The sequence below is a fragment of the Dendrobates tinctorius genome, unplaced genomic scaffold (assembly GCF_039654945.1).
Source record: "Dendrobates tinctorius isolate UK_male_01 unplaced genomic scaffold, ASM3965494v1 ptg000020l, whole genome shotgun sequence".
Classification (NCBI taxonomy): Eukaryota; Metazoa; Chordata; class Amphibia; order Anura; family Dendrobatidae; genus Dendrobates; species Dendrobates tinctorius.
This window is the reverse complement of record NW_027361688.1, coordinates 11,301,826-11,446,004: the sequence shown is the minus strand read 5'-3', so window position 1 is coordinate 11,446,004 and position 144,179 is coordinate 11,301,826. Positions and strand designations below refer to the sequence as shown.

The 144,179-nt window shown below is 46.9% G+C and overlaps 3 protein-coding genes across 6 annotated transcripts; 2 read left to right on the top strand and 1 right to left on the bottom strand.

Annotated features, from left to right (window-relative positions):
• The first annotated feature begins 15,608 nt into the window (after window positions 1-15,608).
• UPK3A (uroplakin 3A) lies at window positions 15,609-22,398 on the top strand. The gene is made up of 6 exons (XM_073567670.1): window positions 15,609-15,767; window positions 16,838-16,975; window positions 18,592-18,808; window positions 18,904-18,983; window positions 19,571-19,703; window positions 21,028-22,398. Exons 1-6 carry the CDS (start codon window positions 15,710-15,712, stop codon window positions 21,158-21,160), a joined length of 759 nt encoding a protein of 252 aa, XP_073423771.1. The 5' UTR covers window positions 15,609-15,709; the 3' UTR covers window positions 21,161-22,398.
• Window positions 22,399-27,093: 4,695 nt separating this feature from the next.
• Window positions 27,094-115,446, bottom strand: SMC1B (structural maintenance of chromosomes 1B). 3 transcript variants are annotated; one of them, XM_073567663.1, is made up of 25 exons: window positions 115,032-115,446; window positions 111,701-111,889; window positions 110,545-110,657; window positions 110,262-110,465; window positions 109,230-109,468; window positions 100,991-101,249; window positions 100,771-100,911; window positions 100,608-100,690; window positions 100,264-100,471; window positions 99,982-100,167; window positions 99,714-99,893; window positions 98,923-99,069; window positions 98,688-98,825; window positions 96,054-96,170; window positions 95,707-95,813; window positions 83,708-83,849; window positions 76,491-76,636; window positions 76,202-76,355; window positions 75,915-76,013; window positions 65,649-65,805; window positions 38,099-38,253; window positions 36,701-36,852; window positions 28,377-28,446; window positions 28,033-28,143; window positions 27,094-27,841 (listed from the first exon to the last, which is right to left on the bottom strand). In XM_073567663.1, the coding sequence occupies exons 1-25, from the start codon at window positions 115,444-115,446 to the stop codon at window positions 27,755-27,757; spliced, it is 3,999 nt and encodes a 1,332-aa protein (XP_073423764.1). In that variant the 3' UTR covers window positions 27,094-27,754. The 3 variants fall into 3 exon arrangements, with proteins under 3 accessions (XP_073423764.1, XP_073423765.1, XP_073423766.1); XM_073567664.1 differs by lacking the exons at window positions 27,094-27,841; window positions 36,701-36,852; window positions 38,099-38,253; XM_073567665.1 differs by lacking the exons at window positions 27,094-27,841; window positions 28,033-28,143; window positions 28,377-28,446; window positions 38,099-38,253 and having other exon boundaries at window positions 36,707-36,852.
• Window positions 115,447-115,461: 15 nt separating this feature from the next.
• RIBC2 (RIB43A domain with coiled-coils 2) lies at window positions 115,462-139,875 on the top strand. 2 transcript variants are annotated; one of them, XM_073567666.1, is made up of 7 exons: window positions 115,462-115,569; window positions 134,215-134,296; window positions 135,200-135,544; window positions 135,705-135,823; window positions 137,710-137,937; window positions 138,025-138,191; window positions 139,171-139,875. In XM_073567666.1, exons 1-7 carry the CDS (start codon window positions 115,507-115,509, stop codon window positions 139,250-139,252), a joined length of 1,086 nt encoding a protein of 361 aa, XP_073423767.1. In that variant the 5' UTR covers window positions 115,462-115,506; the 3' UTR covers window positions 139,253-139,875. The 2 variants fall into 2 exon arrangements, with proteins under 2 accessions (XP_073423767.1, XP_073423768.1); XM_073567667.1 differs by having other exon boundaries at window positions 115,467-115,574.
• Window positions 139,876-144,179: the final 4,304 nt, after the last annotated feature.

Below are 144,179 nucleotides of genomic sequence, written 5' to 3'. Positions count from 1 at the left end.
ATAGGGGGCAGTATTATAGTAGTTATATTCTTGTACATAGGGGTAGTATTATAGTAGTTACATTCTTGTACATAGGGAGCAGTATTATAGCAGTTATATTCTTGTACATAGGGGTCAGTATTATAGTAGTCATATTCTTGTACATAGGGGCAGTATTATAGTAGTTATATTCTTGTACATGGGGGCAGTATTATAGAAGTTATATTCTTGTACATAGGAGCAGTATTATAGAAGTTATATTCTTGTACATAGGGGCAGTATTATAGTAGTTATATTCTTGTACATAGGGGCAGTATTATAGTAGATATATTCTTGTACATAGCAGTATTATAGTAGTTATATTCTTGTACATAGGGGGGCAGTATTATAGTAGATATATTCTTGTACATAGGAGGCAGTATTATAGTAGTTATATTCTTGTACAGAGGGGCAGTATTATAGTAGTTATATTCTTGTAGATAGGAGCAGGGTTATAGTAGTTATATTCTTGTACATAGGGGCAGTATTATAGTAGTTATATTTTTGTACATAGGGGCAGTATTATAGTAGTTATATTCTTGTACATAGGGGGCAGTATTATAGTAGTTATATTCTTGTACATAGGGAGCAGTATTACAGTAGTTATATTCTTGTACATAGGGAGCAGTATTATAGTAGTTATATTCTTGTACATAGGGGCAGTATTATAGTAGTTATATTCTTGTACATAGGGGCAGTATTATAGTAGTTATATTCTTGTACATAGGGGGCAGTATTATAGTAGTTATATTCTTGTACATAGGGGGGCAGTATTATAGTAGTTATATTCTTGTATATAGGAGCAGTATTATAGTATAGTCTTGTGTATAGGAAGCAGTATTATAGTAGTTATATTCTTGTACATAGGGGGCAGTATTATAGTAGTTATATTTTTGTACTTAGGGGGCAGTATTATAGTAGTTATATTCTTGTATATAGGAGCAGTATTATAGTAGTTATATTCTTGTACATAGGGGCAGTATTATAGTAGTTATAGTCTTGTACATAGGAGGCAGTATTATAGTAGTTATATTCTTGTACATAGGGATCAGTATTATAGTAGTTATATTCTTGTACATAGGAGCAGTATTATAGTAGTTATATTCTTGTACATAGGGGGCAGTATTATAGTAGTTATATTCTTGTACATAGGGGGCAGTATTATAGTAGTTATATTCTTGTACATAGGGGGCAGTATTATAGTAGCTATATTCTAGTACATAGGGGCAGTATTATAGTAGTTATATTCTTGTACATAGGGGGCAGTATTATAGTAGTTATATTCTTGTACATAGGGGCAGTATTATAGTAGTTATATTCTTGTACATAGGGGGCAGTATTATTGTAACTATATTCCTGTACATGGGGGCAGTATTATAATAGTTATATTCTTGTACATAGGGGCAGTATTATAGTAGTTATATTCTTGTACATAGGGTGCAGTATTATAGTAATTATATTCTTGTACATGGGGGCAGTATTATAGTAGTTATATTCTTGTACATAAGGGCAGTATTACAGTAGTTATATTCTTGTACATAGGAGCAGTATTATAGGAGTTATATTCTTGTACATAGGGGCAGTATTATAGTAGTTATATTCTTGTACATAGGAGCAGTATTATAGTAGTTATATTCTTGTACATAGGGAGCAGTATTATAGTATATTCTTGTACATAGGGGGCAGAATTATAGTAGTTATATTCTTGTACATAGGTGGCAGTATTATAGTAGTTATATTCTTGTACATAGGGGTCAGTATTATAGTAGTCATATTCTTGTACATAGGAGTCAGTATTATAGTAGTTATATTCTTTTACATGGGGGCAGTATTATAGTAGTTATATTCTTGTACATAGGGTGCAGTATTATAGTAATTATATTCTTGTACATGGGGGCAGTATTATAGTAGTTATATTCTTGTACATAAGGGCAGTATTACAGTAGTTATATTCTTGTACATAGGAGCAGTATTATAGGAGTTATATTCTTGTACATAGGGGCAGTATTATAGTAGTTATATTCTTGTACATAGGAGCAGTATTATAGTAGTTATATTCTTGTACATAGGGAGCAGTATTATAGTATATTCTTGTACATAGGGGGCAGAATTATAGTAGTTATATTCTTGTACATAGGGGGCAGTATTATAGTAGTTATATTCTTGTACATAGGGGTCAGTATTATAGTAGTCATATTCTTGTACATAGGAGTCAGTATTATAGTAATTATATTCTTTTACATGGGGGCAGTATTATAGTAGTTATATTCTTGTACATAGGGTGCAGTATTATAGTAATTATATTCTTGTACATGGGGGCAGTATTATAGTAGTTATATTCTTGTACATAAGGGCAGTATTACAGTAGTTATATTCTTGTACATAGGAGCAGTATTATAGTAGTTATATTCTTGTTCATAGGAGCTGTATTATAGTAGTTATATTCTTGTACATAGGAGCTGTATTATAGTAGTTATATTCTTGTACATAGGAGCAGTATTATAGTAGTCATATTCTTGTACATAGGGGCAGTATTATAGTAGCTATATTTTTGTACATAGGGGCAGTATTATAGTAGTTATATTCTTGTACATAGGGAGCAGTATTATAGTAGTTATATTCTTGTACATAGGGGGCAGTATTATAGTAGTTATATTCTTGTACATAAGAGCAGTATTATAGTAGTTATATTCTTGTACATAGGAGCAGTATTATAGTAGTTATATTCTTGTACATAGGGGCAGTATTATAGTAGTTATATTCTTGTACATAGGGGACAGTATTATAGTAGTTATATTCTTGTACATAGGGGGCAGTATTATAGTAGTTATATTCTTGTACATAGGAGGCAGTATTATAGTAGTTATATTCTTGTACATAGGAGCAGTATTATAGTAGTTATATTCTTGTACATAGGGGTAGTATTATAGTAGTTATATTCTTGTACATAGGAGCAGTATTATAGTAGTTATATTCTTGTACATAGGGGCAGTATTATAGTAGTTATATTCTTGTACATAGGGGGCAGTATTATAGTAGTTATATTCTTGTACATAGGAGCAGTATTATAGTAGTTATATTCTTGTACATAGGGGGCAGTATTATAGTAGTTATATTCTTGTACATAGGGGCAGTATTATAGTAGTTATATTCTTGTACATAGGGTGCAGTATTATAGTAATTATATTCTTGTACATGGGGGCAGTATTACAGTAGTTATATTCTTGTACATAGGGGCAGTATTACAGTAGTTATATTCTTGTACATAAGGGCAGTATTACAGTAGTTATATTCTTGTACATAGGAGCAGTATTGTAGTAGTTATATTCTTGTACATAGGGGCAGTATTATAGTAGTTATATTCTTGTACATAGGAGCAGTATTATAGTAGTTATATTCTTGTACATAGGGAGCAGTATTATAGTAGTTATATTCTTGTACATAGGGGGCAGTATTATAGTAGTTATATTCTTGTACATAGGGGGCAGTATTATAGTAGTTATATACTTGTACATAGGGGGCAGTATTATAGTAGTTATATTCTTGTACATAGGGAGCAGTATTATACTAGTTATATTCTTGTACATAGGGGGCAGTATTATAGTAGTTATATTCTTGTACATAGGGGGCAGTATTATAGTAGTTATGTTCTTGTACATAGGGGTAGTATTATAGTAGTCATATTCTTGTACATAGGGAGCAGTATTATAGTAGTTATATTCTTGTACATAGGGGGCAGTATTATAGTAGTTATATTCTTGTACATAGGGGTAGTATTATAGTAGTTATATTCTTGTACATAGGGAGCAGTATTATAGCAGTTATATTCTTGTACATAGGGGTCAGTATTATAGTAGTCATATTCTTGTACATAGGGGCAGTATTATAGTAGTTATATTCTTGTACATGGGGGCAGTATTATAGAAGTTATATTCTTGTACATAGGAGCAGTATTATAGAAGTTATATTCTTGTACATAGGGGCAGTATTATAGTAGTTATATTCTTGTACATAGGGGCAGTATTATAGTAGATATATTCTTGTACATAGGAGCAGTATTATAGTAGTTATATTCTTGTACATAGGGGGGCAGTATTATAGTAGATATATTCTTGTACATAGGAGGCAGTATTATAGTAGTTATATTCTTGTACAGAGGGGCAGTATTATAGTAGTTATATTCTTGTAGATAGGAGCAGGGTTATAGTAGTTATATTCTTGTACATAGGGGCAGTATTATAGTAGTTATATTTTTGTACATAGGGGCAGTATTATAGTAGTTATATTCTTGTACATAGGGGGCAGTATTATAGTAGTTATATTCTTGTACATAGGGAGCAGTATTATAGTAGTTATATTCTTGTACATAGGGAGCAGTATTATAGTAGTTATATTCTTGTACATAGGGGCAGTATTATAGTAGTTATATTCTTGTACATAGGGGCAGTATTATAGTAGTTATATTCTTGTACATAGGGGGCAGTATTATAGTAGTTATATTCTTGTACATAGGGGGGCAGTATTATAGTAGTTATATTCTTGTATATAGGAGCAGTATTATAGTATAGTCTTGTGTATAGGAAGCAGTATTATAGTAGTTATATTCTTGTACATAGGGGGCAGTATTATAGTAGTTATATTTTTGTACTTAGGGGGCAGTATTATAGTAGTTATATTCTTGTATATAGGAGCAGTATTATAGTAGTTATATTCTTGTACATAGGGGCAGTATTATAGTAGTTATAGTCTTGTACATAGGAGGCAGTATTATAGTAGTTATATTCTTGTACATAGGGATCAGTATTATAGTAGTTATATTCTTGTACATAGGAGCAGTATTATAGTAGTTATATTCTTGTACATAGGGGGCAGTATTATAGTAGTTATATTCTTGTACATAGGGGGCAGTATTATAGTAGTTATATTCTTGTACATAGGGGGCAGTATTATAGTAGCTATATTCTAGTACATAGGGGCAGTATTATAGTAGTTATATTCTTGTACATAGGGGGCAGTATTATAGTAGTTATATTCTTGTACATAGGGGCAGTATTATAGTAGTTATATTCTTGTACATAGGGGGCAGTATTATTGTAACTATATTCCTGTACATGGGGGCAGTATTATAATAGTTATATTCTTGTACATAGGGGCAGTATTATAGTAGTTATATTCTTGTACATAGGGTGCAGTATTATAGTAATTATATTCTTGTACATGGGGGCAGTATTATAGTAGTTATATTCTTGTACATAAGGGCAGTATTACAGTAGTTATATTCTTGTACATAGGAGCAGTATTATAGGAGTTATATTCTTGTACATAGGGGCAGTATTATAGTAGTTATATTCTTGTACATAGGAGCAGTATTATAGTAGTTATATTCTTGTACATAGGGAGCAGTATTATAGTATATTCTTGTACATAGGGGGCAGAATTATAGTAGTTATATTCTTGTACATAGGTGGCAGTATTATAGTAGTTATATTCTTGTACATAGGGGTCAGTATTATAGTAGTCATATTCTTGTACATAGGAGTCAGTATTATAGTAGTTATATTCTTTTACATGGGGGCAGTATTATAGTAGTTATATTCTTGTACATAGGGTGCAGTATTATAGTAATTATATTCTTGTACATGGGGGCAGTATTATAGTAGTTATATTCTTGTACATAAGGGCAGTATTACAGTAGTTATATTCTTGTACATAGGAGCAGTATTATAGGAGTTATATTCTTGTACATAGGGGCAGTATTATAGTAGTTATATTCTTGTACATAGGAGCAGTATTATAGTAGTTATATTCTTGTACATAGGGAGCAGTATTATAGTATATTCTTGTACATAGGGGGCAGAATTATAGTAGTTATATTCTTGTACATAGGGGGCAGTATTATAGTAGTTATATTCTTGTACATAGGGGTCAGTATTATAGTAGTCATATTCTTGTACATAGGAGTCAGTATTATAGTAATTATATTCTTTTACATGGGGGCAGTATTATAGTAGTTATATTCTTGTACATAGGGTGCAGTATTATAGTAATTATATTCTTGTACATGGGGGCAGTATTATAGTAGTTATATTCTTGTACATAAGGGCAGTATTACAGTAGTTATATTCTTGTACATAGGAGCAGTATTATAGTAGTTATATTCTTGTTCATAGGAGCTGTATTATAGTAGTTATATTCTTGTACATAGGAGCTGTATTATAGTAGTTATATTCTTGTACATAGGAGCAGTATTATAGTAGTCATATTCTTGTACATAGGGGCAGTATTATAGTAGCTATATTTTTGTACATAGGGGCAGTATTATAGTAGTTATATTCTTGTACATAGGGAGCAGTATTATAGTAGTTATATTCTTGTACATAGGGGGCAGTATTATAGTAGTTATATTCTTGTACATAAGAGCAGTATTATAGTAGTTATATTCTTGTACATAGGAGCAGTATTATAGTAGTTATATTCTTGTACATAGGGGCAGTATTATAGTAGTTATATTCTTGTACATAGGGGACAGTATTATAGTAGTTATATTCTTGTACATAGGGGGCAGTATTATAGTAGTTATATTCTTGTACATAGGAGGCAGTATTATAGTAGTTATATTCTTGTACATAGGAGCAGTATTATAGTAGTTATATTCTTGTACATAGGGGTAGTATTATAGTAGTTATATTCTTGTACATAGGAGCAGTATTATAGTAGTTATATTCTTGTACATAGGGGCAGTATTATAGTAGTTATATTCTTGTACATAGGGGGCAGTATTAGTTATATTCTTGTACATAGGAGCAGTATTATAGTAGTTATATTCTTGTACATAGGGGGCAGTATTATAGTAGTTATATTCTTGTACATAGGGGCAGTATTATAGTAGTTATATTCTTGTACATAGGGTGCAGTATTATAGTAATTATATTCTTGTACATGGGGGCAGTATTACAGTAGTTATATTCTTGTACATAAGGGCAGTATTACAGTAGTTATATTCTTGTACATAGGAGCAGTATTGTAGTAGTTATATTCTTGTACATAGGGGCACTATTATAGTAGTTATATTCTTGTACATAGGAGCAGTATTATAGTAGTTATATTCTTGTACATAGGGAGCAGTATTATAGTAGTTATATTCTTGTACATAGGGGGCAGTATTATAGTAGTTATATTCTTGTACATAGGGGGCAGTATTATAGTAGTTATATACTTGTACATAGGGGGCAGTATTATAGTAGTTATATTCTTGTACATAGGGAGCAGTATTATACTAGTTATATTCTTGTACATAGGGGGCAGTATTATAGTAGTTATATTCTTGTACATAGGGGGCAGTATTATAGTAGTTATGTTCTTGTACATAGGGGTAGTATTATAGTAGTCATATTCTTGTACATAGGGAGCAGTATTATAGTAGTTATATTCTTGTACATAGGGGGCAGTATTATAGTAGTTATATTCTTGTACATAGGGGTAGTATTATAGTAGTTATATTCTTGTACATAGGGAGCAGTATTATAGCAGTTATATTCTTGTACATAGGGGTCAGTATTATAGTAGTCATATTCTTGTACATAGGGGCAGTATTATAGTAGTTATATTCTTGTACATAGGGGCAGTATTATAGAAGTTATATTCTTGTACATAGGAGCAGTATTATAGAAGTTATATTCTTGTACATAGGGGCAGTATTATAGTAGTTATATTCTTGTACATAGGGGGGCAGTATTATAGTAGATATATTCTTGTACATAGGAGGCAGTATTATAGTAGTTATATTCTTGTACAGAGGGGCAGTATTATAGTAGTTATATTCTTGTAGATAGGAGCAGGGTTATAGTAGTTATATTCTTGTACATAGGGGCAGTATTATAGTAGTTATATTTTTGTACATAGGGGCAGTATTATAGTAGTTATATTCTTGTACATAGGGGGCAGTATTATAGTAGTTATATTCTTGTACATAGGGAGCAGTATTATAGTAGTTATATTCTTGTACATAGGGAGCAGTATTATAGTAGTTATATTCTTGTACATAGGGGCAGTATTATAGTAGTTATATTCTTGTACATAGGGGCAGTATTATAGTAGTTATATTCTTGTACATAGGGGGCAGTATTATAGTAGTTATATTCTTGTACATAGGGGGGCAGTATTATAGTAGTTATATTCTTGTATATAGGAGCAGTATTATAGTATAGTCTTGTGTATAGGAAGCAGTATTATAGTAGTTATATTCTTGTACATAGGGGGCAGTATTATAGTAGTTATATTTTTGTACTTAGGGGGCAGTATTATAGTAGTTATATTCTTGTATATAGGAGCAGTATTATAGTAGTTATATTCTTGTACATAGGGGCAGTATTATAGTAGTTATAGTCTTGTACATAGGAGGCAGTATTATAGTAGTTATATTCTTGTACATAGGGATCAGTATTATAGTAGTTATATTCTTGTACATAGGAGCAGTATTATAGTAGTTATATTCTTGTACATAGGGGGCAGTATTATAGTAGTTATATTCTTGTACATAGAGGGCAGTATTATAGTAGTTATATTCTTGTACATAGGGGCAGTATTATAGTAGCTATATTCTAGTACATAGGGGCAGTATTATAGTAGTTATATTCTTGTACATAGGGGGCAGTATTATAGTAGTTATATTCTTGTACATAGGGGCAGTATTATAGTAGTTATATTCTTGTACATAGGGGGCAGTATTATTGTAACTATATTCCTGTACATGGGGGCAGTATTATAATAGTTATATTCTTGTACATAGGGGCAGTATTATAGTAGTTATATTCTTGTACATAGGGTGCAGTATTATAGTAATTATATTCTTGTACATGGGGGCAGTATTATAGTAGTTATATTCTTGTACATAAGGGCAGTATTACAGTAGTTATATTCTTGTACATAGGAGCAGTATTATAGGAGTTATATTCTTGTACATAGGGGCAGTATTATAGTAGTTATATTCTTGTACATAGGAGCAGTATTATAGTAGTTATATTCTTGTACATAGGGAGCAGTATTATAGTATATTCTTGTACATAGGGGGCAGTATTATAGTAGTTATATTCTTGTACATAGGGGGCAGTATTATAGTAGTTATATTCTTGTACATAGGGGTCAGTATTATAGTAGTCATATTCTTGTACATAGGAGTCAGTATTATAGTAGTTATATTCTTTTACATGGGGGCAGTATTATAGTAGTTATATTCTTGTACATAGGGTGCAGTATTATAGTAATTATATTCTTGTACATGGGGGCAGTATTATAGTAGTTATATTCTTGTACATAAGGGCAGTATTACAGTAGTTATATTCTTGTACATAGGAGCAGTATTATAGTAGTTATATTCTTGTACATAGGGGCAGTATTATAGTAGTTATATTCTTGTACATAGGAGCAGTATTATAATTCTTATATTCTTGTACATAGGGGTAGTATTATAGTAGTTATATTCTTGTGCATAGGGAGCAGTATTATAGCAGTTATATTCTTGTACATAGGAGCAGTATTATAGTAGTTATATTCTTGTACATAGGAGGCAGTATTATAGTAGCTATATTCTTGTACATAGGAGGCAGTATTATAGTAGCTATATTCTTGTACATAGGGGGCAGTATTATAGTAGTTATATTCTTGTTCATAGGAGCTGTATTATAGTAGTTATATTCTTGTACATAGGAGCTGTATTATAGTAGTTATATTCTTGTACATAGGAGCAGTATTATAGTAGTCATATTCTTGTACATAGGGGCAGTATTATAGTAGCTATATTTTTGTACATAGGGGCAGTATTATAGTAGTTATATTCTTGTACATAGGGAGCAGTATTATAGTAGTTATATTCTTGTACATAGGGGGCAGTATTATAGTAGTTATATTCTTGTACATAAGAGCAGTATTATAGTAGTTATATTCTTGTACATAGGAGCAGTATTATAGTAGTTATATTCTTGTACATAGGGGCAGTATTATAGTAGTTATATTCTTGTACATAGGGGACAGTATTATAGTAGTTATATTCTTGTACATAGGGGGCAGTATTATAGTAGTTATATTCTTGTACATAGGAGGCAGTATTATAGTAGTTATATTCTTGTACATAGGAGCAGTATTATAGTAGTTATATTCTTGTACATAGGGGTAGTATTATAGTAGTTATATTCTTGTACATAGGAGCAGTATTATAGTAGTTATATTCTTGTACATAGGGGCAGTATTATAGTAGTTATATTCTTGTACATAGGGGGCAGTATTATAGTAGTTATATTCTTGTACATAGGAGCAGTATTATAGTAGTTATATTCTTGTACATGGGGGCAGTATTATAGTAGTTATATTCTTGTACATAGGGGTAGTATTATAGTAGTTATATTCTTGTATATAGGGGCAGTATTATAGTAGTTATATTGTTGTACATAGGGGGCAGTATTATAGTAGTTATATTCTTGTGCATTGGAGGCAGTATTATAGTAGTTATATTCTTGTACATAGGAGCAGTATTATAGTATTATAGTCTTGTACATAGGGGGCAGTATTATAGTAGTTATATTCTTGTACATAGGAGCAGTATTATATTAGTTATATTCTTGTACATAGGGGGCAGTATTATAGTAGTTATATTCTTCTACATAGGAGCAGTATTATATTAGTTATATTCTTGTACATAGGGGCAGTATTATAGTAGTTATATTCTTGTACATAGGGGCAGTATTATAGTAGTTATATTCTTGTACATAAGAGCAGTATTATATTAGTTATATTCTTGTACATAGGAGCAGTATTATAGTAGTTATAATCTTGTACATAGGGGCAGTATTATAGTAGTTATATTCTTGTACATAGGAGCAGTATTATAGTAGTTATATTCTTGTACATAGGGGGCAGTATTATAGTAGTTATATTCTTGTATATAGGGGTAGTATTATAGTAGTTATATTCTTGTACATAGGAGCAGTATTATAGTAGTTATATTCTTGTACATAGGGGGCAGTATTATATGTTATATTCTTGTATATAGGGGCAGTATTATAGTAATTATATTCTTGTACATAGGATAACGGCCTGCTGGACTTGGTGATTTTTGCAGATGGTGTAATGAGTAGAGGGGAACATGACTGTCCTATAATTTCTGCCATTGCGGGGCTTATTATTATCTAGCATGTTTATGGGAGACCATTGTGGTGTTTTTTCCTATATCACCTGTTTTTACACATGTGACCACAGCAGATGAGAGTCCCCAGACCCGGGAAGCACACAGATGAATACACTGAATTCTCAGTGCGGTTAGGAATGGGTCACATTCTCAGCATATCATGCAGGAACAGGCTCTGCTACATTCATTGAATAGAAACAATTGTAAGAATGTTGCAGGTAAAGAGATGGAATCTCAGCACAAATCTGATATAGGAGTAAGGAGTCACTTATCTCAGGTCTGGTCTCTGGTCAGAGCCCGAAATAGGACTAGAGAAGACATCCTAGTTGTACTGAGGTGCACGTGATATTCGCCAACTGAACTCTTTGCCTAAGATATGCGGCTACAGAAGAGACAGCCGCTTATCACCCCACCACCACCTTACTCGTGGCTCAGTGTGGGATCTAAGAGGTGCTAGAGATCTAGATATATTGCCCCATAGAAACCCTAGTGACCCCGTAATGTTATATTGAAAACACTGTGTCCCAGTGGTATAGCATTGGATACCAAGTTGACTCAGTACTCTGTAACCCAGGGGTGAAATTTCCAGAACTGTGTGACACTGGAGTGAAATGTCCAGCTATCTTTGACCTGGGGGTGCAAAATATAATTACTGGTGTCCCACTAATCCAATACTTTGCACTCAGGAGTGCAGGATATAGTTCCTGATGCCACACTAGTCTAATAGTTTGTGACCCAGGGGTGCAGGATATAGTCCCTGGTGTCCCATGAGTCAGTATTTTGTGACCCGATGGTGCGCCACCATGACCCTGTAACCCATTGGTTTAATGTCACTTCTAGTCTACCCTTTAGTATCCTAATATGCTCTCATCATGCAATATAAAACTCCTGGTGGCCCAGAGGAGATATCTACTGTAGTTCTCTGTGACGCAGTTGTGCTGTATTTAGAGCCTGGTACCCCAATACACTGTAACTCATTGGTGAAGCATCAAGACCCTGGTGATCCAGAGGTTTAGTGTCTTTAGTCAACCCTGTATTTTAATGTCTGTTCTTAGGAGTCATGGTAACTCCTGACCCAGTGGTGAAAAATTCAGGTAACTATGTCCCACTAGTTTACCACCCAGTACTCTGTGACCCAGTGGTGAAGCATCAAGACCCTGCTGAGCCAATAGTTTAGTGTCACTGTTCTAGCGATCCCTGATAATGCAGTATAAAGCCCTGGTGGTCCAATCATGTAATGTCCAGTACAGGATTATTGTCCTTACCTTAACCCAGTGTCCTTTAGGCTGTGTGCACACGCTGCGGATTAGGTGCGGATTCATCCGCGCGGATTTTGTAAAATCCGCAGGTGAAACCGCAGGTCAAAATACCTGCGGTTTTACCTGCGGATTGCTCTGCGGTTTTGCCCTGCGGTTTTTCATCTCCTCAATGGAGGAGATGGCAAACCGCAGGAGAATCCGCAGAAAGAATTGACATGTCAATTCTTTCTGCGGATTGAAAACCACACATAATCCGCGCGGAAAATTCCGTACCGTCTGCACTGCGGTTTTTGATTCCCATAGGGAATCATGGTACTGTACACCGCAGCAGAAACTGCTGCGGGTCCGCAGCGGCCAAAACCGCTGCGGAACCGCAGCAAAATCCGCAGCGTGTGCACACAGCCTAAGATTCAGGCCATGGCTACTCTGTGCAATGTCTTTTACCTTGCGAGGTCGTAGAACCATATCCAGTCCCTGGTGGTCTAGTAGTGCAGTGCCCAGTTCCTGGTGGTCTAGTGGTGCAGTACCCAGTCTCTGGTGGTCTAGTGGAGCAGTGCCAAGTCCCTTGTGGTCTAGTGATGCAATACCCAGGCCATGGTGTTCTAGTGGTGTAGTGCCCAGTCTCTGATGGTCTAGTGGTGCAGTGCCCAGTGCCTGGTGGTCTAGTGGTGCAATGCCCAGTCTCTGGTGGTTTAGTGGTGCAGTGTCCAGTCCCTGGTGGTCTAGTGGTGCAGTGCTCAGTCCCTGGTGGTATAGTGCAGTGACCAGTCCCTGGTGGTCTAGTAGTGCAGTGCCCAGTCCCTGGTGGTCTAGTGGTGCAGTTCCCAGTCCCTGGTGGTCTAGTAATGCAGTGTCCAGTCCCTGGAGTAGTGGTGCAGTTCACAGTCTCTGGTGGTCTAGTGGTGCAGTGCCCAGTCCCTTGAGGTCTAGTGGTGCAGTGTCCAGTCCCTGGAGGTCTAGTGTCCAGTCCCTGGTGGTCTAGCGGTGCAGTACCTAGTCCCTGGTGGTCTAGTGATGCAGTGCCCAGTCCCTGGTGGTCTGGTGGTGCAGTTCTCAGTCCCTGGTGGCCTAGTAATGCAGTGTCCAGTCTCTGGTGTTCTAGTGGTGCAGTGTCCAGCCCTTGGTGGTCTAGCGGTGCAGTACCCAGTCCCTGGTGGTCTAGTGGTGCAGTGCCCAGTCCCTGGTGGTGCAGTTCCCAGTCCCTGGCTTTAAAGTAGTGCAGTGCCCAGTCCCTGGTGGTCTAGTGGTGCAGTTCCCAGTCCCTCGTGGTCTAGTAATGCAGTTTCCAGTCCCTGGAGTAGTGGTGCAGTTCACAGTCTCTGGTGGTCTAGTGGTGCAGTGCCTAGTCCCTTGTGGTCTAGTGGTGTAGTGTCCAGTCCCTGGAGGTCTAGTGTCCAGTCCCTGGTGGTCTAGCGGTGCAGTACCTAGTCCCTGGTGGTCTAGTGATGCAGTGCCCAGTCCCTGGTGGTCTGGTGGTGCAGTTCCCAGTCCCTGGTGGCCTAGTAATGCAGTGTCGTGTCTGGTGGTCTAGTGGTGCAGTGTCCAGTCCCTGGTGGTCTAGCGGTGCAGTACCCAGTCGCTGGTGGTCTAGTGGTGCAGTGCCCGGTCCCTGTTGGTCTAGTGGCACAGTTTCCAGTCCCTGGTAGTCTAGTGGCGCAGTTTCTAATCCCTGGTGGTCTAATGGTGCAGTTCCATGTCCCTGGTGATCCGGTGGTAGGTCTTCTTTAGATTACTATGAGCCTAGTAATATGTGACCTCAAAATGTTAAGGTTTCGAACAGGAGAAAGGAAATGCTCTCAAAACTACACTTTGGACCTGTTCCATCAAGTTAGCAAAAAAAAATACGAAAAACTATTTTTCGCTATTTTCTTTTTTTCACATTAGCTACTAACACAATAGAGTGTATAGGAAAGTTTGAAGCTGTGTAAACTAAGGACAACACATTTTTCTAACGATGCGGAAAAACTGGATGCTTTACAACAACCAGCGGAACGGACCCGCCGCCTCCGGACGAACCACATTCCACCAGCCCACCTGAAACTCCACAGCACAATGCGAGAGGAGCCGATCATTTGTATGATAAAGGCCCTGATCAAATAAACAAGAATCACCGTACATGTCACCCAAAACTCAGGATCTAAAAGAAGTGGAATGGTAGGTGGGTGATACATGACTAAGAATAGGGCGAGTAGTGCCGCCATATGGTGCTCTGTTCAGTGCCGTATATGGAAGATATAGGAAATGTGGGCAAATCATGGGAAAACCGTGATTGAACACATAGTGCACCATTACTACCGCATGCGTATGCTCACTATGCGGTAGAGCGCAGCACACATATACTTCACAGGACGGTGGTATTGCGAGAACAAGAATATGTGTGTGGTTTTATACAAAATCGCAATTTATGCAATTTTGATATTTATTTTTTCTTAGTATTTTTCACTTTTTCTAAGCGGATCCTAGAAAATTCTATAAAAAAAAAATCAAAAGGCTAAAAAAACAAAATAAAAAAATTAAGCTTAAAATAATTTAAAAAAAATCTATAAAACAAATTAAAAACTTAAAAAAAATTCTATAAAAAATAGAAATAAAATTAAAAAAAATTGAAAAATTTTAAGAAAAAATTCTACTAAAAATACGTTTGGAAGAGAGAACTCTCCATAAACACTCTAAAAAAAAGAATTCAGCATTTTTGGCACCCTCAAAAAAAGTATGTGCGGTCAGCCTCAGACCTCGTTCACACATCCGTTTTCCGTGCGGCCTGTGATGCTCTGTGGGGCCCCGTTCACATGTCCGTGATTTTTCGTGGACAGAGTGGTGCGTAGAAGATTGTGATCCGACGGTCGACTCAAAATTGGCACGTACAAAAAATCCAACGGCATCCCGGACCGTCAGAAAGGAGAAAGTGGAGAAACTCTTCATTTTCCTCCAAGTATAAAAAACTTTTGCCACTTTTTGAAAACTTTCATCCCAAAAAAAAAAAAAAAATCATTTTTTTTTTCTTTTTTCCATACGTGTAAAAATCGGACATCTGAATGAGGCCCAACGCATTGCTGGCATTTAGGATACCCAGATTTTGATATGTCACACCTACACCTTTTTTTTTTAGGCAGTCTGTGATTGGCTGGAGGTGATGGGCCGAGCCAGCAGCGGTGGGTGGGCCAGTACACACCTGCAGGACATTTCCCATGCGGTGGAGTCAGGACTTCAGCTGCTGATCTGGACACAGGTTTCCTGTGGCTGCTCGTGAGTTATGGGGGTCTGGAGGTGTTTGCTTGTCTTTGGGGTCGCCCTGTTGCAGAATGATTTGGGTAAGTGACTCTTATGGGTTTCTTAGGTGCCTGATCTCATTCTGTAGATACAGATGTAGCAGAGCTGAGCTGCACCCAGCGGATTGTTCAGCTTTGGAACGGAATGTTGGACTTCTTTGGATTTCCTGCCTAATGAAACCCTCTGGGATCTGGCTGCAGCTTCAAATCACACAATCGGCTCTGCTACATTTGTGCGTGCATGGAGATGGATGATCATCAGGTGGACTGATAAGATTGGTGCTATGCATCAACGTTTATATTGGGGCGACTTTGGATGAAGCATGGAGCAAGTGAATGGCATCGCAACCTGCAAGAGTTGCAAAAAAAAAAACCCAGAAATTAAATTTTTTTTTTTTTTTGATAATTCTTAATCTTTCACAATCTCTGCTGCCTGTCAGTGAATGGTAACATTCATGCTTACACTGAAACCTAAACATGACTCTGTCCAAACTGCTGAAAGTGATACACTGTAACGAGCCCTGCAGCTGTGAGCTGGACTAGATGATTCCCCCCCCCCCCCTTCAAAAAAAATGTCCAGATTGTCTACACCCCTTCTGGAGTGGAGCTCTTACATAAATCCATGTAGATGGTGAAATTTAGGAGGAATGTGAGTGTCATGAAAAGCACAAAATTTGGAAAAAGTTGCAAACTTAGTTTTGTTTTTTGTTTTTTTTGTTCTGGAAAAATGGCAAATAAAAATATCCTGGAGGGTTTTATGTGCAGATTGGTGAGTAAGGTTGAGCTGCAATACCATATGCAACCTGTGGACTGGTGTGGTGCTGGTTTTGGAGGAAGTGTCTTATTTTTCTAATCCTGGACAAGCCTTCAGTTTTACACTATGTCCCATCTATTTACGTCTGAGAACTGTTTTGGAGCGGGGAGGCAGAGGTGGATGATGTTGGTCTTGCAGCCATAAATTAACAGGGGGGTGGTGTAAGTCCGATCTGAGGTTTGTAGGAAGAAATGATCCTGCAGGATAGACTCTGTAGAATGCTTTTTAGGTTTGTTGTAGTTTTGAATGGAGTCTGAAACTGAGTGGGCAAATTATTCATGATCACTCTAATTTCTAGCTCACGCCGTGGCGCCTTTATTGTGCCGCTCCAGTGTCTGCAACATCAATCCAACCCAGAATACCGTCACCTTAGAGAGGCCCTACTGCTTCTATACAAAGACCGCGGACAAAGTCGCCTTATACGTAGTGATGAACTGTAAGTGCAAAAGCTGCCTTATATTCTGTGTATGGAAATGTCCAGGAAACAAGCGGGACGGTATATACTGATGACGGACTATACTGGTGTCAGATTTAACTCTACTAACATCACCCATATGCTATAATACTGCCCCTATGTACAAGAATATAACTACTATAATACTGCTCCTATGTACAAGAATATAACTACTATAATACTGCCCCTCTGTACAAGAATATAACTACTATAATACTGCTCCAATGTACAAGAATATAACTACTATAATACTGCTCCCAATGTACAAGAATATAACTACTATAATACTGCTTCTATGTACAAGAATATAACTACTATAATACTGCTCCTATGTACAAGAATATAACTACTATAATACTGCCCCTATGTACAAGAATATAACTACTATAATACTGCCCCTATGTACAAGAATATAACTACTATAATACTGCCCCTATGTACAAGAATATAACTACTATAATACTGCCCCCTATGTACAAGAATATAACTACTATAATACTGCCCCCTATGCACAAGAATATAACTACTATAATACTGCCCCTATGCACAAGAATATAACTACTATAATACTGCCCCCTATGTACAAGAATATAACTACTATAATACTGCCCCTATGCACAAGAATATATCTACTATAATACTGCCCCCTATGTACAAGAATATAACTACTATAATACTGCCCCTATGTACAAGAATATAACTACTATAATACTGCCCCTATGTACAAGAATATAACTACTATAAGGGTGTGTGCAGACGCTGCGGATCAATCCGCACGGATTTAGCAAAAACCGCAGGTCAAAAGACCTGCGGATTATCTGCGGTTTGGTGCTGCGGATTCACATCTCCACAATGGTGGAGATAGGAACCCGCTGCGGATTCCGCAGAAAGAATTGACATGTCACTTCTTTCTGCGGTTTCAAAATCGCAGCAAATCCGTGCGGATTTTTCCGCAACGTCTACACAGCGTTTTTTTTGTTACCATTCATTTGAATGGTACTGTACACCGCAGCTAAAACTGCTGCGGGTCTGCAGCGGCCAAAACCGCTGCGGAAACGCAGCGGAATCCGCAGCGTGTGCACATACCCTAATACTGCCCCTATCTATGAGAATATAACTGCTATAATACTGCCCCTATGTACAAGAATATAACTACTATAATACTGCCCCTATCTACGAGAATATAACTAATACTGCCCCCTATGTACGAGAATATAACTACTATAATACTGCCCCCTATGTACAAGAATATAACTACTATAATACTGCCCCCTATGTACAAGAATATAAGAATTATAATACTGCTCCTATGTACAAGAATATAACTACTATAACACTGCCCCCTATGTACAAGAATATAACTACTATAATACTGCTCCTATGTACAAGAATATAACTACTATAATACTGCTCCTATGTACAGGAATATAACTACTATAATACTGCCCCTATGTACAGGAATATAACTACTATAATACTGCCCCTATGTACAGGAATATAACTACTATAATACTGCCCCTATGTACAGGAATATAACTACTGTAATACTGCCCCATGTGCAAAAATATAACTAGTATGTTGCGATTTGTTTCTTTAAGCTGCTGTGAGCCAGCAACTAGCGCTGGCCAGTACCTACTTCACGACAAATGGTGGAAGTACAGGTCCGTATGTAGCTGATACTATTGCAAATCCTGAATGTGCTGAGAACCCCACCACCGCTGATGTTGAGAGATACGTCTACCGCGTGGGCAGTAATGTGAACTGCTTCAATAGCGCATACTGCAATGGACCTCTTGCCAACAACACGGTTTACAGGTATTCACAAATTCAAGTAAATGGGGCTGAGTTACAGTACCAAACACTACCTACTTACAAGGGTGGCGCTGTTACAGTTTTTTTTTTTTTTTTAGGTTTAAGTATGCATTTTACGATGCAGGTAATGGATTGCTGTTCGAGTCAGATTGGTCGGCTCCAATCACCACTAAGCAAGGTAAGCATTAAGATCACTGTGTGCGGTAATGGCAGATCCCTATGATCGATGTGATCTTTGATCGCTGACTTGCTTGCGACGAGATCTGATGCTAATAAATCCTAAGTCAATCATGCTCACTTACGACCAGTGACCACCTCCAATCATTGAGAGGGTTTTGTACAAAAGATAAATTGTGCAATAGTTCTCTCATACGGTTGTAGTATTGTTTGGCGGATGTTGGCTGCTTACACCAGGCAACAATCGGGAATGATTATTTCTATGGTCGATGGGATGATCATTGCCCGGGGGGGGGAGAGAAGAAAAAAAAAGTGTTGTCTCCTGTTGACTCAGTTTAACTCTCCAGTTGGCCATGATCTCTAATCTGAGCAATTTCCCTACACTGCCTCCGCAGGACAAGTGAGGTATTACACAGTTCACATGCAAATCCACTGAGCTGTACCTAAACATGCTGAGACCTCCAGACTGAGGGATTTCTTTTTAGCCATCATGGAAAGCTGCTACTAATAGGGGTCTGACAATCAATGAATGGTATTACTTAACCCCGCCCCTCTTCTTTTTTTTTTTTTCTTTTTTTTTTAATTTAGGAGTATCTTCAACCAACATAGACACCTGGCCCGGTAGAAGAAGCGGTGGGATGATTGTCATCACCTCCATTCTTAGCGTGTTGACCTTCTTCGTTTTGGCAGGTCTGGTGGCTGCGATAATTACTTATTTCATGTGAGTATATGGCTGGCATAGAAATCATGGGGTGCCAAATGGAAGTGAGTAGCCCAAGACTAACAATTGGTGGGTGGATTCTTGTATAATTTCCATAACTAGCCAAAGTGGCTGAATTTGCCAATTGTCTAATATCCAAACACTTCCGGGGATGGACAGAAAGGTCAAAGTTTTTAAGCCGAAGGCTGTCATGTTTATGGCTATTCTTAGTCTCGGGTTTAATCTAGTTGCCCAGTTCTTACTGACGACTAGCTTTTGTAGAAAGAAGTTTAGATGGAGGACCAACTAAGGAGACCTCAGAATTGGCTCGCTCAACTGGGTTCTGATTCTCTGTGGTCCAAATATGAGGTTGCCACACAACATGTCAATATTACACAAATCTGATTACTAACGCCTCCTGTACTTGTATTGGATAGATTAGGGTCACCTGAAGCAAGCTTGGACTTTGTCTTGGTTGGTTCTCCACCTAAACTTCTTTCTACAAAAATCTGACTTCTATGGCCCATAGTATGTAATCAAATTTTTGTAGATTAGGTGAAGTCAAAGTCCGCGCTCTCTCCAGTGACCTAAATCTGTGAGATGTGAGAATAGCAAGTCATATAGCAGGTATAAGCATAGACATGGACTACTTTGGCCTTGGTCATCAGATTTATATATTTACTGAGAAATGCTCCTATATTTGTATCACATGGATTTAGATCGCTGAAGCCACCTAAGACTTGAGGTCTCCTTTGTTGGTTCTCTTCCTAAACTTCTTTCTACAAAAATCTGATTACTACACCCACTGTATATAGATGTTAACCAAGTAGTCTTCAATAATGTCTACATACGGTGGATGTAGTAATCAGATTCTTGTAGATCTTTCGGTGGAGCATCTACTTGGCAGATCTCAATATCAAAGCTCCATTCCATGACCCCATGTGTGGCACAAATACAGGAGGTTGTCGGTAGACGCTACAAAAATCTGATTACTAAAGCCAAAGTATCCTGTGTATACAGGCACCCGCTACATGACCTACAGGAGTATTTGTACCGCAAAGATTTAGGTCATTGAATTGAGGTCTACATAGTTGGTTCTCCACCTAAACTTTTCTCCAAAAATCTGATTACTAAAACAGTAGTTGTCCTTTGTTCCCCTTTTCAGAAGCTTAATCTACCGACATACTGCATGACCGCTTCCTACAAAAGGCCGTCACGATAATGAAAACTTACAAATTTCGGTCGTGTCTTGCCAGTCTCCTCCTGTTATTAATGAGATTTTTCTATAAAAATGCTGGAACCATTAACGAAAGCTTCTGTTTTGATCTATTCTTCTTCCAAACAGGTCTCCGACAAAAGAACTGGAACCTACAAGACACGAAAGCCGGATTGGTCATGCTGTGCCGCAGAGTCTGGAAGGAGGAGCTACTGCCGTCGAGGGCGGTGAACGCTACTCTACCACCAACATGCAATCCTGAAGAAGCTCTGCAAAAAGAACTGATGAGCTGCATTTTATGAAGTCATGAATTAAATGCAGACTGTCTGATTTCAAGTTGGAGGGAGGAGGGGGTGGCGGAGATCGTCGATTACTGGGGTTTTGTTGTATCCTATGACTGATGTGGCTAATGAAAATTTAATGAGGTTTGAGATTTTAATATTGGTTACCCATGCGTATCAATATTAAGTAGGTAGGGGTCCAACTCCACTGGGGTCGCAACAGTCCATTGAGCAATATGGCCTCTTCATTACTTACTCCATACATCTCATAGTGGCGGAGCTGGGTATTGCAACACTATTCAATTGAGCTGTGAAGACATTTAGGCTGGGGTTGGGTGGTGACTTTGGCCACAACACATCACGCTGCTGACAATCACTCTGACCAGCTTCGCTCGGCACCCTTCGGGTCACAATGCGACCACCTACATTACACGGGGCGATCTTCTAGCTGTGAGACCTGTGTGGCCATCAGTCACTGTCTACCCTCCCATCAAGCGGGAGCGATGTGCCTCCTTTGCTCAGTTAATGGGCAGATGTACTTTGAGTTTGTCACACCCCCCCCCCCCCCAATCTATCCTAAGGATAGAATATTAAAAACCTGGAAAACCACATTTTAAAGGGAGTTGTCTGGGAGAACCATGGCTGCTTTCTTCTAGTAGCAACCTATTATGTGCCCATGTGATGTTCCTGGTATTTGTGCTATGACTTGATCTGAGCTGTAATACCACAAACTACCTCTAGGCATGTGTGGTGCTGTTTCTGGCCAATTTTTTTTTTTTTTTTTTGTATTGAACAATCCCTTTAAATGTTACATTTTCACAAATTGAGCTCTTGCGACAAGTACAAGGCTGCCTGTTTTCAGTACAGATTGTATCCCCCCCTCTTGCCTCATAGGACCACACTTTCATGCCAATATTGGTTTTCTAAGGAACAGATTCAGATACTGGAGGCAATGCTTGGTCAGTAAAGGTGGTTTTTGTTTATTTTTTTTACAAGATCTGTAATGGCCGCCCCTTTCTTTACACAACTCCTGACTAAATCTTGAGACATGAGATCCCTGACTTCTTGTACTTGCCTACTGCCCTGTGTGTTATAGTCAAACTTTAGAGACATTGTAAAGTTGGAAAAGTATTAGAGGCTTCTATGGCTGAAGTGGTTTTTAAGGAAATTGTAATTTTTTTTTTTTTTTTTTTCTAAATAAAATGTTTTGTGTAAGTGATCAGTCTTGGATGTAACTATATAAAAAGAGGAAAAAAAAATTCAGAGCTCAATCTCAAGTTTTGATAATAAATATCAAGCTGCTAAAAAAAGGGTCCTGGGTTCTGTTATATCACCACCTGCATAGGGCGTGATGGGTGGTCTGAAGGTGAACACTCAAGACATCGGCATCTAACTCGCGCTTACTGGAAGCACTTTGCAAATCCTAACTATCGGTGACCCCCGTTAGGCCTGTTTCACATTTCCGTATTTTGACGGCCAGCTAAATCCGCCAGAGCCATTAAAAACGGATCAGTCTCTGTCGTGTGAGAAACTTATGTCGACGGATCCGCTGGAGTTGCTTGCGGGGGAAATTTGAAGGAACCGCGGAAGAGAATGAAAATATATATATTCTTCCGGGCATGCTCAGTGTAAAAATGCGGATTCGTTGCCGGATTCCGTCAAAAAACGGTAGGCAATGGATCCGACGTCATTATGAATGGCGGATCCGTTGCTGTCCGCTATCTTGACGCAGCCAAAAAAAGCTTCATTGCCCGTCCACTGAAGTCAGCGGACACCAAAATTTTGGTAGATCCGTCAAAAAGCGGATCCAACGGATGACCATCCGTCAAAACTCGCCGCTAATGCAAGTCAATGGGGGAAAAAAACGGATCCGCCAAAAAAATGGCGGATCCGTGTTTTTTTTTTTTTTTTTGCAAAACGGCGGGTTTTGACTGATGGCAACAAACGGAAATGTGAAACAGGCCTTACATGATCGCAGATCACTGAGTCAGCGTGACAACCAGAAGTGTGAAGCAGACCTCTATGGTTGGCATTGCCGGATTGCTATGAGCGTCACCCTGTGGTCGGTGCTTATAGTAAGTGAGCATTTCTACTACATAAAGGTGATCGAATCGTCTGGGTGTAGCGGAGGTGATCAGAGAGCTGCAGCTTCTATTGAAGCATGTTAAGAAAAAAAAAAAAAAAAAAAACCTCCTTTTGCCCCATTCAAAATAAAAATTAAATCTACACATTTGGTATCATCATGTTCAGAATCGCCCAATCTATCAATATAAAAAAAACCTGATTGCTAAACAGCATTACAAGAAAGAAAAAAAAATTAACGCCAGAATGGAGATGCTATGGGTCTCAGAAAATGGTGTTTTTTTTAATTTTAGCAAATTTGGGAATTTTTTATTTTTTTTCCCCCCCACTTAAAGAGAACCTAGACATGTTTGGTGTCTGAACTTGTATTGACCTGGAGAATCATAATGGTCAGTTTTGGCATTTAGTGAACATGGTAAAAAAAGAAAAAAGAAATTGTGGAATTGCACTTTTCCTGTAATTTCATCACACTTGGAATTTTTTTTTTTCCCTGTTTTCCAGTACACTATGTTAAAACCAATGGTGTTGTTTAAAAGTACAACTCATCCTTGAAAAATCCAAGCCCTCACATGGCCATATTAACCAAAAAAAAAAAAAAAAAAGTTATGGCTCCGGGAAGGAGAGCAACTCACAAATTAAAAAACTGAGCTAGAGGCTGACGCAGACATTCTAGGGCGGAACTAGAGACAGACAGACATTCTAGGGAGGCGCTAGAGGTGGACACAGACACTCTAGGGTGGCGTTATAGGCAGACACAGACTTTCTATGGAGGAGCTAAAGGCAGTCAGACATTCTAGGGAGGAGCTAGAGGCCAATACAGACATTCTAGGAAGGAGCTAGAGGCCGACGCAGACATTCTAGGGAGGAACTAGAGGCCGACGCAGACATTCTAGGGAGGAACTAGAGGCCGACGCAGACATTCTAGGGAGGAGCTAGAGGCCGACGCAGACATTCTAGGGAGGAGCTAGAGGCCGACGCAGACATTCTAGGGAGGAGCTAGAGGCAGACACAGACATTGTAGGGAGGAGCTATGGTTGCTTTCAGTGGTTGAATGCTGCTCGTGTTTTGATACTTCTATAATCCCCACTGATCTCTACCCCTGAAGCGGATCTTTTCATTAACTAGTGATTTGCTGACTGATCATTTCCTAACTACAAGACAGTGAATGCTTGAACAGGAGCATCAGGGAATTAATGAGGACAAGTATCTCTTCTTCTTTTAGCTTTTTAGAATGAGCCCATTTGAAAAAAAAAAAAAACAAACAAAAAACCTTTAATGTTTTGGTGATCCTCTTGCAAAGAAGCCATCGAGCTTAAGAAAAAATATTGCAACCACCATCATAGAGCTCTGTACATATTACCAAATCTTTCCCATGGTGGTTATATAGAAGATGTATCGCCATGTCTGCTGCAGCCATAGAAGTTTTTACTTATTCCTGCAACCGAGCAGATGATATTCAGGGCTAAGACCTGCAATCAGCTCCTTGATTCTAAAAATGATAAATAATCATATTCCCCATAATTATGGAGTTCCCCTTCAATGCTTTAGGGTATGTGCACAAGTTGTGGATTAGCCTTCGGAATTTTCTGCATAGAATCCGCATTTCTTGGCAGAAAACGCAGCTTCCTGCGGAATTGATGCGGATTTATTTGGTTTGTGAACTTTCTCCCTTGTGCTTCTGGAGGAGAGAGAGAGGGAGGGAGGGAATGAACCGCAGCTGCGGATCCGCAAAAAGAATCGACATGCTGCCGAAAATAAAACGCTGCGATTCCGCGCGGAATTTTCCACAGCATTTTTGCATTTCCCATTAACATTGTGTGCACACTGCTCCGCGGATTTGAGGCAACTCCGCACATCCAAAACCGCTGCGGAACTGCATCAAAATCCACAACGTGTGCACATAGCCTTAAGGGTGTGGGGATAGTGACAAGCAATTGATTAAATCTTGATAAACTTTCCGACCGTTACATACAATTTATTTCAACACTGTGTGACACATGACCCCCACTGAGGGGAGGATGTCTGATCTCTGTGGCATAGGTATCTTGGTAAACATAGCGCATTAGGAATGCAGCCAGACTGGTTTTTGGGTCAGATTCTTGCATTTCTTTTGTTTTGGTACGTGACTTATGTATCTGTTCTCGTATTGGGTATCAGCATATGTGGTGGGTGCAGAGCCACAATATTGGGGTCCTATTAGGACAGCGAGAACCAGTAACACACCCCCCCGCATGGCGCTGAAGAGGTGCAAGGTACTGATACGCCCCAATAACAAGGTACGCTACCAGTCTCTGCTGGACTAACAATGTATCAGGGGTGGGAGATGCAACCCTGCAAAAATTTACCCCTAATGATCTTTGTAAAATTGGGTAAGATTTATTGCAGTGGCTATACTGGTAATTGGCACAATGCCAGGACCTGAAAATGGGGGATCTTTTAACCTGCTTCTGCTCCGTGTAAGAAGAGACATAAGATTCCCCCAAGAACGGTGGGGGTATCAGTGGTCAGGTTATCAGAGCCCCACCGATATAGTAGATATGTAACCCGAGTATAGGAGACGACTTGTTATAACCAGAAGATCTAGGTATAACAAAAGATGGTACCCAGGCTTAAGGCCCCATCTCACAGAGCAAGATCACTAAAGCATCACCGATTTTGTGACGCAACAGCGATCTCGCTACATGTGACACATAGCGGCGACCGGTTCCCCCGCTGAATATCACTGATCGTGCTCGAATGTCCTGCGCCATTTTTTCATCGTCTGCGTCCCGCTGGCCAGCATCCATCGCTGTGTTTGACGCCGACGAGCTACCTCGTTTTTGACGAAGAACTCAGGGACGCAGGCTGGAATCGTTCAGAATAGCTGCTGTGTGACAAGGTACCAACGACCGCCGAGGTCGTTATATATGGATCGCCGGATCGCTGTTGCTTCGTTGAAGAGATCTGCCCGTTTGGCAACTTACTATTGACCATTAAGCGACGCACCAGTGATCCTTAACAGGTCGTATCGTTGTCAGCATCGCTGGTGCGTCGCCATGTGAAACAGGACCCTTACACACTGCAGCTTGATTGGTTGCCAGGAAGAACTGACAGAGGGAAGGTGAGAGAAGAGTAATTAAAGAGAAATAGACTTGACTGGAGGTCAGCGGTTAATTCTAGGGGGAAAAGGTAATAAACTCAGCCCCAGGCTCCTGTACGTTCCTTGTACATGGCTTTTTACGACATTTCCGTACCAGACTATTTCTAGAAAGATGCACAAGCTTTTTCAGACGACGGCCGGGGGGGGGGGGGGTCTTGGCAAAAAAATAGTGAACACTTCCCCTTTAGGGTGTGTGCACACGCTGCGGATCCGCAGTGGATTTGGCCGCTGCAACTGCTGCGGTGTACAGTACCATAATATCCTATGGATATCAAAAACCGCAGTGCAGATTTTTCCGCGCGGATTTGCTGCGGTTTCTAAACCGCAGAAAGAATTGACATGTCAATTCTTTCTGCGGATTCCGCTGCGGTTTACCATCTCCTCCATTGTAGAGATGATAAACCACAGGCTAATCCACAGGTCTTTTGACCTGCAGATTTACCTGCGGATTTTACAAAATCCGCACGGCCAAATCCGCAGAGCATTCCACAGCGTGTGCACGTACCCTTAAGACCTGCATACAGCCAGTGCTTTGTATCTGGCATCCATAATTATTTTAGTAGCTTAGAACATTTCTTAAAATGTTGGCTCGTATTACCATTTTCTCAACCCTGTAATATATCCGTTTTTCTTCATATTTACAGTAGGAGTTGAAATAATTTTTTACTTTGCTAGATCAGACTTTAACGGATGCAGCAGTAACAAATATGTTTATTTCTCTTTTTTGAGTTGGATGCAAACTTTTTTAAATTTTATTTTAGGATTTCTTAAAGGGATTATGGCGGACAAATTTGGAAGAAAGCAGCATTGGTTTTTTTTCATTTACTTCCAAACCCCTTTAACAGTTACATTTCATCCTTACAGAAAAAAAAACAAGAAAACAAATGTCACATACAACTACTGTGACAGAACGCCAAATCCGCTGCTTCCCTTTCATACAGAAACATTCTTTCAGTCTGCCACCAGAGGGAGCTCCCTGCAGATGAAGCTCCTATTGAACTCAATACGGTACACTGAGAGCTCCCTCTAGTGGCTGCCGGAGATTAACAACATTTTATCATTATGGAAAGCAAAAGCTCTGACTCTGTTCATGAAAAACAACTATTAGAGGAAAAGTCTCGTGCTCTACGAAACAGAAAAGAGTTGATTATTTTTTTCACAAACGATAACATATGATCTGCTCATTCTGCTCAAGAGAAATGAAAACAAAAAAAAAAAAAAAAAATATAGGGAAAAAAAAACGCAGAACTATTCCTTATAACGAAACAATAAAAAACCAGTGTGGGATAATTCGTCCCAAAGCTTCGGAAATGCGCAGCAGAAAACTGGCCGGCCAGGAGAGGAGCTTCCCGTCTTATGATCCCTGCTCAGAGTCCTCCTCCTCATCGTCTACGAACTTGGTGAGATCCAGAGTGAGCACCTGGCTGGATAATTCTTTTTGCTGAGAAGAGAGAAAAAAACCCATAATACAGATCAGCTGGAAGTTCGAAGTCACACAGAGGAAAAATCTATCAAAGGGAACACTGTGGTTATGTATATTTTGAGGTTCTGCAGCAGCTGTGACAAAGCATCAAAAAAAGAGTCAAATTATAAAAAAAAACAACATATTCTGTATAAATATTCCTTTCTTACCACGGTGCACACTCCAATTAATGCATCCGCCTTAGAATAAAACTCCTCTTTTAGGGAAATCACCACGATCTGGAACTGCTCCCTGGACTGCTCCCTAATGTAATGAGTAACCTGCAGGCAGATGTAGCAGAGTCGGTAACGTTACAGGTATAATACGTGTTGGGAGGATTCCCCCGTGGATGAACCTGTGACCGTGCCTGGAATTGCAGATTAGTACCATTAGCTTGACTGCAGTACCAGGCACAGCCACTTCAAAAGGGATGGCGCAGTGTCAGATAAACCATAAGGGGGGAGTGCAGCTCATGGTCGGTCTGACCAACCTGCTGTGATGTCCGGTCACGCACCTTGCCGATGTTGCTGTTGTCTAAAGCCGCATCCACCTCGTCTAAAACGAAAAACGGTGCAGGGCGGAAGCTGAAAGCGGAAAGGAGAATATCAACGCTCATTGTCTCCCCCGCCCCCCAATATATATGTAGCAGAGCAGTGGTTTTCTTACACAGAGCTCCAAATCCTCTGCATGTAAAGAGGTAATACATTGTGAGGCCATCACAGTAAGGGACAGAGGTCCTAATCTGGGGTCTGAAAATATTTTAGGGGTCTAGTTTAAGATTTGATTCATTTTAAAGGCACAGCAAGGAACAGAAAAACTTTTAGGGGTTTGCTAGGGGTCTAAATAAGTGAGGGGCTTGTTTGGAGTCTCTTTAAATTTGGGGGGTCTGATTTGTCATGTAATTAATTTTAGGGATCTGAGCTGATAAATCTCGAAGACATCTTGCCGGTGTTTAGCACCGATCTTTCTTCAGGTTAACCCCTTCACGACATATATTTACGTCACATGTCTTTGATATGGCTGCTAACCATTTAAATTCTGCTGTTAATCTCTGACAGCAGGATTTAACAAGCTCCCTCCAAAAGACCATCATTTCGGCTGCGCATCGGTGCCCCTGTCACATGATTGCGAGGAGCCGATGGGTTCTCATGACAGCTGGGGGTCTGCAGAAGAGCCCCGTTCATGTCATTTCGATACTCCTGTGAACACTGGCCCGTAGCCGGCATTCATAGATCGTGATTTCTGCTACACATAGCAGGGCTGTAGTATTGCTTATATTGTAGCATAGGTGATCGGATGATCGCAGCTTCAAGTCCCCCCAAAAAAATAGTTTTAAAAATATGAAAAAAAAAAAAAAAAAATAAAGTTCAATCACCCCCTTTTTCCCCTACTGAAAATAAAGCAATTAAAAAGAAATATCTGGTATCGCTGCATTCAAAAAAATTAAATCTATCAAAATCTAAAATAAATTAACCGGATCGGTAAACGGCGTAACGAGAAAAAAAAAAAATATATAATCAAAAAATGCCAGAATAACGTTTTTTTTGTTGCCGCAATGTCATAATAAAATGCAATAACGGGCGATCAATACATCATACGGTATTTACACCAAAATGGTATTAATAAAAACCTCAGCTCGGTGCGCAAAAAATAAGCCCGCACCCAGCCCCAGATCTTGAAAAATAAAAGCGTTATGGGTCTCGGAAAATGGCGACACAAGCAAAACCTTTTCTTTATCGCCTTATTGGGGGACACAGAATACCATGGGTGTATGCTGCTGCTGCTAGGAGGCTGACACTATGCAAAAACAAGAAAATTAGCTCCTCCCCGGCAGTATACACCCACCGACAGGTACCAAGCACCCCAGTTTGTGCTTAGTGTCTGTAGGAGGCGGACCGGGATCTCCCCAGATCCGCTGTTTTTAATCCAATTTTCCTTTCAGGTTTAGTTTGAACTTTTTAATTTTTCCGTCTTTTCTCTTTTAGGTTCTTTTCCATCGGGAAACAGGGTATATTTATCACCCTGATTTCCTATATCATGCGGCTGAGCGAGCAGTGTGGTGTCACCCACATCGCAACTCTCAGTACCGCAGGCAGGACTTTTCCCTATCACCTTCTGGTGACAAGGGTTACGGACAGGTGGCTGGTCCTTGCCGAATCCCCCTCCTCACCCCTTTCTCGGGACAGGGCTGAGAGGAAGACGGCGATCGCAGATGTTTCAAGCCGTCTTCTGCAGGATGCGGGTACAGAGGACTCCTTCCCCTCCCAGCGGCCTGCCGTTTCTCCGTGGGCCCCTGTGGTCATCCTCTTCTGGGACGTCAGGTAAGTGCCTGTACGTTCCCTCCGGCCCCGCATAAGCTCCAGTGACATGGGAGAAGAAGGGACCTGGTTTTGCAGTTCCACAAGTTTGAATCTCCCGCCCTTTTCTGCCTGTCGCGCGCTCAGCGCTTGCCTTCCTTCACTTTCCCTGCTCTAGCCAGGGAGTCTACGGGGATCCCCTCACTCACCGCAGCGTCAGGACCCTGTCAGATCATCCTTAGCACGGTATGTCGGGCTTGGGGCTGCGGCGCCGTCACGGTGGGAGGCACTTTCACTTTCCCCTCAGTGCGGGGAATTCCTCTGCTCTCCCTCCTCCCTTCCTGAGCGCGCTCTTTTCAGCGCGCCCTTTCTAGCCCATCACAGGGCTTCTTTCTCTCTTGGATGCCAGCCCCCTCTTCTGCCATGCCCTCCCCAGGCGCTATTAACCATTCACGGCGCGGCCACTAAGCTCCGCCCCCATCTCCCAGCACAGCGTTTCCTGATGCCTGAACCACTCTTTCCTGCGCTGCTTGGGAGACACTTCGGCGTTTTTCTTCTGCTGCTCACAGAATCTCGGTAGGCTCGGCTCTGGGACAGGGATTAGCTCCCCTCGGCAGTTATTCCCTAATATCTGCAGCCAATCAGTGCAGTTTACTTATGCCCAACCCTTCAGGGGATCTCTGCTTCAGGCCCACCGCTACCTATTACGCCTGTGCGCGCTGTAAAAAGAAGTGGGCATCGGGTCAGTCGTCCCCATTCTGCCCCCCCTGCAGTCCTTCAAATATGTCAGCATCTCAGGAACGCACAGAGTCCAGGGCGGAGGGCGCTCTTCCCTCCTCTCTCCCCCCCGGAGTGGGCCGTTACAATGTCACAGTCTGTTTCTGACTTGACAAAAGTATCGCAGTCGCTGGTCCAGGTCTTAGAACGATTACCTCAGCTATCCTCAGCCACCTCTGCTCCGACCACCTCTCGGGGTGAGTCGTCCGCACCTGACCGCGACCTTCAGAGAGACAGACAGGGAAGGACTTCTAAGAAGCGGGCTCTGTCCACTTCGTCTTCGGGCTCGCAGGGCCCTTCTGCGCCCAGGCCTCCTTCTCCTTCCTCGGATGACAATCTTCAATCAGGCGAGGATTCTCATTCGGAGGCTAGCTCAGAGGGGAACAGCGTTTCTAAAACGCGGGACATGGTCGATAGTCTTATTGCAGCTATCTTCCAAACACTAAAACTTAAACAGGATGAGGCTCCAACTCAGGAAAGCTCTGTTCTCCTTAGACGAGCCAGACCTCCGTCTCGAACCTTTCCCAATCACGACGATTTCGACACTACCTTACCCAAACACTGGGAGCGCCTTGAGCAACGTTTCTCAGGCCGCAAGTACTTGGACGTTCTGTACCCCTTTGACGCAGAACTGCTCTCAAAGTGGTCCAAGGCTCCCGAGGTAGATCCTCCAGTTTCCCGGATAGCCTCAAAAACGGTGCTCTCTCTGCCAGACGGGGCATCGCTCAAAGATCCTACTGACAGGCAGATTGAATCTCTGGCTAAGTCTATCTTTGAGGCATCTGGCGCCTCTCTCTGTCCTATTTTCGCAACCGCCTGGTTGGCGAAGGTCATTTCCGCTTGGGCAAAAATTCTTCGCAGAGGCATCTTAGCGTCAGCTCCTCAAGACGAGTTGGCAGATCTTGCAGATCAGATTAACCAGGCGGGAAAATACCTTTTGGCTGCCTCCTTGGACGCGGCCGGCTGCGTAGCAAGGGCTAACAGCAACATAGTAGCTGTACGCCGAGTCCTTTGGCTAAAGTCATGGAATGCGGACACTACTTCGAAAAAGTCGCTTACCAATCTGCCATTCCATGGCTCTAGGCTCTTTGGAGCAAAGCTGGATCAGATAATTGCCGATGCCACTGGAGGTAAAAGTACTTCGCTTCCCCAGTCTCGACCAAAATGTCCTTTCAACAGAAGGGGGTTTCGACCGTTCAGGCCCTTTCGTCCCTTCTCTGCCACGGAGAGAGCCACTCAACAGGATCGGCCGCCTGCCACCAGGGAGCGGGATCAGAGGAAACCTTCCTACAAACCCGCTCCTCGCTGGAGATCTAGAGGTCAATATTCCAGGTCTGCAGGAGCCAGTTCCGGCAGATTTTCGTCTAAGTGACGGGTCACCCCCACCTGGAATTTCTTCCAGGGTGGGAGGCAGACTTTCCTTTTTCGCGGATGCTTGGCTGTCCGTTGTCGACGACGCTTGGGTCAGAGAACTCGTCGCGTCCGGTTACAAAATCGAATTTGCTTCACTCCCGAACAGACGGTTTTTCCGGTCTCGGCCTCTGCGACAGCGGACCCAGATTCCGGGTTTTCTGCAGGCCATTTCCTCCCTTCTTTCCGCCGGAGTCATTGTTCCCGTTCCCTCAGACGAACGGTTTTCCGGGTTCTACTCCAATCTCTTTGTGGTCCCGAAGAAAGACGGCTCTCTTCGTCCTATTCTGGACCTCAAATTGCTCAATCGCCACGTGAAGATTCTTCATTTCAAAATGGAGTCTCTTCGGTCGGTGATTGCTTCCATGGAGCCCAGGGAATTTCTCTGCTCGGTGGACATTCTGGATGCCTATCTGCACATTCCAATTTGTGTGCAACACCAGAAGTATCTTCGATTTGCGTTTCAGGGACGCCACTTTCAGTTCACAGCTCTTCCTTTCGGCCTGGCTTCAGCGCCCCGGGTTTTCACGAAGGTGATGGCGACCGTCATGGCCATCCTTCGCTCCAGAGGGATCCTCATCATCCCTTATCTGGACGATCTTTTGATCAAGGGTTCGTCTCGCCAGGACTGTCTCCGGAGCCTTCAGATAACCCTGGACACTCTCAGCCGCCTAGGTTGGCTGGTCAACAAGGAGAAGTCCATTCTGATCCCCACCCAGCGTCTGACCTTTCTGGGTATGGAATTCGACACGGAGCTAGCCCATGTTTTTCTTCCAAAGGAAAAATTTACATCTCTGTCCAAGGGCATCAGAACTCTCAAGAGGCCTGCTCCCATTCCCATTCGGTTCTGCATGAAGGTCCTAGGGAAGATGGTGGCCTCCATGGAAGCAGTGCCCTTTGCACAGTTTCATCTTCGCCCCCTCCAGCTGTCTCTGCTTTCAGCCTGGGACAAGACCACGATGTCCTTGGACCGTCCTATTCGGCTTCCTCTCAGAGTGAGGCAGTCTCTCACTTGGTGGCTACGGCCAGCGTCAGTTCTCCAAGGGAGGTCATTCCTTCCGCCTCAGTGGCAAATCATCACCACAGATGCGAGCCTTCTAGGATGGGGAGCCGTGTTCCATCAGAAAGCGGCCCAAGGCCGCTGGAAGCCACAGGAATCTCTCCTCCCAATCAATCTTTTGGAGATCAGGGCTATTTTCCTGGCCCTTCTTCATTGGCAACCCCTCCTCTCCGGCAAGCCGGTCCGGATTCAGTCGGACAACGCCACGGCCGTGGCGTACATCAACCATCAGGGGGGCACGCGCAGCAAACAAGTAATGTCAGAAGTGGCCAAGATAATACGCTGGGCAGAACGTTACGTTCCGACAATCTCCGCCGTCCATATTCCAGGGGTGGAAAATTGGGCAGCCGACTTTCTGAGTCGCCAGGGCCTAGCGTCAGGCGAATGGTCCCTGCACCCCGCGGTTTTCTCTCAGACATGCGACCGTTGGGGCACCCCGGATGTCGATCTCATGGCATCTCGGATGAACCACAAGGTGCCGCAGTTCGTAGCCAGGTCCAGGGACCCTCTAGCCGTCGCATGCGACGCACTGGTGACTCCGTGGTCCCAGTTTCAACTTCCGTATCTGTTTCCGCCTCTGGCATTGATCCCTCGGGTGGTCAAAAAGATAAAATCGGAAGGCGTACCAGTGATTCTAGTCGCTCCAGATTGGCCAAGACGGCCTTGGTACGCGGAACTGGTCAACATGCTCGCGGACGTTCCCTGGAGGCTTCCAGACCGTCCAGATCTTCTCTCGCAAGGCCCCCTTTACCACGAGAATTCTCAGTCTCTGAGTTTGACGGCATGGCCGTTGAGACCGCAATTCTGAAGGAATCAGGTCTGTCCAGTCATGTTATTCAAACTATGATCAGAGCCAGGAAACCAGCCTCTTCCCGCATTTACTATAGGTACTGGAAGGCTTTTTTCCATTGGTGGGATAACAGAGTCTTCCCAATGTCTTTTTCTATCCCGTCTATCCTGGGGTTTCTTCAGGCTGGGTTAGACGCGGGTCTGTCCCTCAGTACACTCAAGGGCCAGGTTTCCGCTCTCTCTATCCTCTTCCAAAGAGAGCTAGCTTCTCTACCACAGGTCAAGACCTTTCTACAAGGGGTTTCCCACGTGGCTTCTCCTCATCATTCGCCAATAGACCCGTGGGATCTCAACCTCGTCCTTAGCGCGCTCCAGAAGGCGCCGTTCGAGCCTCTCCAGGACATTCCTTTGTCCCTTCTCTCTTGGAAGGTCACCTTTTTGATCGCCATTTCATCCATCAGAAGAGTTTCTGAATTGGCGGCCTTGTCATGTCGTTCCCCTTACCTCATTCTCCATCAGGACAAAGCCGTTCTCAGGCCCGTTCCTTCCTTTCTTCCGAAGGTGGTTTCCGCTTTCCATATCAATGAGGATATCGTCCTTCCTTCCTTTTGTCCGGCTCCATCTCATCCTCTTGAGAAGTCTCTCCACAAACTGGACGTAGTTAGAGCCCTGCGTGTCTATCTTGCCAGGACCTCTTCCTTTCATCTGTCCGATTCCTTGCTGGTCATCTCTGAAGGTCGCCAGAAGGGCCTTCCGGCTTCCAAATCCACGATCGCTCGCTGGATTCGTTCTACCATTCTAGAAGCGTATCGTCTTCAGGAAAAGCGGCCCCCTCCGGGAGTAAGAGCTCATTCCACCCGGGCTGTGGCGGCTTCGTGGGCTGCTCGTCACCAGGCCTCGGCCATGCAAATTTGCAAGGCTGCAACCTGGTCATCTTTGCACACCTTCACGAGGTTCTACAGGGTTCATACCCAGGCCTCGTCTGATGCTGTGGTTGGTAGGAAGGTTCTGCAGGCGGCGGTGGCTCACCGGCCGACCTAAGCCTTTCAGTTACTTTCGTTCCTTATTGCTGTTCCCACCCTTGGGACTGCTTTGGGACGTCCCATGGTATTCTGTGTCCCCCAATAAGGCGATAAAGAAAGATGGATTTTTGGTTCTTACCGTAAAATCTCTTTCTTGGAGCCTTCATTGGGGGACACAGCACCCTCCCTGTTTCAGTTGTACCGTGTTGGGTCTTAGAGTCCCTTGTTGGGTTGGTACATATGGTTCGAGTTTTTTCTCGTTGCTTCTCCTACTGCTTTTTCACCAACTGAGGTGCTTGGTACCTGTCGGTGGGTGTATACTGCCGGGGAGGAGCTAATTTTCTTGTTTTTGCATAGTGTCAGCCTCCTAGCAGCAGCAGCATACACCCATGGTATTCTGTGTCCCCCAATGAAGGCTCCAAGAAAGAGATTTTACGGTAAGAACCAAAAATCCATCTTTTTCATATAAATTTTGGATTTTTTTTCACCACTTGAATATAGAACCTATATACAGATTTGGCGTGTGCGAACTCGTAATGACAAGGAGAATCATATTACCAGGTCAGTTTTACCATATAGTGAACATCTAATATATAAAGCTCAAGTGTGTGTATGTGTGTGTGTGTATGTCTGGGATTGGCATCCGCACCGTCGCAGCTACAGCCACAAAATTTGGCACAGTCACACGTCTGGACCCCGAGAGCGTCATAGGCTATGTTGTGAGGCGAAATTTTAACCCTGCGCGTTCCAATTCACCAAACAATTTAGCCCCTATCTACATAATGGGGAAAAAGTGTATCAAACCCCGCCCCTCATTATGTCAATGGTTGCCATGGCGACGCTGATGTCATCATAGGTTGCAAGCCCCGCCGCTTATTATGATGTTATAATGGTTGACTATGGGATGGAGGATGTGTGATGGGTATATATATGGGCACTGGGCTATGGGATGGAGGATGTGTGATGGGTATATGGGCACTCGACTATGGGATGGAGGATATGTATGATGGGTATATGGGCACGGGACTATGGGATGGCGGATATGTATGATGGGTATATGGGCACTCGACTATGGGATGGAGGATATGTATGATGGGTATATGGGCACGGGCCTATGGGATCATGGATATGTATGATGGGTATATGGGCACGGGACTATGGGATGGAGGATAATTATAATTTGCTATAACAGTTACTATGCCCGGGCAGCGCCGGGCTCTTCAGCTATTGTAAATAAAAAAATAAAAAAAACAATTGTGGAATTGCATTTTTTTTTGCAATTTAACCGCATTTGGAATTTTTTTTCCAATTTTGCAGTACATTATTTGGTAAAATCAATGGTGTCATTCAAAAAACCAGCCCTCATACGGCCACATTGATGGAAAAATAAAAAGGTTATGGCTCTGGGAAGAAAAAAACTGATATTTGCTGATGGGTTTCTTAGTTCCCTGCTTGTTGGGATGGTTCATCTGCACAGTTTTACCTGTGAATGGCGAACACCAGGGCGAGGGCGGCCACAGCTTTCTCCCCTCCAGACAAGTTGTCCATCGGCATGAAGCGCTTTCCTGGGGCCACGCAGTTGTACCCAATGCCATCCAGGTAAGGTTCTTCTGGATTTTCAGGACTCAGAAAGGCCTAAATGCATAAAACGCAGGACTTTAACACTCGGCAATAAGAAGCAATTGGGCGGCGTCCGTTCCACGTGCCGTACCATTCCCGTTTTGTTGAGAAATCACAATTAGCTCCATCGCTATACTGTTAACCCACAGCTACGTCACAAAGTATGATTTACAAAGGTGCTATCAGATCAGTAGGGGGTCCGACCCTCGGGTCCCCTACAGATCAGCTGTTTGAACGGATCGTGTCTTACCAGATACAGCCGCCATACAATTACTAGTGGCCGTGCTTGGTATTACACAGCTCCAGAGGCCTGTCCCCCACTGATCTGATATTGACAGCCTGTCGTAGGGATGCACCTTTAATGCCAAACTCCTAGAAAGCCCCTTTAACAGCTAACATGGCTTCACGTATTTAAGAGCCATGACACTAACCAGATATGGCCAATGGATGCCAGGGGAGAAGGGTCACCTTGATCATGACATGTCATCACTTTATGACTGATGGGAGCCACAGAAATGGAAAAGGACACAGCGCTGGTCCCCTTCTTGGTTTTCCCCTTTCTAAGAGATGCAGTCAGCCCCATTCACTTTAAAGGGGTTGTTAAATATTGATGATCGAATCTTAGGAAAGGATCTGTGGGGGGGGGGTCTGACATCCAGATCAAGGACCCCTACTGACTAGCCGTTATCAGATGTACAGAGAGCTCCATATACCGTGTAGTTGCCCCTCTCCGACAGTTGATCCGTGGTGGTCTGATTTCCTAAGTATAGATCACCAATATTTGAACCCCGCTAATGTACCCAAAACTACATTACTGATGCACCTCCTAATTTTCTGGGTCGTAAAAGTCGGACCCCACCTGTCATTATTTATAAGAGTACCCCTTTAATGGAAAGCACATACATTATAACACATGTAAATGATCAGATCTTGGGGGGATTCTTAGCAATGAATACAATGTCATTCTATTCTGAGAATATAACGTGGTCACAGTTCTCACTGTCAGCAGGACACAAGCGGATATATGTGCCTGAGGGGGACGTTATAGCACCGCCTTCAGTTGCATTACGTGGCGCCTGCGTCCTGCTGACTGCGCTCACATGCCCCCGAGGCCTCGCTCTCCCTTCCTGGCTGTAGGGTATAGCAGTCTACAGTCTGCCGGATGTCGGGATCCTCAGGGGAATCTGAGCACTCAGTGAGGCCGATTTTACGCTTAGTTATTATACTCTATGAGAAACTGAATGCGGTAAATGACGCAAACCTGAGCGCTGGTATTTCTGCAGAGCTTCTTGTAGATCTCATCGATAGCTACAGAAACATGCTCAAAACACTGGCTAAATAGCTCATATCTCCTCTGCTTCACCTGCTCATATTCCTTCCTACACAGAATGGCTTTCCTTCTGCTGGCCTCAAAAGCTACGGGAAAGAGAAGACGGACGGTCAGAGCATTAGAGAGAAAGCGTCTGACCGCCACCAGGCCCACATCACACAATCAACAATTTTATGCTATTTATTTAACTTAGATTAAAGGGGTGGGACCCCACCAATGACTAGAACAAGAGCCCCTTTCCCACCCCCACGTTACTCCCTTCTCAGGTCAGGTTTTTCCTCTCTCCATCTGTCCCATAGATAATAGGGACCCCTGTTCTAGTGAACATGAAATTGACATGAAATTCTCACCAGATATAGGTAACAACCCTCCCAATCCACACAGGAAAAGAAATTACACTATAGATGTCAATAAATGATGTGCAATAATGAGAAATGACGCTAATTTCACACTTGCTTTTTTTTTGCAGCGCGTTTTTCCCGCAAAAAAACGCATTGAAAAAACGCATACAAAAGCATACAACTGCTGCGTTTTTTTCAAGCATTTTTAGGAGCATGCATGAAAAAAACGCAGCGTTTTTAGTGCGTTTTTACCGCGTTTGCGTTTTTTCCAAACATTAGGTGGCCCCTCACACTAACCCAAACCATGACTTTACTAACCCTAACCCTGACCCTAACCCTTAACCAAACTATACTTAACCCTAACCCTGACCCTAACCCTGACCCTATCCCTGACCCTATCCCTGACCCTATCCCTGACCCTAACCCTACCATACTTAACCCTAACCCAAACCCTAAACCCTAACTAACCCTAACCCTGACCCTGACCCTAAACCCCCTTAACTAACCCTAACTCTAACCCAAACCCCTAAATTCCATGGTTAACAAAAAAAACGCATGTGCAAAAAAACGCATACATAAGCATGCCAATGCGCACATATGCGCACCCATAGACTTATAATGGGTGTCTTGCTGTAAAAAAACGCATTGCGCTCGCATGCATTTTTTTGAGGCAAGTCGGACGCCCAAAAAATGCAACAGGATGCATTTTGTGCGCCCGAGCTCATACCGCAAAAAAACGCATGCGCGCAAAAACGCATAAACGCGTGTGTATGCGCACATAAGCGCATCCCATGCAAAGTATAGGAAAAAAAAACGCATGCGTTTTTTAGCGCTAAAATCCCGCGAAAAAAAACGCAAGTGTGAAACCAGCCTGACACGAGGAAAAAGTATGGACCACGCTTACTGAAATTTATTACTTCGTACAAAAGCCTTTGGTGATGAAGCTTCAAGTCACCTCCTGTATGGAGAAACTAGTCGCAGGTATTGCTCAGCTGTGATTTTGGCCCATTCTTCCACACAAACACTCTTTATATCCTGAAGGTCCCCACGGGCTCCTTCTATGATCTCTGAGCTTTAGGTTCCTTCCATAAAATTTCTATTGGATTCAGGTGATTGACTCGGCCATTCTAGCAGCTTTATTGTATTTCTCTTAAACCAATTGAGAGTTTCCTTGGCTGTGTGTTTGGGATCATTGTATTGCTGAAATGTCCACTCTTCTTTCATCTTCAAAATACTGGTAGATGGCAGCAGATTTTTTATTAAGAATGTCTCTCTACATTTATCCATTGATCCTTCTTTCAATCATATGCAGTTTGCCAGTGTCGTATACTGAAAAGAGGGATTTATGGGTTCTTACCGTAAAATCTCTTTCTTGGAGCCTTCATTGGGGGACACAGATTACCATGGGTGTATGCTGCTGCCGCTAGGAGGCTGACACTATGCAAAAAAAGAAACTTAGCTCCTCCCCGGCAGTATACAGGCACCAAGTACCTCAGTTGGTGAGAAAGCAGTAGGAGAAGCAACCAAAAACTCTCAAAATATGTAACAACCCAACAAGGGACTTGAAAACCCAACACGGTACAACTTAAACAGGGAGGGTGCTGTGTCCCCCAATGAAGGCTCCAAGAAAGAGATTTTACGGTAAGAACCCAAAAATCCCTCTTTCTTTATCGCTTCATTGGGGGACACAGATTACCATGGGACGTTCCAAAGCAGTCCCGAGGGTGGGGACAGCAACAAAGGAACTAAAGAAGGAAGGGCTTAGGTCGGTCGACATGCTACCGCCGCCTGCAGAACCTTCCTACCAAAAGCTGCATCAGACGAGGCCTGGGTATGAACCCTGTAGAACCTTGCAAAGGTGTGCAAAGACAACCAGGTCGCAGCTCTGCAAAGTTGTAAGGCCGAAGCCTGGTGTCACACAGCCCACGAAGCCCCTACAGCCCGGGTGGAGTGGGCTCTCACTCCCGGAGGGAGCCGTTTCTCCTGAAGTCGGTAGGCTTCCAGAATGGTAGAACGAATCCAGCGAGCGAATGTGGATTTGGATGCGGGAAGCCCTTTCCAGTGACCTTCAGAGATGACAAGCAGGGAATCGGATTGACGAAGAAAAGCGGTCCTGGCAAGAAACTCGCAAGGCTCTCACTACATCCAGTTTGTGGAGCGACTTCTCCAGCGAGTGAACAGGCGCAGGGCAAAAAGAGGGGAGGACGATATCCTCATTAATGTGGAAAGGAGATACCACTTTTGGAAGGAAAGATGGAACTGGCCTGAGAACGACCTTATCCTGATGGAGGATTAAGTACGGGGAACGACAGGATAAAGCCGTCAGCTCAGACACTCTCCTAATGGATGTAATGGCGATCAGGAAAGTTACCTTCCATGAGAGAAGGGAAAGAGGAATGTCCTGGATAGGCTCGAACGGCGCCTTCTGGAGAGTAACAAGAACGAGATTGAGGTCCCACGGATCTATCGGAGATTGATGAGGAGGAGCCACGTGGGCGACCCCCTGGAGAAAGGTCTTAACTTGCGGTAATGGGGCCAGATCTCTTTGGAAAAGAATCGACAGAGCCGATGCCTGGCCTTTGAGGGTACTGAGGGACAGGCCCGCATCTAAGCCGGACTGGAGGAAGCCAAGTATGGATGGAATGGAGAACGACAATGGAAAAACATTGCTATCGTCGCACCAACGGAAAAAAGCCTTCCAGTACCTATGGTAAATGCGGGAGGAGGCTGGTTTTCTAGCTCTGATCATGGTCTGAATGACCTGGTTGGAAAAACCTGATTGCCTTAGAATCGTGGCCTCAACGGCCATGCCGTTAAACTGAGAGACCGAGAATTCTGGTGGTAAAGGGGACCTTGAGAGAGAAGATCTGGATGGTCTGGAAGCCTCCAGGGGACGTCCGCGAGCATGTTCACCAGCTCCGCGTACCAAGGTCGTCTTGGCCAGTCCGGAGCCACCAGAATTACTGGGATGCCTTCTGATTTTATTTTCTTGACCACCCTTGGGATCAGGGCAAGGGGAGGAAACAGGTAAGGAAATTGGAACTGGGACCACGGAATTACCAGGGCGTCGCAACCAACGGCTAGAGGGTCCCTGGACCTGGCTACGAAGCGAGGAACTTTGTGGTTCATCTGAGATGCCATGAGATTGACGTCCGAGGTTCCCCAACGCTGGCATATCTGGTTGAAGACTGTGGGGTGAAGGGACCATTCACCTGACGCCAGGCCCTGGCGACTTAGGAAGTCGGCTGCCCAGTTTTCTACCCCTGGAATGTGAACGGCGGAGATCGCTGGAACGTAACGCTCTGCCCAACGCAGTATCTTTGCCACTTCTGACATTACCTGCCTGCTGTGAGTACCGCCCTGGTGGTTTATGTACGCCACGGCCGTGGCGTTGTCCGATTGAATGCGGACTGGTTTGCCTACGAGGAGAGGCTGCCAGCAGAGGAGGGCAAGGAAGATCGCTCTGATTTCCAGAAGGTTGATGGGAAGAAGAGTCTCCTGGGCGTTCCAGCACCCTTGGGACGTCTTCCGATGGAAAACCTCCCCCCATCCTAGAAGACTGGCGTCGGTGGTGATGAATTCCACTGAGGCGGGAGAAAGGACCTTCCCTGTAGAACGGACGCCGGTATTGTCCACCAAGTCAGAGATTGCCTTCCTCTGAGAGGAAGGAGTATGGGACGGTCCAGAGAAACCGAAGTCTTGTCCCAGGCCGAAAGGAGGGACAGCTGGAGCGGAGGAGTGTGAAATTGTGCGAAAGGCACTGCTTCCATGGAAGCTATCATCTTCCCCAGGAGCCTCATGCAAGACCGAAGGGGAATGGGCCTTGACCGTTTCAGGGATCGGATCCCCTTGCAAAGGGCTGAAAATGTTTCCCTCGGAAGAAACACTTGGGCTAGATTCATGTCGAATTCCATGCCCAAAAAGGTCAGACGCTGAGTAGGGTGCAGGATGGACTTCTCTTTGTTGACTATCCATCCGAGACGGGCGAGAGTATCCAGAGTTATCTGAAGACTTTGGAGACAGTCCTGACGGGACGAGCCCTTGATCAGCAGATCGTCCAGATAAGGAATAATGAGAATCCCCCTGGAGCGATGAATGGCCATGACTGTTGCTATCACCTTCGTAAAGACACGGGGAGCGGAGGTTAGGCCGAAGGGGAGGGCCGTGAACTGATAGTGATTTTCTTGAGTCGGAAAGCAGAGATATCTCTGATGTTGCAAACAAACAGAGATGTGAAGATAGGCATCCTGTATGTCCACAGAGCAGAGGAACTCTCCGGGTTCCATCGAGGCTATCACCGAGCGCAGGGACTATCTTGAAGTGGAGGATCCTCACGTGGTGATTGAGCAACTTGAGATCCAAGACTGGGCGAAGGGAACCGTCTTTTTTTTTGGGACTACGAAGAGATTCGAGTAAAACCCTGAAAACCATTTGTTTGAAGGAACGGGAACGATAACTCCGGCGGAAAGAAGGGAGGAGACGGCCTGAAGGAACCCTGGGGTCTGGGACGGCTGTCTTGGGGGTCGAGAAAGATAGAAGCGACTGTTTGGGGGAGAAAAAATTGGATCTTGTATCCGGATATGATGATTTCCCTGACCCAAGCGTCGTCGACCACGGACAACCATGCGTCCATGAAAGAAGAGAGCCTGCCTCCCACCCTGGAAGAAATTCCAGGTGGGGGTGACCTGTCACTTTGAGGAGAATCTACCGGAGCGGGAGCCTGAGGACCTGGAGGGTTGGCCTCTTGATTTCCAGCGGGGAGCGGGTTTATACGATGGTTTTCTGCGATCTCTGGAGGCAGAGGGCCGGTCCTGCTGGGATGATCTTTCTGCGGAAGAGAAGGGGCGAAAGGACCTAAACGGTCGAGGAGCCTTTCTGTTGAAAAAACGTCTAGGCCGAGACTGAGGAAGGGAGGTACTTTTACCACCAGTGGCATCGGAAATTATCTGGTCCAACTTGGAGCCAAAGAGTCTAGAGCCGTGAAATGCCAGGTTGGTGAGCGACTTCTTGGAGGTGGTGTCCGCACTCCATGACTTCAACCAAAGGATACGGCATATAGCTATGTACTATGTTGCTCTTGCTACACACCCAGCCGCGTCTAAGGAGGTGGACAAAAAGGTATTTACCCGCATGATTAATTTGGTCTGCTAGATCTGCCAGCTCGTCCCGAGGGGCAGACAATAGGATACCCCTGCGAGGAATTTTTGCTCAAGCTGAAATGACTTTCGCCACCCAGGCAGAAGCGAAAATGGGGCAGAGCGAGGCGCCGGATGCTTCAAAAATTGATTTAGCCAGCGATTCTATTTGCCTGTCTGTTGGATCTTTCAGGGATGCCCCGTCCGGAAGGGATAGAACCGTCTTAGAGGAGAGAGACGGGAAACTGGTGGGTCCACTACGGGGGCTTTAGTCCATTTTGTAAGAAGGTCCGCATCAAATGGATACAGGATCTCTAAGTACCTGCGGCCTGAGAAACGCTTCTCAGGGTGTTCCCAGTGTTTTGTTAAAGTAGTCTCGAACTCTTTGTGATTAGGAAAGGTTCGGGAGGGAGGTTTCGCTCGTTTAAAGGGGACAGAGCCGTCCTGAAGGGGAGCCTTATGTTTTATTTTGAGCGTCTGGAAAATAGCCGATATGAGACTATCTATCATGTCCTGTGTTTTAGACACATTGTCTGCCTCTGAGTCAGATCCCGATTGAGAATCATTGTCTGACCTAAGGTAGTCTTCTGAGGAGGAAAGCAGGAAGGAGGCTGAGGATCTATGAACAGAAGGTAGCCCTGTGATGGGCTAATAAAAGGCGCCAACAAAGCACGCGCTCTGCAGAGGGCGTGAACCGGAGCGAAAGTGAAAGTAAAAACGGGATGCGCCGGTTTCTGCCCCCGGAGTCCCTGATCCTGAAGCGATGAACCCGATGCCCGTGACACCGCAGCGGTGAGGGAGGTAAGAGGTAGGGGACCCGCTGACTGCTGCTTTAGAGAAGAGCACCTGGCGTGGGGGAGCTGAGAAGCACACGCCTGCAAACGAATGGGCGGGAAATTCAAATGGAGTCAATGTCTGCTATCAGCGGCACAAACCTCACTGACTTCTATGTGGGGCGAGCATGGGACTGATGGTAGCCTTCAGGCTGCTTACCTGGCGTCCACATGCTCCCATAAGAGGATGACCACAGGGGCCCGCGATGAGGGGGGGGCGCTGGTAATGAAGGTCCTCTGCCCCGCACTATGTCGGAATAGTGCAGAAGACGGCGCCAACCCTTTGCCAGCAGGGGAGAGTCACCGCCAGTGACCTCCGTTTTCCTCTGAGCCCTGTCCCGTGAGAGGGGTGAGGAGGGGAATCGGCTAGGACCCGCCACCTGTAGTCAGCCCGTAGCACCCGAGGGTGATAGGGAAAAGGTCCTGCCCGCGGTCCTCAGAGTTGCGATGTGGATAACACCACATTGCTCGCTCAGCCGCGTGATATGGGAAAGCAGGGTGAACATTTACCCCGTTTCCCAGAGTTTAATCTGAAAAATAAATGGGAAAAGATTAATACACACACACAAAACCTAAAAGAGAAAAAAGGAATTGTTAAATGCGGATCTGGGAGATCCCGGTCCGCCTCCTGCAGACACTAAGCACAAACTGATGTAGTTGGTGCCTGTCGGTGGGTGTATACTGCCGGGGAGGAGCTAAGTTTCTTTTTTTTGCATAGTGTCAGCCTCCTAGCGGCAGCAGCATACACCCATGGTAATCTGTGTCCCCCAGTGAAGCGATAAAGAAATCAGCCCCACACCAAGATGTTCCCACCTCCGAACTTCACTGTTGGTATGATGTTTTTGGGGTGATATAGTGCTTTTTGGCCTCCAAACATGGTATTATGGCCTCCAAAGAGTTTGCTTTGGTGTCATCTGACCAGACTATATTCTCCCAGTATTTCACAGGCTTGTCTTAATGTTGTTGAGCAAACTGTAAACGCTCTTGATCAAGATATTTGTTCAGCAATGGAGACCTGTGTGGTGAGCGTGCATCCAGGCCATGGATGTTGTGTGGTGAGCGTGCATACATGCCATGGAGGTTCTGTGCATTACTGATTGTTTTCTTTGAAACCATTGTACCTGCTGATTCCAGGTCTTTCTGTATCTCTCCGCAGATTGTCTTTGGCTCTTGGACAACTCTTCTGATAATTCTTTTCTCCTCGTCTAAAATCTTGCAGGGAGCACCTGGTTATGGCGGGTTTATAGGGAAATGATATTCTTTCCACTTCTGGATTATGACCCCAACAGTGCTCACTGGAACCTTCAGTAGTTTAGAAATTCTTCTGTAGTCAATGCCATCAGTATGTTTTTCAACAATAGGGTTCTAAAAGGTCTTGAGACAACTCACCCATTACCCATCATGAGATGTTTCTTGTGTGGCACCTTGGTAATGAGACGCTTTTTTTTTTTATACACCATCAGTTGAACCTTCCGATATTTTTCATTAAGTGTCATGATTGCTTTCTAATTACTGACTTTAGCTGGTGTCAGGATTTTCCATGGCTTTTTGCACCTCTCTTTCTTCATGTGTTTAATACTTTCTCCCTGTGTCATTTCTCATCACATCTGTGGTTTGATTTCTTTGACTGTGTGGATTGGACGGGTTGTTACGGGTTGTTACCAACATCTGGTGAGAATTTCATGTCAAGAGCACCTTTAGAATTGATTTGCTGACGTGTTCAAAACTTTTTCATCCCTATATTTGTATATCATTTTTTTTAAAGACACCATAACTATTTGATGTTTTTTTCTTTTGTAAGACAAGCCTTTTTATTGTTTTTTTCATTTAGTCCCATAAGGGGGACTTAATTTTTTTTTTCATATATCCACAGACTACATTACTGTCAGTGAGTGGTGTGTCAGTTTGAGCATTCACAGCATATAACAAGAGAATATCACTAGACAGCCCTTGGATAAAAGGGGCTTTATTAGACACAGGGAAGTCAAAATGTCCTCCGTCTCGTTTACCCCCTTCCCCCCCCCCCCCCCCCCGTTTTCTTTGTCTGTGCAGCAATTTGTGCTTAACCCATTCATGCCTGGAGGTATGTTCGCATTTGCTCCCCTTCTTCACAGAGACATAACTTTTTTATTTTTCCATCAATATGGCCATGTGAGGGCTTGTTTTTTGCAGTACGAGTTGTACTTTTGAACGACACCATTGGTTCTAACATATCTTGTACTGGAAAACGGGAAAAAAATTCCAAGTGCAGTGAAATTGCAAAAAAAAGTACAATCCCACACTTGTTTTTTGTTTTGCTTTTTTACTATGTTCACCAAATGTTAAAACTGACCTGACATTATGATTCTCCAGGTCATTATGAGTACACAGACACCAAACATGTATGTTCTTTTTTAACTAAGTGGTGAAAAAAAATACCAAACTTTGTTAAAAAAAATAAATAAAAATTGCGCCATTTTCAGAGACCTGTAGCGTCTCCATTTTTTGTGATTCGGGGCCAGGTGAGGGTTTATTTTTTTGTGCGCCGAGTTGACATTTTTATGGATGCCATTTTGGTGCAGATGGACGATCAAAAGATCCCGATATTGCATTTTAAAGCAATGTCGGGGACACCAAAAAACAGGATTTTTAGTTGCTTACCGTAAAATCTGTTTCTCTGAGCCTTCATTGGGGGACACAGGAACCATGGGTGTATGCTGCTGCCACTAGAAGGCTGACACTATGCAGAAAAGATGGATTTTTGGTTCTTAGCGTAAAATCTCTTTCTTGGAGCCTTCATTGGGGGACACAGATTACCATGGGTGTATGCTGCTGCTGCTAGGAGGCTGACACTATGCAAAAACAAGAAAATTGGCTCCTCCCCGGCAGTATACACCCACCGACAGATACCAAGTACCTCAGTTGGTGAGAAAGCAGTAGGAGAAGCCACGGAACTTTAAACATATGTACCAACCCAACAAGGAGCTCAAAGCCCAACACGGTACAACTTAAACAGGGGGGGTGCTGTGTCCCCCAATGAAGGCTCCAAGAAAGAGATTTTACGGTAAGAACCAAAAATCCATCTTTCTTTATCGCCTTATTGGGGGACACAGATTACCATGGGACGTTCCAAAGCAGTCCCAAGGGCGGGAACAGCAAAAAGGAACGAAAGAACCGGAAAGGCTTAGGTCGGCCGGTGAGCCACCGCCGCCTGCAGAACCTTCCTACCAACAACTGCATCAGACGAGGCCTGGGTATGAACCCTGTAGAACCTCGCAAAAGTGAGAAAGGACGACCAGGTCGCGGCCCTGCAAATCTGTAAAGCCGAAGCCTGGTGACGCACAGCCCCCGAAGCTGCCATAGCCCGGGTAGAGAGGGCTCTCACTCCCGGAGGGTGCCGCTTTTCCTGAAGTCGGTACGCTTCCAGAATGGTAGAACGAATCCAGCAAGCTATCGTGGATTTGGACGCCGGAACCCTTTCCGGCGACCTTCATAGAAGACTAGCAAGGAATCGGATTGACGAAAAGAAGCAGTCCTGGCGAGATAAGCACGCAAGGCTCTGACTACATCTAGGTTTGTGAAGGGACTTCTCAATAGGGTGAGACGGAGCCGGGCAAAAAGATGTAAGAACGATATCCTCATTGATGTGGAAAGAGGATACGACCTTTGGGAGAAAGGAAGGAACGAGTCTGAGAATTACCTTATCCTGATGGAGAATCAGGTACGGGGAACGGCATGACAAGGCCGCCAATTCAGAAACTCTTCTGATGGATGTAATGGCAATCAAGAAAGTTACCTTCCACGAGAGAAAGGATAAAGGAATGTCCTGGATAGGCTCGAACGGCGCCTTTTGGAGAGCGCTAAGGACGAGATTGAGATCCCACGGATCTATCGGCGAATAATGCGGAGGAGCCACATCGGCGACCCCTTGGAGAAAAGTCTTAACCTGCGGTAAGGCCGCCAGCTCTCTTTGGGAGAGGACAGACAGGGCGGAGACCTGGCCCTTGAGGGTACTGAGGGACAGACCCACATGTAAACCAGACTGGAGGAACCCCAGAATAGATGGAATGGAAAAGGACATAGGAAAGACTTTTTTTTTTTTTTTTTTTTTACTGTCGCACCAACGGAAAAAAGGTCTTCCAGCACCTATGGTAAATGCGGGAAGAGGCCGGTTTTCTGGCTTTGATCATAGTCTGAATCACCTGGTCAGACAAGCCTGATTCTCTCCGGATCGCGGCCTCAATGGCCATGCCGTTAAATTCAGAGACTGAGAATTCTCGTGGTAAAGGGGGCCTTGCGAGAGAAGATCCAGACGGTCTGGAAGCCTCCAGGGAATGTCCGCGAGCATGTTCACCAGCTCCGCGTACCAAGGGCGTCTTGGCCAGTCTGGGGCCACCAGAATCACTGGTACGCCTTCCGATTTTATCTTTTTGACCACTCGAGGGATCAAGGCAAGAGGCGGAAATAGATAAGGAAGTCGGAACTGGGACCACGGAATTATCAGGGCGTCGCAAGAGACGGCTAGAGGGTCCCTGGACCTGGCTACGAACTGCGGAACTTTGTGGTTCATCCGAGATGCCATGAGATCGACATCTGGGGTGTCCCAGCGCTGGCATATCTGATGGAAGACTGAGGAGTGAAGGGCCCATTCGCCTGATGCTAGACCTTGACGACTTAAAGTAGGCCGCCCAATTTTCCACCCCTGGAGTGTGAACGGTGGAGATCGCAGGAACGTGACGTTCTGCCCAGCGCAGTATCTTGGCTACTTCCGCCATTACTTGCTTGCTGCGCGTGGTCCCCTGGTGGTTTATGTATGCCACAGCCGTGGCGCTGTCCGACTGAATGCGGACCGGCTTGCCGAGGAAGAGAGGCTGCCAGTGAAGAAGAGCCAGGAAGATTGCTCTGATCTCCAGAAGATTGATGGGGAGAAGAGCCTCCTGTGGGTTCCACCGGCCTTGAGAAGTTTTTAGATGGCACACCGCTCCCCACCCTAGAAGGCTGGCATCGGTGGTGATGACTTGCCATTGAAGCGGAAGAAAGGACCGACTCTGGCCTTGCCCACCAAGTCAGGGATTGTTTCACTCTGAGGGGAAGGAGAATGGGACGGTCCAAGGACAGCGAGGTCTTGTCCCAGGCCGAAAGAAGAGCCAACTGGAGGGGACGAAGATGAAATTGTGCAAAGGGCACCGCTTCCATGGAAGCTACCATCTTCCTCAGAACCTTCATGCCGGACCGAAGGGGAATGGGGGTTGGCCGCTTGAGAAGTCGGATCCCTTTGGAAAGAGCTGAAAATCTCTCCTTTGGAAGAAACACACGGGCTAGATTTGTGTCGAATTCCATGCCTAGGAAGGTCAGGAGCTGTGTGGGGATCAAAATGGACTTTCCTTTGTTGATTATCCGCCCAAGACGGCAAAGAGTGTCTAGGACTATCTGAAGACTCTGAAGACAGTCTTGCCGGGACGATCCCTTGATCAAAAGGTCGTCCAGATAAGGGATGATGAGGATCCCCCTGGAGCGGAGGATGGCCATGACTGTCGCCATTACCTTCGGGAAAACCCGGGGAGTGGAGGCCAGACCGAAGGGAAGAGCCGTGAACTGGTAGTGGTCTTCCTGAATCGCAAAACGAAGGTATTTCTGATGTTGCAAACACACAGGGATGTGAAGGTAGGCATCCCGTATGGCCACAGAACAGAGAAATTCCTTGTGTTCCATTGAGGCTATCACCGACCGAAGAAACTCCATTCTTAAGTGGAAAATCTTTACTTGGCGATTGAGCAATTTGAGGTCCAGGATTGGCCGAAAAGAACCGTTTTTTTCTTTTTTGGGACAACGAACATACTTGAATAGAAGCCTGAAAATCGTTCGTGTGCGGTAACCGGAACGATCACTCCGGCGGCAAGAAGAGAGGAGACGGCTTGAAAGAATCCTGGAATGTGAGGCCGCTGTCTTGGATGTCGGGACAGGAAAAAACTTCCCTTTGGCGGAGATGCAAACTCGATATTGTATCCGGATGTGATGATTTCCCTGACCCAAGCGTCGTTGACAACAAACAGCAGGCGTCCATGAAAAAGGAAAGTCTGCCTCCCACCCTGGAAGAAATTCCAGGTGGGGGTGACCCGTCACTTGGAGGCAAACCGACCGGACCGGGTACCTGACGACCTGGGGTATTGACCTCTAGATCTCCAGCGGGGAGCGGGTTTGTAAGATGGTCTTTTCTGCTCTCGCTCCTTAGAGGCGGAAGGCCGATCTTTGAGGTAGTGTCCGCATGCCATGACTTTAGGCAAAGGACTCGGCGTACGGCCACTATGTTGCTGTTAGCCCTTGCCACGCACCCAGCTGCATCTAGGGCGGCGGCCAAAAGGTATTTACCCGCATGATTAATTTGATCTGCCAGATCCGCCAACTCGTCCTGAGGAGCTGCTGCTAAGATGCCCCTGCGAAGAATCTTTGCCAAGCAGAGATGACCTTTGCTACCCAGGCAGGTGCGAAAATCGGACAGAGGGAGGCACCAGATGCCTCAAAAATTGATTTCGCTAGAGACTCTATTTGTCTGTCTGTTGGATCCTTAAGTGATGTCCCATCCGGGAGGAATAGGACCATCTTTGAGGCTATGCAAGAGACAGGAGGATCCACTTCGGGGGCTTTGGACCATTTTGCGCGTAAATCCGCATCAAAGGAGTACAGGACATCTAAGTACCTGCGGCCTGAGAAGCTCTGCTCGGGGTGCTCCCAGTGTTTGGTCAGTGTAGTATCAAACTCTTTATGGTTTGGGAAAGTTTGGGATAGAGGCCTTGCCCGCTTAAATGGAATGGAACATTCCTGAGAAGGGGGCTTGTCTTGTTTAATTTCTAAGGTTTGAAAGATAGCTGAAAAGAGGCTATCGACCATCTTCCGAGTTTTAGACATGCCATCTGCTTCTGAGCTAGATCCTGATTGGGGATCCTCATTTGACCTAGTGTCGTCTCCTGAAGAGGGAGAAGGGCACCTGGGAGAAGCAGTCGGGCCTAGAGAGCTGGAAGACGAGCCAAAGAGAACACGCTTCCTAGTAATTCTACTCGATCTGTCCCTCTGAAGGTCGCGGTCACGTGCGGACGACTCACCTTGCGAGGCAGTCGGTGCACAGGTGGCTGTAGATAGTTGAGGCAAACGTTCTAGGACCTGGACCAGGGACTGAGACACTTTAGTCAGATCAGAGACCGACTGCAACATTGCCACGGCCCACTCTGGGAGAGAAGAGGTACCCTCATCCCGGGAATCTGTGTGCTCCTGAGAGGCTGATATGGCGGAGGGACTGCAGGACGGACAGAGGGGCAACGACTGACCTGAAGGCCACTTCTTTTTACAGCATGCACAGGCGTAGTGAATAACGGTGGGCTTGAAAGAAAGCGCCGTTGAAGGGTTGAACATAGGCGCCAGAGAGAAAAGGAGAAGCGCGTCCTGAGCAGGGAGGCAGGAGAGAAAGTGAAAGTGAAACCGCTCTCCTTCCCCGCCTGGATCTCTAGCCTGCAATGGCCACGGCGCCGATAGATAGAGGTGAGCTGCGCCCCCACCGCTCTGGAAACCCCCCCCCCCCCCCAGTGATGAAAAGACCCATTCAGCTGGAGCGACCGGTCCAGGGGACCGCTGATGCCTGTGCACGGCGGGGAGCGCGGCTGTCAGCATGAGGCGCGCGGCTGGCAGAGAGGGAGGAGGGCGGGAATTTCAAATGTTGCTCAGAGACAGGCCGGCTGAAGGAAACGATCAGACTCTTACCTCACGTCCCTGAAGAGGATAACCGCAGGGGCCCTGCATAACAGTCAGGCCGCTGGGAGACCTCTTACTCTCTGACATGTAGAAGACGGCGTTTTCTTGCTGGGAGCGAGGGATAGCCTGTTGACCACCACCGTCTTCCTCTCAGCCCTGTCCCAGGAGAGGGGTGAGGGGTTGTTTTGGCAAGGACCGGCCCCCCATCATCCGCCCACAACACCGACTGGTGTTAGGGAAAGGTCCTGCCTGCGGTACTGAGAGTTGCGATGTGGGAAATCACCACACTGCTCGCTCAGCCGCCTGATATAGGAAATCAGAGTGAAAACTACACCCTGTTTCCTGATGTGAAGACCTGAAAGAAATAAGCGAGAAAAGATTAAAAAGTTCGACAAACACCTAAGGAAATAAAAGGATTATTAACTGCGGATCTGAGAAGATCCCGGTCCACCTCCTACAGACACTAAGCACAAACTGAGGTACTTGGTATCTGTCGGTGGGTGTATACTGCCGGGGAGGAGCCAATTTTCTTGTTTTTGCATAGTGTCAGACTCCTAGCAGCAGCAGCATACACCCATGGTAATCTGTGTCCCCCAATAAGGCGATAAAGAAAAAAAAGTTAGCTCCTCCTCCACAGTGTACACCCTACCGACAGGAAGTAGGATGTTCAGTTAGTGAGAAAGCAGAAGGAGAAGCAATCTGTAAATGAGATAAAAACCACAGAAACACAAATCCAAACTGTAACAATATTATACAGTAAACCGAGCCGTTCAACTTGGGAGGGTGCTGTGTCCCCCAATGAAGGCTCAGAGAAACAGATTTTACGGTAAGCAACTAAAAATCCTGCTTTCTCTATCGCTTCATTGGGGGACACAGGACCCATGGGACGTCCCAAAACAGTCCTCAAGGGGAGGAAACAGCAAATAGCTCCATCAGGACGAGGAAATCACCCTCGTTACCTGCAAGGTCACCTGTGAGGTCTTTTACCCCGATCGGCACTTGCCGAAGCTAGGCATGGGCTTTGAAAACCTTATAGACCTGTGGAGGACATATCATCGCACTGCAGAGGTGCCAGACGAAGGCCCAAAGAGTACCGTCAAGAGGACACACACTGCCCGGGCAGAGTGCGTCGTACTCAAAAGAACGCAGTCCCTCCTGAGCCGGCAACCTTACTAATGCCGACCAGTTTCCGCGAACAGAACTCTAACCTGAAGGCCAGATGACCTCTATACTTCAAGCCTGAGCTTGAGAAGTACAGTTGCTGTGGCCAAGTAGCCTGATGAGAGGGCGTCACGAAGGAAAAGTCCGAGGCGGACGATAGAAAGGGAATTCAGAATGACGGAGAGTGGACCCTTGATCCACAGGAAGTGCACCACAGCTGCTACAGACTCTGTAAGACCCCAGGAGTGGTTGAGAGTCTGAAAGGGAAAGATACCAACTGAAAAGGAAAATGAACCCGTTCGTTGCAAGAGCAGACATCGCCAAAGCCCTGAAGAAATCAGGACCTGGATAAGAGCTTCATGGAACAAGGAAAAAAAATCATGCGATTCACAGAAGGTAAATGTTGAACGAAGAAAATTTCTTCCTGAAAAAAACAAGGATGGACTGAATCCTAGATCCCCAAACGTCATGCTGAGGAAAAAGCACTGAAGAACGACGAGGCTTAGCCTAAGGAAGGGAAGCGCTTGTCCTTCCGGTAAGCTCCTTAATAATTTGGCCTATTGGAGCCACACGGAAGGAACGGAAAGTTGGTGAGGGACCTCTTTGGGCATAATTTCGCTTGTGAAACCGAAAGCCAAATGGACCCTTAGATGGGAACGATTAGGCGAAAAACTATGTCTCCATGCAAGAAAAACTTTTGGACAGTGAGGACGGTCAAATCTTCCGACCAGCCCCCAGAAAGAATGCTCTGAGCAAGCTAGGCCACGCGTCTATAGAACTTTGCAACACGAGTGGGGGCTATACCAAGGCGCCCCCTTGTTTGGAAACGGCTGAAGTCCGTTCCATGAAAATATGACAAGACCTGAGAGCAGGCCCTGAGAACCTGCTAAAGAACCGAACACTGAAAACATACTGAATGGAACCTGGGGATAACCTTGACCTCATCGCTGCGATGTAGGCACAGGTTGGCTATGAAGAGAAAACTGATTGCTCGATTAAGCAGGTAGACTGAAGACTACTGGATGACTTTTCAGATTGAGATCAAGAGGAAGATAAACCCAACATACAGGGATGAGGGTGAACATGGGAAAAAATAGTCCAGCTGGACTTATAAAAATGAATAGTCGAGCAAGGAAAGTCCACGGCAAAACATGGAGTATGTCAACTGCAAAGAAAGTTGGCTCTAGGTAGATCAAATAGACCCCAGAAAGACAACTAGGCTGAAGAAAGGAAGGTCAATCTTTATGACGATGTAAACGGCCAAATACATCCTGGACCCTCTGGAGTAGGGAGGGATTGCAGTGTGTAGATCCGCGTGCCTAAGTCTGAGGCCGGGGTCACACTAACCGACGCAAAATACGGTCAGTATTTTACATGCGTAATACGGATGAATGGCCCCTAAACAGTGCTCCGTATGTCATCCGTAATCAAGGTGTGGTCGCGTATTTTGCGCATGTAAGCATCCGTATGGAATCCGTATGGCGAGATTTTCTCGCAGGCTTGCAAAATGGACATATAATGGAGCCCTATGACAGGGTTTCTAAACAGAAACCAAAGAATAGATATAGACACATAGAGTGCATATAATATATATATATATATATATATATATATATATATATATATATACACACATACACATATATATATATATATATATATATATATATATATATATATATATATATATATATATATATAGCGCACTGAATTGCCGCCTTTGCTAAAAGACACCGGGTGCGTATTTCTCGCAAGTCACATGTGTGGTCCGTGTGTAATCCGTATTTTTTGCGCACCCATAGACTTGCATTGGCGTACTACGGTCGTAGTACGCTGACAATCGCAGCTTGCTGCGATTGGCACGGACCGTAGAATACGGATGAGAAATATACGGCTGGTGCGAGGGACCCCATAGAGAATCATTGGTCCGTGTCTAATGAGTGCTTTTAGCGCCTCTCACTCGGCCGTATTCCTCGCCAGTGTGACCCCGGCCTAAGACAACACATGCCCCAAGATCACAGTTAAAAAATACAATTCTAGCTGAAATAAGAAACATGTTATCACCAGACTCATCCTTAGGTCCAAGACTGGAGCAGCTATCTACCCTGGTCGATACTTGCACAGAGCGAGATCCCACTCCTGTCTGAGGTGGGATACTTGCCCCAGTCACGGCCAGAAGTCACATCTGTGAGCTGCTGGAGGCTTTATCCGGTGTCTGTAAGAAAGAATAGGTAAGTTCGGACAAATAAAGAGCTTAGGTATTGTAGTAGCTCGAAGGCCCTTAGGACATACTAGAGCCTATAAACTTCTATTAGCCAAACATTAATGATAGGCGTAACACACCGGGCAGTAAAGATAGCCTGCGGACAGTACTGTAAACTGATCAGAAGGTGGGACAAAAACTCTTGTGGAGCAACTCACACTTAGGGTCCAGATCATGCCACAGTAAACCTCGACCATCCGTACCTGACATGAGAGTGTCTGACCTACATGAAGGTAGAGTAACAGGATTTTTGGGATTGCTTACCGTAAAATCTGTTTCTCGGAGCCTTCATTGGGGGACACAGAGACCTTGGGTGTATGCTGCTGCCACTAGGAGGCTGACACTATGCACAAAAAAAGATAGCTCCTCCTCCGCAGTGTACACCCCACCGACCGGCAGAGAATTCCTCAGTTAGTGAGAAAGCAGTAGGAGAAGGAACAGAATAGGTTGACAACATAGACAACTCAACTGTAAACATTCAACCAAAGTAAGAACAGGAGCTGTAAAACATGGGAGGGTGCTGTGTCCCCCAATGAAGGCTCCGAGAAACAGATTTTACGGTAAGCAATCCCAAAAATCCTGTTTTCTCGTTCGCCTTATTGGGGGACACAGAGACCTTGGGACGTCCCAAAGCAGTCCCTGGGGTGGGAAACAAACTTCCATCAGGCCAGCGGACTCACCACCACGGCCTGCAGAATCCGTCTACCTAGGCTGGCGTCCGCCGAAGCGTAGGTGTGGACTCTGTAGAATTTCACAAACGTGTGAACCAATGACCATGTTGCAGCTTTGCAAAGCTGCAGTGCGGAAGCTCTGTGGCGCACCGCCCAGGAGGCACCCACTGCTCGAGTAGAGTGGGCCCTGATACCCGGAGGGGCTCCGCGACGCTTAACACGGTAGGCTTCCAGGATAGCCGATCTGATCCAGCGAGCAATGGTGGCTTTTGACGCCGGGTGACCTTTCCGCGCTCCATCAGGGATAATGAAAAGAGACTCTGTCTTTCGCAAGGAAGTCGTCCTAGACAGATAGACTCTTACCGCCCTAACCAGGTCCAGCTTGTTCAAGGACCGCTCTCGGGGATGAGTTGGATTCGGACAAAAGGACGGGAGCACGATATCCTCGTTGAGGTGAAACGAGGACACCACCTTCGGAAGGAACGAGGGCGGAGGCCGCAGAACTACCTTATCCTGGTGGAGAACCAGAAAGGGAGAGCGGCACGAAAGAGCTGCCAATTCCAACACGCGCCGGACGGAGGTGATGGCCACCAGAAAGCCTACCTTCCAAGAAAGGAGAGAAAGGGAAATATCCCTGAGGGGTTCAAAGGGCGGACCTTGCAGAACCTCAAGAACCAGATTAAGATCCCATGGATCCACGGGCGCCCGGTACGGCGGGACCGTGTGAGCCACGCCCTGAAGAAAGGTCTTAACCTGAGGACGGGAAGCCAACGTTTTCTGAAACAGAATGGACAGCGCCGAAACTTGACCCTTCAGGGAACTGAGGGCAAGCCCCGCATCCAATCCTGCCTGAAGAAACGCTAGGACTGAAGGGAGCGAAAAGGACATGGGCGCGACGTCATTGGTCTCACACCAAGTGAAATAGGCCTTCCAAGTACGGTAGTAAATCTTGGAAGATGATGGCTTTCTGGCTCGGATCATGGTCTGAATTACATGGTCGGAAAATCCTGCTCGTTTCAGAACCTCGGTCTCAACAGCCACGCCGTTAAATTGAGCGGCCGAGAATTGGGGTGGCAAATCGGACCCTGAGACAGCAGATCTGTTCTGTCTGGAAGCCTCCAGGGGGCGTCCGCGAGAAGGTTGACAATGTCCGCGAACCAAGACCTTCTGGGCCAATTCGGGGCGATGAGAATGACCGGAAGTCCTTCTGCCTTGATCTTCTTCAACAGCTTGGGAATAAGAGGCAGAGGAGGGAACAGGTAGGGAAGTTCGAACTGGGACCAAGGAACAGCCAGGGCGTCGGCGCCCACTGCCAGAGGGTCCCGAGACCTGGACACGAATTGTGGGACTTTCCTGTTGAGGCGAGACGCCATGAGGTCTACATCCGGGGTTCCCCACCGAAGGCAGAGCAGCTGAAACACTTCCGGATGTAGGGACCATTCTCCCGCCGCGAGACCCTCGCGGCTGAGAAAATCGGCGGCCTAGTTGTCTACGCCGGGAATGTGAACCGCGGAGATTGTCGGGACGGAAATCTCCGCCCAACGAAGAATCTTGGACACCTCCGCCAGGGCTGAAACACTCCGTGTTCCCCCTTGGCGGTTGACATATGCCACCGCTGTGGCGTTGTCTGTCTGAATCCGTACCGGCAGTCCCTTGAGGAGCCTTTCCCAGTGGACCAGAGCAAGATGGATCGCTCGAATCTCCAGAACGTTGATCGGTAGTGCTGATTCCCGATCCGACCATCGACCCTGAACAGTGTGGTTGCGGAACACAGCACCCCAACCGAGGAGACTGGCATCTGTGGTTACTATCTGCCAGTGAATGGGAAGGAAGGATCGACCCGATAGAATGAGAGGTGACGACAACCACCAGTTGAGAGACCGCTTGATCCGGTAAGAAAGATGGACAGGGCGATCCAGGGACTGAGGCGACCTGTTCCATTTCGACAGAATGGCCTGCTGGAGAGGCCTGGCGTGAAATTGGGCAAAGGGAACTGCCTCTATTGCCGCGACCATCTTTCCCAGGACCCTCATGGCTGTACGGAGGGATGGGAATCGCGAGGTCTGCAGCGATCGTACTTCCTGCTGCATAGAGAGAATCTTTTCTTGTGGGAGAAAGACCCTTGACCGACGAGTGTCGAACAGAAGACCTAGAAAGACCAGGCGTTGGGTAGGAACCAGACAGGACTTTTTCCTGTTGACGATCCACCCGAAATTGGAAAGAGTGTCCAGGACGATTGACAAACTTTGGTGAGCCTGTTGGAATGAGGGAGCCTTGATCAGAATATCGTCTAGGTACGGGAAAAGAACGAGGCCTCTGACTCTCAACAAAGCCATCAACGCAGCCATGATCTTCGTGAAGACTCTGGGAGCGGTGGCAAGACCGAAGGGCAGTGCGACAAACTGGTAGTGGTGCTGTCGAATCGCAAAGCGCAGGAACTTCTGATGTCCGGAGAAAATTGGAACATGTAAATAGGCATCTTGGATGTCTATTGAGCACATGAATTCCTGCTCCTCCATGGAGGCGATGACCGAGCGAAGCAACTCCATGCGGAAGTGGCGAAGGCGGACCCTCTTGTTGAGCAGCTTGAGATCCAAGATGGGTCGAACTGCGCCGTCTTTTTTCGGCACTACAAACAGGTTCGAGTAGAACCCCGTGAAGCGCTCCGATTCGGGAACGGGCACAATCACCCCGGAACTGAGGAGAGCGGCGATAGCTGTAGAGAACCCCGGGATCAAGGCTGGATCCTTTGGAGGCCGGGATTCGAAGAAACGATCCCGTGGGAGAGAGACGAACTCTATCTTGTATCCTGAGGATACGACCTCCCTGACCCAGGCGTCCTCCACGGCGGCCAGCCAAACGTCCCTGAAGGAAAGAAGTCGACCTCCCAATTGGAAAGGCCCTTCGCGTGCCCGATGATAGTCATGCTGAAGTAGACCGTCCAGATCTAGATCTGGACGGTCTGCCCTGGGAGGAGTGGGGTCGCCAGGAAGGAGTGGGTCTGAAGGAAACTTTCCTTCTCTCCTGGCGAGCCTGCAGTCTCTGTTGGCTGGAGGAGTTGTCCGCCGTATTGAAACGGCGGAAAGTCCGAAAGGGTCGAAACTGACGCCTTAGTGGGGGTCTGCGAGGCTTGGACTGAGGGAGGAGTGAACTCGTGCCTCCGGTGGCGTCCTTAATAATCTGGTCCAATTGGGACCCAAAGAGGCGCACCCCCTGAAAAGGCAGGTTAGTGAGGGACTTTTTAGAAGACAAGTCCGCTTGCCATGCCTTTAGCCAAAGTGTACGTCGAATTGCAATAACGTTGCTTGACGCCTGAACTGCACAGGATGCAGCATCCAAGGAAGCGGAGAGAAGATAGTCCCCAGCCTGGGAGATCTGATTGGCGAGATTGGCCAAATGCTCCGGTTGCGCCTTATCTAAGATGCCCTGCCGAAGGTCGTCTGCCCACGTGGCTATGGTCTTTGCTGTCCAGGATGAAGCAAAGATTGGACACACCGCCGCTGAAGCCGCTTCAAAGGCAGACTTCGCCAGGGATTCTATAATCCTGTCATTAGAATCCTTTAGGGACGCCACGCCTGAAAGCGGGAGAACCGTGTTATTGGATAGCCTGGACACGGGCGGATCGACTGAGGGAGAGGCCGACCAGTTGTCCGTGAGCTCCTTAGGAAATGGGTAGAGTATGCCGAGACGTTTTCCTCTCTGAAAGCGTCTGGTCGGATCCTCTCTTTCCTTGGTAAAAATTTTCCCAAACTGGGAATGGAAAGGAAAAACCCTGGAGGGAGTTTCTGCCCTTCTGAACGAAACCTCCTGATCTGAGGATTTCGCAGGGGAGTCAGCAATATCGAAGGTATGATGGATCGCAGCAATGAGGTCCTGCACTGTGACCTTCATGCTTGCATCCTGGTCTGAATCCAGCTCTAAAATCCCCTCAGATGACCTGTCCGAAAGCGCTTCCCCTGACTCGGGAGAGGAGGCCCGAGAGGGAGACTGGTGAGAAGGGCTATGCGGTGAGATGGGACTAGGAGAGGATTCCGGCTGGGAATCTTGCCTGGGTCTTTTGCGACTACCGCTGGCTGATTCAGATGTAACAATTTGGGACCTGCTTGGCCCTGCTGAAGAGTCCAGGGGCAACTTATCAAGAACGGCCACCAGGGACTGAGACACCTTGGTGAGGTCTGCCACTGATTGAGAAAGCGAGGAGGCCCAGCCAGGCATGGGGGTCTCACTCTCACCTGGGGCCGCAGATGGCTCCTGGACGGCGTCAGGCTGAATTGGATTGCTACAATCCAGGCAGAGGGGAGTGGACTGGCCTGAGGGAAGTTTGCGTTTGCACGAAGAACATGCAAAGTACTTGACTAAAGTGCAGGGGGGGGCGGGTACGATCAGACTTAGACATAGTGAAAAGCTGAGGTAATGCCGGAAGGTTGGGGGACAGAGGGCGGAGAAGGGTCAGTCTGCAGTGCAGAGCTACTCACGGTCCGGTGTCCCCAGAAGCGATGCTCTGCGACCTGTCAGTGGATGCAGGTCAGAGCGAAATCCGGCCGACAGACCTCCTGAAAAAAACCAGCTGGAGAAGATGCTGTCCAGTGAGGAGCTGGTGCCCGGCTAACAGGCTGGGAAAATGGCGCCGTCCTGAGAAAAAGCCCGCCTTAGGAGAGGAGGGAGGGCGGAGCACCTCGCAGGGTTAAAATTCACCGCCCTCTAGCCAATAGCAGGCTGGGCAGGTGAAGGACAGGCGGAGGGAGGGCCTGGGAAGAGCGGGAGAGAAGCCCGCTTAGAAGAAAGGGGCGGGGGGTGTGGCCGCGACGCAGCGGTAGGCCCGAACTGAAGCCGGGGCCTAAATTAGTTGCGGCGGCCGCCTGTCAGCAGGGGGTCGGCGCGGAAGTCCGAAAAAGTGGGACGCCGCAGTCGCAAGTCGCTCCCAATGGGAAAAAAACCCCTGCTCCCTGTACCCAGAAAGGGGGGAGGGAAGGGGGGGGGATGCCCAGCAACATTGAGCTGCGTATAGCCTTGTGGCGACTGCGAGCGACCGCAGCGCCTACCCCTGTGACCATTGAAGAGGTGACCGTCGGGAATGGGCAGCAGGGCCTAATACTCACCTATCCACGATCCGTTACCTGTCTGAAGAAGTCTTGCGTCTCATCCAACCGACAGGCTCTGGTAGGCAGACTGGCGACAAGGACCCCTGGAGTCGCTGACACGTCTTGGTGCCGGCGTCCGTCTGGCTGGTCCTGCCGCGGAGAACCGCAAGGATACGGGGTGGCAGTACACGCCGTACTTGCAGACTCCATGTGGGAGTACAGATGTAACTTTTCACTCTGTATCCCTCCGTAGAACCTGAAAAGGAACGACGCACAACGAGGTAGATATGGGTCTAATAAAAGACCCGTGTCCACCTCCTACTGACACTAAGCTAAACTGAGGAATTCTCTGCCGGTCAGTGGGGTGTACACTGCGGAGGAGGAGCTATCTTTTTTTGTGCATAGTGTCAGCCTCCTAGTGGCAGCAGCATACACCCAAGGTCTCTGTGTCCCCCAATAAGGCGAACGAGAAATACAGTTATGTTGCTACTGAGGTCCGCTCTGTGGTACAGAGATCCACTCCGTTTGGACATGGTAGCCTTTTACGTTTAACTGTTAACAAATCACAGATGTTATTGGCTATGAAATATGCAGCTGAAAGGTACGTGAGAGAGGGCGTACAATGGGACAGTAGAGCTGGGTCGGTGTAGTCGATGGACTTCGGGTACGTTTGAGTGACCGGAAAGATGGCATGTATTGACTAAACCTGTCTGGTAGAGGACTATCCAAGTGCTCGATAAGGGATAGAATACTGCTGCAATAGGACGCGAGAAACCTGAAGACGTGGGCGTCTGACTTACCTGAATACGGTACAGAACACCAGTACCATTGAACCAGTCAACCCCCGACACGTCTCCACAGTAATACGGCCATTTCAACCACTGTACCTGGTAGGTGGTGCGTCTGAAGCCTGGATAGCGGATATAACACAGTTGCCATCGGCTCTAAGTATCCTGTGAACAAATCAGCGTGGAGAAAACCCGGAGAAGGGTATAGGAGACAACCATTTCTGTGTTGCGGTGCGGTCTAGGCCTGGATACCTGACGACCTTAGGCAGAATAACAGCTTCTGTGTTGCGGTCTGGATACCTGACATTAGGTAGAATAACGGCTTCACTTGTAGAAAACCGTACCATGAAGTCTGTATTAAAGCAGATTCTGACCAGTCAATTCTCTTGACGGTAGAACAGTAGGTCTGGGATCAGAAAGAGACTAAACTCTACTCTCTGTTGTGCGCCAGGGTTCCAACCCCTGGACCTGCGAGTTGTGGACAGCTTCCTTATTCACTGAGCCACAGCCGACAATTGCCAGATAACACGGACTTCTATCCAGCTGGAAGTCCGGCCCAAAACACTGCAGACATGAAGAGATAGAAGCAGCTCATTATTCTGCTTAGGGCAGTGTGAAGCCAGCGTCCGGACGGGGCTGCAGAAAAAAGGAAGGGTGAGTGCCTGTGAGCAGTAGATATGGAAGCAGTTGCTATGCCAGGGCTCCAGCATCATTATGTGTGAGGCAATGGTCGAGTCTTGCTCTACTGAAAATTAAGGCACACCTGCAATTGCAGGTGGAACCTTCTACCAGACAAACGCCATGTGGCAATTACAGAAGACAGCAGCGTGGCTCTACATGGCTCTGTGTGCTATGACACCAGACATACTGATGCACTAGAGACTGCGTGGCAGGTTATTATTACGCCAGTGAATTACACGCCTCTAGAGTACTATTACGTCAGTGACTGTATGGCTCTAGAGTACTGTAACGTCTATGACTGCACGACTCCAGAGTACCATTACGTCAGAAACCGTACGGCTCCAGAAAACCCATTACGTTAGTGACTGTACGGCTCCAGAGAACCATTACGTCAGGGACTGTACGGCTGCAGGGTGCTATTCCGCTAATGACTGTCCCTATACCACTATCGATTGTACGGTACGACTATAGCGCATATCCATGAGACACACTAGCAAAAATGGATTCTCTGCTCGTGACTGTACGGCTCCAGAGAACCATTACGTCAGGGACTGTACGGCTGCAGGGTGCTATTCCGCTAATGACTGTCCCTATACCACTATCGATTGCACGGTACGACTAAAGCGCATATCCATGAGACACACTAGCAAAAATGGATTCTCTGCTCCTTCACTGGACCTGCGGAAAGTGTGGCCCTGCTTAGTTTTACTATGAGGGGCTTATACTCCGCATTGTACTTGACTAGGCCGAGCGGAGATAGGCAGGAAAGAGCTGGTCATGCCTGGTGAAGGCACTAACCGGGAAAAACGGTGGGGCGGGGGCACCGCGCTGAGGAGAGCAGGCTGCTGCCCACTGTCACCTATTCTAAGGGAAGGCAATAACTGAGGAAAGCCTGAAGCACACAGCTCCCGGCGAAAGGAGGGTGCATGATCCACCGAGCTCCCCACAAGTGCGGCAGGAGAGCGGCCAGGGGAAAGGGAGGACTAGGCCCCAATATAAGCCGGGGCCTAGATTACCAGTGACCGTCTACATCTGACAAGGGGTCTCCTCTTCTTTACTTATCTTCTTATTGAAGTCGTCCTGACAGTTGCCGGACGTCACGTCTCATCCAACTAACAGGCTCTAGTGGGCTAGTAGGTGGGAGACAGTGGGCCAGGACCGGGTCTGGAACACCTAAGCACGCTTCTGTGCTAGGGGATGGGGTCCTGCCGTCCAGACGTATGAGGATACGGGGTGGCAGTACACGCCGTACTCAGTCTCTGTGTGGGAGTACAGTAGTGACCATTCACACTGTATCCCTCCGGAAAACCTGAAAAGAAACGACGCACATTGAGGTAGATAAGGGTCTAGTGAAAGACCCGTGTCCACCTCCTACTGACACTAAGCTAAACTGAACATCCTACTTCCTGTCGGTGGGGTGTACACTGAGGAGGAGGAGCTAACTTTTTTCTGCATAGTGTCAGCCTCCTAGTGGCAGCAGCATACACCCATGATTCCTGTGTCCCCCAATGAAGCGATAGAGAAAAAGGTAATTCTGGTGTTTTGACTTTTTTTTGTTGCTACGCCGTTTAGCGATCATGTTAATCCTTTTTTCTATTCATAGATCGGGCTATTCTGAACGCGGCGATACCAAATATGTGTATGTTTGATGTTTTTATTTGTTTGTATGTTTGATTTGGGGGCGATTTGAACTTTTTTTTTTTTTTTTTAACTTTTGGCATGCTTCAATAGTCTCCATGGGAAACTAGAAGCTGCCATAACCTGATCGGCTCAGTTACATACAGGTGATGATCAGATTGCCTGTATGTAGCAGAATTACTCACTTGCTATGAGCGTCGAACACCAGGCGGCGCTCATAGCAATCCGTCAGTGACAACCAAAGAGGTCTGCAGGAGACCTCTGGTTGTCAAGCCAACCCATCTGTGACCTGCAATCAATGTGACGGGGGTCACTGATGAGCAGATTTCCGGCTCGATTGCCGGAAGCGCATGTTAAATGCCGCTGTCAGCGTTTGACAGCAGCATTTAACGGGTTAATAGCCGTGGGTGTATCGCGATTCCACCCGCGGCTATTCTGGGCACATGTCAGCTGACACGTGCCGGGAAAGATGTGGGCTCAGCGCGGAGCCCACATCAAAGGGAGGGTGTCCAACATCAGCGTACTATTACGCCGAATGTTGAAAAGGGGTAGAGGGTTAAAAACAAAGTTTTCCCAAAAGTTAGTAATCGGAAACCATCCTGATAAAAGAATAGGAGAGGTCATACTGTGCTGGGCCATCCGGAAGGAATGGCATCCTGACCACCACCAGTGGTCAGTGGCCTCGGCGGTGGTCCAGACGTCATTACTTTGAAACATGTGAAAACAACTGGAGCAAAGTATTGCTTCTTTTATTCTTTTTTTTTTGCCTTAACCTTTTAATAAAGAACATAAAATACCTTTAAATGACCGGGATCGGAGTTTTCTCCAATTCTGAACCATTAAAGGATTTTTGGCCATTATAACCTCTACCCTTCTTAATAGTTCCAGTCTACTACAGAAAACAAAAACGCTTGGATCGGCACCACTCCTGCGATCACCTCCCCAACTGTAATGCCAAGTGACCACTGCCGGCCGACAATCAGTGGTCGATGATTGGCTGCAGACTTCTTTATTCTGTTCTGACAGAATAGAGAAGGTTTGGCTGTCACTGATTGGAGTCAGTGGTCATGTGACCATATTGTGTGATTCCCTGGGAGATCGGAGGAGCGGTGATGAACAGGAAGAATTTTTTTTTATTTGTGCAACAGACCCACTGCAGGTTTTTACCATCTGCGGTTTCTTGAAACTTGTTGACGATGGTCTGAAGTCTTTCTATGGCCTTTAAGTTTGGGGCGGATTTCTTCAGGAAGTTGTTCTCGTGGTCGATACATTCCTGACGCAGCCTCATTAGTTCAGCAGAAATTGCATTTTCTGTTGTTAGTTCCTTAAAAGAAGAAAAAAAAAAACAAACCACACACAGGAAGTTACCAGCACAGACAGGTGAAAAAAAAATAAAAAAATCTGTTAATGCTTCTTTACCCCCTTAATGATCAGGGGTATTTCGGTTTTTGCGTTTTCGTTTTTAGCTCTTCTTGTTTTCAGAGCCATAACTTTTTTGTTTTTTGGGCAATATGGCCAAGCGAGGTCTTGTTTTTATGCGGGACGAGTTGTACTTTTGAATGACACCATTGGTTTTAACATATTGTGTACTGGAAAACTGGAAAACAGGAAAAAAATTCCAAGTGCGGTGAAACTGCAAAAAAACAGGATTTTTGGGTTGCTTACCGTAAAATCTGTTTCTCGGAGCCTTCATTGGGGGACACAGAGACCATGGGTGTATGCTGCTGCCACTAGGAGGCTGACACTATGCACAAAAAAGGTTAGCTCCTCCTCTGCAGTGTACACCCCACCGACCGGCAGGAAAATCCTGTTAGTGAGAAAGCAGTAGGGGAAGTAACAGAATATATTGAAAACAAAACAGACAACTCAACTGTAAACAACCAACAAACATAATAACAGGAGTTGTAGAACATGGGAGGGTGCTGTGTCCCCTAATGAAGGCTCCGAGAAACAGATTTTAAGATAAGCAACCCAAAAATCCTGTTTTCTCTGTCGCCTCATTGGGGGACACAGAGACCATGGGACGTCCCAAAGCAGTCCCTGGGGTGGGAAAAACAAACTTCCATCAGGCCAGCGGACTCACTACAGCAGCCTGCAGGATCCTTCTACCTAGGCTGGCGTCCGCCGAAGCGTAGGTGTGGACCTTGTAGAATTTCACAAACGTGTGAACTGATGACCAGGTTGTAGCTTTGCAAAGCTGCAGCGCGGAAGCTCTGATGTACCGCCCAGGAGGCACCCACTGCCCGGGTAGAGTGCGCTCTAATTCCCGGAGGGGCCGCTCGATGTTTGACCCGGTAGGCCTCCAAAATTGCCGATCTGACCCAGCGAGCAATAGTAGCTTTGGAGGCCGACTGACCTTTTCGCGCTCCATCTGGAATGATGAAGAGAGAGTCTGTCTTCCGCAAAGGAGTCGTCCTAGCTAGGTAGACCTTCATCGCCCTGACCAAGTCCAGCCTGTTTAAGGAGCGCTCCTGAGGGCGAGTTGGACCCGGACAAAAGGACAGGAGAACAATATCCTCATTCAGGTGGAAAGTGGATACCACTTTAGGAAGGAAAGAGGGCGGAGGCCGCAGAAATACCTTGTCCTGGTGGAGTATCAAGAAAGGAGAGCGGCAAGAGAGGGCTGCCAGTTCCGACACATGCCGGATGGAGGTGATGGCTACTAGGAAGGCTACTTTCCATGAAAGGAGAGATAGGGAAACCTCCCTGAGAGGTTCAAAGGGAGGACCTTGCAGGACCTCGAGAACCAGGTTAAGATCCCAAGGATCTACGGGCGCTCGGTACGGAGGAGCCGTATGAGCCACTCCTTGAAGGAAGGTTTTGACCTGAGGACGAGAGGCCAAGGTCTTCTGGAATAAAATGGACAGAGCCGAAACTTGACCTTTTAAAGAGCTGAGGGCGAGGCCTGCATCAAGCCCTGCCTGAAGAAACGCCAGGACAGAAGGGAGCGAGAAACGCATGGGCGGAATGTCGTTGGCTTCGCACCAAGTGAAATAGGCTTTCCAAGTACGGTAATAAATTTTGGAAGACGATGGCTTTCTGGCCCAGATCATGGTATGAATAACTCGATCCGAAAAGCCTGATCGTTTCAAAACCTCGGTCTCAACAGCCACGCCGTTAAATTGAGCGGCCGAGAATTGGGGTGGCAAATCGGACCTTAAGACAGCAGATCTGCCCTGTCTGGAAGTTTCCAGGGGGCGTCCGCGAGAAGGTTGACGATGTCCGCGAACCAAGCCCTTCTGGGCCAATTCGGGGCGATGAGGATGACTGGAATTCCTTCCACCTTGATTTTCTTCAGCAGCCTGGGAAGAAGAGGCAGGGGAGGAAACAGGTAGGGGAGCTCGAACTGCGACCAAGGAATGGCCAGAGCGTCGGCGCCCACTGCGAGAGGATCTCGAGCCCTGGATACAAATTGTGGGACTTTCCTGTTGAGGCGAGAAGCTAGCAGATCTACGTCCGGGGTTCCCCAACGACGGCAAAGCTGAAGAAATACTTCTGGATGTAAGGACCACTCTCCCGCCGCGAGACCCTCGCGGATGAGAAAATCGGCGGCCCAATTGTCCACGCCGGGAATGTGCACCGCGGATATTGCCGGGACTGAAACCTCCGCCCAATGAAGAATCTTGGACACTTCTTCCAGGACTGAGACACTCCGCGTCCCCCCCGGCGGTTGACATATGCCACCGCCGTGGCATTGTCTGTCTGAATCCAGATAGGCAGTCCCCTGAGAAGTCCCTCCCAGTGAACGAGAGACAGATAAATCGCTCGTATCTCGAGGACGTTGATTGGCAGGGCTGACTCCTGAGTTGACCAACGACCCTGAACAGTGTGAGTGCGGAACACTGCCCCCCAGCCGAGGAGGCTGGCATCTGTTGTCACAATCTGCCAGTGAATGGGGAGGAATGACCGTCCTAGGGAGAGGAGAGGAGACGTCAGCCACCAATTGAGGGACTGCTTGACACGGTTTGAAAGACAAAATGGGCGATCCAGGGAAAGGACAGACCTGTTCCACCGGGATAGGATGGCGAGTTGGAGAGGTCTGGAGTGAAATTGGGCAAAGGAAACCGCCTCTGTTGCCGCCACCATCTTTCCCAGGACTTTCATGGTTGTCCGGAGACATGTAAGTCTCATGATCTGCAGCGATCGTACATCCCGTTGCAGGGAGCCAATTTTCTCTTGAGGGAGAAAAACCCTCGATCGACGAGTGTCGAACAATAGACCCAGAAACACAAGGCGTTGTGTCGGGACAAGACAGGACTTCTTTTTGTTGATGAGCCACCCGAAATTGGACAGGGTGTCTAGGACAATGGTAAGACTTTGGCGAGCTTTGATCAGAATGTCGTCGAGGTACGGAAAAAGAACGAGACCCCTGATTCTCAACAAGGCCATCAACGCCACCATGATCTTTGTAAATACTCTGGGTGCGGTGGCGAGACCGAACGGCAGTGCAACAAATTGGTAATGTTCCTGGCGAATCGCGAAACGCAGGAATTTCTGATGCCCGGAGAATATGGGAACATGTAGATAGGCATCTTGAATGTCTACTGAACACATGAACTCCTGCGTCTCCATGGAAGCGATTACGACTGAAAAGACTCCATTCAGAAATGACGCAGTCGGACTCTCCTGTTGAGTAACTTGAGGTCCAAGATGGGGCGAACGATCCCGCCTTTTTTCGGCACCACAAACAGGTTTGAATAAAACCCTGTGAAACGTTCTGATTCGGGAACGGGCACAATCACCCTGGAACTGAGGAGAGAGGCGATGGATGCAAAGAACCCCGGAACTAAGGCTGGATCCTTTGGAGGACGGGACTCGAAGAAGCGATCCCGTGGAAGAGAAATGAACTCTATCTTATACCCTGAAGATACAACCTCCCTGACCCAAGCGTCCTCTGCTGAGGCCAGCCAGATGTCCCTGAACAAACGGAGTCGACCTCCCAATTGGGAGGGACCCTCGGGAGATCGTTGATAGTCATGCTGATGTGGACCGTCCAGATCTGGACCTGGAGGTTCTGCCCTGGGAGGAGTGAGATCGCCAGGAGGGAGTGGGTCTGAAGGACACCTTCTTTATATCCTGGCGTGCCTGTGGTCTTTGTTGGTTAGAGAAGTTCTCTGCCGTATTGAAGCGACGGTAAGCCCGAAAGGCCCGAAACTGACACCTTGGCGGGGGTCTGCGAGGCTTGGACTGAGGGAGGAGGGAACTCGTGCCTCCAGTGGAGTCCTTAATAATCTGGTCCAGCTGGGACCCAAAGAGACGCGCTCCCTGAAAAGGCAGATTGGTAAGAGACTTTTTAGAAGACAAGTCCGCCTGCCAAGCCTTGAGCCAAATTGTACGTCGGATTGCCACTACGCTGCTTGACGCCTGAACAGCGCAAGACGCGGCATCCAAGGAAGCAGAAAGCAGATAATCCCCTGCACGGGAAATCTGGTTGGCCAGATCAGCCAATTGCTCTGGTTGGGCTTTATCTAGGATGCCCTTACGGAGATCCTCTGCCCAAGTGGCTATGGCCTTTGCCACCCAAGATGAGGCAAAGACTGGACATAGCGCCGCTGCAGCCTCTTCGAATGCTGACTTTGCCAAGGATTCTATAATTCTATCATTAGAATCCTTTAGTGACGCTACACCTGAAAGCGGGAGAACTGTGTTATTAGAAAGTCTGGACACGGGTGCGTCCACCGAGGGGGAAGCAGGCCAGTTGTCAGTGAGCTCTTTAGCAAACGGATACAGCACGCCGAGGCGCTTCCCTCTTTGAAATCGCCTGGACGGATTTTAGCTTTCCCTGGCAAGGATCTTGCCAAACTCAGAGTGGAAGGCGAATACCCTGGATGGTGTTTCTGCCCGTCTGAACGAAACCTCCTGATCTGAGGAATTCGCAGGGGAGTCAGATATTTCGAAGGTGTGGTTAATCGCCGCAATTAGGTTCTGTACCGTAACCTTCATGTCCGCGTCTTGGTCAGAGTCCAGCTCTAAAATCCCTTCAGAAGACATATCCGAAAACGCTTCACCTGACTCGGGTGAGGAGGCACGGGAGGGCGACTGCTGGGAAGGACTAGGTGCGGATGAGAGGCCAGGAGAGGATTCCGGCCGGGGATCCTGCCTGGGCCTTTTGCGGCTTCTGCTAGCTGGCTCAGATGGAACGTCTTGCGATCTGCTGGACCCTGCAGAAGTGTCCAGGGGCAACTTATCAAGAACGGCCACTAGGGACTGAGACACCCTGATGAGGTCTGCCACAGATTGTGAAAGGGACGAGGCCCAGCCAGGAATGGGGGTTCAATTTCACGTGGCGCAGTTGATGGCTCCTGGACGGCATCCTGCTGAACGGGATTGCCGCAGTCCAGGCAGAGGGGAGTAGGCTGTCCTGAGGGAAGTTTGCGATTGCAAGAGGAGCATGCGAAAAACTGGACTAGGGTGCCCGCGGGGGCCGGCGGACAGCCACGTTCAGGCTTAGAATTAGACATTGTGAAGGAAGAAAGAAAAGAAGAAACCTGTGGAAATGCCGGAAGGTTAGGGGACAGAAAGGCAGAGTAGGGTGTCAGTCTGCAGTTGCAGAACTACTCACGGTCCGGTGTCCCCGAAAGAGACGTATTAGGCTCTTGTAACTGGCCGGGGACCGACAGGGAGCGCTGGCATCTGCTTTAGTCTCCGGCTGTCAGGCTGCAAAGATGGCGGCAGCCTGATGTGAGGAAGCAAAAGCGCGGTTTCTATGTAAGAAGAAAGGCGGAGCTAGCCGCCTGCACCAGAGGGAAGAACCGACCCCCCTTTCCAGCCACAAAACTAGAGAGGCGGTGGGAGGGCTTAGGAACGGGCGGGAGCGCAGCCGGCCTATGAGAATGAACGGAGGCGTGGCCGCGACGGGCGCGAAGGCCCAAACTGAAGCCGGGGACTAAATTTGAAACGGCGGCCGCCTGTCAGCACGGGGCGGCGTGGAAGAACTACGGCACAGCCGCGTCCGCCCCGAAAGGAGACACCGCCATAGCCCTGCTCCCAGACGCAACCCTCGCAAGAATACCGACGGTGGGGTGAAGAAGGCCAGCACCGCAGCCGGGGCCCAAAGGGATGCGGCGACCGTCGGAAGGCGCGAGCAGCCGAGAATCTGCGGCGCTACTTTGGCGCCGCTCCCAGGCATGTTGTGGCTTCATGTTCCGGTGCTCCAATAAAGGTACCTTCTGTAATCCACGCTGTCTGCTCATCTTCTACGTATTCGCGCCTCGCCCAACCGACAGGCTCCGGTGGGCGAGTGGGTGGGAGGCAGGGGGCAAGGACCATCCGTTTTCGCTGGCACGTCACCTGTGCTGAGCCTGTGGTCCGCCCGGAGAACTAAGAGGATACGGGGTGGCAGTACACGCCGTACTCCTAGCCTCTTTGGGGGAGTACAGTTGTGACTGTTCACACTGTATCCCTCCTGAAACCTGAAAAGGAACGACACACATTGAGGTAGATATGGGTCCAATGAAAGACCCGTGTCCACCTCCTACTGACACTAAGCTAAACTGAGGAATTTCCTGCTGGTCGGTGGGGTGTACACTGCGGAGGAGGAGCTAACCTTTTTTGTGCATAGTGTCAGCCTCCTAGTGGCAGCAGCATACACCCATGGTCTCTGTGTCCCCCAATGAGGCGACAGAGAAAACTGCAATTCCACAGTTTTTATCTTTTTTTTTTACCATGTTCACTAAATTCTAAAACTGACCTGCCAGTATGATTCTCCGGGTCATTACGAGTTCACAGACACCAAACATGTCTAGGTTCTTAATAATAAATAAAATAAATAAATTGCGCCATTTTCCGATACCCGTAGCATCTTCATTTTTCGTGATCTCGGGTTGGGTGAGGGCTTATTTATTGTGCGCTGAACTGACATTTTTAATGATACCATTTTGGTACAGATACCATCTTTTTATTGTAATGTTGCGGTTGCCAAAAAAAGTAATTCTGGCGTTTTGACTTTTTTTCTCGTTACGCCATTTACCGATTGGATTCTTTTTTTGTTATTGATAGATTGGGCGATTCTGAATGTGGCAATACCAAATATGTGTATGCTTGATTTTTTTATTGTTTTATTTTGAATGGGACTAAAGAGGGGTGATTTGAATTTTTATATTTTTATTTTTTAATATTTAAATTTTTTTTTTTTTTTTTTTTTTTTTTTTACTTTTTGCATGCTTCAATAGTCTCCATGGGAGGCTAGAAGCTGCAGTTGTCCGATCGCCTCTGCTACACACACGTGATGATCAGATCTCGCCTGTTTGTAGCAGAAATGCTGACTTGCTATGAGCGCTGACTACGGGGCGGCGCTCATCAATCTAGTAATGACAACCATAGCGGTCTGCTTCAGACCTCTGGGCTGTCATGCCGACCATCAGTCACCCGCGATCAAGTGACTGGGTCACCGATGGGTGGGATTAGCGACATGATTCATGAACAGCTGACATGTGCCCGGAAAGGTGCGGGCTCCATCGCTGGAACCCACATCAAACGGGGGAGTCAGACGTAAGCGTACTATTACGCCAAACGTCGGAAAGGGGTTAAAAAGACGTCATTTGATTCCATTCCCTCATACATTGTTGTAAAGAAGCGTTAACAGGGTTTATACATTACTAAACAATCCATAATAATTAAATAGGAAATAAAAAACGTATACTCACCTCCTGTAGAGGCGCAGTCCCAGCAATGCAGATACTGCAATTCCTATTGCTGACGCCAATCAGCTACTGCACATCAATATTCCCTCTGAGTGGACTTCTGCTCTTACGAAATAATGAAAGCTACAGCCTGTCAGCGGCTGCTGATTGACTGCAGCGGTCATGTGACACAAAGTTATGTCACATGCCTAAAAAGAGCAGCGCTGACTTCGTGTCAGGAGGGGAGTATATAGTTCTATTTTCTATGTTGGCCCCGAATTACTTAAGCAGGGACAACCCCTTTAAAATCAAACTCATCGTTATATTTGTCTACATACAGCAAGTCAAACATTTTGTGCTGATTAATTTCATCAAGGAGATCTTTATAGGGATTACACCTCCCTACATATGTTACATATTTCCACTTACCTCCATCTATCACTAGGGGGAGATAAAGAACCTTTTTTTTTGTTAATTACCGAACTTAGCATATGGACAGTATGCGGTAAGCTCCCCCAAGTGGTGACTGAAGGCAGCTAGAATTTTACCATTTACGGTACTTATTAAAAATAAATAAAAAAAAGGTGAATATACAATAATAAAAGTTGTTCCTTAATAAATATACACAATAAAGTGTATATATATATATATATATATATATATATATATATATATATATATATATATATATATATATATATATATATATATATATATATATATATATATATATATACACGGTATATATATTTTTTTTATTACAGACCAAAAGTTTGGACACACCTTTTCATTCAAAGCGTTTTCTTTATTTTCATGACTTTGAAAATTGTAGATTCACCCTGAAGGCATCAAAACTATGAATTAACACATGTGGAATTATTTAATTAACAAAAAAGTGAGAAACAACTGAAAAGAAAATGTCTTATATTCTAGGTTCTTCAAAGTGTATCCACCAGACTTCTGCACAACACAACTGATGGTGCCAACCCCATTTATAAGGCAAGAAATCCCATTTATTAAACCTGACAGGGCACACCTGTGAAGTGAAAACCATTTCCGGTGACTACCTCTTGACGCTCATCAAGAGAATGCCAAGAGTGTGCAAAGCAGTAATCAAAGCAATAGGTGGCTACTTTGAAGAACCTAGAATATAAGACATATTTTCAGTTGTTTCACACTTTTTTGTTAATTATATAATTCCACATGTGTTAATTCATAGTTTTGATGCCTTCAGAGTGAATCTACAATTTTCATAGTTATCAAAATAAAGAAAACTCTTTGAATGAGGTGTGTCCACACACATTATATATATATACACTCACTGGCCACTTTATTAGGTACACCATGCTAGTAACGGGTTGGACCCCCTTTTGCCTTCAGAACTGCCTCAATTCTTCGTGGCAGAGATTCAACAAGGTGCTGGAAGCATTCCTCAGAGATTTTGGACCATATTGACATGATGGCATCACACAGTTGGCGCAGATTTGTCGGCTGCACATCCCTGATGCGAATCTCCCGTTCCACCACATCCCAAAGATGCTCTATTGGATTGAGATCTGGTGACTGAGGAGGCCATTTGAGTACAGTAAACTCATTGTCATGTTCAAGAAACCAATCTGAGATGATTCGAGCTTTATGACATGGCGCATTATCCTGCTGAAAGTAGCCATCAGATGTTGGGTACATTGTGGTCATAAAGGGATGGACATGGTCAGCAACAATACTCAGGTAGGCTGTGGCGTTGCAACGATGCTCAATTGGTACCAAGGGGCCCAAAGAGTGCCCAGAAAAAATTCCCCACACCATGACACCACCACCACCAGCCTGAACCGTTGATACAAGGCAGGATGGATCCATGCTTTCATGTTGTTTACGCCAAATTCTGACCCTACCATCCGAATGTCGCAGCAGAAATCGAGACTCATCAGACCAGGCAACGTTTTTCCAATCTTCTACTGTCCAATTTCGATGAGCTTGTGCAAATTGTAGCCTCAGTTTCCTGTTCTTAGCTGAGAGGAGTGGTACCCAGTGTGGTCTTCTGCTGCTGTAGCCCATCTGCCTCAAAGTTCGACGCACTGTGCGTTCAGAGATGCTCTTCTGCCTACCTTGGTTGTAACGGGTGGCAATTTGAGTCACTGTTGCCTTTCTATCAGCTCGAACCAGTCTGCCCATTCTCCTCTGACCTCTGGCATCAACATGGCATTTCCGGCCACAGAACTGCTGCTCACTGGATTTTTTTTCTTTTTCGGACCATTCTCTGTAAACCCTAGAGATGGTTGTGCGTGAAAATCCCAGTAGATCAGCAGTTTCTGAAATACTCAGACCAGCCCTTCTGGCACCAACAATCATGCCACGTTCAAAGGCACTCAAATCACCTTTCTTCCCCATACTGATGCTCGGTTTGAACTGCAGGAGATTGTCTTGACCATGTCTACATGCCTAAATGCACTGAGTTGCCGCCATGTGATTGGCTGATTAGAAATTAAGTCTTAACACACAGTTGGACAGGTGTACCTAATATATATATATATATATATACACACACAAATACATACACTGTACTAGAAGGTTATTAAAAAAAATAAAAAAACAAAATTGAGAAAAAGATACAAGTAAACATAAGAAATAAAATGAAAAAATACAGGTTATGAAAAAAAATTTCAGGTTTCCAAAACAATAAACAAATACAGGTTGTTAAAATAAAAAAAATGAGAAAAAAAACATGTTTATAATAATGTTAACAGTCTAATTTATCAATAATAATAATAATAATAATAATAATAATAATAATAATAAAAGAAGATGTCTATACCTTTGACTCGTCAGACAGGTCACTATAATCGATGTGAATATTGTGCTCTCTTTCATAGATGTCCGCGGTGGCCGGTGTGCTGCCACTCTCTGTCTCCAGCTGTAAGACACAGACACATCCATTTAATTTTAGCAGATTAAAAAATGATAATAAGGGGAAAAAAATTTTTAAAAAAAAATTGCAATACGTTAGAAAGAGAAGTGTACTTTTCAGCTGCAAACAATTATAGTCACATTTATATAACGTGTGAAAAACAGACAGGAGAAGTGTTCATCATCCGTTATTACCTCCACTTCTGTGATATCGTCCAAGGAGCCGGCCAAGAGATTAACCTGCAAATCCTGCACCTTGCAATCCAGGAGTAAGTTGTGTCTTTCTAATTTCTTCTGTTCCATTTTACTTTCTATTGTCATGGTTTCTTTCTGTTTCTTGCCCAATTCCCTACGGGAAAAGCACACATAACACAGCACCGATTATAAAGTTACAGGTCAGCCTAACGCCAAGGTCGGACAAGCACCGCGGTCAGAGGGGTGCCACCTCTGAGACCCCCCGCCCAGTAATACCCATCATCACTACCTGTTCTCCATCAGCAGCTTCTTTCGTACTTCTTCAGTCAACTTCTGGGCATCCCCAACTTCTGACTTTTTTATTAACAGCTGGTTCTTCAGCTGCTGTTGCTGAGATAAGACGTCTTCCACTGCGAGGCGGATTCTCTGCTCCTCCTACAATCAGAAGAACAAATCAAATGTAGAGGCGAAATGGTAGAGAAAAAAAAATGCATTTCCTCCATTATTCTTTATGGCAGGGGATGAAGAGATTATTATTTTTACATTTATTGTGCAGAAATAATGACCTGATGTCATGAGTGTCCAGGTAGCTACGATTACTGCGATACCATACTTTAATGCAAAGTACTGTAAAATTATATATATCTAATATATAAAGCTCAAAGTGTGTGTGTGTGTGTGTGTGTGTGTGTGGTGTGGTGTGGTGTGTGTGTATGTCAGGGATAGGCATCCGCACCGTCGCAGCTACAGTCACAAAATTTGGCACAGTCACACGTCTGGACCCCGAGAGCGTCCTAAGCTATGTTGTGAGGCGAAATTTTAACCCCGCGCGTTCCAATTCACAAAACAAATTTGCCCCATCTACATACTGGGGAAAAAGTGTGTGCGTGTCAAGCCCCGCCCCTCATTATGATGTCATAATGGTTGCCATGGCGATGCTGATGTCATCATAGGTTGCAAGCCCTGCCGCCGCTCATTATGATGTCATAATGGTTGACTATGGAATGGCGGATATGTGTGATGGGTATATGGGCATGGGACTATGGGATGGAGGATGTGTACGATGGGTATATGGGCACTCGACTATGGGATGGCGAATGTGTATGATGGGTATATGGGCATGGGACTATGGGATGGAGAATATGTATGATGGGTACATGGGCATGGGACTATGGGATGGAGGATATGTATGATGGGTATATGGGCACGGGCCTATGGGATGGTGGATATGTATGATGGGTATATGGGCACAGGACTATGGGATGGCGAATATGTAGGGTGGGTATATGGGCATGGGACTATGGGATGGAGGATATGTATGATGGGTTTATGGGCACGGGACTATGGGATGGAGGATATGCATGATGGGTATATGGGCATGGGACTATGGGATGGAGGATATGTATGATGGGTTTATGGGCACGGGACTATGGGATGGAGGATGTGTGATGGGTATATGGGCACTCGACTATGGGATGGTGGATATGTATGATGGGTATATGGGCACGGGACTATGGGATGGAGGATAATTATAATTTGCTATAACTAACCACAGTTAGTTACTATGCCCGGGCAGCGCCGGGCTCTTCAGCTAATATATATATATATATATTATATATATATATATATATATATATATATATATATATATATATATACACTCACTGGCCACTTTATTAGGTACACCATGCTAGTAAGGGGTTGGACCCCCTTTTGCCTTCAGAACTGCCTCAATTCTTTGTGGCAGAGATTCAACAAGGTGCTGGAAGCATTCCTCAGAGATTTTGGACCATATTGACATGATGGCATCACACAGTTGGCGCAGATTTGTCGGCTGCACATCCCTGATGCGAATCTCCCGTTCCACCACATCCCAAAGATGCTCTATTGGATTGAGATCTGGTGACTGAGGAGGCCATTTGAGTACAGTGAACTCATTGTCATGTTCAAGAAACCAATCTGAGATGATTCGAGCTTTATGACATGGCGCATTATCCTGCTGAAAGTAGCCATCAGATGTTGGGTACATTGTGGTCATAAAGGGATGGACATGGTCAGCAACAATACTCAGGTAGGCTGTGGCGTTGCAACGATGCTCAATTGGTACCAAGGGGCCCAAAGAGTGCCCAGAAAAAATTCCCCACACCATGACACCACCACCACCAGCCTGAACCGTTGATACAAGGCAGGATGGATCCATGCTTTCATGTTGTTTACGCCAAATTCTGACCCTACCATCCGAATGTCGCAGCAGAAATCGAGACTCATCAGACCAGGCAACGTTTTTCCAATCTTCTACTGTCCAATTTCGATGAGCTTGTGCAAATTGTAGCCTCAGTTTCCTGTTCTTAGCTGAGAGGAGTGGTACCCAGTGTGGTCTTCTGCTGCTGTAGCCCATCTGCCTCAAAGTTCGACGCACTGTGCGTTCAGAGATGCTCTTCTGCCTACCTTGGTTGTAACGGGTGGCAATTTGAGTCACTGTTGCCTTTCTATCAGCTCGAACCAGTCTGCCCATTCTCCTCTGACCTCTGGCATCAACATGGCATTTCCGGCCACAGAACTGCCGCTCACTGGATTTTTTTTCTTTTTCGGACCATTCTCTGTAAACCCTAGAGATGGTTGTGCGTGAAAATCCCAGTAGATCAGCAGTTTCTGAAATTCTCAGACCAGCCCTTCTGGCACCAACAATCATGCCACGTTCAAAGGCACTCAAATCACCTTTCTTCCCCATACTGATGCTCGGTTTGAACTGCAGGAGATTGTCTTGACCATGTCTACATGCCTAAATGCACTGAGTTGCCGCCATGTGATTGGCTGATTAGAAATTAAGTCTTAACACACAGTTGGACAGGTGTACCTAATAAAGTGGCCAGTGAGTGTATATATATACATACACACTCACTGGCCACTTTATTAGGTACACCTGTCCAACTGTGTGTTAAGACTTAATTTCTAATCAGCCAATCACATGGCGGCAACTCAGTGCATTTAGGCATGTAGACATGGTCAAGACAATCTCCTGCAGTTCAAACCGAGCATCAGTATGGGGAAGAAAGGTGATTTGAGTGCCTTTGAACGTGGCATGATTGTTGGTGCCAGAAGGGCTGGTCTGAGAATTTCAGAAACTGCTGATCTACTGGGATTTTCACGCACAACCATCTCTAGGGTTTACAGAGAATGGTCCGAAAAAGAAAAAAAATCCAGTGAGCGGCAGTTCTGTGGCCGGAAATGCCATGTTGATGCCAGAGGTCAGAGGAGAATGGGCAGACTGGTTCGAGCTGATAGAAAGGCAACAGTGACTCAAATTGCCACCCGTTACAACCAAGGTAGGCAGAAGAGCATCTCTGAACGCACAGTGCATCGAACTTTGAGGCAGATGGGCTACAGCAGCAGAAGACCACACTGGGTACCACTCCTCTCAGCTAAGAACAGGAAACTGAGGCTACAATTTGCACAAGCTCATCGAAATTGGACAGTAGAAGATTGGAAAAACGTTGCCTGGTCTGATGAGTCTCGATTTCTGCTGCGACATTCGGATGGTAGGGTCCGAATTTGGCGTAAACAACATGAAAGCATGGATCCATCCTGCCTTGTATCAACGGTTCAGGCTGGTGGTGGTGGTGTCATGGTGTGGGGAATTTTTTCTGGGCACTCTTTGGGCCCCTTGGTACCAATTGAGCATCGTTGCAACGCCACAGCCTACCTGAGTATTGTTGCTGACCATGTCCATCCCTTTATGACCACAATGTACCCAACATCTGATGGCTACTTTCAGCAGGATAATACGCCATGTCATAAAGCTCGAATCATCTCAGATTGGTTTCTTGAACATGACAATGAGTTCACTGTACTCAAATGGCCTCCTCAGTCACCAGATCTCAATCCAATAGAGCATCTTTGGGATGTGGTGGAACGGGAGATTCGCATCAGGGATGTGCAGCCGACAAATCTGCGCCAACTATGTGATGCCATCATGTCAATATGGTCCAAAATCTCTGAGGAATGCTTCCAGCACCTTGTTGAATCTCTGCCACGAAGAATTGAGGCAGTTCTGAAGGCAAAAGGGGGTCCAACCCCTTACTAGCATGGTGTACCTAATAAAGTGGCCAGTGAGTGTATATATATACACACACACACACACACACATACATACATACACACACATATATAATTAGTGGGGTAGCGCTGTCATTTAAGTAGGGGATCACTCGCTTGACAGCCACAAAATCAGATCCGGCACAGGTTTTCCATAAACCAGTATAGTTCATGCGGTTTATTAAATATCATAAGCCATGACCAGCAATATATAAACGGCAGAGCGTCCATGACAGAGCTTCACTCTGCTAGCAATGTCCAATACGCAGACTTTTCAGCCTCACAGTTGTATCTCACCCTGTCAGGGTTCTCTCATGGCTGCTTCTCCATACTGAAGACATTCATTCCCTCCAGGGAACTCTCAGGCCCTTGCAGCCATTACTCACAGCTTCCACACGTGCTGTCAGGCAGGAAGCCCCATCTCAGCGGGACCTTCCACACTGGACCAACCGGGTCCAAGCATTCACCCCATTTGACCTACCCTGGCCACATTATATGGTTCATAGCCACGCCCACCGGGTCACATGACTGACCTCATCACAGGTCCTTCAAGCATTTACACACTCTTTCCAACAGTGCTTTAAACACACCCCCTGGGTGAGTTTGTAGGTAACCAGGCCGCCCATCTCTCTAGTTACCTGGAGACTTCTCCCTGACACATTAAAGCAGCACCTCAGCTATGTCATTGCTGATCCACACACATACATAAGTCTCCATCTCAAGGCCACCCACCTTGAGATACATAACAGTCATTCAGTATCTTGCCATTCATCCACTCTCCCGGGACATCCATCCAGCGCCCCCTAGTGGACACAGTGGTCACTACACCACAATATATATATATTCATTCCTTCCAAAAAGAAAGCAGCACACCATGTAGGTTTCAATAAAGCTTGAAAAAGGTTCACACCCATTGAAACCTACATGGTGAGCTGGTTTCTTTTTTGAAGGACTATTTGGAGGTTTGGTATGTACCTCGAAGGCTTGCACCCGGATTTTTTTTATGCTGCTTTTTCAAAATTATAATATAGATTTATTTTAGGGTGCCACGGAGATGCATGGTAAAAATTAAGTCGCATGTTTTTGAAGGTCTTACCTCCTAATTTTGTTCCTTTTTTGGTCATTTTTCTTTTTTTTTTTTTTTTTTAAGATTAGTTATCATTTACTGGTTGCTCAATGGCACATCATATTGCAGTTTTGTTTGTGTAGTATTTATCGTCATGCATATCCCACGTTATGTATGGTATGTTATGCCGTTTACCGATCAGATTAATGGATTTTATATTTTGATAGATCAGGCGTTTCGGAACGCGGTTATACCAAATGTTTGTATATTTTTTTTTTAACCCTTTAATTTTCAATGGGGCGAAAGGGGGAGTGATTTGAACTTAGGTTTTTTTAAAAAATGTTTACATTTAGTCCACATGGAATAATTCACATGCCTTGAGCAAGTGGTAAATCTAAATTTAATGTCAACATATTTTACATAGTGAATCCTTATGCCAAAAGGAACAAATTTGAGGGGTAAGGCTAAGTGCTCAAGTAGCAGAAAATTTCTGCTGAAAAACCTGACTCCCTTCCCAGAAACCGCGCGTTTTTTTCTGCGCGGTTTTTACGCAAAAAATGCGCGCTTTTTATGCGTTTTTTCCCGCGCGTTTTCAAGACGCATAGAAATAGCCAGAAACGCGGAAGAATCCACGAAATTAATGAGCATGCTGCGTTTACCGCAAAGCAGTTTTTTCGCGGTAAAAAACGCATCAGTATGCACAAAAAGTGCAAAATGCATAGAAATGAATGGTAAGCTTATTTTTAGTGGTTTTATTGGAAAATCCACTAAAAATACCGCTAAAAAACACTGTGTGTGAACACAGCCTAAGACTTACCAATTTGCAAAGTTCATTCTTCCTTGGCACCCTGATATATATATATATATATATATATATATATACACATACATACATACATACAGAGAGAGAGAGAGAGAGAGAGTGTGAGAGTGAGTTTAGGTTACAATTTTCAAAGACTCGTGACTTTTTGTATTCATTTCCATAGGTTTTTTATTCTATTACTCTTTGAAAGGGAATCTGTAAGCAAGGTTTTCGTTATGGAATCTTGAGAGCAGCATGATATAGGGGAAGTGACCCCGATTCCAGTGATATATCACTGAGGTGCAGTATTGATAAAACCCGTTTTCTCTGTAGCAGTGCTCAAATGCTGAGCCCTGTATAACCCCTCCCACACACCCGATTGGCTGCTTCCTGTGTATACTGTGGTGTGGGCGGAGTTACACAGATTAGCTGGACTGTCTGGCACAAGACACCTAGTCCTCCAGAGATAATCTCCTGCTGATAAAAAGGCATTTTACGGAAACTACAGCAAACAGCTGAGCAAGGGAGACATCCCCGAAACCAGGCTCTCAACCCCTACATTATGCTGCTAAGGATTCCCTTTAAAAAATGTTTTTGTTCTATTTTAATTCCCCTAGTGGACTTGAATCTGTGACCGTATGATTAATTGTAATATATATTGCACCAAGATGATGGTGGTGGGGACCTGGCTACCAATGGTACCCCAAAATTGGGTTTTGAGTTAGGGATTGATGGGGTGGATTAATGTTAAAGACTAACAGCAGCATTTCAGTGGTTAAACAGTTGTGATCACTGTTGCTAGAAAAGAGTGTATGATCGGTGTAAGACCCCATACCAACCCAAAGAATGAAGATGGAAACATCTCTTTAACTGCACGTTAACCTGACTTTTCAGTATTTCTGTCGAGGAGATGTCTTAGGCGTCAGTGAACAGAGGCTTCATTCAGACATCTTTTTTTTTTCTTAACTATATTGACAAAGCGCCTGCTACGTCCAGGCTGTGACGGAAACGGGAATTTATATTTCCATTCCCTTTTTCAGAGCCGTTTATGTGATTTCCAGAACAAGAATAGCAAGTCAGAAGCTATAAATATGGCAAAAGCTAACATTAAAATAGCTTTAGGGGGTGGGACAATTTTTTTTTTTTTATTATTCAGATGTAAAATTGATTTTTGTAATTTGTTTTCAGAGCTTCATCCCTTCCCAAAATGGAAGTGGGTGAACCAGATAGCCCCTTTAAGGTTGGGGCTAAATGGAAACACAAACACGTTGGATGTAATGATTTCCTATGGTGTTGTGACCTGGGACAGAGTCGCAAATGTTTACGAACACGTTGGATGTTTTGTGATAAGCCGCACACGACACCTGCCATTGAATTCAACGGAAGCCGCACGCGATATGCAACTTATCTGCAACTTGGCTTTTGTATTAACTCCAAACTAGACTTTTCGGAGAATTGCCGTCGCCCGTGTAGCCTAAGCTGAAAGCAAGAACTAAAATGTTGTGTATTGTTAGAGGTATTCTCACATGGACACTTGTTTTACCTTCTTCATCTTCTTAATTTCTTCTTCTTCCTGATGTAAGATTTCCCGCAGCTTCGTCACCTTCTCCATCTCTTTCCTCTCTTGTCCTCGATTGTATCCTAGTTGAATCTCTAATCGTGTTTTTTGATTTTCAAGTTCCAGCCTTAAAAAAAAAAAAAAAAAAAAAAAATTGGAATATTAGGGGTAGACCTAGTCTTACCGATAATGTATTTTTGTTTTTAGGAACCCTCCATGACAGTTCCACAGGAGGTTGGCTCCACATCTTTCTAGTGGCAGGACACACGTAAGAAGTTAAAAATATCCTCTTCCAACCTCACACCCAAAATATCCAGATCGGTATGGATGTTGCCTTTTTTTTTTTTTTCAATCAACATCAATAGAATAGAAAAGATGAGGAAAAGGGGCGCTGTTCGTAGAAACTGAATTCCCGGTGAAACAAATTCTAAATTTTTCCACTCAACCTCTATGACCACACCACAGTAGAAACGTCAAATAATGACAAACTTCAAGGACAATACCTTGGAGGACTTTTCTCCCAAACGGCAGATCTTTATAAGTTATGAACTGAAGACCATGTGGCAGCTCCTCTTGATGAAAGAATTCATCTTCTCGGTTCCAGAGAAAGACACAGTTCTGTTGGGATGAGCCTGGAGTTTCTCCGGAGGACATAGTCCTTGATTCTGAAATGCTTCACACATGGCCTTTTCGATCCAAGTGTCTCAAGGGACTTGAAAAATATTCAGGATTGAGAGTCCTCAGTAGTTGATACCTTTTAATGGCTAACTGAAAAGATGGTAACACATTGCAAGCTTTCGAGACTACTCAGGTCTCTTCATCAGGCTGGACTAATACAAAATCTGAAGTCACATATTTATGCACAATACAGCCTAGAAAAAATGCAATAGATAAGACAAGAGACGTGAAGCAGAACTATCAATATGGGAGAGGGAGAAACATAAATATAAACATTGGACTTTCTCCATCGCTTCATTGGGGGACACAGAAACCATGGGTGTATGCTGCTGCCACTAGGAGTCTGACACTATGTACAAAAAAAAGGTTAGCTCCTCCTCTGCAGTATACACCCCACCGACGGGCACTAATTTCCTCAGTTTAGCTTAGTGTCAGTAGGAGGTGGACACGGGTCTTTCATTAGACCCCTATCTACCTCAACGTGCGTCGTTTCTTTACAGGTTCCGGAGGGATACGGAGTGATCAGTCACATCCGTACTCCCACAAAGAGACTATGAGTATGGCGTGTACTGCCACCCCGTATCCTCATATGTCTGGATGGCAGGACCCAGAGTCCGAGCACGGATGCGTGTCAGGCGATCCAGCTGGTCCTCGCCCCCGTCTCCCACCCACTCGCCCACCAGAGCCTGTCGGTCTGGAAGAGACGTGGTCCTTCTTCTACAAGGACCATTGCTGAGGGGTAAGTATGGGACCCCGGAGCATCAAGCCCTTCCCCTCCCTGCCTCCCTGGCTGCTCCTTTCTTTATCTTTTGGCCTGCCATGCTGCAGGCCCGGGTACCTGGAGGAGCGGGCGCCCTGAGTGACAGGTCACCAGGGTCACGGCTCCTTTAAGCAGCTTCTTCCCTGCGCCCCCCTCCCCGGCTGCACTTATTTTGGCTCAGCAGCCGGGCGGCATGTATGGGGTAGCGATCACGCGGGTGCAGCGTTACCTCCGCGCCGCCCCGCGCTTCCCGCCGGCCGCCGCTTTCTAATCCAGGCCCCGGCTTCTGTCGCGGCCACGCCCCCCGCCTTTTTCCTCAGGCGGGCTTCTCTCCCGCCCGTTCTAAGCCCGCCCACCGCTCGAGGCCGCCCTTCTCTCTCTCCTCCACGTCTGCGCTCCAGGGGCGGTGCTCAGCCTTCTGGCCTGCCCATCAGCAGCAATCCTTTGCTGCAGTTAACCCGCCCTCCCTCTCCCTGTCTTCACAAGGAAGCGCGCTTTTTCTTTCCGGGCTCCCCTCAGGCGGCCGCCATTTTATCCAGCCTGTCAGCCGGACCTCATCGACTCTTCTGTGGCCCTGCAGACTCGAACGAGCCTTGCAGCAGCGCTCACCGGAAGCTTCCACAGGACGCCGGACCGTGAGTAGCTCTGCTTCTGCAGACTGACACCCTCCTCTGCCTCCTGTCCCCCAACCTTCCGGCACTGCTTCAGTGACTTTCCCTCATTATGTCTAATTCTAAGCCTGATCGTGCTCGCCCTCCGGCTTCCACCTGCACCTTAGTCAAGTTTTTTGCATGCTCTTCTTGCAAACGCAAACTTCCCTCAGGTCAGCCCACTCCCCTCTGCACCGACTGCAGCAACCCCATCCAGACCGCCGCCCTGGAGCCCCCTATTGCTCCGGGTGAGAGCGAATCCCCCATTCCAGACTGGGCTTCTTCTTTATCTCAATCAGTAGCGGATCTCACCAGGGTATCTCAGACCCTAGTGGCCGTTCTTGATAAGTTGCCCCTGGACACCTCTGCAGGACCCAGCAGGTCACAAGAGGTTCCATCTGAACCAGCCAGCATGAGCCGCAAAAGACCCAGGCAGGATCTCCGGCCGCAATCCTCCCCTCGCCCCATCTCACCGCATAGTCCTTCCCAGCAGTCGCCTTCCCGTGCCTCCTCACCTGAGTCAGGCGAAGCGATTTCAGATCTGCCATCCGATGAGTTTTTAGAGCTGGATTCGGACCATACCGCGGACATGAAGGTTACAGTACAGAACCTCATTGCAGCGATTAACCACACTTTTGAGATCACAGACTCCCCTGTGGAACCCTCAAATCAGGAGGTTTCCTTCAGACGGGCAGAAACACCTTCCAGAGTCTTCGCTCCTCATTCCGAGTTTGCCAAGCTCCTCACCAGGGAAAGGGAAAATCCGACCAGGCGCTTTCAAAGAGGGAAGCGCCTCGGCGTGCTGTATCCATTCTCTCAAGAGCTCACAGACAACTGGTCGGCTTCTCCCTCTGTAGACGCCCCCGTGTCCAGACTATCTAACAGCACGGTCCTTCCGATTTCAGGTGTGGCGGCTTTGAAGGATTCTAACGACAGGATCATAGAGTCCTTAGCAAAGTCAGCATTCGAAGCGGCTGCAACGGTGCTAAGCCCAGCTTTTGCCTCCACTTGGGTAGCAAAGGCCATAGCTACTTGGGCAGATGATCTCCGCCAAGGCATTCTTGATGGAGCCCAGCCAGAGCGACTGGCCGAGCTAGCCAACCAGATTTCCAAGGCAGGGGAGTATTTGGTCTCCGCCTCTCTAGATGCCGCCTCTTGCGCAGCCCAAGCGTCCAGCAACTTAGGTGCAATCCGGCATACGATTTGGCTCAAGGTTTGGCAGGCAGATTTGTCTTCGAAAAGGTCCCTTACCAATCTGCCCTTTCAGGGTGCACGTCTCTTTGGATCCCAGCTGGACCAGATTATCAAAGACGCCACGGGGGGCACAAGCTCTCTTCTCCCTCAGTCCAAGCCTCGTAGACCCCCTCCAAGGCGTCAGTTTCGGCCCTTTCGATCTTTTCGCCGCGCCGCAACAACAGAGCCTTTTTCCAACCAACAAAGGCCACAGGCACGCCAGGATAGGAAGAAGGTCTCCTTTAGGCCCACTCCATCCTGGCGATCTCACTCCTCCCAGGGCAGATCCTCCAGATCCAGAACTGGAAGGTCCACCTCGGCATGACTACCTAAAGTGTCCCGAGGCGCCTTTGCAACTGGGCGGCCGACTCCTTTTCTTCAGGGATGTCTGTCTGGCCTCAGTGGAAGACGCTTGGGTCAGGGAGGTTGTATCCTCAGGATACAAGATAGAGTTCGTTTCTCGGCCCCGGGATCGTTTCTTCGAATCCCGTCCTCCAAAAGACCCCGCCTTAGTTCCGGGCTTCTTTGCATCCATCAACTCCTTTCTCAGTTCCGGGGTGATTGTGCCCGTTCCCGAAGCAGAGCGATTCACAGGGTTCTATTCAAACCTGTTTGTAGTGCCCAAGAAAGGCGGCACGGTCCGGCGCATTCTGGACCTCAAACTGCTGAACAAGAGGGTCCGCCTGCGTCATTTCAGAATGGAGTCCCTTCGTTCAGTAATCGCTTCCATGGAGGCACAGGAATTCATGTGTTCGATAGATATTCAAGATGCCTATCTGCATGTCCCCATCTTTCACGGACATCAGAGATTTCTGCGTTTTGCGATCCATCAGAACCACTTCCAGTTTGTCGCTCTGCCGTTCGGTCTCGCCACTGCGCCCAGAGTGTTTACAAAGATCATGGCGGCAGTGATGGCCCTGTTGAGGATCAGAGGTCTCGTACTCTTCCCGTACCTCGACGACATTCTGATCAAAGCTCCGTCTTTTCACCAGACTCTTCAAAGCCTTTCCATCGTTCTCGACACCCTGTCCAGTTTCGGGTGGCTCGTAAACAAGAGGAAGTCCTGCCTCGTTCCGACTCAACGTCTTGTGTTCCTAGGCTTATTGTTCGACACCCGTCGATCGAAGGTCTTTCTCCCGGAAGAGAAGTTGATCTCTCTGCGGCGAGATGTTCGATCACTGCAGAGCCCGAAGCTTCCATCTTTCCGGTCAGCAATGAAGGTCTTGGGAAAGATGGTGGCGTCGACCGAAGCGATCCCCTTTGCTCAATTTCACACGAGACCGCTTCAACAGGCCATTCTGTCTCGGTGGAACAGGTCCGTTCTCTCCCTGGATCGTCCACTTCGTCTCTCGTTCCGGGTCAAACAGTCCCTCAATTGGTGGATGACGTCACCCCTCATTTCCCTGGGACGATCATTCCTTCCGATTCACTGGCAGATTGTGACAACGGACACCAGCCTTCTCGGCTGGGGAGCTGTGTTTCGCAGTCTGGACGGTTCAGGGTCGGTGGTCGTCTCAAGAGACAACTCTGCCGATCAACGTCCTCGAGATACGGGCGATTTATCTGTCTCTCATTCACTGGGAAAGGCTTCTCAGGGGTCTGCCGGTCCGCATTCAGACAGACAATGCCACAGCGGTGGCATATGTCAACCACCAAGGGGGGACACGGAGCTCCTCGGCTCTAGCGGAAGTGTCCAGGATTCTCCTCTGGGCAGAGGTATCGGTCCCAGCGATATCCGCAGTGCACATTCCCGGCGTGGAAAACTGGGCCGCCGATTTTCTCAGCCGCGATGGTCTCGCGGCGGGAGAGTGGTCCTTACATCTGGACGTCTTTCATCAGCTTTGCCGTCGTTGGGGGACTCCGGACGTGGACCTGCTGGCATCTCGCCTGAACAGGAAGGTCCCACAGTTCGTATCCAGGGCCCGAGATCCTCTCGCAGTGGGCGCCGATGCTCTGACCATTCCCTGGTCGCAGTTCAAGCTCCCTTATCTGTTCCCTCCTCTTCCTCTTCTTCCCAAGCTGTTGAAGAAAATCAAGGCGGAAGGGGTACCAGTCATCCTCATTGCTCCGGATTGGCCCAGAAGAGCTTGGTTCGCGGACATGGTCAACCTTCTCGCAGACGCTCCCTGGAAGCTTCCAGAGCAGATCTTCTGTCTCAAGGTCCGATCTGCCACCCCAATTCTCGGCCGCTCAATTTAACGGCGTGGCTGTTGAAACCGCGGTTCTGAGGCGGTCAGGTTTTTCAGATCGGGTTATTCACACCATGATCCGGGGCAGAAAACCATCATCTTCCAGAATTTATTATCGTACGTGGAAGGCCTATTTCACTTGGTGCGAGGCCAATGGCGTTCTGCCCATGTCCTTTTCTCTTCCTTCTATTCTGGCGTTCCTCCAGGCAGGCCTAGATGCGGGCCTTGCCCTCAGTTCTTTGAAGGGTCAAGTTTCGGCGCTCTCCATTCTTTTTCAGAAGACGTTGGCCACCCGTCCGCAGGTCAAAACCTTTCTTCAAGGTGTGGCTCACACGGCACCTCCGTACCGCACTCCCGTGGATCCATGGGATCTGAATCTGGTTCTGGAGGCTCTTCAACGGTCTCCCTTTGAACCTCTCAGGGAAGTCTCCCTGTCCCTTCTCTCCTGGAAAGTGGCATTTCTGGTGGCCATCACCTCCATCCGACGCGTGTCGGAATTGGCAGCCCTTTCTTGTCGCCCCCCTTTCCTGGTGCTCCATCAGGACAAGGTGGTCCTACGGCCCCCGCCTTCCTTCCTTCCTAAGGTGGTGTCCACTTTCCACCTAAATGAGGACATTGTTCTCCCATCCTTTTGTCCGGGTCCAATCCACCCTCTGAAGCGCTCCTTGAACAAGTTAGACCTGGTCAGGGCCATGAAGGTCTACTTGGCTAGGACGTCTCCCTTGCGGAAGACAGACTCTCTTTTCATCATTCCAGATGGTGCGCGGAAAGGTCAGCCGGCCTCCAAGGCTACCATTGCTCGCTGGATCAGATCAGCAATTTTGGAAGCCTACCGGGTCAAGCATCGGGTGCCCCCTCCTGGAATTAGAGCTCACTCTACCCGGGCAGTGGGTGCCTCCTGGGCGGTGCATCACAGAGCTTCTGCGCAGCAGCTCTGCAAAGCGGCAATCTGGTCTTCGATCCACACGTTTGCCAAATTTTACAAGGTCCACACCTACGCTTCGGCCGGCGCCAGCCTAGGCAGAAGGATCTTGCAGGCGGCGGTGGTGAGTCCGCTGACCTGATGGAAGTTTGTTTCCCACCCCAGGGACTGCTTTGGGACGTCCCATGGTTTGAAGCGATGGAGAAAACAGGATTTTTGGTTGCTTACCGTAAAATCTGTTTCTCGGAGCCTTCATTGGGGGACACAGCACCCTCCCATTTCTGCAACTCCTGTTTCTTATGTTTGTTGTTGATTACAGTTGAGTTGTCTGTTCTGTTTTCATTCTGTTTTGTTACCTCTCCTACTGCTTTGTCACTAACTGAGGAAATAAGTGCCGGTCGGTGGGGTGTATACTGCAGAGGAGGAGCTAACCTTTTTTTGTACATAGTATCAGCCTCCTAGTGGCAGCAGCATACACCCATGGTTTCTGTGTCCCCCAATGAAGGCTCCGAGAAACAGATTTTACGGTAAGCAACCAAAAATCCTGTTTTCTCCCTCTCCCATATTGATAGCTCTGCTTCACGTCACTTGTCTTATCTATTGCATTTTTTCTAGGCTGTGTTGTGCATAAATATGTGACTTCAGATTTTGTATTAGTCTAGCGTGATGAAGAGACCTGAGTAGTCTCGAAAGCTTGCAATGTGTTACCATCTTTTCAGTTAGCCATTAAAAGGTATCAACTACTGAGGACTCTCAATCCTGAATATTTTTCTATCTACTGGCTAACACGGTACAAAGATATACATCTTTCCTGTATCAAGGGACTTGAAATCTTTCCCCCTTTTTTGTTTTTCAGAATCGCAAAACAGGATGAAGAGATATTGGTCTTGGAGAATTGTTCTGTGGACAGCAAAAGGAATTAAATTCCTCTTCTTTCTTGTTGGCTGGATTCAGCCAAATAGGTAAAATGATTTCTGGTAAAGGACTTCTGAAATGATATGATAGAATAATCTTATGCATAGATTCTATTTTCCTGTCGTCTTGACCTCGTAGGTTATGTTCTCCAGATCAGAGCGCCTGATTTTCTCCCACTCTTCTACCAGCAGTTAATGACTATACACTGTGTGCAGAATTATCAGGCAAGTTGTATTTGAGAGGATTCTTTTTATTATTGAACTATGTTCTCGATCGACTCAAATATCAAAGCTTAATATTTTTGGAAGTTGGAGTGGTTTTTTTTAGATTTGGCTATTTTAGGAGGATATCTGTTTGTGCAGGTAACTATTATTGTGCAGAATTATTAGGCAACTTAGTAAAAACCAAATATATAACCATCTTACTTGTTTATTGTCACCAGGTAAACCAATATAACACAAAATTTAGAAATAAACATTTCTGACATTCAAAAAACAAAACAAAACAAAAAAAAAAAAAAAAAATCAGTGACCAATCTAGCCACCTTTCTTTACGATGACATTCACCTCCCTTCCATCCATAGATTCTGTCAGTTGCTTGATCTGTTTACGATCCGCATTGCAATGTGCCGCAGCCACCACAGCCTCCCAGACACTGCTCCGAGAGGTGTACTGTTTTTTCCCTCTCTGTAGATCTCACGGTTTTTGAAGGACCACAGGTTCTCTATGGGGTTCAGATCAGGTTAACAAGGGGGCTGTGTCATTATTTTTTCTTCTTTTAGACCTTTACTGGCCAGCCACGTTGTGGAGTATTTGGATGCATGTGATGGGAGCATTGTCCTGCATGAAAATCATGTTTTTCTTGAACGATACTGACTTCTTCCTGTACCATTGCTTGAAGGAGGTGTCTTCCAGAAACTGGCAGTAGGTCTGGGAGTTGAACTTCACTCCATCTTCAACCCGAAAAGGTCCCACAAGTTCATCTTTGATGATACCAGCCCATACCAGTACCCCACCTCCACCTTGCTGGCGTCTGAGTCGGAGTGGAGCTCTCTGCCCTTTACTTATCCAGCCTCAGGCTCATCCATCTGGCCCATCAAGAGTCGCTCTCATTTCATCAGTCCATAAAACCTTAGAAAAATCAGTCTTACAATATTTCTTGACCCAGTCTTGACGTTTTATCTTATGTTTCTTGTTGAAAGGTAGTCATTTTCCAGCCTTCCTTACCTTGGCCATGTCCCTGAGTATGGCACACCTTGCTCTGAAATATGGCAAAACTGGTGGCAAATGGCATCTTGGCAGCTTCATGCTTGATTTTCCTCAATTCATGGGCAGTTATTTTGCGCCTTTTTTTATCAACACGCTTCTTGCGACCATGTTGGATATTTGCCATGAAACGCTTGATTGTTCGGTGATCACGCTTCAACAGTTTGGCAATTTCAAGACTGCTGCATCCCTCTGCAAAACATCTCGCAATTTTTGACTTTTCACAGTCTGTCAAATCTCTCTTCTGACCCATTTTGCCAAAGGAAAGGAAGTTGCCTAGTAATTAAGCACACCTTATATAGGGTGTTGATGTCATTAGACCACACCCCTCCTCATTAGATGCAAATCACCTGATTTACCTAATTAGCAGATGGCTTTCAAGCCTATACAGCTTGGAGTAGGACAACATGTATATAGGGATTTTAGTGTACTCACCGTAAAATCCTCTTCTCCGAGCCATTCATTGGGGGACACAGAGACAGTGGGTGTTATGCTGCTGCCACTAGGAGGACACTAAGCAATCAGAAAGAAAAAAGTTAACTCCTCCCCTGCAGTATACACCCCACAGCTGGATGAGACATCTCCAGTTCTTGCTTAGTGTCTGTAGGAGGCACTTGGGTCTGGTTTCAGACCCCACCGTTTTTATTTTAATTTTGATTTTTTCTGTAAATTTTTATTTTTTAATTAACGGAGTGAAGGGGGCGACGGTTCCTTTCTACGGCCTGCTCTCCCCCGAAACAACAACACGCAAGCACGTGGAGTATCCCTTCACGTACCTTTCCTGCAACGTTTTTGGGGCTGATTCCTCTACCTCTGGCGATCGGTGGGTCTGAAACCAGACCCAAGTGCCTCCTACAGACACTAAGCAAGAATTGAAGATGTCTCATCCAGCTGCAGGGTGTATACTGCAGGGGAGGAGTTAACTTTTTTCTGATTGCTTAGTGTCCTCCTAGTGGCAGCAGCATAACACCCACTGTCTGTGTCCCCCAATGAGGCGTAGGAGAAAAAAAAAAAAAAAAAAAGGGATGATGTGATCAAAATACTCATTTGCCTAATAATTCTGCACACAGTGTAAGCAGCTTTCTAGAACAATTGAGGATAGAAGTGGAAAGAGCTTCAAAAGTGGTGGAAGGTCTATCCTTACATCCCAACGTTTAGAGGGAAAATGTTAAGACATATGCGTTTGGCAAAGGACGGCCAGATCTTGATTGAAGAATGAGCACAAGGCACCTGAACTTTTCATTTGTTAGCCTAAAATCCTTTTTTCCAGGCATTCTTCAAAGAAATCCAAGACGTTTGATTTGTTAGGATGAAAGGAGTCCAGAGGTGTGCTCCACACAAAGCGTAGGTCTTCCAAATCTTGTTACACCGACGAAAAATAGGGTAACAATGTTTTGAACGGTTTACTTTCAGGCTCCATATCTCACCATCCACTACAGCTTCTAACATAACACCATCATTTTATAGACAATCCTTTTGGCCATCTCATACATAAATTTGACTTGCAACTATTTAGCATCTGATTAGTTATGCAGATTTTTGTCAGGTCACTGCATTGATACTGCTTTGCTCCTGGTGGTGGAAAAATCTTTTTCTTCTTGAATACTACAAATTACAACCTGTTCTCACATTCCCTAATAGCTCAGAGTGTTATTAGGTTCATTCCCAAGTGAGAGGTCACTGATTCAAATCATCGAGGAGCAGCCACGAAGACGATTTCCCAAGAAAAGAGAAACAGCATCATCCAGCTCATCGATAGTGGTCTCTTGGCCAAGAAAATTGCCAAACTGCATCATGTGAGCGCCATGAAAAATGGAAGACTACAAAATGAAGTCCATCAATCCATTCAAAAGCCAAGAGGTGGACGTCCAGGCAAAATATCAGAGTCAACAAGTCGGCTCATCACAAGGTCTATCAGTTCTGGTGCGACAAACAGGGCAATGGAGGAGGCTCGTATGCTCCATAATAGTGAGATCACAGACATCCATGCAAGAACCATGCGACACACTCCAATATCTCAGGGGAAAGGAGGAGGCTCTGACTGGGCAATCTTGATGGTCTGAAGCCGAAGGCTAAATACTACCGTAACTGAAAGAGGCAGGTCCAGAATCCAGGGGAGACTTGAGCAGCATGATGAGGAAGAAGACTGGATTACTGCCCTCAACTGCCCCGTGAGCATAAGAGGACATTACTATCACTCAGTCACCATCCCGGATCGTAGCTAGCTTACCTCTCCATGATCCATATGGACAGGAAAAACAGAGCTCACCCCAAGGTGCGGTCATGGAGGGTGACTGAAGAAAAATTAAATACATGACAGATGGCAAGGATTTGGTCTGCCATACATCAACTGCAACTAAGGGAAACCATGCATCTTAGTTGTTGGCAAAATGTTCATCTGACACCAATACTCCGCATGGGCATGAACTCTGTATGTTAAAGGATCAGGCATACTGAAATCCAATATGACCTATCCTTCTTTCCTCCTATAAAGAAAAAGGTAAGCGCAGAGACACCTTAATACACTAGATGGTCAGCTAATACCACCAAAATCAGTGAGGTGTGGTCGACTGTCCTTTAATATGCATGACCACTTATTTGTGACCGTGATATTGAAGCACTTATTAGATTAGTGGGGGGGGGGGGGTCGGACACCTGGGACCCCACACAGTCAACACGAGCAAGTACACAATGTAAAGAGCTGGGACATCACAGCTCGGTAAAGCGTAATGGCCACTCTTGGGTACTGCAGCTTATAAGCTCCTATTGAAACGAACGTGATCCAAATATCATAGTCTAAAGTCTGGCAACTACACAATGTACATTACCCAGCCTTGGGGAGACCTAAAACAGCTTATCGCTGGGTGTACCAGGTGTCGATCTGATATTGGGAGATCTGTCCTAAGGCTAGGTGAGGTGATTGATGTCTAAAGGGGGTTTTACACATAGCGATATCGCTATCAATATCGCTAAAACGTCACTGATTTTGTGACGTTATAGCGATATTGCTAGCGATATTGCTGTGTGTGATACTTACTTCCGACCGGCTCCCCCGCTGTCCATCGCTGATCGGGCGGCTCCATTTCTCGTCGGGCGCTTCCTGCTGGGGCTTCCTGCTGTGACGACGAGCGACGCGTGGAGGCGGGCGGGAGGACGTCTGGATCGCTGTGTGTGAAAGGTAAGTATCGCCCGCTGCGTCGCTGCTGCATCGCTGTGAGGTCTTCCTGTGTGGAAGCTCACTAGCGATCATTTAGCGATGCACCAGCGATCCTGACCGGGTCGGATCGCTGGTGCATCGCTAAACGTAAAAGGCCCTCAAGTCCTACATAAACCCTTTAAGGTGCTAATATATCATTTTAGAAAAAAAAATACCTCTTCTTATCAGTTTCTTGATGCTGTTTTAAATATTCCTCCTCGTAATCCCGAATGTTAGACACACCAATCTCTTCACAGAAAGATCTGAATACTTTATCCTCCACCTTAAAAAAAAAGTTAAAAGGAACGTGCAACATTCACATTATGAAAATGTACCTGTATGTGGATTTCTCACTTTAGCTTATACATACACATTGGATCTAAAATGTTCCCTCCAGTGCTCTCCTCTGTATAGAGAGCACTTGTCCTTCCCGAAGACCTTCCGCAAACAAGGTACAGTAAAGCCAAGCATGTCCTCATAGAGATACTCTTATAAACATGACGTGTCATAGCATATAGATTACCTTATTCATTTGTTCTTGAAGTTCGTCTATTTCGATTCTTCTCCTTTCGAGCTCCTCCTTTTCCATTGTGATCTGAGATGCCATGTTGGAGAACTCACTTTCTAGCCTGGATCTTTCCTGCATAGGAATAATGTTAGAACGTGAGGAAAAATTAAAATATTTCTTTTTTTTAATCTGGAACCACAAAAGGTATGACAAGCCTCGTAAACAAAAAGAGGTTTTGCATCTCTACTGTCAGATCAACTGAGGGAGTAGGTCTCGCCAAAGGTTTGTAGACTAGGACTCCAAGGACACCAAAAGAAAATATGAAGATTGCGCACAATAGATATGGTGCGTGTAGCACCATGCCAATTCCATGGGTCCTCTGCCATCACATTCCTGCCCCATCATCTTCCTTCCTTGGGAATTCTGGAGAGTTATTTCTCTTCCAACACTATGGAGGCCTTCTACAAGGTCTCTTGCCAAACCCCCCTCACAGGTGGTCCGAGTCATCCCTTGTGGTGCTTGAAATACCTCCATCGATTGATCACCTGGAAAATATCCTTATTTTTCTGGCTGGGCCTACTCCTTGTGACATGGTCACAGTTTTAGATCCAGTATCTGGATTCTGGCCTTCCTGAAACCTCTTTTCGACAGTATTTTGCAGCCTCTCTCCCCATCAGGATACTAATATGCGTTGATCATTATTAAGTTCTTGTGGTATAGTGATCACTTCTGGAAAGCATAGCAACTTTCTTCCTCTGTGGAGAACAATGATGCCACATCCCAATAAGCCAGATCCATCAGCCTCTTTGCAGTTCAATACTGCTATCATCACTTCATGGCTCTTTCCTTCAGCCTGGAGAATGGCAAAACGTCATGTCCTAGAGGACATGAGGAACAAAGGGAAGTTCCCGCCATTGCTGTTACTATACTTGGCCGATTTGATGGTTCTCTCTCATTCTGAAAGTCTTTTCAACCTTCTAATCGTCTAGTCTTTTTTGTTCTTTTCAACCCAAATAACCTTCTTGGGCATGGTATCCTCTATGTCAGAGCACAGCACGTCCTTTGTTCTTACTTTTCACGCCCGCCCCCTTCTACAGGCAATTGTAGCCCAATGAGATCTATCTCCAGCCTCATAGTATCATCTTAAACTTTTGGATATACATCATGCACTCCAACGAAGACTACGAATCCTTGTTCTGTTTTGCTGTCTTTCATACTCTTGTACAAGAACTTCCAACTAATATTCTGGATCCATGGACAAATTCTCTCTCTCCACTATGAGAGGGACACCATATCTGGAGCCAGTCGTGAACCATTGAAGTTGGGACCCACAGCTCATCATTTAAGAGTCAACCAGATAAGTCGCTTTTCCATAGTGGGGCTTCTTCCTGGGGTCCACATCTTAGTAGTGAACAAACTGATATCAGACTCCCTCAGGAGAAACAGTCAGGATACAAGAGAGAAGTTTCTTAATTTACCAGTCATGCATCTGGTCGAGAACCTAGACTATGATTTTGATTGCATTTCAATCCCAACTCTCCCAGTTAGAGGCCCAGATATGGAATCGTCTGGCTCTGCTTATGGATGTTGTTTGCTAGAATTGCCTTAGTCTTCCACCAACATTTAGAGTTGCCCATTTTCAAGTTCAACAATGTCTCTCCACATTGAGATCCTTAATTTCCTCGTGGAGTAAGGAATGACCTTCTCCAGTCTTCTTTTATTAACCTTTATCAAACAAACTTGACAAGTTTTCTCCCATGCAGAATCACTCTACAAGAAGCCATGTATTTGCCTCTTTACGATTTCTTTTCTTTGGCTTCTTACTGGAAGGTTGCCGTTTAGTGGCCAATTCTTCCCATTTTGGGTGGCTATTTTACAACATCCAGGTTTGTAGTCGCCATTTTATTCCCTGCCACTCTCCATGTAGATCTTTCATCTTTTCCCCTATATCTTCAGTCCTTATGAATAAGTCATGTATTTCCCATCTCCTTCCCATCCAAGGAAATACCTTTCTCTTAGTCTGGATGCTTGAAACATCCTTGTTTCACCGCTTCGACTCTCTTTTCGTCATGTAAACGGCATCTAAAGCTCCAATCATTTAACAGATCAGGATTTGTAAGGCTATTTTTGCAAAAGCAAGGTCTTGCACATTTTCCTTGGATGATGGTGCAGCACAGGTCTCTGTTCTTCAGGTAGGAGCCGCTTGGGGGGGGGGGGGGGTCGTCTTCTCTTCAGGGCACACGTTGGGCTTTGGTTGCTTCTCCTTGTCACAATTTTCTCACGAAGCAGAGAGCTGGTTAGCTTATCTGTCCCCAGACACTGCTTTAGGAAAACCCTTAGTTTTCCAACTATATGAAAGAGGAAACAGAATTTCTTCATCTGCATGGCTTCTTTTTTATCTTCAGTTCCAACCATCAACAATTATGTTCATTTTACTGGTTACCATCTCTTGGCTTCTCCTTATTTCTTGTGAAGACACATTAGTTCAGTGGCTGTAGCCTGTAGAGAAGGAGATAACACTTGTTCACAGCTGCATGGTAGCAATAGTCACTCGTGGTCTTCTGTCCCCCACAATAAACACAGCAAGAAAAAATACTTTATCATTATTATACACAAAAGAAGATGAAACGTGTAAGAGTGTTTTATTACAGCAAGGCAGCTCCCGAGTTGTTTCTTCGTAATGACTTCGAGCTCGCTTTGGGAATACTTAAGACGAGTCTGCGTTCCCTGTAACTGAGCCTGAAGCTGCTTTAGGTCGCTCTCCTTCCTCTTTATCTTCATTAGCTCCTAAGTTATAAAAAAAAAAACAAAAAAAAAAACAAAACAATCAAATAATAAATACAGAAACAATAGGAGTAAAAACCTTGTACCATAATGCGGTTACCTTCAGCTCACTCATCAGACAATCTTTCTTCTCTTTTAACTCATTGATCTCTTTTTCGTCCCAGCGTTTTGCTTTAAATCGCAAATCGCTTGAACCTCCGGAAATAACCCCGGATTTCAAGAATAAAGTCCCATCCAGAGAAACGGTCTGGAAAGATAAACACCACATACATGATGCTGCAGTTCAATTTTCTTTCTCTTGTGATTTTTGGACCAATGTACATTATGTCATATCAATACATGACAGAGGGAAAACAGGAGGTTATTGAGGAATCAGGCATCCCAGGTCAGCAGTTCAGCAAATGAAGAAAAGTTCTTATTAAATCTTTATTTTTGGAGCATGGTAGTTAATGAGAAAAAAGGCTATTAATACCCTGCTTTTATATTAAGATTTATTTTGCAATGTGAAAGTTTACTTCTTAATATTTTGGATTTTTTTTTAAATACTTTTACCTTTTTTCACCTCACTACAGAACTTGGACATGCTACTGCCCCAGCACCATCTGTGTCACATACATTTACGGTGCATGTAATTATCTACATTGTGCCATCTGCTATACATTTCCGCTGCTGACACTAAGAAGTTAAACACTTGGAATTAAAGGGATTGTCTAGGCAAAACATCCTCTACATGACTTGACACTGGATTTGGAGAGATTACAGCATACAGTGAGCATCCACCACCCTGCAAATGCTGGGAGCGCACTTGTGACTCTCCAAGACCAGATGAGGTGAGACAGGATGGCTGGGTATCCCCTTTAGAAAATTTTTTTTAAGCAATGAATAACTTACTTTTTGTCTTTGGGGTCCATCAAACGCAATGTGTTTTGCTTCTTTTACCGTCTCACATACCAGTCCGTTGCCACATACAAACTGAATAACTTTTTTTAATGAGGCGCTGGAGCACTGCACCACATCGATCATCATTTTTGCACCTTTTATTTCTCTTAGCTTTTCATTGATTGGCTTTATCTGTAGATAGAAGACAAAAGGACATTGGTTCTATCGCTGCTACTATAATATCTGTTAACGGGTTATTTTATGCAAAATGGAAAGTTACTTCCAGGTAGTCCAAAGAAAGGAAGGTCTCTGGCTCTGCCCTCTCCTCTTTAAGGAACTTGATGCAGTCTCTTGCCACCTTCTCGGCAGACACAACAATGGCATTCATGTATTTGCCAAACACTTTGGTAACGGCGAGTTGATATTTTTTGTGGATTGGGTGACACAGCTCGAATAATTTCCCGTACTACAAAATAAAAAGTTACAATTAACACTGCGACACCTATAAACAACCGGGTTAGTGGGTTTTGTTTTTAAGAAAAAAAACACAACCATGTTTTACCACGGCATCAGGATACATTCTTTTCATGCTCTCCAGGATTTCGGTTTTCCTTTTCTGACGGCTTCCTTCGTGGTAATCGATTCGGGCGTTCTGCAACTCGATGACTGTACTGTTCAGTTCTTCGTTGACTTCAGACATTCTCTGCTTTCCTGATTCGATTTCGTGCACAAGTTTCTCCTCTTGCTTCTTGTGCTCGTCCAGAGCTTTGCTGTAAAACATATTCCAGTCGTTTTAATACCAGGATTAACAGTAAGAAAAAGGATTGAGAGAACAATGATTGCAGACTTGACTGCTTTATTGCTCTGATCAAGATACGATATGATGCTTAATAATGTAATACATACATGCTCGTGTTAATGTAATCTGATAATTTCCCTCTGCGCCTGTGGTATTCTTCTACCTGATCCTCCACATACTTCACATTCCCCTGTAAAACAGGGAACGATCACCCTCTTATTATGGCAGTGAATGTCAGACCACCACTTGGACTAACTTGAAAGTATTTACTTCTATTTCCTTAAGCCTCCTCTCGCCTATCGTCAGCTTATCTTGGTTCGCTTTTTGTTCCCAATGCAGTTTTTCCAAATGCTGTTGCAAAACGGCGCTTTTCTTCCTCGCAGTGTCCTTCAAAGACTTGTACTCTTCTAGCTGTAAAAGTATAAAACCAAGCAATCAAAAACACATCGCGATCATAACCTCAGACACCGACTCTGCAGTCTTCTATTACCTGACTCTGCTCCAGCTCTACATCCACCTGTCGTCTCGAATGGTCCTCTTCCACCTTCCTCTCGAATTCCCTCTGTGCCTCCTGGATGGCGCTGATTTCTGTCTCCAGTTCCGCAATCTCCTGCTCTAGTTTGTGGAAGCGTTTCTCGTTATTCTTCACGGCAGAATTAGTGGACTCAGATTTTTTCAGCCGGTGGGAGGTATTTTCTTTTGCTTTGATATACTGGGGTCTTAGGTTATTTAATAATATTTCTCGACTTCTAGAACAAAGAAGAAAAGCACGCTGGCATAAAATGCACCAGTCGCACGACGATTAATATATTTGGTTTATCACTTGCTGTGCGTTTGCCATAAATATCAACACAAGCTGTAGTTTGGTATAAATTTGTACAATTTGTACATTTGTAAATCATGATACGCGTGTCAGGCTTTGTAAGGCCCTAACACCTTCTAAAAAGCTCCTCCCAGGAGGCCCTGACCGCCCCAAAAAGGTGGAGGTCTGCCCTTGGTCTTATAGACTTCCACAATCAGCCGGCGTGAGCCATTTGGAAATGGTTGCCTTGAAGGCTCACCGCACCTTGCGTGGTACAACAAATAACAAAAAAAGGCTTTCATTGACGAAAAGAAGAACAGAGTTCAAGAAGGTGGAAAGAAAAGTTCTGGGGATGAATGAGAGACAAGCAAAAACAGGATTTTTTGTTGCTTACCGTAAAATCTGTTTCTCTGAGCCTTCATTGGGGGACACAGAAACCATGGGTGTATGCTGCTGCCACTAGGAGGCTGACACTATGCAAATAAAAAAGTTAGCTCCTCCTCCGCAGTGTACACCCCACCGACAGGAAGTAGGATGCTCAGTTAGTGAGAAAGCAGTAGGAGAAGCAATCTGTAACGAGATAAAAACAGAAAACACAAATCCATACTGTAACAATATTATACAGTAAACGGTGCTGTTCAACTTGGGAGGGTGCTGTGTCCCCCAATGAAGGCTCAGAGAAACAGATTTTACGGTAAGCAACAAAAAATCCTGTTTTCTCTATCGCCTTATTGGGGACACAGAAACCATGGGACGTCCCAAAGCAGTCCTCAAGGGGAGGGAACAGCAAATAACCCCATCAGGACGAGGGAGTCACCCTCGTCACCTGCAAGGTCACCTGCGAGGTCTTCTTTACCCCGACCGGCACTTGCTGAAGCTAGGCATGGGTTGTGAGAAACCTTATGGACCTGTGGAGGACCAATGACCGTACTGCAGAGGAGCCAGACGAAGGCCCAAAAAGTACCGCCAGGAGGACACGCACTGCCCGGGCAGTGTGCGTCGTACTGAAAAGAACGCAGTCCCTCCTGGGCCGGCAACCCTACTAATGTCGACCAGAATCCGCGAGCAGACGCTGACCTGAAGGCCAGAGGACCTCTATACCTCAAGCCCGAGCTTGATAAGTACCGTTGCTGTGGCCAGGTAGCCTGATGAGAGCACGCCACGAAGGGAAAATTCGAGGTGGATGAAAGAGAGAATTTAGAGAGATGTAGACTGGACCCTTGACCTACAGGAAGTGTACCACAGCTGCTATAGAGTCTGAGGCGCCCTAGGAGTGGTGGAGAGCCTGAAAGGGAAGGCTACCAACTGAAAAGGAAAATGAACCCGTACGTTGCAAAAGCAGATATCTCCAAAGCCCTGAAGAAATCAGGACCTGGATAAGAGCTTCATGGAAAAATCATGCGATTCGCAGGAGGCAAATGCTGAACGAAGAAAAATTTCCACCTGAGAAAAAGGATGGTCTCCATCCTAGATCCCGGAAAGGCACGCTGAGGAAAAAGCGCTGAAGTACGACGAGGTTCAGCCTGAGGAAGGAAAGCGCTTGTCCTTCCGGTGACCTCCCCAATAATTAAGTGATTGGAGCTACCCGGAAGAAACGGGAAGCTGGTGAGGGACTTGTTTGGAGATAATTTCGCTTGTGAGATCGAAAGCCAAATGAACCCCTAGAAGGGAACGATGAGGCGAAAACCCATGTTTCCATGCAAGTGGAATTTTTTGGACAGTGAGGACGATCAAATCTTCTGACTGGTCCCCAGCAAGAATGCTCTGATGAGCAAGCTAGGCCACGTGTCTATAGAACTTTGCAACACGAGTGGAGACTAAGACAGGACACTATAAAGCGGCGGATGGTTTCAAGGTTGACCTTGCCAACTACTGTGCGAATTAGCCGTGGAATCTCAGAGGGATGCACTTCTGGGACAGGAAGGACCGTAGTAGTGGGAGACTTGGAACCGTAGGGTTCGTAGTCGCAGAAGTAGAGATATACTAAGGCGCCCTCTTGCTTGGAAACGGCTGAAGGCCGTTCTGTGAGAAAATGACGAGGCCTGAGAACAGGCCACTGAGAACCTGCGAAAGAGCCAAACACTGAAAACGTACTGAATAGAACCAGGGGATAATCTGGATCTCATCGCCGCGATGTAGGCTCAGGATGGCTATAAAGAGACAACTGATTGCTCCACTAAGGAGGTAGAACGGAGACTACTGGATGACTGAGATGCAAAGGGAGATAAATCCAGCACCCCGGGATGAGTGTGGATATGGACAAAAATAGTGTAGTTGGACTTAGAAAAGTGATTAGTCGAGTAAGGAAAGTTCAAGCAAAACATGGAGTATGATAACTGTAAGAAAAGTTGGCTCTAGGTAGATCAAATAGACACCAGAAGACAACTAGGCTGACGAAAGGCAGGTCAATTTGTATGACGATGTAAACGACCGAAACCATCCCAGACCCTCTGGAGCAGGGAGGGGATTACGGTGTGTAGACCTGCTAGCCTAAGTCTAAGACAAAACGCGCCTGAGGATAACAGTGAAAAGATACAATACTAGCCGAAGGAAGAAACGCGTTATCACCAGACTCATTCTTGGATCCAGGACTGGAACAGCTTTTTACCCCGGTCGATGCTTGCGCAGAGTTAGATCCCACTCCTGTGAGGTGGGATACTTTTTCCCGGTCACGGTCAGAAGACCCATGTCTGAGCTGCTGAAGGCTTTACTCGGCGTCTGTAAGAAAGAATAGGTAAGTTTCGACAGATAAGGAGCGTATGGTAGTTTTGTTGCTCGAAGTCCCCTAAAGCAGGCTAGAACTTATAAACTACTATTTGCCAAACATTAAAGATAGGCGGACTACACCGGCAGTAAAGATAACTTCTGGCAAAAACTCCTGTGGTGCAACTCACACTTAGGGTACAGAACATGCCGCAGTAAAACCGCGACCATCAGTACCTGACCCGAGAGAGTCTGACCCACCTGAAGGTGGAGTATCCAGATATGTTGCTACCAAGATCCGCACTGTGGGACAGAGATCCGTTCTGTTTGGACATGGTAGTGGTTACGTTCAACTGTTAAACCACAGATGTTATTGACAATGAACTATGTAGCCGAGAGGTGTCTTTGACTCACCTGAAAGCGACTTATAACCGCGGCTGTAGCCTGCTATGAGCAATAAATGCCGGCACCTCACCTCAAGTGGCTTTTAGACGGGAGCTTAGGTAAAGGCTTCTGACTCACCAGAAAACGGGACAGTATAGCCGGATCGGTATAGTTGATGGCCTCGGGTACGTTTGAGTTACCAGAGAGACGGCATGTATTGACTAAACATGTCTGATAGAGGACTATTCACGTGCTCAATAAGGGATAGAGTACTGCTGCAATAGAACACGAAGAACCTGAAGGCGAGAGTGTCTGACTCACCTGAATACGGTACAGAACACCAGTTCCACTGAAGCAGTCAACCCCAGACGCGTCTCCAGTAATACAACCGTTTGAACTACTGTACCTGGTAGGTGATGCCGCCGCGGGATCTCGGCTCCTGCTTGTCTGAAGCCTGGATAGCGGATATAGCCTAGCTGCCGGGGCAGTCTAGGCCTAGATACCTGACGACATTAGGCAGAATAACGGCTTATGTGTTGCGGTCTAGGCCGGAATACCTGATGGCATTAGGCCGAACAACTGCTTCTGGCTGCGGTCTAGGTCTGAAAACCTGGCGGCATTAGGCAGAATAACGGCTTCTGTGATGCGGTCTAGGTCTGGGTACCTGACGGCATTAGGCAGAATAACGGCTTCTGTGATGCGGTCTAGGTCTGGGTACCTGACGGCATTAGGCAGAATAACGGCTTCTGTGATGCGGTCTAGGTCTGAATACCTGACGGCATTAGGCAGAATAATGGCTTCTGTATTGCGGTATAGGACTGGGTACCTGACGGCATTAGGCAGAATAACGGCTTCTGTGATGCGGTCTAGGTCTGGGTACCTGACGGCATTAGGCAGAATAATGGCTTCTGTATTGCGGTATAGGACTGGGTACCTGACGACATTAGGCAGAATAACGGCTTCTGTGTTGCGGTCTAGGTCTGGATACCTGACGACATTAGGCAGAATAATGGCTTCACGCGTAGTAAGCCGTGCCACGAAGTCTGTAGTAAAGTAGATTCTGACCAGTCAATTCTTATGACTGTAGAACAGTAGGCCTGGGATCAGAAAGAGACTAAACACTACTCTCTGTTGTGTGCCACGGTTCCAACTTCTGGAACAGCGAGTTGTGGTCAGCTTCTCTATCCACTGAGCCACAGCAGACAATTGCCGGATAACACGGACTTCTATTCAGCTAGAAGTCCGTCCCAAACACTGGAGACGTGAAGAGAAAGATGCAGCACCCTGTTCTGCTTATAGCAGTATGAAGCCAGCGTCCGGAGGGGGCTGCAGAAAATTGAAGGGAGAGTGCCTGTGAGCCGTAGATATGGAGTTGCTATGACAGGACCCCAACGTCTTTATGTGAAGCAATGGCTGAGACTTGCTCTGCTGAAAATCAGGGCACCAATCCGTAATGGCCGAAAAACACAACAACCGTGTGACAAAATCAGATCTCCGACATACTGATGCACTAGAAACTGCGCGGCAGAAGATTACAATTATGCCAGTATTTGAGTACTATTACGTCAGTGACTGTACAGCTCTAGAGTACAGTTACTTCAGAGACCGTACGGCTCCAGAAAAACCTTCAAGTTAGTGACTGTACGGCTCCAGAGACTGTACGACCGGGTCAACTGGGGGCTCCTGGACGGTGGGAGAGGACCACAGTGGAGGAATAGGAGGAGAACGAAGTGGCCTAGAGTTAGACATGAGAACAATCCCACTAAGCGCTGCCAGAAGGTTAGGGGACAGGAGAGCAGAGGAGGGGGGGGGGGGGATCAGTCTGCAGTGCAGCTACTTACAGCAGATGTCCTGTATGAGACTTCATGGCTGTAGAGAGAGACAGGCAGGTCCCATAGCTGGATGCGGCTCCACTGTACCACAGCCGGAAAATAGCGTCTGCCAGAATACGCAGGGCAGAACGTGCGCGCTGTGAGGGCGGCCAGAGACCGGGAAGCCCACTCTCAGCTAAACGCGGGGCCCGGAGGAGCAATATGGCGGCGGCTCCCGTCCACAGTCTGATAGCGGGCGGAGCCTGACGCCACACAGGAAGAGGCGAGAGGAGAAACGGGCGGGAAAAGGCCCGCCCGAAGCCGAGAGGAAGGGGGGGCGGAGTCAGCGCTTCCACTAGGCCCAAATGAAGCCGGGACCTAGATTACAGCCGGCGGCCGCCGGAGCGGGAGACCGCGGAGGACATACAATAGTGCCAAACGGGTCCCCACAGTGGCGCCAGGGTGCTAAAAGTGGCGCAAACAAAGTGCCATGACGCCGCTTAGACAGGCTGTACGGGGCACAAAGAACAGGAAGCCTCTGTGTGCCTAAACCCCCTCTCTTCCCCAAAGGATCTGCAAGGCAGTGCTGAGGCCCCTGAAACCAGTCGGAAGGGTATGAACTGCGCCAGCCGCCCAAACTACTATCTCTTTGAATAAAGGGTTGGTTTTTTTTTTGTTTTTTGTTTTTTTTATTTTCCTTCTTTCTCCTTCTTATCCCGTTTTCTTCACCTCTTCAGTGACTGGGGAGAAAAGAGGGAAAGTACCTCCTCAATCACGAAAATCGGACGTCCAGAATCCATGTTGCGGGACGTCCGTGTCTCCTCGACCGACAGGCTCTGGTGGGCGAGTGGGTGGGAGACGTAGGCAGGACCAGGTATTCTTTCTCTTGTGGGATCACCTAAACACGCGCCTGTGTTAGGGATTTTGGGGTCCTGCCGTCCAGACATATGAGGATACGGGGTGGCAGTACACGCCGTACTCATAGTCTCTGTGTGGGAGTACAGTAGTGACTGTTCACACTGTATCCCTCCGGGAACCTGAAAGAAAACGACGCACATTGAGGTAGATAAGGGTCTAGTAAAAGACCCGTGTCCACCTCCTACTGACACTAAGCTAAACTGAGCATCCTACTTCCTGTCGGTGGGGTGTACACTGCGGAGGAGGAGCTAACTTTTTTATTTGCATAGTGTCAGCCTCCTAGTGGCAGCAGCATACACCCATGGTTTCTGTGTCCCCCAATAAGGCGATAGAGAAAAGAGGGAATGACAATGTCATTGTTGACGTGAAGAGCCAAGAAAGAATGGAAAGGGATGCAAGACTACCATCTTGTCCTGTTGGGAGGACAAAGAATGGAGCCCTCCAGGAAAGGGCAGTGAGCTGAAAATTATGACCATCAGAAACGTTGTCATCTTCTACAAAAGGAACTTCAGGAAGATATTGTCATGAGGCTCAAAGAGAGTGGAAGTTTTCTGCTGCCAGACTCCCTCCCCACCCTAAACAAATGGACCTCTCTCTTACTCCTCACATCACCCAACAGTCAAGAGGCCTCCATACACATTACCTGTTCAGCCATTCTCGCACAAGTTGGTGGGTTGTGTACATACAGTGCTGGGGCATTCTTAAGGGCCTGTCACACTAAGAGATATCGCTAGCAATATCGCTGTAACGTCACTGGTTTTGTGACGTAGCAGCGTTATTGCTAGCGATATCGCTATGTCTGATACTTACTTCCGACCGGTTCCCCCACTGTCTGTCGCTGATTGCGCGAGAACGTCCTGGACCGTTTCTCGTCGGGCGCTTCCTGCTGGGCTTCCTGTGGCGCCGACAAGCGACGCGTGGACGCGGGCGGGAGGACATCAGGATCGCCTTGTCTGACAGGCAAGTAGCGACCCCCACTATGTCGCTGGTGAGATCTCCCTGTGTGGCAGCTCACTATCGCTGGTCGGGATCGCTGGTGCATCGCTAAGTGTGACAGTACCTTAACAGCCACCGCTCACGTGACTGAAAGCAAGCGGATCCCTGGAGAAGATCATTTTCTCCCGCGAGACATGCTTTCAGTACAGCAGCTGAGCACCTTCCCTATTTCTGCAAACAGTGTTATCCCACCTGATAAGATTCTCTGTAAACAGTTCCAAGACCAAACCATTTCCTCCAGTTCCTAATTAGGCACATTTTCGGCTTTTTTCTTACATACGGTTTAAAGAGCTATAAAATGATATTTTCACTATCGGATAATCACATTTTTTTCATTATACGTGGGATCTAATTTAAACCTTATTTTCACACTATTGTTTTCTTAATCGATAGCATTAGGAAAATAAAGGACAGTTGTGTATGTGTTTCAAATTTTTTATGAACAGAAAACACCACTAAAATAATTTCTTATGTATCAGATATGGTCTTTTTTTCCCAAAGTGGGGAAAGGCTAGCGACAGCGAATTAGATAAGCGGCGACTTTTTTGTCATGCCCTTTTTTCTATTTCACACTTTGTGCTCCCTATAAGGTCATAAAAGTCCTTTGTTGGCACTTCAAAATGTACATATGGTACTTTTTTCTTGCAGATTTCCCCTGTAACTAGGGCTGGCATATTAAGCCCCAGTTACAGGGGGAATTCAGCCTCCTGGCTGGACAGCAGAGCTAGTCTGGGTCTAACATGATTCAGCTGCTCCTGCTCCCCTCCTTCATTCAGTGATTACATGGAGGAAAAGCTATCTGCCCTTCCCATATGTACAAAGCAAACAGAAAAGTAGAGGCAGTAATAAACCATCTCTGCCTATCTATGGAAAGAACTGCTGTCACACATCTTGTGCAACTGCTCTACTATGCAGTCAAGTTTTAGAGCATCAACGCAGAGTACAATGTGGACCACCCAGATGTATAAAAGTCTATGGGGGGGTCCCGGCAGAAATTATTCATTGTTGTGACCCTTTTTATCCAATCTCAATTAAATTGAAGGGATCAGTATGTTGTAAGTTAAAGTCCCTTACATCATATTACCAGGGTGACATTTCGGCTTATCGAGACTTACTTAATTTCTTTCTCGATTTGTTGCAGTTCTCTGCTCATCCTCCCGGACTCCCTCTTTACTGTTTTCAGCTCCATCTCGCAATGTGCAACCCTCTCTTTCTGGATATTTGTCTCAACCTGTTTTTCTTCCAAGGTCCTTGATAACGAGTCCAGTTTATTCTCATTGTAGAAAAGCTGGAAGAGCTGCAGCTTCGCTTTGCCGACACGGACTTGCTGCTGTAGGTCCTTGTACAGGTCTGCCTGCAGACGGCACATAATATTGCGCAAATCATTTAGGCAGATAAAAGTGAACCTTACTGAACTTTCCCTTAAAGAGGTATTACAAGGTGATGATTTATCACCAAGATATGACGACGCTTTTGACCATCGACCTGAAGAATAAGGCCGGGAATAGACAACGTCTTTAGAAAACAGACACACTGCATGGTCAAAAAAATCACATTCACGGGGTCTCTCTGGAATGGTTGCAACCACAACATGCATAGGGACCCCATTTACATACATTATCCTGCAAAATGACACCTTTGACGGTGGGATATGTGTCGTGCCCAAGTTGCAGTGGCCCAATCTAACGGGTCAGCATTGGGGCTGGAAAAGGGGACACAGTAATAAAAACGCTCTCACCAGTCTTCTAAGACAATGTCTGACCTTTTCACATGACTGGGGGCATAAATGAAGTCAGACACCTATCTGCAGCTCTCATCAAGCTTTTTACAAAAGGGGTCAAACACGGATTTATAGAGTAGCCACCTCCAATACAGGTCACTAAGGATGATCATCTTTTTCCCCTCATCTATGGCCATCACTCTCTAGACCAGTGTTTCCCAAACTCCAGTCCTCATGGACCCCACAGGTCATGTTTTCTGGATTTCCTTATTATTGCAAAGAGGGTGGAAGTATCATCAAGGCATCAGGAATTCTCTCACCTGTACAACTCTATGGAAATCCTGAAAACATGACCCGTGGGGTCCGTGAGGACAGGAGTTCGGGAAACACTGCTCTAGACTATATAACGTAGTCTTCGGAGACCCACCTCCTCCTTTTCTAGCTTGGCTTGCTTTCTCTCTACGGCTGCGTTCTTCTTCTTGTTGTAGCTGAACTGTGCATCTTCTTCCGCCTGTAACATCAGCTTTCTCTTCTGCTCGTACTGGTCTGCAAACTCTAAGGAATTGCTTATTTGCTCGAAGAGGTGCGTCCTCTCTTTAGGCTTCTTCATCGCGATAGACTCCACTTCTCCCTGACAATGTGTTAAAATAATCTATGAGCAAAGACTAAAAGGTACCCCTTTAAACTCATCTCATCATATATATCCTTACCTGAAAAACTAGACAATTTCTGGCCTTTACAATTATCCCAATTTTTTCCAGCTCCAAGACATATGCAGCACGTCCAACTGGCCGACTATTCAAGCAATAGTCTGACGCGTTCCCTAGAAACAAAATAATATAATAAAATTATTAAAAGATGGAGAAGAGGAAGAAGCCCAGTCTTGACCTGTTTAACCCCTTCTCGACATATGACGTACACTTACGTTATATGTCGGGAAGTGCTGATGCAGTACAAGAGGTAGGACAATTGCAGCTTCAAGTCCCCAAAGGGGACTATTAAATATATAAATAAAGCTATTAAACATAAGAAAAAAAAACAAAAAGCCAAATCATCCCCTTTTGCCCTATTAAAAATAAAGCAATTAAAGAAATACATGCACATATTTGGTATCGCCGTGTTCAGAAAAGTTTGATTAATCAAAATACAGAATAAACTCAATCGGTTCATGGCGTAACAAGAAAAAAAAACTGAAACACCAGAATTATGGATTTTTTGGCAATAAGACGTGGCAAAACATCGTATCTACTCCCCAATTTTATCAGTAAAAAACATCAGCTCAGGAAGCAAAAAATGAGCCCCATATCCTGAAAAAAAAAGTGTTATGGGTCTCTGAAAATAGCGACATAAGCAAAAAATTTGATTTTTTCACCCTTCCGAATGGATTTTCTTAAATTAAAAACAACCTGGACTTGTTTGGTATCTGCGTACACATCATGACCAGGGGAATCATATTGCCAGGTCAGTTTTACCATATAGTGAACACTGTAAATGAAAAAAAAAAAAATAAATAAATAATATTGTGGAATTGCACTTTTTTGCAATTTCAACGCACTTGGAAGTTTTTTTTTTTTCTTGCTTTCCAGTGCATCACATGATAAAATGAATGATGTCATTCAAAAGTACAACTTGTCCCACAAAAAAAAAAAAAAAAAAAAACCAAGCCCTCATACAGCCATATTGACAGAAAAAAAAAAAAAAAAATCATGGCTCTTGGAAGAAGGGGAGGAAAAAAAAACAGAAAATCGCCTGGTCAGGGATTACATTAAATGCGTTGCCCTCAGAACAGGTATCAACATCAGATCAGTGGATGGATAGTTTTGCCCTAAGCGGTTATTTTTGCTTCCACTCATGTGTCCTTCATACCTGCAATGATCCTGGAGAAGGTCTTCTCCTTGCCATCGTCCTCGCAGTACACCAGGTGCACGCTGGCAGTGGAGGACACAGGTTTCCCCATGTTGGCTCCGTGGATGAGCTCTCGGGTGCTCTTCACCCTCAAGTTGGCCGTTCTTTCCCCAATCACAAAACTTATGGCGTCCATTAAGTTGGATTTTCCTGAATTGACCAAATACAGTTTATTACTTCAGCTCAAACAGACACTAAAACGAAATACCGCCTACTGGACTTCTGCTGCTTCTTTGCATGCCCGGTCTCCTCACTACCTCTCCGCCACGAAGAGTCATCTCCTGCCGAAAGAGGATGCGAGGAGACCGGTGGATGACACCGGCAGTAGTGCGAGGCGGAGGAGGCTCCAGTAGGTATTTGTCCTTACATTTAAGACACCCATCAGGTCGTCTTTAAATATATGCAGTGGACAGCCCTTAAAACCGTACCATCTCTGACAGCGGCATATAAATAGTGCTATTGCCTGGCATAATAGTTTCAGCACCTCCCCGCGACTCCGCTTGGGTCGCCATGACAGCCAGTGGCTTAATGAAGGACCCTGTGCATGCCATCTTAGTCCTCCTATTTTCCCCAAATAATATTTTTCATACTACACAGTGTATATCATGTTTTTTTCTTTATTTCAAACCTTTTTTATTTTTTCATATTATGTTTTTTGTTTTAAATATTTTTTTCTAACTTTTTATATATATTTTCAATCTACTGGTTTCACTATATATAATATATTTATTTTTTTATACAGCATTTTTAAAAAACTTTTCCTATATATTTTTCAGCCTTATAGATATATATTTGTGAAACCTTTTTATTTTTCATACCATCTGAAATTTATCAAAGTTAAATTAAAAAAAAACAAAAAAAAAAAAACAAAACTATTTTTCAGACTATAAGATGCACCCCAAATTTTCCGAAGGAAAATGGGGGAAAAAAATTAATGCGTTCAATGGGGGGGGGGGGGGGGGGGGGTCTTACAGTCCTGAATTCAGCTTACCCTGGGAGGGGATCAGCAGCACTGATAGAGCAGAGTAACAGGGGGGTGTTTGGTGGTCCGGCGATGATATGGCCCAGACTGGTGCGGCAGGTTCTGAATATTCATTTCTCTTAAGCATCGGCACACGTGACCGCCGGCAGCAGCAGGAAGCCGGTGGCTGACACTGCGCGCTACTGAAGAGGAATGAATACTCACTGCTCTCCGCGATGAATAGTCCCGGTGAGTATTCTGGCAGATGTGCTCGGCTTGTGAGCAGCGCATGACGGAGCACGACTCTGCGAGGGAGCGGAGGAACGTAAGTGTAATGGTTTTTTTTGTTTTTTTTTAATCTTTTCTGATGGGGTCATGCATACTAGGAATGGGATGGGCCAATCATACCAGGATGCCAAAAAGAAATGAATATTCATTGCCCTCTATGCCCATGGGCGTGGAATGCAGTGAATATTCATTTCTCTTTAGCAGTGGGCACAGGAGTTAGCTGCAGTAGCCGACTCCTGCCCTTCTGACCCGCTGCTCCGCTGAAGCCGCTCCCCCACCTCCCTACCATAGCCGGTACATCTGGACCATAAGACACATTCTCCATTTTCCTCTGCATTTTGAGAGGAAAAAAGTGCATCTTATAGTCCGAAAAATACAGTAGGTGTGTATGTGTTTAAAATTACATATACTGTGAAAAAATAAAGTTTGAAAAAAAAAGTTAAAAAAGTAAAAAATATGAGAAAAACTTTGAAAAAAAAGATTTATTTAACCCCTGAATGACCACCAATAAATCTTGTTACTGACCAGAGGTATAAGAGAATATGCATCCCCATACAGGTAACAATCCAGCAGCTGTCGCTGTCCACTATAGCTGACAACTTGCTGCGTAACCAATGATCAGTGTTGGCACCGTCCATATCTGTTTAACCCCTTAGTTGCTGCTGTCAAAAGTGACTGCATCAAATAGATAAAGTTAATAGATTGTGGGGGCTTCCGCTTTAATCTAGTCAAAACTTTTAGATGATTGTGTGGTCCTGATGTTTGCCATGGCAATTCATGGCCAAATAGCGGCCTTAGAGTCTCCCGGCTACGGCGGCCGGTACAGAAATTAGCGACACTTAGGTAGTGAGAAAAAAAAAACCTTTTTCATTGCTGCTATACCACTTTGCATTAGTTCCTGAAAATCACCTCAAGGGTTAATAAACTACCTGACAGCAGTTTTCAATGTGTGGAGGGGTGCCGCTTTCAAAATGGTAATCACTTTGTTTTCTTGTTTGTTTTTTTGGGGGGGTCCAATTTATAGGACCCTCAAAGTCACTTCAAACCTGGATCGGGTCCCTCAGAAAAAATAAGTTTTGTATATTTCCTTGAAGAAAAAAAAAAAAAAAAAAATCGCTGCTGCATTTTAAAACCTTTTAAAAGGCTAATACAAAATAAAAAAGCATTTTACAAATGGTGATGTAAAGCAGACATGAGGGAAAGGTTATTAATGTTTTTCTGTGGTGCGATTATCTGGATTAAAGGGATAATCAAAGTTTCAAAATTGCAATTTTTTTTTTTTAATATTCTTGTCAAATTTCTGTTTTTTTGTCTTTAAATAACCACAAAACATATCGACCTAACTTTACCATTATCATAAAGTGTCATAAAAAAAAGTCTCAAAATCACTGGGGTTTGCTGAAGAATTCTAGAGTTATTACCGCAAAGTATAATTTTATATATGTGTGTGTGTGTGTGTGTGTGTGTGTGTGTGTGTGTGTGTGTGTGTGTGTGTGTGTGTGTGTGTGTGTGTGTGTGTGTAGAAAAATATAAAAAAAAATTCAGAAAAGTGAAAATAAAAAACTTTAATATATAAAAGTAAAAAGGTTTTGAAAAAAAAAAAAACCTGTATAAAGAAAAGTTTAACTGTCCGCTTTCTTTTCACAGAATAACAGTAAATTAAAGAAAAAAGAAAAATTAAAACAAACATTTATTATCGCCGTGTCCAATCTATGAGATAGAAAATGAATTAAGACGTCATAAAAACAATCTAAATGGCAGAATTGCTGTTTTTTCCCCCAACACGTCCTGTGGTCCTCATAATAACGCATAAAAAAAAAATTAAAAAATAATAAAACAACCTCACACCCTCCGATGGAAAAATAAAAGTTGACAAACTTTTTCTTTTTTTTGGAAAATTTCTGAACTTTTTCCTTCTACCAAAATAATAAATAACGAAGCCCCTAGAGAAGCTCACTGACAGGAATACAAGATGGCGCCCAGAGACAGAAGATGAGGCTGTGGCGCCGCCGCCAGAGGGCGCTAGACGGGGGAGACCGTTACCTGAACCGTTAGGACCGATTATACAATTGAACCTTTTGAAGGGCCCTATGATCTGCCGGCCCCGCCATGACTTAAAGTCCTCTAGTACGAGGAGGTGGAGGAAGCCCATGGCTGTGAACGGCGCCGGTGACAGAGAGAAAGAGCCAGAGCTTCTTCCCGCCAAAGCGCCGCTGACAACGGTGACGTCAGGCGTCTTCTTCATCCACAGCGCGCATGCGTCACCACAGCTACCGGAAGTCCCCTCAACTCCTAGCAACCGAGTTTTGGTTTCTAAGGAAACGTGATGCTTGCTGATTGAAAAGGGAAAAGGCGACATGTACAAGCAGGAGCGGGCAGAGGCCGCCGGGCTGCAGAGGAGGAGGAATGCCGAGCAGCAGAGGCAGAGCCGGGTGTTTGACACCAGAGTCAGGACCATTGGGGTGAGGAAGAACCCCCCTCCCAATCTGCAAAGCTTCATTTACGGCAGTGCTGTCAAATGAGACGGGTTCTTGGAAAAGCTGGATGGCTGCGGTTACATGTCCAGAGGGGTCAGCAGCAGGCAAGGTCATATATCTACGTCCCCCCAACTGATGAGACGCCGCAGCCGCTGTGGACCAGACCCCTCCATATTTACAGACCCCAGTCCAGACCCCCTGTGTTATACAGTCCACAGACTAGAAATGCTCCTGTATTCAGACCCCAGGACCACCAACCCCTGCAGACCAGACCCTTAAATTTATACCCCAAGTCGCCCTCCTCCCCAATATTTACAGACCTTTTATGTTAACAGACCCCCTATTTATAGATTCCCCTGTTTTACGGATCCAATAACCAGACCCCCTCCTTATATGGAGCCCAGACCACCACCCCTTCCTGTTTACAGATCCCCCCCCCATATTTAGAGACCCTCATGTTGATGGACACCGTCTGTTTACACACACCATATCAGCCCCCTCCTTCATTCACACCCCATACCAGCCCCCTCCTTCATACAGACTCCATACTAGCCCCCTCCTTCATACATCCCCCATACTAGCCCCCTCCTTCATACATCCCCCATACTAGCCCCCTCCTTCATACAGACTCCATACTAGCCCCCCGCCTTCATACATAACCCATACTAGCCCCCTCCTTCATACATCCCCCATACTAGCCCCCTCCTTCATACAGACTCCATACTAGCCCCCGCCTTCATACATAACCCATACTAGCCCCCCTCCTTCATACATCCCCCATACTAGCCCCCTCCTTCATTCACACCCCATACCAGCCCCCTCCTTCATACAGACTCCATACTAGCCCCCCGCCTTCATACATAACCCATACTAGCCCCCTCCTTCATACAGACTCCATACTAGCCCCCCGCCTTCATACATAACCCATACTAGCCCCCTCCTTCATACATCCCCCATACTAGCCCCCTCCTTCATACATCCCCCATACTAGCCCCCTCCTTCATACAGACTCCATACTAGCCCCCCGCCTTCATACATAACCCATACTAGCCCCCTCCTTCATACATCCCCCATACTAGCCCCCTCCTTCATACAGACTCCATACTAGCCCCCGCCTTCATACATAACCCATACTAGCCCCCCTCCTTCATACATCCCCCATACTAGCCCCCCTCCTTCATACATCCCCCATACTAGCCCCCTCCTTCATACATCCCCCATACTAGCCCCCTCCTTCATACAGACTCCATACTAGCCCCCCGCCTTCATACATAACCCATACTAGCCCCCTCCTTCATACAGACTCCATACTAGCCCCCCGCCTTCATACATAACCCATACTAGCCCCCTCCTTCATACATCCCCCATACTAGCCCCCTCCTTCATACATCCCCCATACTAGCCCCCTCCTTCATACAGACTCCATACTAGCCCCCCGCCTTCATACATAACCCATACTAGCCCCCTCCTTCATACATCCCCCATACTAGCCCCCTCCTTCATACAGACTCCATACTAGCCCCCGCCTTCATACATAACCCATACTAGCCCCCCTCCTTCATACATCCCCCATACTAGCCCCCCTCCTTCATACATCCCCCATACTAGCCCCCTCCTTCATACATCCCCCATACTAGCCCCCTCCTTCATACAGACTCCATACTAGCCCCCCGCCTTCATACATAACCCATACTAGCCCCCCTCCTTCATACATAACCCATACTAGCCCCCCGCCTTCATACATAACCCATACTAGCCCCCTCCTTCATACATCCCCCATACTAGCCCCCTCTTCATACATCCCCCATACTAGCCCCCTCCTTCATACATACCCCATACTAGCCCCCCGCCTTCATACATAACCCATACTAGCCCCCCGCCTTCATACATAACCCATACTAGCCCCCTCCTTCATACATCCCCCATACTAGCCCCCTCCTTCATACATCCCCCATACTAGCCCCCCGCCTTCATACATAACCCATACTAGCCCCCCTCCTTCATACATCCCCCATACTAGCCCCCCGCCTTCATACATAACCCATACTAGCCCCCCTCCTTCATACATACCCCATACTAGCCCCCTCCTTCATACATACCCCATACTAGCCCCCCGCCTTCATACATCCCCCATACTAGCCCCCCGCCTTCATACATCCCCCATACTAGCCCCCTCCTTCATACATCCCCCATACTAGCCCCCTCCTTCATACAGACTCCATACTAGCCCCCGCCTTCATACATCCCCCATACTAGCCCCCCTCCTTCATACATCCCCCATACTAGCCCCCTCCTTCATACATCCCCCATACTAGCCCCCTCCTTCATACATCCCCCATACTAGCCCCCTCCTTCATACAGACTCCATACTAGCCCCCCGCCTTCATACATAACCCATACTAGCCCCCCGCCTTCATACATCCCCCATACTAGCCCCCCGCCTTCATACATCCCCCATACTAGCCCCCTCTTCATACATCCCCCATACTAGCCCCCTCCTTCATACATACCCCATACTAGCCCCCCGCCTTCATACATAACCCATACTAGCCCCCCGCCTTCATACATAACCCATACTAGCCCCCTCCTTCATACATCCCCCATACTAGCCCCCTCCTTCATACATCCCCCATACTAGCCCCCCGCCTTCATACATAACCCATACTAGCCCCCCGCCTTCATACATAACCCATACTAGCCCCCCGCCTTCATACATAACCCATACTAGCCCCCCTCCTTCATACATACCCCATACTAGCCCCCTCCTTCATACATCCCCCATACTAGCCCCCCGCCTTCATACATCCCCCATACTAGCCCCCCGCCTTCATACATCCCCCATACTAGCCCCCTCCTTCATACATCCCCCATACTAGCCCCCTCCTTCATACATCCCCCATACTAGCCCCCCGCCTTCATACATCCCCCATACTAGTCCCCTCCTTCATACATCCCCCATACTAGTCCCCTCCTTCATACAGACTCCATACTAGCCCCCCGCCTTCATACATAACCCATACTAGCCCCCCGCCTTCATACATAACCCATACTAGCCCCCCGCCTTCATACATCCCCCATACTAGCCCCCCGCCTTCATACATCCCCCATACTAGCCCCCTCCTTCATACATCCCCCATACTAGCCCCCTCCTTCATACATCCCCCATACTAGCCCCCCGCCTTCATACATCCCCCATACTAGTCCCCTCCTTCATGCATCCCCCATACTAGTCCCCTCCTTCATACAGACTCCATACTAGCCCCCCGCCTTCATACATAACCCATACTAGCCCCCCTCCTTCATACATAACCCATACTAGCCCCCTCCTTCATACATAACCCATACTAGCCCCCTCCTTCATACATCCCCCATACTAGCCCCCTCCTTCATACATCCCCCATACTAGCCCCCTCCTTCATACATCCCCCATACTAGCCCCCCGCCTTCATACATCCCCCATACTAGTCCCCTCCTTCATGCATCCCCCATACTAGTCCCCTCCTTCATACAGACTCCATACTAGCCCCCCGCCTTCATACATAACCCATACTAGCCCCCCGCCTTCATACATAACCCATACTAGCCCCCTCCTTCATACATCCCCCATACTAGCCCCCTCCTTCATACATCCCCCATACTAGCCCCCCGCCTTCATACATCCCCCATACTAGCCCCCCTCCTTCATACATCCCCCATACTAGCCCCCCGCCTTCATACATAACCCATACTAGCCCCCCTCCTTCATACATACCCCATACTAGCCCCCTCCTTCATACAGACTCCATACTAGCCCCCCGCCTTCATACATCCCCCATACTAGCCCCCTCCTTCATACATCCCCCATACTAGCCCCCCGCCTTCATACATCCCCCATACTAGTCCCCTCCTTCATACATCCCCCATACTAGTCCCCTCCTTCATACAGACTCCATACTAGCCCCCCGACTTCATACATAACCCATACTACCCCCCCGCCTTCATACATAACCCATACTAGCCCCCTCCTTCATACATCCCCCATACTAGCCCCCTCCTTCATACATCCCCCATACTAGCCCCCCGCCTTCATACATAACCCATACTAGCCCCCCTCCTTCATACATCCCCCATACTAGCCCCCCGCCTTCATACATAACCCATACTAGCCCCCCTCCTTCATACATACCCCATACTAGCCCCCTCCTTCATACAGACTCCATACTAGCCCCCCGCCTTCATACATAACCCATACTAGCCCCCTCTTCATACATCCCCCATACTAGCCCCCTCTTCATACATCCCCCATACTAGCCCCCTCCTTCATACAGACTCCATACTAGCCTCCCGCCTTCATACATAACCCATACTAGCCCCCCGCCTTCATACATAACCCATACTAGCCCCCTCCTTCATACATCCCCCATACTAGCCCCCTCCTTCATACATCCCCCATACTAGCCCCCCGCCTTCATACATAACCCATACTAGCCCCCCTCCTTCATACATCCCCCATACTAGCCCCCCGCCTTCATACATAACCCATACTAGCCCCCCTCCTTCATACATACCCCATACTAGCCCCCTCCTTCATACATACCCCATACTAGCCCCCCCCTTCATACATCCCCCATACTAGCCCCCTCCTTCATACATCCCCCATACTAGCCCCCTCCTTCATACATCCCCCATACTAGCCCCCCGCCTTCATACATCCCCCATACTAGTCCCCTCCTTCATACATCCCCCATACTAGTCCCCTCCTTCATACAGACTCCATACTAGCCCCCCGCCTTCATACATAACCCATACTAGCCCCCCGCCTTCATACATAACCCATACTAGCCCACTCCTTCATACATCCCCCATACTAGCCCCCTCCTTCATGCATCCCCCATACTAGCCCCCCTCCTTCATACATAACCCATACTAGCCCCCCTCCTTCATACATCCCCCATACTAGCCCCCCGCCTTCATACATAACCCATACTAGCCCCCCTCCTTCATACATCCCCCATACTAGCCCCCTCCTTCATACATCCCCCATACTAGCCCCCTCCTTCATACATCCCCCATACTAGCCCCCTCCTTCATACATCCCCCATACTAGCCCCCTCCTTCATACATCCCCCATACTAGCCCCCTCCTTCATACATCCCCCATACTAGCCCCCCGCCTTCATACAGACCCCATACTAGCCCACTCCTTCATACATACCCCATACTAGCCCCCCTCCTTCATACATACTCCATACTAGCCCCCCTCCTTCATACAGACTCCATACTAGCCCCCCTCCTTCATACAGACTCCATACTAGCCCCCTCCTTCATACATACCCCATATCAGCCCCCTCCTTCATACATCCCCCTTTCTAGCCCCCCTCCTTCATACATAACCCATACCAGTCCCCTCCTTCATACATCCCCCATACTAGCCCCCCTCCTTCATACATCCCCCATACTAGCCCCCTCCTTCATACAGACCCCATACTAGCCCCCTCCTTCATACATACCCCATACTAGCCCCCTCCTTCATACAGACCCCATATCAGCCCCCTCCTTCACATCCCCCTTTCTAGCCCCCCTCCTTCATACATACCCCATACCAGTCCCCTCCTTCACATCCCCCATACTAGCCCCCCTCCTTCATACATCCCCCATACTAGCCCCCCTCCTTCATACATCCCCCATACTAGCCCCCCTCCTTCATACATCCCCCATACTAGCCCCCCTCCTTCATACATCCCCCATACTAGCCCCCTCCTTCATACATCCCCCATACTAGCCCCCCTCCTTCATACATACCCCATACTAGCCCCCTCTTCATACATCCCCCATACTAGCCCCCTCCTTCATACATACCCCATACTAGCCCCCTCCTTCATACAGACCCCATACTAGCCCCCCGCCTTCATACATCCCCCATACTAGCCCCCCGCCTTCATACATAACCCATACTAGCCCCCCTCCTTCATACATCCCCCATACTAGCCCCCCTCCTTCATACATCCCCCATACTAGCCCCCCTCCTTCATACATCCCCCATACTAGCCCCCCGCCTTCATACATAACCCATACTAGCCCCCTCCTTCATACATACCCCATACTAGCCCCCCGCCTTCATACATCCCCCATACTAGCCCCCCGCCTTCATACATCCCCCATACTAGCCCCCTCCTTCATACATCCCCCATACTAGCCCCCTCCTTCATACATCCCCCATACTAGCCCCCTCCTTCATACATCCCCCATACTAGCCCCCCGCCTTCATACATCCCCCATACTAGTCCCCTCCTTCATACATCCCCCATACTAGTCCCCTCCTTCATACATCCCCCATACTAGTCCCCTCCTTCATACATCCCCCATACTAGTCCCCTCCTTCATACAGACTCCATACTAGCCCCCCGCCTTCATACATAACCCATACTAGCCCCCCGCCTTCATACATCCCCCATACTAGCCCCCTCCTTCATACATCCCCCATACTAGCCCCCCGCCTTCATACATAACCCATACTAGCCCCCCTCCTTCATACATCCCCCATACTAGCCCCCCGCCCGCATACATAACCCATACTAGCCCCCCTCCTTCATACATACCCCATACTAGCCCCCTCCTTCATACAGACTCCATACTAGCCCCCCGCCTTCATACATAACCCATACTAGCCCCCTCTTCATACATCCCCCCATACTAGCCCCCTCTTTATACATCCCCCATACTAGCCCCCTCCTTCATACAGACTCCATACTAGCCCCCCGCCTTCATACATAACCCATACTAGCCCCCCTCCTTCATACATCCCCCATACTAGCCCCCTCCTTCATACATCCCCCATACTAGCCCCCTCCTTCATACATCCCCCATACTAGCCCCCCGCCTTCATACATAACCCATACTAGCCCCCCTCCTTCATACATCCCCCATACTAGCCCCCCGCCTTCATACATAACCCATACTAGCCCCCCTCCTTCATACATACCCCATACTAGCCCCCTCCTTCATACATACCCCATACTAGCCCCCCGCCTTCATACATACCCCATACTAGCCCCCTCCTTCATACATCCCCCATACTAGCCCCCTCCTTCATACATCCCCCATACTAGCCCCCCGCCTTCATACATCCCCCATACTAGTCCCCTCCTTCATACAGACTCCATACTAGCCCCCCGCCTTCATACATAACCCATACTAGCCCCCCGCCTTCATACATAACCCATACTAGCCCCCCGCCTTCATACATAACCCATACTAGCCCCCCTCCTTCATACATACCCCATACTAGCCCCCTCCTTCATACATCCCCCATACTAGCCCCCCGCCTTCATACATCCCCCATACTAGCCCCCCGCCTTCATACATCCCCCATACTAGCCCCCCTCCTTCATACATCCCCCATACTAGCCCCCCGCCTTCATACATCCCCCATACTAGTCCCCGCCTTCATACATCCCCCATACTAGTCCCCTCCTTCATACATCCCCCATACTAGTCCCCTCCTTCATACAGACTCCATACTAGCCCCCCGCCTTCATACATAACCCATACTAGCCCCCCGCCTTCATACATAACCCATACTAGCCCCCTCCTTCATACATCCCCCATACTAGCCCCCTCCTTCATACATCCCCCATACTAGCCCCCCGCCTTCATACATAACCCATACTAGCCCCCCTCCTTCATACATCCCCCATACTAGCCCCCCGCCTGCATACATAACCCATACTAGCCCCCCTCCTTCATACATACCCCATACTAGCCCCCTCCTTCATACATACCCCATACTAGCCCCCTCCTTCATACAGACTCCATACTAGCCCCCCGCCTTCATACATAACCCATACTAGCCCCCTCTTCATACATCCCCCATACTAGCCCCCTCTTTATACATCCCCCATACTAGCCCCCTCCTTCATACAGACTCCATACTAGCCCCCCGCCTTCATACATAACCCATACTAGCCCCCCGCCTTCATACATAACCCATACTAGCCCCCTCCTTCATACATCCCCCATACTAGCCCCCTCCTTCATACATCCCCCATACTAGCCCCCCGCCTTCATACATAACCCATACTAGCCCCCCGCCTTCATACATAACCCATACTAGCCCCCCGCCTTCATACATAACCCATACTAGCCCCCCTCCTTCATACATACCCCATACTAGCCCCCCTCCTTCATACATCCCCCATACTAGCCCCCCGCCTTCATACATCCCCCATACTAGCCCCCTCCTTCATACATCCCCCATACTAGCCCCCTCCTTCATACATCCCCCATACTAGCCCCCCGCCTTCATACATCCCCCATACTAGTCCCCTCCTTCATACAGACTCCATACTAGCCCCCCGCCTTCATACATAACCCATACTAGCCCCCCGCCTTCATACATAACCCATACTAGCCCCCCGCCTTCATACATAACCCATACTAGCCCCCCTCCTTCATACATCCCCCATACTAGCCCCCTCCTTCATACATCCCCCATACTAGCCCCCCGCCTTCATACATCCCCCATACTAGCCCCCCGCCTTCATACATCCCCCATACTAGCCCCCCTCCTTCATACAGACCCCATACTAGCCCCCTCCTTCATACAGACCCCATACTAGCCCCCTCCTTCATACATACCCCATACTAGCCCCCTCCTTCATACAGACCCCATATCAGCCCCCTCCTTCACATCCCCCTTTCTAGCCCCCCTCCTTCATACATACCCCATACCAGTCCCCTCCTTCACATCCCCCATACTAGCCCCCCTCCTTCATACATCCCCCATACTAGCCCCCCTCCTTCATACATCCCCCATACTAGCCCCCCTCCTTCATACATCCCCCATACTAGCCCCCCTCCTTCATACATCCCCCATACTAGCCCCCCTCCTTCATACATACCCCATACTAGCCCCCTCCTTCATACATACCCCATACTAGCCCCCTCCTTCATACAGACCCCATACTAGCCCCCCGCCTTCATACATAACCCATACTAGCCCCCCGCCTTTATACATAACCCATACTAGCCCCCTCCTTCATACATCCCCCATACTAGCCCCCCTCCTTCATACATCCCCCATACTAGCCCCCTCCTTCATACAGACCCCATACTAGCCCCCTCCTTCATACATACCCCATACTAGCCCCCTCCTTCATACAAACCCCATACTAGCCCCCTCCTTCATACAGACCCCATATCAGCCCCCTCCTTCACATCCCCCTTTCTAGCCCCCCTCCTTCATACATACCCCATACCAGTCCCCTCCTTCACATCCCCCATACTAACCCCCCTCCTTCATACATCCCCCATACTAGCCCCCCTCCTTCATACATCCCCCATACTAGCCCCCTCCTTCATACATCCCCCATACTAGCCCCCCTCCTTCATACATCCCCCATACTAGCCCCCCTCCTTCATACATCCCCCATACTAGCCCCCTCTTCATACATCCCCCATACTAGCCCCCTCTTCATACATCCCCCATACTAGCCCCCTCCTTCATACATACCCCATACTAGCCCCCTCCTTCATACAGACCCCATACTAGCCCCCCGCCTTCATACATAACCCATACTAGCCCCCCGCCTTTATACATCCCCCATACTAGCCCCCTCCTTCATACATCCCCCATACTAGCCCCCTCCTTCATACATCCCCCATACTAGCCCCCCTCCTTCATACATCCCCCATACTAGCCCCCCGCCTTCATACATACCCCATACTAGCCCCCCTCCTTCATACATACCCCATACTAGCCCCCCTCCTTCATACATCCCCCATACTAGCCCCCTCCTTCATACATCCCCCATACTAGCCCCCTCCGTCATACATCCCCCATACTAGCCCCCCGCCTTCATACATCCCCCATACTAGTCCCCTCCTTCATACATCCCCCATACTAGTCCCCTCCTTCATACAGACTCCATACTAGCCCCCCCGCCTTCATACATAACCCATACTAGCCCCCCGCCTTCATACATAACCCATACTAGCCCCCCGCCTTCATACATAACCCATACTAGCCCCCTCCTTCATACATCCCCCATACTAGCCCCCCGCCTTCATACATAACCCATACTAGCCCCCCTCCTTCATACATAACCCATACTAGCCCCCTCCTTCATACATCCCCCATACTAGCCCCCCTCCTTCATACATCCCCCATACTAGCCCCCCTCCTTCATACATCCCCCATACTAGCCCCCTCCTTCATACAGACCCCATACTAGCCCCCTCCTTCATACATACCCCATACTAGCCCCCTCCTTCATACAGACCCCATACTAGCCCCCTCCTTCATACAGACCCCATATCAGCCCCCTCCTTCACATCCCCCTTTCTAGCCCCCCTCCTTCATACATACCCCATACCAGTCCCCTCCTTCACATCCCCCATACTAACCCCCCTCCTTCATACATCCCCCATACTAGCCCCCCTCCTTCATACATCCCCCATACTAGCCCCCTCCTTCATACATCCCCCATACTAGCCCCCCTCCTTCATACATCCCCCATACTAGCCCCCCTCCTTCATACATCCCCCATACTAGCCCCCTCTTCATACATCCCCCATACTAGCCCCCTCCTTCATACATCCCCCATACTAGCCCCCTCCTTCATACAGACCCCATACTAGCCCCCCGCCTTCATACATAACCCATACTAGCCCCCCGCCTTTATACATAACCCATACTAGCCCCCTCCTTCATACATCCCCCATACTAGCCCCCTCCTTCATACATCCCCCATACTAGCCCCCTCCTTCATACATCCCCCATACTAGCCCCCCTCCTTCATACATCCCCCATACTAGCCCCCCGCCTTCATACATACCCCATACTAGCCCCCCTCCTTCATACATCCCCCATACTAGCCCCCTCCTTCATACATCCCCCATACTAGCCCCCTCCGTCATACATCCCCCATACTAGCCCCCCGCCTTCATACATCCCCCATACTAGTCCCCTCCTTCATACATCCCCCATACTAGTCCCCTCCTTCATACAGACTCCATACTAGCCCCCCCGCCTTCATACATAACCCATACTAGCCCCCCGCCTTCATACATAACCCATACTAGCCCCCCGCCTTCATACATAACCCATACTAGCCCCCTCCTTCATACATCCCCCATACTAGCCCCCCGCCTTCATACATAACCCATACTAGCCCCCCTCCTTCATACATCCCCCATACTAGCCCCCCGCCTTCATACATAACCCATACTAGCCCCCCTCCTTCATACATACCCCATACTAGCCCCCTCCTTCATACAGACTCCATACTAGCCCCCCGCCTTCATACATAACCCATACTAGCCCCCTCCTTCATACATAACCCATACTAGCCCCCTCCTTCATACAAACTCCATACTAGCCCCCCGCCTTCATACATCCCCCATACTAGCCCCCCTCCTTCATACATACCCCATACTAGCCCCCCGCCTTCATACATAACCCATACTAGCCCCCCTCCTTCATACATACCCCATACTAGCCCCCTCCTTCATACATACCCCATACTAGCCCCCTCCTTCATACATACCCCATACTAGCCCCCCGCCTTCATACATACCCCATACTAGCCCCCCTCTTTCATACATACCCCATACTAGCCCCCTCCTTCATACATACCCCATACTAGCCCCCTCCTTCATACATCCCCCATACTAGCCCCCCGCCTTCATACAGACCCCATACTAGCCCACTCCTTCATACATACCCCATACTAGCCCCCTCCTTCATTCATACTCCATACTAGCCCCCCTCCTTCATACAGACTCCATACTAGCCCCCCTCCTTCATACAGACTCCATAATAGCCCCCTCCTTCATACATACCCCATATCAGCCCCCTCCTTCATACATCCCCCTTTCTAGCCCCCCTCCTTCATACATAACCCATACCAGTCCCCTCCTTCATACATCCCCCATACTAGCCCCCCTCCTTCATACATCCCCCATACTAGCCCCCTCCTTCATACTGACCCCATACTAGCCCCCTCCTTAATACATACCCCATACTAGCCCCCTCCTTCATACAGACCCCATATCAGCCCCCTCCTTCACATCCCCCTTTCTAGCCCCCTCCTTCATACAGACCCCATATCAGCCCCCTCCTTCACATCCCCCTTTCTAGCCCCCCTCCTTCATACATACCCCATACCAGTCCCCTCCTTCACATCCCCCATACTAGCCCCCCTCCTTCATACATCCCCCATACTAGCCCCCCTCCTTCATACATCCCCCATACTAGCCCCCTCCTTCATACATCCCCCATACTATCCCCCCTCCTTCATACATCCCCCATACTAGCCCCCCTCCTTCATACATCCCCCATACTAGCCCCCCGCCTTCATACATAACCCATACTAGCCCCCCTCCTTCATACATACCCCATACTAGCCCCCTCCTTCATACATACCCCATACCAGTCCTCTCCTTCATACATACCCCATACCAGTCCCCTCCTTCATGCAGACCCCATACCAGCCCCCTCCTTCATACAGACTCCATGCTAGCCCCCCTCCTTCATACATACCCTATACTAGCCCCCCTCCTTCATACACACCCCATACTAGCCCCCTCCTTCATACAGACTCCATACTAGCCCCCCACTAGCCCCCCTCCTTCATACAGACCCCATACTAGCCCCCCTCCTTCATACATCCCCCTTACTAGCCCCCTCCTTCATACTTACCCCATACTAGCCCCCTCCTTCATACATACCCCATACTAGCCCCCCTCCTTCATACATCCCCCATACTAGCCCCCTCCTTCATACTTACCCCATACTAGCCCCCCTCCTTCATACATCCCCCATACTAGCCCCCCTCCTTCATACTTACCCCATACTAGCCCCCCTCCTTCATACATCCCCCATACTAGCCCCCTCCTTCATACATCCCCCATACTAGCCCCCTCCTTCATACATCCCCCATACTAGCCCCCCGCCTTCATACATCCCCCATACTAGTCCCCTCCTTCATACAGACTCCATACTAGCCCCCCGCCTTCATACATAACCCATACTAGCCCCCTCCTTCATACATCCCCCATACTAGCCCCCTCCTTCATACATCCCCCATACTAGCCCCCTCCTTCATACATCCCCCATACTAGCCCCCTCCTTCATACATCCCCCATACTAGCCCCCCGCCTTCATACATAACCCATACTAGCCCCCCTCCTTCATACATCCCCCATACTAGCCCCCCTCCTTCATACATAACCCATACTAGCCCCCCTCCTTCATACATACCCCATACTAGCCCCCCGCCTTCATACATACCCCATACTAGCCCCCCGCCTTCATACATACCCCATACTAGCCCCCTCCTTCATACATCCCCCATACTAGCCCCCTCCTTCATACATCCCCCATAGTAGCCCCCCGCCTTCATACATAACCCATACTAGCCCCCCTCCTTCATACATCCCCCATACTAGCCCCCCGCCTTCATACATAACCCATACTAGCCCCCCTCCTTCATACATACCCCATACTAGCCCCCTCCTTCATACATCCCCCATACTAGCCCCCCGCCTTCATACAGACCCCATACTAGCCCACTCCTTCATACATACCCCATACTAGCCCCCTCCTTCATACATACTCCATACTATCCCCCCTCCTTCATACAGACTCCATACTATCCCCCCCTCCTTCATACAGACTCCATACTAGCCCCCTCCTTCATACATACCCCATATCAGCCCCCTCCTTCATACATCCCCCTTTCTAGCCCCCCTCCTTCATACATCCCCCATACTAGCCCCCCTCCTTCATACATCCCCCATACTAGCCCCCTCCTTCATACAGACCCCATACTACCCCCCTCCTTCATACATACCCCATACTAGCCCCCTCCTTCATACAGACCCCATATCAGCCCCCTCCTTCACATCCCCCTTTCTAGCCCCCCTCCTTCATACATACCCCATACCAGTCCCCTCCTTCACATCCCCCTTTCTAGCCCCCCTCCTTCATACAGACCCCATACCAGTCCCCTCCTTCATACATACCCCATACCAGTCCTCTCCTTCATACATACCCCATACCAGCCCACTCCTTCATACAGACCCCATACCAGCCCCCTCCTTCATACAGACTCCATGCTAGCCCCCCTCCTTCATACATACCCCATACTAGCCCCCTCCTTCATACATACCCCATACTAGCCCCCTCCATTCATATCCCATACTAGCCCTCCTCCTTCATACATACCCCATACTAGCCCCCTCCTTCATACAGACCCCATACCAGTCCTCTCCTTCATACAGACCCCATACCAGCCCTCTCCTTCATACATACCCCATACCAGTCCCCTCCTTCATGCAGACCCCATACCAGCCCCCTCCTTCATACATACCCCATACTAGCCCCCTCCATTCATATCCCATACTAGCCCTCCTCCTTCATACATACCCCATACTAGCCCCCTCCTTCATACAGACCCCATACCAGTCCTCTCCTTCAAGCAGAACCCATACCAGCCCCCTCATTCATACAAACTCCATGCTAGCCCCCCTCCTTCATACATACCCCATACTATCCCCCCTCCTTCATACAGACTCCATACTAGCCCCCCTCCTTCATACAGACCCCATACTAGCCCCCCTCCTTCATACATCCCCCTTACTAGCCCCCTCCTTCATACTTACCCCATACTAGCCCCCTCCTTCATACGTACCCCATACTATCCCCCCTCCTTCATACTTACCCCATACTAGCCCCCCTCCTTCATACATCCCCCTTACTAGCCCCCTCCTTCATACATCCCCCATACTAGCCCCCTCCTTCATACTTACCCCATACTATCCCCCCTCCTTCATACTTACCCCATACTAGCCCCCCTCCTTCATACTTACCCCATACTAGCCCCCCTCCTTCATACATCCCCCATACTAGCCCCCCTCCTTCATACATCCCCCATACTAGCCCCCCTCCTTCATACATCCCCCATACTAGCCCCCCTCCTTCATACATCCCCCATACTAGCCCCCCTCCTTCATACATCCCCCATACTAGCCCCCCTCCTTCATAAATACCCCATACTAGCCCCCGCCTTCATTCAGACCCCATACTAGCCCCCTCCTTTATTCATACCCCATACTAGCCCACCTCCTTCATACAGACCCCATACCAGCCCCCTCCTTCATACCTACCCCAACTAGCCCCTCCTTCATACATACCCCATACTAGCCCACTCCTTCATATAGACCCCATACTAGCCCCCCTCCTTCATACATCCCCCTCCTTCATACAGACCCCATACTAGCCCCCCTCCTTCATACATACCCCATACTAGCCCCCACTTCATACCCCATACTAGCCTTCTCCTTAATACACACCCCATACTAGCCTGTAATGAGCTCATTTGCTGCTCCACCAGATGAGAGTTCCCCTTCCGTTCTCCCTCTGGTGGTGACAGGAGGTAGTGAGGTTGGTTTAAGTGGTAGATTCTTAATCCTGTTTCTTTTCGATAGGCTCTTCCAGTTACGTTCAAAATCCATAACGTATTTCACAAATCACTGTTGAAGAGGTTTGTTGAGCCAGTGGTTCCTATGGCAGCACCTCCTGACCCTGTGTTGGTTAAAGGCAATATGGAATATGAGGTAGAAAAAATATTGGATTCTTGTTTGGTTAGACGGAGACTCCAGTATTTGGTCAAATGGAAGGGTTATGGCCAGGAGGATAATTCTTGGGTCTCTGCCTCTGATATTCATGCCAATAAATTGGTTCGTGCTTTTCTCCGGGCCCATCCTGATCGGCCTCTTGGCATGGATGAGGGTTCGGTGACCCCTCCTCAAGGGGGGGTACTGTTATGAGCTCATTTTCTGCTCCACTAGTTGAGAGTTCCCCTTCCGTTCTCCCTCTGGTGGTGACAGGAGGTAGTGAGGTTGGTTTAAGTGGTAGTGATCTGCCACCTGGTGAGGAAGATAATGATTGGATCTCTGGAGTATCAGACTGGATATAAGACAGCCAACGCCCTATCCTGGTGCTGGTGATTCAGTCTGCTTCTCAGGTCTAGGACTCAGCTCTGTTCCAGTCTTCTCAAGATAAGTTTGTTTTTTGCTAATGTTCACACTTGCTCTTGTTGGTCTTTTCAGTTTTTTGTGTGGTCAGCCAGCCCGGCTGGGCTGGGCTGAATTTCCACTCTTTTTTGCCAAATTGCTTTTTTTTTTTTGTCCCTTATTAGATTGGCCTCTTTTTGCTTTGTCTCAGAATATTTCAGAGTGCTGATATAGTGGGAGAAGTCTAGTGACTTCAGGGTTAATTTTGCTATCAGTTGTGTTGGACATTTTGTAGGGTTTTTTGGCAGATTGCAGACAGTGTCTTTCCTTTCCTGTCCTTTCTGGTTAGTTTGGCCCCATCGTTTGCTCAGCCTATTTTCCTGCCTTTGTTTGTGTTTTCATCTTTTTCACCGTCAATACATGTGGGGGGCTGTCTCTCCTTTAGGGTCTGCTCTGGGGCAGTTAGTTTTCCTCTTTTCCTGCTTTAGGCTTATTTAGTTCTCCGGTTGTGACGAGGTGTCTAGGACCACCATAGGAACGCTCCACGACTGCTGCTAGTTGCGTGTTAGGATTAGGGGTCTGCAGTCTGCATAGTTACCAACCTCTTTGGTTTTCTGAGACTTAGCTTGTGTTGTTTTTTATTTCCTCCTCGGCTACCCGTTCATAACACTAGCCCCCTCCTTCATACATACCCCATACTAGCCCCCCTCCTTCATACATACCCCATACTAGCCCCCCTCCTTCATACATACCCCATACTAGCCCCCTCCTTCATACACACCCCATACTAGCCCCCTCCTTCATACACACCCCTTACCAGCCCCCCTCCTTCATACATACCCCATACTAGCCCCCCTCCTTCATATATACCCCATACTAGCCCCCTCCTTCATACACACCCCATACTAGCCCCCCTCCTTCAGACACACCCCTTAGCAGCCCCCCTCCTTCATACACACCCCTTACCAGCCCCCCTCCTTCATTCATACCCCATACTAGCCCCCCTCCTTCATACATACCCCATACTAGCCCCCCTCCTTCATACATACCCCATACTAGCCCCCTCCTTCATACACACCCCATACTAGCCCCCCTCCTTCAGACACACCCCATACCAGCCCCCTCCTTCATTCACACCCCATACCAGTCCTCTCCTTCATACATACCCAATACTATCCCCCTCCTTCATACATACCCCATACCAGTCCCCTCCTTCATACAGACCCCATACTAACCCCCTCCTTCATACACACCCCATACCAGCCCCCTCCTTCATACACACCCCATACCAGCCCCCTCCTTCATACACACCCCATACCAGCCCCCTCCTTCATACACACCCCATACCAGCCCCCTCCTTCAAACAGACCCCATACTAGCCCCCCTCCTTCATTCACACCCCATACTAGCCCCCTCCTTCATACAGACCCCATACTAGCCCCCTCCTTCATAGAGACCCCATACTAGCCCCCTCCTTCATAGAGACCCCATACTAGCCCCCTCCTTCATAGAGACCCCATACTAGCCCCCTCCTTCATAGAGACCCCATACTAGCCCCCTCCTTCATAGAGACCCCATACTAGCCCCCTCCTTCATAGAGACCCCATACTAGCCCCCTTCTTCATACACACCCCAAACTAGCCCACTCCTTCATACACACCCCATACTAGACCCCCTCCTTCATTCATACCCCATACTAGCCCCCCTCCTTCATACATACCCCATACTAGCCCACTCCTTCATACACACCCCATACTAGCCCCCCTCCTTCATACATACCCCATACCAGCCCCCTCCTTCATACACACCCCATACTAGCCCCCCTCCTTCATACATACCCCATACTAGCCCCCTCCTTCATACAGACTCCATACCAGTCCTCTCCTTCATACATACCCCATACCAGTCCATTCCTTCAAACAGACCCGATACCAGACCTCCGCCTTTCTACAGACCCCCAACTTCACACAGACCCCATACCAGCCCCTTTCTTCACACAGATGCCATACTAGACCCTCTCCTTCATACAGACCGGGGGCCATTCCCTCACCCCTATTTACAGACTTCAGACCTGGCGTTCAGCTATTATTACTACTAGAGATGAGCGAATGTGATCATCAGGTCAGGGCTTATTCAGCATTGCTATAGCTTGCCACACAAGCCCTGACCCGATCAACTTCGCTTATCTCTAATTACTACCCTCTCCCCATCAGTGCACCTCTCTCTTCCTTCCCAGACCACTTCCTGGCACGGCTCTGGAGATTTTCGGGGAGTCTGTGAGATCTCCGCTCTTTCTGGAGGAGTTGGTGAATACGTTGGCGGCTACGGCTGTATTGTCATACACACATAGTTGCCTCCCGAGACCCTGGGATCCCCCGAAAGGTGGCAAAGCAGCCTCGTCTAATAATATCTCTGTGTGCGTGACGCTGCGACCACAAGTTTCAGACGGCGGCATTAGCACAGTTGTCAATAAGAATACGCCGCGGCGCTCTAGTTGGTGGCGAACCTACAACTCCAGTCCAGCTATAAGGGTTTGCTGAGAGTTGTAGTTTCCTAAAAGCTTGAGAGTTGCTGGCCGCGTTATTTTGTCATAGGCAGTAGAGGGCGCCAGATTTCTGTACGTTTGCTGTATAATGTGGATCCCACAGGATGTCACATTAACTTTTTGGGCTAGAAGACGCCCGCGTCCGTGCTGCCGCCATAGAAATCCTGACGTGTCCTATTCATGAAATATCTCTGCTTTTATTTTCACAGGTGGATACGGCGGCCTTGGACTTTCAAGTGCACGACAAAAAGATCCAGAAAGAGATTGAAAATAAGCGTCAGGAGGCGTTCGGTACGTGAAGCGTCGACCACCGGATCTACACACTGACGATTCCCTCGACCCGGTGGATCAGCTGGATAAGATCTCCGAGAATCCACCTCCTACCTGACGGCGTCTGTGGCTCTTCTTTTGATTAGCCGGCCTGGCGCGCCATCATCGCCGCGGTGGGATGCCCATGTGGCGTCATGGCCAGGACGGCTAATCAGAAGAAGAGCTGCGGATGCCGTCAGCGGGCGATCGCTGCTTCAAGGCTCCTAGTAAATAGAGTAAAAAAAAATAGGTTTTAAAAATATGAAGAAAATAAACACAAAAGTTCAATTGGCCTCTCTTTTGCCCCATTGAAAATAAAGAAATTAACCCCTTCACGCCGCAGCCCTTTTTCGTTTTTACGCTTGTTTTTCGCTTCCCTTCTGCCCAGAGCCGTAACTTTTTTATTTTTCCATCAATATGGCCGTGTGAGGGCTTGTTTTTTGCGGGACGAGCTGTACTTTTGAAGGACACCATTGGTTTTACCATATCATGTTCTCGGAAACAGGAAAAAAAATTCCAATTGCGGGGAAATTGCAAAAAAAAGTGCAGTACCAGAACTGTTTTTTGGATGTTGTTTTTGCCATTTTCACCAAATGCTAAAACTGACCTGCCATTATGATTCTCCAGGTCATTACGAGTTTGTAGACACCAAACGTAGGTTGTTTTTTATTTAAGTAGTGAAAAAAAATCCAAAGTTTGCTGTGATCTGGGGTTGGGTGAGGGAGAAACACTGCAGCCATGAGAATGGGGGGATGGACCTCGATTATGGGGTGCAGTGACAAGATCCACCATGGTCGGCTCTGACCCCCCTCCCCCCCCCCGCAGCCCAGTGCCGGTGCACGATGGGTGCGTTCGTCATTCACGTCCTTTCCCCTTCATTTCCAGATGCTCAGATAGTGCAAAACGACCGAACTCTCAGCTTACTGGACCAGCGGCAAAAGGACGACATCAGGAACCTGAGTGCGGCCATCAACGAGTTCAGACTCCAGTACCAGAAGAAGGAGGACCGGCGAGAATACGACCTGTACGACCCGCTAGCCTTAAAGAAAGATCTGCCCCCGCGAGTGTCTGATGACGACCCCCGCTGCAGTGTATCCGGGGTCCAGCGGCTGATGGGAGAGGATCTGACGGAGAAGAACCGGAAAAAAGAACAGCAACAGCAGCTCCGAGAATGGTCCCTCCAGCAGCAGCACGTGTGGGCCAAAGCCTTGGAGGACCAGAGGTTTGCAGGTGAGAAGGAGACAGGCTGGGAGGTCTGCAGATTCGGGGTTGGGGGAGGGGGACATTGCCTGTTCACATAAGGTGGTACGTACGCAGGTCTCATGGGTGGGATGTGTTTGGATGCCCCCCTCAGCACTGTACCTCCCTAATTCACACCTTCCCCCCATAGAAAGCCTCCACGACAAAACGAGAATAGAACTTGACAAGAAGGCAATGGAGTTGCAGAAGATGGAAGAACAAGTGAAGCGAGAGATGTGCATCTTCACCAAAGAGTTCAACAGAGCTCAGGTAACGCCCCGACGGGGGGCTGTGCGTCTAATATTGATGTATCGCCATGTGGGCATACAGGGGCTAGTGATTATGGACGGAGACTGTGACTGACCATACATTGGATGCATGCCCGCCCATGAAGCGTCTTCTCCTGGGTCCACATTGGTTAATATTTCCCAGCATGCAGTGCAGTCACCCTCTATAATCAGCACCTCCAGCTCATCATAAACCTTAAGTGCTTCCGCATGCTCATTACCGACTCGCAGAGCTGGAACCGAAGATCCGAGTCTTTCATGGAAACATTCCCGTCCAGTTACCGGCCCTTCATACTCCCCGCTAACGATCGGAGATCTCCTCCTAGGGCCGCTCCTGAAAGTTTACTCCATCGTTGAGTCAAAAAATCGACATGTCGTAGACACAAGCCAATCACCTGATGACTTTGGAGTCGGCGTTTACGTAGAAAGAATCATCAAAAATACTTCACAAGTAGCACAATTCCATACATCACCCCGTATTGTGTACACAGTCTCTCTGCAGAGCCTTGATCAGACTACGAACAATGCCTGAGTCATCTGATCGCGCTGACGTTACCTGTTCCCTCCATCGTGGGCATCCTGTTGACGAGCGTCACATTAAAAATCTCTTACCATTTTGTGTATACAGGTACAATGTAGAGTTTGGTGTTTCTAGTCGATAGATAGATCGATTGATAGATTAGATAGCAGCACCCTTGTCCATCTGCCAGGTCAGTAGTCCGTGGTCAATGGATGGAAGCCCTGAAGGCCTCGTCCTACTTGCCAGTATGTCCAACTCTTCTGATTGGCAGGTCTGGTGCGACACCAAACCTCTAGTAATCAGAAAAGGCACCGTGGATGCCGGGAAGTAGGGACCGGTTCACAGGTTTTGTTATACACATGTTTATTTCCTTTGTGTGTATTGGAAGAACACAAAACCAGAGATTAAAAAAGACAAATTGGACATAATTTCACACTAAATCCAAAAAATGAACCGCTACCTTTCTAAACTTGTGGGTAAACAACTTTGTTTCAAGCATGTGATGCTCACTCAAACTCACCTGTGGCAAGTAACAGGTGTGGGCAATATGAAAATCACACCTGAAACCAGATAAAAAGGGGTCACATTGACTCAATCTTTGCATTATGTATCTTTGTGTGCCACACTAAGCATCAGGAACAGAAAGAGGAAAAGAGAACTGTCTGAGGATTTGAGAACCAAAACTGTTGCACATTATCAACAATCTCAAGATTACAAGTCCATCTCCAGAGTTCTTGATGTCCCTTTGTCCACAGTGCGCAACATAATCAAGAAGTTTACAACCCGTGGTACTGTAGCTAATCTCACTGGATGTGGACGGCAAAGAAAAATTGATGATAGGTTGCAACACAGGATAGTCTGGATGGTGGTGGATAAGCAGCCCCAATCAAGTTCCAAAGAAATTCAAGGTGTCCTGCAGGCTCAGGTGCATTAGCGTCAGCGCAAACAATCCGTCCACACGTGAATGAATTGAAGCGCTATGGCAGGAGGACCCCACTGCTGACACAGAGAAATAGAAAAGCTAGACTACAATTTGCCAAAATGTACGTGAGTAAGCCAAGATCCTTTGTGGGAAAGCTTCTTGTGGACAGATGAGACCAATATAGAGCTTTTTGGTTAAGCACATCATTCTACTGTTTACTGAAAATGGAATGAGGCCTACAAAGTAAAGAACACAGTACCTGCAGTCAAATATGGTGGAGGTTCAAAGATGTTTTGGGGTTGTTTTGCTGCCTCAGGCACTGGGTGCCTTGACCAGGTGCAAGGCATGATTAAATCTGAAGATGTTGCGATGTACATTCGTGCAGTACATACATCATTATTTATGGATTCCCTTACATTATATTCAGGCTGAAGAGTCTTTAGAAAGAAAAAAGTTACAGAAACAATTAGAAGAAGAAGAGAACTCGGTGGAGATCTCCAACAATACTGATGGGGACCTTCTCTCGGAGGACCCTGCACAGTCAACCAGCGCCTTTGGCCCTCACCGTGTGGCTACCGATCGCTGGAAGGGAATGAGCCCAGAGCAGCTGAAAGAAGTGATCGGTGTCCAGCAGCAGCAGATCCAGGAGAAGATGGTACGGAGGTGGGCGGGGGGCAATCCGGGGTATGTTGGGGGCAATCGGGTCTGAGCGACAAGTCCTAATAATGGAATCTCTCCACAGAGACTAAAGGAGGAAGAGCGGCAGAGAAAAGCGGAGTGGGACAGGAGGAGGGTGCAGGAGGCCCGGGCCATGGTCCTCCTGGAACGGCAGCAAAAACGGCAAGAGCGGGAACTTCGCAAGGAACAGGATCACATCAACCTGCAGCTGGTCCAGGCACATAAAGCCCAGTGAGTAGCGCCACATCGCAAACAAACTCTACCAGAAGCCTGTTAGCAAAATGTTGGGTGGGGGGGGGATAGAAAGAGCTTTCCTTTGCCGGGAATGACTACAAAGGGTTTGAATATTAGTCTTGGGGGAACACATAAATCTGCACATAAGGGTAGAATGAACGAAGGGGTTTCCGGGACTTTAAGATATCAGATCAGTGATCATCCCCGATCATCAGATTGTATTTTATTGTTCTCCAGACACGGCGCCGTACATTTTGTAGTGGCTGTGACTGGTACTGCAGCGCTGCCCCGTTCACGTGAGCTGCAATACAAGCTACGGCCACTACAAACTGTACGGCGCTGTGTGGTGAATTGCGAAGTGAACTTGACGCTCTTTGGATCGCCGTGATCAGATAGATCATTAGGTCACCACCGCTGTTATATTGATGGTCTGGAAGGGCTGAGGATAGGATATCAATATCAACCCACCGGACAGCCCCTTAAAGACAGAACTCTTTTCAGTACTTGTATAATTTTGGATGCTGCTGAAGTCACAGACGCCTCCCTTCAGTATATTCAACCCAGCGGACAGACGGTTAGAGCAAAACCCTGTCGCTAAATATGTACTTGGCATCCAAAAATAAAGTTGATATAAACAGCAAAATTTCACTTAGGTTCCGATGTTCTAGACAAGTCCTCGATCTGGTACCAGATGATCAGATATTATAAATAATCAAAGGGGGGTTGAAATATTGATTCAGTAGGCGGCCCGATAGTTATGAAATCACTGCGGGTCCAGCTTGAAAAGCGCCAAGTGATCAGCTGCAATCACCAGAAAAGCTTTGGATTTTTCTGCAGCAGCCACTACAGGGCAAAGGTGGTATTACATGATGAGATGCATGGGGCTCTCTTTGCTAGCACCTCTCCTACGGATATTACTCTAGGTTAGCCCCTTTATTGATCATGATCTCTTATGACCCTCACCTCTCATTTCCAGGAAGAACTACCTCGACCAAGAAGTTTTTTCCAATACTCCGACAGATGAATATTTTGATCAGTTCAACACCACCAGCCGATGAAAATGGAGATTGAAAAGCTGCGTAACAGATCTCCCTGGGCGGCGTACTGCAGCTCCTCCAGCAAAACTATTAGTTTCCCTCATCCTTCTATTACAGATATTTTTTTTTTCCTTTCTCAATGTTCCAATGCATCTGAGCAACTTTGTAAGTAATGGTAAGGAAGGGGGGTAAAATTTGCGAAACATGCTGCTTGTTGCCTAGGTTACTGGCCACCTCTGCAGTCTATCAGCGGTGACTAGCCACCTAGGCAAAGAGCTGGCGCACACTGTCAGCGCCCAATCCCTGCCAGCTTCTGTCCCCCTGTGCTCCTCCGTTGCTTGCAGCGTTGGAGTGCACGCGTTTCGGGATGTTGGCTTTAACCGATCAGGAGCACACACTCCTCCTCTGACAATGGGTTCTTACTTAGGACTCTGATTTATTTTGGGTCTAATGCCCCAAAGATGCCTTCCATGTCAGTGTAATAGCCACTGATTTCAGTAGCCATGCAATACTTTAAGTGTCCTGCGGGAGTGCTGTAGGGAAATCAGATCCTTTTTCTGTTCAGTCTGTAATACATTAATAAAAGTACAAAATATGTAAAAATATATATAGTATGATAAATAATAAAAATCTGTCTTTCATAACCCCCCTTCCCGGTCTGACATCCCTATTTTAAGATTTGGAGAGGACTCGGATTGTTTTTGTGTCTTCGGGTTGCGGTTTCCCACTGACTCGTTATAAGTCATCTCCGGGTCTGCGGCCAGATATCAGCGGGGTCTCATCAGCCGACGTCGGAGTTCTACTAAAGACCGCTTTGATCCTTTTACATGCCATATTTTTACTGCCGGAAACTTGGTCACTTGGCTCGTAAGTAAATATCTTTTATCCTGTTAAGACATAAACAGACTTCTTTTAACTCTTTCTACTAAGGTTTATTAAAGGAACACTCCGAATAAAAACAGGTTTGGTCCTGTTATTCAGTGTAGGACCTGAGGGGGCGGAGCTCGTCAGAGGGATTCTCTCATTGGTGTTCTCTGCCCACCTGTTCCATGCCCCACCCCTTCTGGTCCTGCACTGGTTCTAGCACATTGTATTCATTTTTCCCCGTTATCGGGAACCTGTCACTTTGAACGTGTAGTCCAATCTGGGGGCGGCATGAGAAGAATGATGGTAAGGTTTGTGGGAAAAGATTCAGTAGAACATGCATTATTTCACATTTTTATTCTCTGCCCTATTGGAGTTCAGTGGGAGGTCCTTCTACCTGATTAAGACCACCCACTGGACTCCTAATAAGAATACATTTGAAATAGGCCTGCCAGTTGAATCAGACAGGTTTCCTTTTTTTTTTTTTTTTTTACTAAATACACCCCCAAAAATACCCGTGATAGGGGCTGACTTGCCAGCAATCACCTATTCTTTGTTGAAAAATGCAGTGTAAAGCATGGCGTAAGGAAACTGACAGCAGCCTGAGACCCTGACAACATGGAAAAATTAGCCAGCAGTTCAGTTTTGACTCATACAGACTCAAACAGACAATGTATATAGACCAGAGTCACATATAACTTATATATAGGGTTTCAGTATGCCTGTCCTTCCCTTTGGGGGTAACTGATAACACATTGGTCTGCATGGGAGCTGTGTATAGAAAACGGTAGGGGATTTTTCATTGTACAGAGAGACATAGATCTACGTTTGAGCTATAAGCATAAAATGGTAAAGGAATTTTTCATTACATACCGACACATAGCTCTGCATTGGAGCTGTGTACCCAAAACGGTGTGGGGATGTTTCATTATATAAGGACATATGGATCTACAATTGACCTTACTCACGAAACATTAGGGGTTGATTACATTATACCGGTCTGTGTATATATATATATATATATATATATATATATATATATATATATATATATATATATATAATGGAGCTGTATACACAAAACGGAAGGGGATTTTTCATTATACAGAGACTCATTGGTCGGCAGGTGAGCTGTATACACAAAACGGTTGGGGATTTTTCATTACACGGAGACTCATGGGTCACTGTCATGCCCGCCATGTCTTTTGTGCCGCATGACCCCTGGAGCAGTGTGCACGTGCACTGAATTCTTATGCCCGTTATGTCTCATGCTGCAAGATCCCTGGAAGCAGTGTGCACACGCACCTCGTGACTGTTGTGCTGCAAGATGCCTGGAGCAGTGTGCAAGCGCGCCTTACCTCATGGCTGCACGCCGTTGCTAGGTAACCATCCGTCTCTGCTCTGATTCTGATCATGTGACCTTTCCTATGTTCCAGCACTGCCTCACCCAGCTAACCTCTCAGTGTTTTTGGAGCCCCTGATCATGTGACCTTCTCTATGGTCCAGCCCAGTCTGATCTAGCAACGCTCTCTATGATCCTGGAGGACCTGAACCAGAAGTTCTCCCCTGGTCCTGACCCGGAAGTGCAGGTGCTAATGCCCTATATCAGACCGCCCCTTCCTATGGTCGGGGCCTGAGTATTGTGTTGCTTCCCTGCATGGCTGCTTGGTCTGCTCGGTCGCTCTCTGTATTCTGTGCCCCTGCACTCTGCCCTGTAGTGCGTCTCTGCACACGCTCTGTGCTTGTGCTCTGCCTCTTGTCCCGTGCCTTGTCTTGTGTTTGTCCTTTGTGCCATGTTTTGTCTCTGCCATGCTTGGACTTGTAGTCCTTCCTGTGTTCTCTGCCTTGCCATGTCTTCCCTTTGCTATGCTTTGCCTTGCTTGTTCTTCCTTGCTCTTACCTATGGTGCTCTGTTGTTCCTCCTGGCACACGCACCATTCCTCCTCTCTTACCTATGGTGCTCTGTTGTGCCTCCTGGCACACACACTACTCCTCTTCTCTTACCTATGATGCTCTGTAGTGCCTCCTGGCACACGCACCATTCCTCTCCTCTTACTTATGGTGCTCTGTTGTGCCTCCTGGCACACGCACCATTCCTCCTCTCTTACCTTTTGTGCTCTCTTGCACATTCCATGTCTAGTCTCAAGCTTCTGCCTTGACTCGGCTCTGGGCTTCTGCCTATGCTCCGCTGCTAGCCTCTGTCCTATCGTGCTCTCTAGCACATTTCATGGCTAGTCTCAAGGTACTCCGTTGACCCGGCTCTGGGCTTCAGCCTACGCTCCGCTGCTAGCCCTTTTCTCTCTCTGACCCCGCTCTGTGCTTTTGCCTACGTTCCGCTCCTTGTTCCGTACCTAGTCTAGCTTTGCCTTTTGTAACGAATGGAAGCGGAGGCAGAGATTGTGAAGTTCACATTCGTTTTTATTTTTTAAGTGGAACCTCGGGACCACGGTCCGGGGGGCTCCGAAGGGGGCATGACTAGTGAGCCCGTAGTAAAGCCCCTCAGGCAGGGCCAGAATGGAATACCCAGAGGACACAGGTACCACCTCCAGTTAGACCCCGAACACGTGGCAGCTGTCCCAGCGGGACCAAAAGGGATAACAAAAGTTACAGCAGAGTCCGTAAAGCGCTGGGTCCTGGATCCAGTTAGTTGGTAAGGAGTCGGTTCCAGTGACCTTCACACAGTCCTTGGATTCGGATAGTTGTTGGCGGAACGGGATGGCTTAGGCCCAGATGGTTGCTGATATAACCAGGTAACACAGGATACTGATATGCTGTGGAAACAGAGAGCATTAGACAATGCACAGAGACTGCAGATGCAGACAGGTTAGCATGAGAACCGGATGTAGCAATGATAGATACTCGTTGCTCGGCGCTCTCCCTATGGAGGAGAGGCCAGAAATAGCAGCCAGTGCGCTGCCATTGGTTAATTGCATTTTATGAATAATGCACGCTGCCCCTTTAAGAAGGCAAGAGAGCGGGCGGGCGTGCCCTAATAGTCTTAGCTAGAGACCTCCTCACAGGACGCCAGGAGGTAGGAGGGAGGCCAGAACGCTGAGCAGCAGCATGAGAGGCTCGAGGTGAGTGCCCAGAACAGAGAGCAGTGGCAGGCCTGGACGCAGCGCCAGGACGGGGGCCAGGTGTAACTGTGGCAGACCTGGTCGCAGTGCCAGGACGGGGACGGGGTGTAACACCTTGTTTCTTGCCTTGCCTTGTTTCTTCGTGTGCCCTTTGCATGCGCCTGGCCTTCCTATCCTCCTGTTTGTGCCCCAGCCGTGCCCGCCTGCTTGTGCCTCAGCCGTGCTCGTCGGCCAGTGACAGCTGTGTCGCCTGTTATGCCCCAGCCGGGTTCGCTGGAGTCTTGCCCGCCTGTCTGTGCTGCAGCCCGACCAGTTAGCCAGTGCCCCAGCCGTGCTCTCTGTGCTTCCTTGCACCCACAATGTCTCTGCACTGTGTTGGCGTGCTCCTCGCATGCCCCGTGGCACACCTCCCCCTGCTTCTGTAAAAGTATGCGCAGGTCTTGCCATGTACCCTGTCGTGCCCTCTAGCACGCACAGGTCCTAGCCTATACCCTGGCGTGCCCCTTTGCATGCGTAGGACTCTGCTTTTAACACTGACCCTGGCGTGCCCCTCTGCATGCGCAGGACTCTGCCTTGAACCTTGACCCTGGCGTGCCCCTCTGCACGTGCAGGACTCTGCCTTGAACCTTGACCCTGGCGTGCCCCTCTGCACGTGCAGGACTCTGCCTTGAACCCTGTCCCTGGCGTGTCCCTCGGCACGCGCAGGACCTTGCCTTGTACCCTGACCCTGGCGTGTCCCTCGGCACGCGCAGGACCTTGCCTTGTACCCTGGCGTGTCCCTCGGCACGCGTAGGACCTTGCCTTGGACTTTGAACCCTGGCGTGTCCCCTACACACGAACCTTGCCCTGGACCCTGGTGTGCCCCTAGCATGGAATCTTGTCTTGGACCTCGGCGTGTTCCCTAACACGCACCATGTCTGGAGATCTGTCGTGCCTCCTTGCCTGTACCCTGGTTTGCCTGCTGGATTCCCGGAACCTGCCATCACCGCCAGAGATCGTAGCATGAA

Bases quoted from the DNA above. Each gene is read 5' to 3' on its own strand.
- UPK3A (XM_073567670.1), top strand. From the start codon at position 15,710: ATGGGGGTCTGGAGGTGTTTGCTTGTCTTTGGGGTCGCCCTGTTGCAG. The intron at 18,809-18,903 runs GTATTCACAAAT...TTTTTTTTTTAG, and splicing joins GCCAACAACACGGTTTACAG to GTTTAAGTATGCATTTTACG. The intron at 18,984-19,570 runs GTAAGCATTAAG...TTTTTAATTTAG, and splicing joins TCCAATCACCACTAAGCAAG to GAGTATCTTCAACCAACATA.
- SMC1B (XM_073567663.1), bottom strand. From the start codon at position 115,446: ATGGTCCTGACTCTGGTGTCAAACACCCGGCTCTGCCTCTGCTGCTCG. The intron at 100,472-100,607 runs GTATGTATTACA...TATGTTTTACAG, and splicing joins GATTACATTAACACGAGCAT to CAAAGCTCTGGACGAGCACA. The intron at 36,853-38,098 runs GTTTGCGTCATT...TTATGCATTTAG, and splicing joins GCAGAAATACCAGCGCTCAG to GCCTTTCTGAGTCCTGAAAA.
- RIBC2 (XM_073567666.1), top strand. From the start codon at position 115,507: ATGAGACGGGTTCTTGGAAAAGCTGGATGGCTGCGGTTACATGTCCAG. The intron at 134,297-135,199 runs GTACGTGAAGCG...CTTCATTTCCAG, and splicing joins TAAGCGTCAGGAGGCGTTCG to ATGCTCAGATAGTGCAAAAC. The intron at 135,545-135,704 runs GTGAGAAGGAGA...TTCCCCCCATAG, and splicing joins GGAGGACCAGAGGTTTGCAG to AAAGCCTCCACGACAAAACG.